This window comes from Melozone crissalis, unplaced genomic scaffold, assembly GCF_028551555.1.
Source record: "Melozone crissalis strain CALT ecotype California unplaced genomic scaffold, PUWL_Pcris_2 ptg000019l_1, whole genome shotgun sequence".
Taxonomy (NCBI): domain Eukaryota; kingdom Metazoa; phylum Chordata; class Aves; order Passeriformes; family Passerellidae; genus Melozone; species Melozone crissalis.
In genome coordinates, this window is record NW_026535797.1 from 16963365 (window position 1) to 17107543 (window position 144179).

The 144179-nt window shown below is 40.0% G+C and overlaps 3 protein-coding genes across 5 annotated transcripts; 2 read left to right on the forward strand and 1 right to left on the reverse strand.

Annotated features, from left to right (window-relative positions):
* Positions 1 to 8987: 8987 nt before the first annotated feature.
* Positions 8988 to 18764, forward strand: ANKRD1 (ankyrin repeat domain 1). 2 transcript variants are annotated; one of them, XM_054276984.1, is made up of 10 exons: positions 8988 to 9023; positions 10525 to 10687; positions 11865 to 12044; positions 13765 to 13902; positions 13992 to 14099; positions 14725 to 14823; positions 15895 to 15993; positions 16135 to 16233; positions 16622 to 16720; positions 17901 to 18764. In XM_054276984.1, the coding sequence occupies exons 2-10, from the start codon at positions 10655 to 10657 to the stop codon at positions 18009 to 18011; spliced, it is 966 nt and encodes a 321-aa protein (XP_054132959.1). In that variant the 5' UTR covers positions 8988 to 9023; positions 10525 to 10654; the 3' UTR covers positions 18012 to 18764. The 2 variants fall into 2 exon arrangements, with proteins under 2 accessions (XP_054132959.1, XP_054132958.1); XM_054276983.1 differs by lacking the exon at positions 8988 to 9023 and having other exon boundaries at positions 10299 to 10687.
* Positions 18765 to 20680: 1916 nt separating this feature from the next.
* RPP30 (ribonuclease P/MRP subunit p30) lies at positions 20681 to 37156 on the reverse strand. Its single transcript, XM_054277352.1, has 11 exons — positions 37050 to 37156; positions 36027 to 36082; positions 35654 to 35710; positions 34875 to 34949; positions 34287 to 34358; positions 29619 to 29708; positions 27428 to 27544; positions 23959 to 23988; positions 23511 to 23548; positions 22315 to 22394; positions 20681 to 20955 (listed from the first exon to the last, which is right to left on the reverse strand). Exons 1-11 carry the CDS (start codon positions 37129 to 37131, stop codon positions 20843 to 20845), a joined length of 810 nt encoding a protein of 269 aa, XP_054133327.1. The 5' UTR covers positions 37132 to 37156; the 3' UTR covers positions 20681 to 20842.
* Positions 37157 to 43580: 6424 nt separating this feature from the next.
* HTR7 (5-hydroxytryptamine receptor 7) lies at positions 43581 to 72643 on the forward strand. Of its 2 annotated transcripts, XR_008483052.1 has the most exons (3): positions 43581 to 44137; positions 65167 to 66609; positions 72040 to 72643. XR_008483052.1 is itself a non-coding variant. In XM_054277328.1 (2 exons), the coding sequence occupies exons 1-2, from the start codon at positions 43608 to 43610 to the stop codon at positions 65915 to 65917; spliced, it is 1281 nt and encodes a 426-aa protein (XP_054133303.1). In that variant the 5' UTR covers positions 43581 to 43607; the 3' UTR covers positions 65918 to 67017. The 2 variants fall into 2 exon arrangements, 1 of the variants encoding a protein (XP_054133303.1); XM_054277328.1 differs by lacking the exon at positions 72040 to 72643 and having other exon boundaries at positions 65167 to 67017.
* The last annotated feature ends 71536 nt before the right edge of the window (positions 72644 to 144179 follow it).

The window sequence follows — 144179 nt, forward strand, 5'->3', positions numbered from 1 at the left end:
CAGCTGGTTGGAGCATGGTGCTAATAATGCCAAAGTCATGGTTCAATTCCTGTGTGGGCCATTCATGTAAGAGTTGGACTCAGTGATCCTTGTGGGTCCCTTCCAACCCAGAGTATTCAGGGATTCTGTGATTCTGAAGAAAGGTGTTTCAGAGCAGAAACTTCATGTTGGTCGGCAGCAGTTCATCAGCTTTGCTCATCAACAGAATAAATCTTCCTTGCGTTTCCCCCTGGTGATCCCCAATATCAGCACAAAAGACAGTTTGCCTTTGGAAGCACAAACCTCTGGAATGGGATGCACATGTCCCTTGTCCTGCTGTAACCTGGAATGGAACCTGATACAAATGTAATTCATAGACAGGGCTACTACAGTTACACTTTCCCTCTTACAGTGAGACACAGTGGCAGCAACTCAGTTCTGGTATATGCACAATGTTAGAAAACAGTAACTTGATACAAGAAAGCATCACCAAGGGTCTGAACTTACTGCTCAGCAACAGCAGTTCCTGGTCTGGGAGTACAGCTCCAGATGATGGTGGGATGACACATCCCAGCCACAGTGGAGAATACACAATTGTCCCCATATGACATGAAAGGTGACACTGCCCACAGCACACAGTTTTAGCCATTAGACATTTGTTATGAATATCTAGCAGCTGCAGCTGGGAATCATTTCTAGTGTGAAGGTCTTGCATTCCCTGTGCAGACACAGTAGAAGGGGTAGCCAACAGCTGCTGAGCTTTAGTCCTCAACCAAAACCCTGCAAACTTTTGACCCTACGTGTTTTCCCTGGACTTAGGGACTCCATGAGCCTGCAGCTCCAGAGGCTGCTGAGGTGGTGTTGCACTTGCTCTGATCCAGAAGAGTGTTTGTAGCTCCACGTTCAGCTCCTTGCTGAAGCTGAGTTGGTCCACTACTGACTGGTGCTTCTGACAGTTACTTGGCTCCTCTTTCTCACAACTACTGTGACTAATAAATACATCCTGTAATTTCTTAAAGCACACTATTACTTTAATCCCTTGTGCTGAAGCCATCTTAATGAGGGAGGAAGTATGCTAAGATTAAAGAGAGTTCTGCACTAGTTCAGCCCAGCAGAAATCTCACAGACAACTGTCCTTGCAAGATAGGAAGAGATGATTTTGGAAACTCATCTATGCTTAGAGCAATAAGTGCTCTGTGAAACTTCAGAGGAGTTTTGTTTTCTCTCCTGTGAGCAGGACTAACTTGTTCTTGTCAGCTGGGATGTCTTGTGGTCAAGTTTTTGTGTTTAGTTGACTTAGGAAAACACTGTCCTGAAAGAGAAATGAAAAATCTTGGCACAAATTGTGCACTTCAGCATGGTGGTTTGTGGTAATGTCATTGCATCTAGGGATAATTTCCACATGGATGATCTGCTTCATGTGACAGTTCCTGAAGAACCATCTCCCTGGCTGACAGTGCACAGCTGGCAGAGCAAACATGAGACAAATTTGCTGTGTGCTGGGCAAAGAGTGGGTGAAATTGTTGGTTTTCATCTTGAGAGAACTGAGGCAACCAGGCTCAAGCCCAGTACAACTATGGCAACAACCTTCTGCAAAGATACTGAAGGTAGCTACTATTTCATGTACTGGGTTTTCAAAAGGCAGACTAACCTATGATTTTGGGACTGCTCTTTTTAACTGATGGTGCTCCTACATCATAATGGAATAGGCCAAGGGCTTCTTCTCTAAACTTCTTTGTTTTGGACATATTAGCTTCAGCCAACTGTGATTTAGCTGCTTGAAGGGAAAAGCTGATTATTGAGGAAGCTTCAAACTCATTTATGATATATGAGGAGACCACAGATTTTAGGCAATAGACTTCAACTCATACAAGTTATGAACTGTAACTTATACTATCTGGAAAGAGAAACAAATATAACATTCTAAAATGCACAGGGAAAATTTAACATTTGAATTATTTGCTTGAATGAAATGTTGGAAGTATAAAAATTTCAAATATTCATCTGTTCAGTTTTGTATTTTTAGGCTTACACTTTAAAAAAGTCTATAGGCACCACATGGACTGACTCCACCCATCTGCAACTCCGTAATAAGCATGGAGATACACTCAGATCGAGAGCCTGCAAGTTTCATGATTCTGTTTCTGAGTCAGTATCTAATCCCCTCATGATTTCTGATGGCTAAGTAATTGCTACAGCCTACTCTGGTTGATTTTCAGTAAGAAATGGGTACTGTGGTCTCAGAGCGTATTAGATACCATTTGCAGAGGTGTACACTTCACTGCAGGGCTTCTGTGCCAGGTCAGTGGTTTTGGGACTGTCCATCAATGCAGAATGCCTTGTGTGTGTGAGGAAGACCAGGACCTCACTGAGTGTACAAAACAGCTATGGGATGGCTTCAAACTACTAAGAACACTTACCTTGGCATTTACAGGTGGCAGAGGCAACATTTTACAGGTTCAAAACTTTCCATTTTAGTTTTTCTTTACATAAAAATGCCATAAGGGTGCCAATGAAACTCTACCAGTTGGTGATGGGGTGCTGCTTTATCTAGGAAAGCTGCTACATGTCCCTGCCATTATTCCTAGGCAGTAACAAACAAGAAAATGTTTGGGTTTTTTTCCCCACATTCTAAAGGCTCCCTCAATATAGATAACTGAGAGCTCCCTGAGTGGCAAATAATCATCTTAATTAATGATCATGTGAAACAAAATACAAAGAAAACATACACTTCAAAGGATAATTCATTTGTATGTGAGTGCCTCTAACCTCAATGGAGACAAATGGAAGGTGCACATATAAACAAAAGGGAGAATAGGTTCACCATGATGGACAGAAAAAGGCCAGCCTGGAAGAAAGTGGAATGCATAGAGGGATTTTAGGAAGGATTACAGACGCTGGTGGCAACTGCACTCAGTAAATTCTAGTTAGATCAAAGAAAAATAGAATGCTTTGATAAGAGATTAAAAAGTGCCCTTCTCAAATGTACAGCTGTAATTAAAAGCAAATAAAATTACATTTTAACCTCATACTCAAGGTACTACTTTTTTTCCCCTAGTTTCATTTATAAATTACTTTTGGCACCCAGGGAAAAAGACAGCTTTTTCAATGTCTTCATTTTGTTACAACCAGCCACAAAATAAACACACAATTACGGTTTTCATGCATGTATTAAAAGTTCTGATGGGGGCCATGGGCTTTGGGTGCAGGTGGTGTAATTTTAGAAAAACTAGGTGACATAGTGCAGCAAAAACATGAAGAGAGAACCCAGGCAGCAAGGCTGCTGCTTTTCTTGGGTTGATAGCTAAGTATTTACCAACTTGTAATAAAGAGAAAAGCAAAATTGGATTTGCTTTCATCTATTGTCTAGAATAATTTTTTGCCCAAGAACATAATGAGCATGTGCACTACTGCTTATGCAGCTTAGTAAAAGAAGTAGCTCTTTGAAAAGTCAACAGAAAATTAAGCAGTAAAGTCATAAGATATTACAAATGTGAATATGCTTTCATCATGTTATACTAAGTGTAAAAGTTGCCCTTTTCTTCTTTTTTGTTAGCTTACAGCTAGCATGGGAAGATGCATTATGACTGTTTGCTTTCAGCAGCAGAGAAGCAGGCACCCCAAAATGCATTCTTCAATGACTGGGACCACAGAACTATTTGCAGCTGCTTGATTCAAGGCAATTCAAATCTGAGCTTTTTAATGTTGCAGCTGTCTAGAAATTCTGTCTTTGGAAAAATCACCTTCTTATGACTATTCCTGATTTCTAAAAAATTGTTCATACAGTAGAAGTCAAATCTGGCACCATGGCCTTATGTTTTTCATCTGGGAACTCCTTCAGCTACATATTTTTCATCTGAAGTTTAAATGAAGTTTAAATTTACCCTTTTCCCACACTAGTTTCTGGTTTTACAAATCACAGGTTGAAAGTCCTCTGCACTTGCAAAGTGCTTTTAATAGCAGACTTGACTTTCTCAATCATCTGGTGCTGAGGGGTCTGATGTTTTACTTGGGATTAGTTTGTTTGGTTCAACAGGCTGGAAGTCTGCTTCACAGCACTGTGTTACTGTGAATGATGCTGGAATGCCTGGAGAGCTCATTGCACTGAGTGCTTATTGCTGATGAGAAGATGCTTTTGTCCTCTCATCAATAATTTATACCTGATATGGAATGTGGTGTTCCTCCTGCCTTAAAAACCCTTAGTGAGAAGAGCACAATCCCCAGACTCATCAGCACTAAGCCATACAAGTTCCATGAAACCTCAGTGATGAAGCTGAGGGAAGCAAGGATGCACACTGCTGGGATTCCTGTCTTCAAGTTTTCCTAGCAGTGCCATTACAGAGCCTGTGTGTGATGTCCCTGTGTTTGTGCTTATGAGACAGAGGCTGCACATGGCAGTAGCCCTCAAAAATCAAATTTTTTTTTTTTTCATGTCCATTGCTGGACACAGAACACAGCTCTAGTGATCTTAGTCCTGGGTGGATGTTCAAAACACACGACAGTGCTTTATTTTGGCTCTTTTGGACAAGTTTTTCTCTTGCTCCTGATTCACTGATTGACTGGCTTTTGATCAAAGCAACATCTCTACTATCTTCCATCTGTGCAAGTCTCTAGGTCACCTGGTAGGGATTTCTGACAGGAGGTGACAAATGTCATATACGTCTCAAGTGAATTTTTTCCCCCAAAAGACAGGGTGAACATTTCTACAGATTTCTGTGATCAAACACTAAAAGAGGAAAGCCCAAAAGGAAATTGCAAGGACAATCACAAATTCACCTGTACCTGGCCCTAACCTCAGCAGTCTGGCATTCTGAGCCAGCACATGCAAACCTTAAAGTTCAGTCTGTGACCTTATGTTTGGCCTCTGACAAATAAGGTTTAAGAATATTAAAAAAGAAAAGGAAAAATTTTTCCCATACCTATTTGAGCTGGAATTCAGACAAAGTTATAGTCAGTCAGAGATGCCCAACACTTTCTTGCTTCAGGAAAGCCAGGAGCCCTGTGGAATTTAGACATCCAATGTTTCAATATTTCTTTTCCACTTTCTGCCAAAACTAAGACTTGCAGAGACACTGCATGAAGAAAACAAAATAACCAACTGAACTGTGCTATGTCTCACAAGCTGCAGTTTCTTGGCAAAGCCCCTGGTGATTTCTCATTTCCTCCAAACTAGTTCTCTGACTCATGCTGCTTAGTGGGATACCAATGCCTTTTCCCCTCCTCATCAAACACCACTCCATGAAAACATAAGGTTACTCAACAGAATTTACTGGCCACTCACTTGAAATAAAGACAAGCCAGTGGTCTGAATCCAAGGGTCAGAGAAGACAGTGGCCTCTTCATTGCCATTGGGAATGTACTCAGTCCTGTGGTCACTCAGCCACAACCCTTGGCCATCTGAAAAACTGGGCACTGACAAATGACAATGCCCTTTAGTATCTCAGTTTCTTATTTTTTTTCTGGTATCCATGAGAAAAAAGTAAAGCATGCATTTGTTTTTACACTTCTTCACCATGAAATTTAGTGTTTCGTTTGGATTACTGCCATCCTGCATCCTCTCTATCAATGCCCTAGGGGAGGAAAAAGAAAGATCTTCCTGCTCTTTCTACAATGTTAGAGTGAGAACAGCCTACACTGTCTTTGCCACACAAGTGGCAAAAAACATGAAAAAAGAAGCAGGGCTCATAGCAAATTTCTCACAGGGTATGTGAATCAGATATGGGCAGAGCTTCAGGAAGAACTGGCTGTCCTGGTCACAGCCTAGTCATCTCTCTAGCTCCTCTGGACAAGAACAGATTTTTGGGGGAAAGGGCCTACCCCATGGTCTCCTTATCCAGGTGGCTGTGGTGTGCAGATGTCTTTGCTGAGACAAAATAGCTATGGGGGAGATTTTTACTATTTTCCTTTGTGAAATAACAACTTACTAAAACTAGTGTCTGCAGATGAATACATTGCAGTTTGCAGAGCCAGAGAAACCAACTTAGATCATTCACTCCTCTTTCCTCCCTTTGCATGCACTCCCTACACTTTCTGAACCTGAAATGAAACAGAAACCCCATGCCAGTTTCATTACAGACTCCTGTAAAACTTCTGTCTTGCAATAGGACACAAGGTTTTTCTCATAAATTTGTTTCTGATTATGAAACTTTAGAGGAAAAGGTGCATTTGAGGTTTTTTGCTGGCCTTTTTTTTTCTGCTGGTGTTTTACTTACTCTCTTCTCTAAAATTAAAGTCAAACATCTTTTATTATATGCTATATATCTATAATAAACTGACAAAAAAGAGAAAAAGTATCTTCTTATCCTATTTGCAGTCACAGAAGTATCCATCCTCCAGCCCCATGAGGATGACGAACATATGATATAGTGTAATTCCAAATTTGCATCGATGCTTTTCCACCCTCCCTGGTATTATTGGAATCAAAGGAGATATTTGTTAAACATAGCTTGGATAAAAATCCAGTGACATCTTACTGCCAATGAAACCTCATGAAAGGGGAGAAATAGCTTTTCAGCAAATTTAATGTGAAGCAGATTTATGCATTTACATTTCAATTGCAAAATGTTAAAAACAAAAACAAAACCCAAAACAATAAACCCTCTCTCCCCAAAATTATAACATAAAAGGGTTATTTTTTCCAGGTAATAGTGATTTGAAAATTCTCCTCAAGCTATTTCTATTATATGATTCCAATAAATTAGAAAGTGAGAAGCTGCCTGAGTGCATGCCTTACAACAGAGTTCTGACACATTACTGTTTTGCTAAGAGATTACAAAATCGATGCTTTATGAAAACATTCTTGTATTTTAAAGCAAAATCCATCCAATTCTTTATCACCTTGATTCCCTGAGCTCCTTTTTATTCACAAGAAGCAGGAATCTCCCTTAGGTAGAGCATCCATTTGGGCTGCATCCAAAGATATCCCAGGCCAGCTTCAGTGCCAGTAAAGCAGAGAAGCTCCTTTTCATTTTTTTTCATAGCTCTCAAGATGTTTTGACTGGCTGAAAATGATGAAAGAGTTGACAACAGGCTGGCTGACATGACTTAGTGCTGGGAAAACAGGGGGAAGAGTTAACCAAAGCTTTATCAAGGCAGAATCAGACAAGTTACATGAAATGGATGCCAATCTGTAGGGCTAGGTGCAAAGAAAACCTTTTTTCAAAAGTGTCTTTTTGCAGAATTAAAGGTCTGCTTGAGAGTAGCATTCATGTTAATGCAGTTTACTTGGGTCTTGCCAATGGCATTTCATTTCATGGCATATGTTGGTATGATTAAAAAGCATGCATTGTATGGAATTAAAAGGATGCACTTTGGAAGAACTAAAAGTTGGCTCACTGACAGATTACAAAGTGGTGAGAGTAACGAGTGGAACTATTTCCAGCAGATTCCCACAAGGATCAGTTCCTGGTACAACATTGTTTAGTATTTTCATCATGTGTCCAAACGATGATGTAAAATCATAGTTAACTCATTCCCAAATCACTTAACTTCTTGACAAAAGTATTGAAGAGAATATGTTAGACAAATAAAAGTGTTTCGTGCCTTTTATGGAAAACCAACAGCTAAAAAGATATATATATATATTGCATGTGCATATATAAGGTGTGCTGGGTGCACACACTCACTGCAAAATAAACAAGCCATTGCACACTAGCACATCACTAATCCAGGAGGAGTAACCTGTGGTTGCTACTTCTTCTCTGTACCTTGGTTATGAATTTATCTTTGGCTGCACATGTGTGGCACAGTTTGCTGGCTCAGTAACCTCTTGGGTGCATTCCCACTCCTCAGCAGCTGATTTGTTCACACCTTACTTACTTAGCAGCAGGAAAAGGACAACAGGCAGTCAGGCACAGTGGCATCCAAGGGCAGCATCTATGGGTGCATGGACAGAGGCAAGGGCAGAGTGCTGGAAAATGTAAGACAGACAAGTTGAGCAGTGACACCACTGAAAACACAACCATCACGCACTTGACAGGAGGTGGCAATATCATCTTTATCACACATGGTACTTTCACTCTACCATTAATCACTTAGAAAAATTAATTACAAACATTCTTTGCTCTAGTCAGTTCAACTTTGGTAGCAGGGAACAGGTTTTCTGTCTGTCATGATGAGCCTGCTGTCCTTTGGTGTTTTCTCTGTGGAGGATTTTTGTGACAATATCCAGTTGCCTCACACCTTGCAGATGATTGCTCTGCCCTTATCCTTCAGTGGGGTGGCAAGAGTTTTTCAGATTCCTGTTACACATCGCCCACTGACCATCTGCCATTACCACCTTAACGAGAAATCACTTGATGAAAGGTGATTGAGTGGTTACTGTCCAGTACAAGGTTACAGCTCATTATACTACTTCCCCCTCCAATATTAAGCAATAGTGATAAGCCAAGAGTCTTAGCTGATACAACCTGGTGTATTTCTGCTATTTCAATCATGTTGCCTTTGTTTACATGACATTTAGCTTAAAAGCATTTACTGTTAGGTTAATTTAGATCCCGGCCTTTGGTTAAAGTGGATTTCTGGGTGCCACTATTTCAAAATAGAAACTTGGGATAATCAAGGAATATTCTATATTTTATTATTCTTTTAGCCATCATGGATGGGATGCTTCAAAGATGAATGAACTGTGGTCTTTCATTAGCACTTGTGAGAATTGGTTTCTGTTTCCCCTCAGAGCACTGAGGTTTCCTGTAAAGCTACTCTGGCTCTGGATTTATGTACCATTTACAGAGGAAGATCTATCCCCTTAAATCTTCCACATTAGGTTTTGCTGAGTCAGTTTTATATATCAAGCTGTTAAAAAAAATAAAAGAGAGAAAGCAAAAAAAGAGAAAATAAGCTTCAAAAAAACGAGTCCAGAGGAAGCTCACAGTTCCTTAAACAGTTCTTGTTCTAAAAGCAAACCTCTACATTTCTCTTTCTGCATCAGGTCTCTCCTGTGATCTGTTTCCACTAAACCAGAAGCATTCTATGCAGCCATCCTGTTAGGGTTGTGATTTCAAGACAATCTCCCAAATAAAAATCAGAGAACTGAACAGATTGAGGTAAGCTGTTAGAACACAAGAAAACGCCAGAGCTGCCTCTTGTCACAGAGACATTTAGCAGGAGTTCAAAACTGCAGTGAAAAAAGCCTGGCAGCATGATTCAGAACATACCACTAGGGGGGAATGATAGCCTTGCTGCACTTAAGTTTAGAAAAAAATGTTCTGAAAGGTTGTGTTGCTAGCACATACTCTATTTTCGTTCTGGGACTCATTCTCTAATGTCATATATATTCTGAGTGGTAAAGGAACCACCTGATGTCCAGCTTCATTTCAGGGAAAGGGAGGGCATAGGTATGATGGGCACTAGAAGACAAGTTTGGATGTGCTCGGATTACTGGGGGATAGTTCAGAGGAGAGACACCTTGAAAGGTCAAAGTCAGGAATGCAGCATGCTAATGATGCTGATGGTATAAACAACCAGATAGGTCTCCATTTGCTGAAGCACTTGTGTACATGTCGTACTTGAAGCACCTGAGCTGCTGTATTCATTTCAGCCAGGTGATCTGCGTGCCTCACCGCACAGGACCTCCAGGCATTGCACTGACACAGAGCTGATGTGGCTTGGCATCTACCCACAGTCTCTGAATGCAAAGATTGGTGTGTCTTCCTCTCATAAAACTGCCTTCTGCTGGTGATCATTCCCCTGATTCCAGACAACTCTGATTCATAGCACAAGAAAAGCTTTCCCAAAGGATTCAATAGCTCTTTTCCCCCAAAACACACACATCATCTGCTTATATTTATGTGTATCTCATCTCATCTTATCCTAAAAAATAAACAAATCACTTCTGCGCCCCTATTCTCTCATATATTGCCCGAGAAAACAGTATTGTTTTCCCTCTTTTTTTCTTTTGTATAAACATAATTTATTATTTGGCTTATAATCATTGACAAGGGTCCAAAGAAATGCAAATCTTACTGTTTTGATATTTTACACCGATTGTAACTCATCATGTCATAGGCCCTTTTAGCACCAGAGACATCATTCTGGTAGAGTAATCCCTTCAGAGAATTCCTTCCAACAAATATAGAAGACTGTCATCATGATGAGAAAAAGCCTTTCCCCTAAAAGTGTTTATCATCCAAGAATAAATAGCAATGAAAATAATGGCTTTTTGAGACTTCAGAGGTAATCATCCATTTATCAGGAAGATATTGCTATAAGAATTGTACACAAGTCATTTACCCTTTCCAGTGTCTGACAGTCATCTGAATGTCAATTAAAAAAAAAAGAAAGGGGAAGAAGATGAAGTTATAACGCTGCATCAACAGACAGCTGTCCTAGTGGGCACTGGGAGCACGGCATGGCTGGCATTGCTGAGCAGTGCAGTCACTGCCCCAGGAATGATGAGCTCACATTCCATTCTGGTTCCCATGCTGTGCGGGGCTGTGGGGCTGCCGCCCCTGTGGCCCCTCGCTGCCCGGACACCAGATCTGGCGTCTGGAACGAGCCCGAGCCACCTCTCAGCTGGCAAGCACAAGGGCATACTTGGATTCCCAGGTTGGAAGATTATCTCATTCAGGCACAGCTCTCCCAAAGATATATAAGTGCAGAGAGCGTGGTGGTCCCTGAGAGCCCCGGCCCTGGGAGGTTTCAGCACACAGGAGCACAGCCTCGGATCACAGCAAACATGACGACGATGATGATGAAGGTAGAAGAACTGGTAGGTGCAACCTTCTTTCATTTACTCACAATGAATTATTTTTCAGACTGTCATTGGACCAGCAGAGGAAGACAACCTTTGTGGATCACTGATTTAGCAGGCTACCAGTACTGCTGTGCTCTAGGGGCAAACCCTTATATACTGTTTGTTATATTATTATATTTTCATTTTAACTTCTCCTTGGGAAAGGGTCTCACCACAGATACAACCATAGAGCTGTTTGGATTTGGCATCACAGCACAGTTCACCAGGAAAAGATCAACCAAAATTTAGCTACTTATTTGACTCTGTCCTTGATTTTAATTCATATATATTTTTAGAAGCCGGTAATTTTATGATCACACTAAGTAATTCCTATATAATAGGAGACTGGGACAACATATTAATGCTTGGAAACTACAGTATTTTATAACACTAAATTAGCAGCTTAATAATAGTATTGTTTTCTAATAATAAACTAACAGTTCCTACAGCCACTGCTGTTCATGATGTAAAAGTCTTTGAAAAATTAGGTCTAGACCACAAGTAATGGGACATTCCACAGCAGGATTCAGACTAAGAATGTCTGATCTGATGGAGAAACTGGGAAAACAGGATTGATTCAGTAAAACACTGCACTTGTTTTCCCAGATGGTTTTCTTAAGATACAACTGCCTAAGTAGTTAATGCTGCCTTAAATTCTTTGGCAAGGTTCTCACAGCTTCTTCTGCATTAGACTCTATAACAAATAGAATTTTACAAGGTAATCAAACAGAAAGGCAGTCTAGGCCACATGAACCACTCTCAAAATACACATCTGCCTCTACTAAGTTTAACAAGTTATCTCTTCATACACACTTAATCGGGTATCAGAAATATTTCTGAAAACTACTGAAAGCTGTGCACAGCACCACAAAGCTTCTGCCATTCTGCTATGAGTAGGACTTTGGTACTGACAGTGATGGATAAAACCAGCCTTGAAATCCCTCAGCAGCCCAATTTAACTGCTTGGGAGATGTGCCCCAGCCAGCTGCATCCCAGCTAAGCCAGGCACAGGCAGAATGGCCTGGCCTGTCTGTCACACACTGAGAGAGGGCAGGAATGAGGTACAAGCAGCCCTAAGCAATCCATGTTTCCAGGTGGTGGCTACTGCAGTCAAGAATCCACTGATTATATTTCATCATGCTTGCATTTACAGGTGACTAGGAAGAAGGTGGATGATAAAGAGACTGGCAGCTTCCTCCCTGAGGACTTCAAGAATGGAGAGTATGAAGCTGCTGTAAGGTTGGAGAAGCAGGAGGACCTAAAGACAGTCCCTGAGCACTCACTGGCCCGAGGTGATCTGGATTATGAGAAGGAGAATAAACTAGAAGCAGAGGTAGGTTCCTGGGTTTTCTGCTTGGACTTTTATAATAATGTGTGCATTTCCTGTTGCAGTCCTTGACATTCTGCCTCTCTCTAAGTTAGAAATCCATGGTGAGCTAGAAAACCCCTTGAAAGGAGGTTGGTCCAAAGCCCACGGAAGGCCACGGAGATCTGCTCACCTGTGTGGCCTGTGGGTGAGGGCGGTAACACTGAGGCAGAGCCTCAACCACCCCTACAGTGCCTGCCTGAACCCCTGAGAGCTCCTGTGCCCAGGGGTCAGCTGCTGCTGGCTGTCAGTGGGGGACAGCAATCAGAGCCAGGGAGACACCTGCAGCTGCACACCTAATGACTGCCACCAAAATAACTAACCCACCAATAACATGAAAATGTTCTTTTTATGAAAACAAGGCATTGCATTTAGGAAGAACTGTTACAAATGAAACTCGTACTGGTCTACAGAAAAGTACTAATTTCAATTCCTGGAGCATGACAATTCTCCCTAGATCCTTAAGAACTGATGTTTTTCCCCCCAGTAACACAGTAGCTGTAATAGCTTTAATTTTTTTTTCTTTGTGAATAAGCAATGAACTGGCCTAATAATTTAAAGTGATTTGGAAATGATAAAGTTTAGGTAGCAGGGGAAATAAGACTTTGTTCTAAAGCATGAAGAGTAAGAAAGTCAGTCTCAAAAACATTAGAATAAAAACTACTTCTTAAATTTCAACAGAGACATCATTACTGGCTACAGAGGTTTTTTTGAGTTCCTTCAAAGCCAGTTCCTAAGAACTTTATGGGTTTCCAGTTATCCACAGTCAGCATAACTATTTTCCATTAGTCCAATGACCTGCAGACCAAACCACAAATGCAGAGAACAATAAAAAGAAGAGGTGGAAATGACTTGAATAAGAATTCAGTTGACAAAACTGTATACCCTACGACCATGTACCAGTGTATTCATACTTGATCACACCATGGGACAGAATCTGTCATCTGTGTTCACCCTGAGTTAGCCCCTGTTTGTGAATCTGCTGAAGCCAAGGACGCCTTGTGGGATCTCAGTTCAGACAACAGACCTGCCCTGTGTCAGCAGTGCCCCACACTCACTTCATGCCCAGGTGCTTTTTACAAGCAGGTCTGGAGAGGTCTTAAACATTTCTTGAACTGCCCCATCAAGGACACTGAGGACATTCTTTGTGGCTTCCCAAAATGTACAAACACTTGTGGACTGAAATGCTAAGATCATTCTAAACCTTGTTCCTCTCTTGAGGGTATGTTTTTAAGCAAAGAGAATTAACTTCCAATAATTTAGAGGCTTCACCATTTAAAAAAAAGTGATTAAAGAAAATCACTTGGTGGAAGTCAGTTGAAACTTCAGGAGCTTTCCAGCTTTCATAAGCTGCACAGGAGATTTTTTAAATTGTTGTGCCAGAAGAGATTGTAGTGCTGCTCTGACTCCTGGCTTAAATTCCTGTCACAACATACAGCTCAAGAAGAAGTCAGGAAGAGGTCTAATGGTATATGAAAAACTATAGATCAGGTAGAATTTCTCATGTAGTTAGCAACTTATTGTAAGGTCAATCAGTCTTACCTGGAAAAAAATTAAAACTATTTATTTCAAAGTTCATCCAGTCTTACTTGAATTCAGCTGAATAGTATCACATTGCTGTCCTGCCACTCTGAAAGGGAGAGGAGGTCACACAGCTCAACTTGCTGCTTTCCCTGATTTGTTCCAGCTGAAGAAGAAGAAATTACAGGCCAGGTCAAAACTTGAAAATTTGGAGGATCTTGAAAAAATTATTGAGCTGAAGAAGAAGAAAAGATGCAAGAAAGTGAAAGTGCCTGTCTTAAAGAAGCCTGAACCAGAAGTTATTGTAAGTTACTTCAAAGTAGCTTATTCTGGGAAAGGATTAATGGGGGTTTGTACCACACACATTTATGTTCTCTATATTCTTTCCTTCAGACAGGACCTGTGGATATTCCCACATTCTTCAAAGCTGCACTGGAGAATAAGTTACCAGTAATTGAAAAATACCTGTCAGACAAAGGGGATCCAAATGTCTGTGATAAGGTACTGTCTTCCTAATGCAAAGCCTGTTACAGAAGAGAACAAAATTAACTTTTACCATGAGGTTTTGTAGATTCCAGCCTCATGAGAGGCAAAAAGGGGTGGGGGGAAAGTAAATAAATGCTGGAAGTTCTGTACATCAAGTTTTCTAGTGGCCACTGAGACCCTTCACAATCATATTACCTCAAAAGAGTCTTTATAAATAGAAAGGCTGTTGGTACCCAGGAGAACCTGATTTTCTACAAAAGGTGATCTTCCAATGCTATGGAAAAAGAGATAAGAAATGTTTCTGCAGAACAACATAAATAAGTGGCTGCCCTCATACTCCATGATGCATGAGGTGCACTTTCAAAACACAGTGTAGCATGTTGCATGGGGAAATCAGCAGGTGTCATTTAAATCTGGATGCCATACTGCAGATACTTCCCCCATCTTTTAAAACACTGGGTAGGCAGCTCTCAGTATCAGGCTGCTATTAAACTTTAGCAGATTTCAGGTCTCAAAAGCTCTTTAAAAGGAATCAGCATGGAGTATGTATTTGCCATCATCCTAGGGAGGGCAGGAGAGGAGATTTAAAGATCTTTTGTGCCATATGTAATGTCTAACTTTGCACTGCTTCAATTGCCAGTTCAAGCGCACTGCGCTGCACAGGGCGTGCTCTGAAGGACATCTAGAGGTGGTGAAGAAGCTGGTGGAAGCTGGAGCCCAGCTTGAACAGAAAGACATGGTATGCACATCTACCCACACCTCTTCCCAAAAGCTGCTCATTGTTCTAGAGGTGCCAGGAGAACCATTTATAGAAGTGCTTCTTACAGAGGAGGAGTTCTAAAAGGCCTTGCAATGCCCTTGAAGTTTATCCTTAAAATAACATTGTTGAGAAGAGGTTTCAGGAGGGAGTGTCTGCCTCCCAGTGCCAGAATGGTTGTTGGAAAACACAGAAGTGCTGGCCAGCAGAGTGCCACAAGCAAGAAAGCCTGGGGTAGGGTAGGGTAGGGTAGGGTAGGGTAGGGTAGGGTAGGGTAGGAGAGCTGAGGTCAGGCTGTCCCACGCAGGTCCCTAGGGTCAGCAGGATTTCAAGGCTGTGCCCGAGAACCCCCTGCTCCTCTGCAATGCCAACCACGAGGGGTCCTGAGCACCCACAGCTCCTGCAGCTGCTCCTCTGCCCTCTGCCCTTGGCTGCACTGCCAGCCTTGCTCCCCCTCCTAACCCAGCAGGGCTCCCAGAGGGTGAGGAAGAGGAGGAACGACAGGCAGAGTGTGAGCATCAAGGGACTCCTTCGAGCACAGCTCAGGGCACAGATGCTGAATTCTGCAGAGGAGAGGGGTTTTAATTCACTTTGTGGACTTGCATAACTTGGGGATTTGTTTGTTTTTTTAAAGAGAACTGTTCTTTCCCTTGAGTTTAATTTCCTATGCATTTTAGAACCCAAAAGGCATTAAATAAAAATAATAACTAGCACACACCAGCCACATACCTGGCTAAAGATAATTTCTAAGCTCAAGGAATAAACAAAACACATCCTCTTTCACAGTAGCATTGCCAAGATCTCTGTCTTTAGGAGTAATAAGCAATGAATGTGAAGAGTGAGAAATTCAAAGTACTGCAGAAATTAGGGCAAAATAATAAAAGCTGTTACTAGAAACATTTTTTTTTTACTAGAAACTGCGATCACTGTGTGATCACAAGGGAGTGCTCTAGGTTAAATCACATAAAATTAATTTGGATTATTTGGTTAAAATAGTGGTTTTTTAATATAATGATGCATTTAAATACTTTTAATTTCCTTTTCCTATTAAAGCTTCATTCTACAGCTCTGCACTGGGCATGCCGGGGTGGAAACCTGGACGTTCTGAAATTCTTACTGGACAAAGGGATAAACATAAATGCAAGAGACAAGGTAAGTGCTTCTGGAACTCTGCAGCTTTTTAATTGGAGACAAAAAGCTGGCCCTAACCCCCAGCAGCTAACTCCTGGCAGCTGTTTTTGAAGCGGCTTTCCCCTGTTCCATGGCACTGACCATCTCCCGCCCTGCCCGCAGCTGCTCAGCACGCCCCTGCACGTGGCTGTTCGGACAGGTCGCTACGACTGCGGGGAGCACCTCATCGCCTGCGAGGCCGATCTCAACGCCAGGGACCGGGTAAGCACCGGCAGCTCTGCCCCGCCGCTCCGCCAGCGCCGCCTGCCCGGCCCGGAGCGGGCCCAGCGCCCGGCCTGGAGCGGCCCCAGCGGCCGGGGCAGTAGCGGGAGCGGCCCCAGCGGGCCGGGGCAATACCGGGAGCGGCCCCAGCGGCCGGGGCTGGCCGGGATCGGCCGGGGCTGTACCGGGAACGGCCCCAGCGGGCCGGGGCAGTCCTGGCACTGCCGGGAGCGGCCCCAGCAGGCCGGGGCTGGCCGGCAATACCGGGAGCGGCCCCAGCAGGCCGGGGCTGGCCGGGAGCGGCCGCAGCAGTGCCGGGAGCGACCTCAGCGGCCAGGGCAGTACCGGGACTGACTGACTGTTCTGACGCCGGTCGCTGTGTCTCCAGGAAGGGGACACGCCAATGCACGACGCCGTGAGGCTGAACCGCTACAAAATCATCCGGCTTCTGATCCTGCACGGAGCGGATCTGACTCTAAAGAACTGCGTAAGTAACAGCACAAAATCCAAGTAATTTAAAAATAATTTTCCCACCACAGCAAGGTTTCGAGACCGGGAGAGACTATTTTGAACAAGCTTAATTAGATCACTTCAGAGCTAATTAAAGCAGAGCTGAGAACAAGGAAAGGGTAACTTGGGGGAGGTCAGGAAAAGAGGAAAACCCAGTACCTCTTTTAAAACCAGAACCCACTATCTGCTACTTAGATAACATCACACCTTTCTATGATTTATTTTAATTACTCATATAATGAAAAGATGTAATAGACAGGATACTTACTCTGCACAGCTCCTGGGCTTCAACCACCACTGAGACAACAAGGATCTTAGCTTGCAAGAGAAATCCTTTTGTTAAGCCCACAGGTGAGGGCCAGCCCCAGCGCTAGAGCTGGAGGACTGGCTGTCAGCCTTACAGCCGGCCAACACATCCCTGTGGCTGAGCAGAGACAAGTCCCGCACCTGGCTGTGCTCAGAGCCACTGCAGCAGCAGTAGCATTGCTTGAGCTCTGTGACCACTTATTAAAATACAGCATTTTCTCCCAAATCCAAACCTAGCAGCAGTAGCATGGGTTCTAACATTGCCAGTCAATGTTTTTGACTGACAATCAGTCAAAACCCCAGGGGACAAGGAGGAAAAAAATCACTTGGAGCACTCAGTACTCTCTGCCCACCTCCCTGAAGTGTGGCTGTTCTGGCTTTATCCCTCATCAGAGTAAAACAGTTGTGGAAGGTACAGCCCCAAAGGCCAGAGACTTGCCCTCTCAGAGTTTGTCTGCACACAGAAGTTGGTCTGACTTGATTCCTGTGGCTCATACCGTAGTTAAACTCTTACCTGAATTCTGCATTAAATGAAAGAGCATCTTACTGAGATTGCACCTAAATAAATTTCTAATCATTTGCAACTAAAACAAAAGGAAGACCTGCATGTTCTGCTGGTCACAGCCTTTGTCTAAACCCACTGAAACCCAGGCAGTTTTCATCATGGGTCTGACCAGGACTGGGACTAGATCTGTAGAGCAGAAATACTCTGACCCCAGAGGTGCAAGAATAAGTCTGTGTGTGCAGAAGGGATTCACATCGTGCAGATGCACTGAACAGATATTTAGGAAAGAACAAGCACTTGGCCATCATTGGATGAAATTAAATATTTCTCTGTTTCTTTTAACCAGGAAGGGAAAACTCCTATGGATCTTGTCCTTCAGTGGCAGAATGGCACCAAAGAGATATTCAACAGCCTGAAAGACAATTCCAAAAAGAATGCCCGTCTAGGTAAATTCTGAGGAGAGAAACCAGACCACACCCTTTTGCTGCTTTGAAATGCTGCCCACAAACCTGGATGAAAATGTCCTTGAACATCTATTGAAAATATTTATGGCACTGGATTATTTGAGGTGCCTTCACTGAAACTGCAAAGAACCTGCAAAGAAATTATTTTAAAAGACAGGTTGAGTGTTAAAATTCCACTAGTTCTAAAATGGCTTTATTTATTTCTATTTATTATTTATTTATTTAAAAGTAATTTTTAATGATGTTATTTAAGCTTTTTTTTATAGGTGCAATTGGTCTAAATGCAATTTTTGCCAGCAACATAAATCCTTTGGTCTTAAATGGCAGAATTTTCAACTGTAGTAGCAAGTTTTCTCAAGCCTTCCAATAGCTCTAAATAGCAAATACTTGCAGCTGTTGCCTTGTCTCACTGCTAAAATAACCTGTGAATGGAGTGGTGGTATGTGGAAGAGCACTGGAAGGAGGTGTACTGAGGTGCCAAGAGGATTTAATGAAGCAGTTGAGTAATGGTGTTTACACAGGGTTTGGCAATCGTGGTTGATAACGAGCTTGAGGACAGAGCTCCAACCACCATGTACCCCTTTGGACTGAAGGATTCAGATGTAATGTTGTGAAGGTCAGAGGAGACTGTATCAGGGAAGTGAATTTTTTAAAAACTAGACTACTACAAAGTATGATGATAGAAGAATGCAAAATCAGATTATGTATATTTGTAAATTTGTACTGCTTTTTCTGTACATTTTGAACTGATCCATTTCAGAATAAATTAACTGAGTGGTTCTTTTTACTTGCTGGAGTGGTGAGCATGCATGGGGTAATTTTGTCTCTCTTTAAAGGAAGTTCACATCATGTCTGCTGCAAAATTCCTAAAAAACTTAAGTCTCAGCTGTCAAGAGCAGCCATCCCTTACACTCCCTCCTTGCCACTCTTAGATAAACCCCATCTCACTTATTTTGTTAAGTGGAGGCACATGTGAAAGCAGAAAGAGAGCATTTCAACTAGCTAGTAAAACAAAGTTACAGTTCCATTATTGAGTTTGATTTAAAAAATATCATCTCTTTCTTAGTCACTATGTGGAGCATGAGACAGCTCCAGTTATTCAAGCCAAGAGAGATGCCAAGTCCTGTTAGGAAAGGCAGGCACTTCTCCCTTTGCTTTAGCAGAAGCAGGACAACATTCAGGGCTGCCAGCCAGGGCAAGATGTCCCATGTCACAGTCACAGAACAGTTGGGGCTGGAAGAGACCTTTAAAGCTCATCTATTCCAACCCTTCTGCAATGAGCAGGGACCTTTTCAACACCATCAGGTTGCTCAAAACCCAGTCCCACCTGGCCTTGAATGTTTCCAGGGATAGGACATTTACCACCTCTCGGCAACCTGTGCTGGTGTTTCACCACCCTCATTGTAAAAGACTTCTTTCTTGTATTCTAACTAAATCCATCCTTTTTTAGTTTAAACCCATTATCTTTTGTCCTATCATAACAGGCTCTGATGAATATTCTGGAGTAATCTTTCTTGTAAGTCCCTTTAAATACTGAAAGGCCCCAGCAAGGTGGTGCTGGAGCCTTCTATTCTCCAGGCTGAACAACCCCAGCTCTCTCAGTGCTTCCACACAGAAGCGCTCCATCCTTCTTTCCAGCTTTGTGGCCCTCTCTGGACACACTCCAACAGCTCCATGTTCTTCCTGTGCTGAGGACACAGCATTCCAGGTGGGAGAGAGCAGAGCAGAGGGGTATTAAGATGCTGCATTCAGTTAAATGCCTGATTATCCACTGGGTGGCCTGACAGACAAATATGCCAGAGACTCTCACACTCCTCCACCAACCCAAGTCAGCTGGCTTTATAGTCTGGCCAAAGCCATGTCCTGGGCACTATCCTGAGGTGGAGTCAGAAGTGGGCAGCAATGTATAGGTTTTCTTGGAATGCCAATTTTGGAGTGAATTTGCACAAAATCCGGAGGAACAAGCAGAAGAATCGCCTATTCTGTCAGCAGGCAGCTCTCCTAGACTGAGGCCAACAGCTTCAGACAGATGAGACTTTTCCCACACAAGCACTGTAATTCACAAGTGCCACCCTGGCAGCCACAGGCCTGATGTGCGCTCACATCCTTCTCCACAGAAATCACAGCTCACCTCCACCTGCTGCCCTGTGCTGCAAGCCACAACCTTCCTGCTTGTTTCTGCCCAATTACCTGCACACAGGCAGCAAGCCTGGCAGGAAACAGAAATGACATCAGTGCTGGCTAACTCAGTCTGTTCATCACCTAACTGAGCAGCAGTTCAATCATTCAGGCACCCAAGTGGCCAATGTGCTTCAGGAAACAGGGGGAGAAGAAACTTTATTAGATACAGTGCTTCAGGAGCTGATTGAAAAGTTTCTTCACAGGCCACTTGAAGGTAAACTTCATCTACAGGCTTGCAGGTGTACAGAGATGTGTTCAAAACTTGAGAAACCAGAAGAGCTAGACTATGAAGGCATGTGTTCTTAGACATGTTTTTTAATAAAAAAGGAATGTATGTGTACAAGTAAAAACTTCCATGTTAGAAATGTTCCGTTGAGTTTGCATTAACTCCAGGACACCTAAGGGAGGGTGAAGAGTCAGTCTCCTGCCCTTGGCCAGAAGCCCAGCATGACCTTTCAAATGTGACCTTTCAGATAACACTATTCAGCAGTCTCATTCACAGTTTTCCTCACTTGAATGCTGGAAGAATAACTCTTCTGCAGGCTGAGCAAGGTAGTAAGGGAAAAATAAGATTGGTTGGAGGAAGACTCAACACTGGGTAAAGACGAGATGGAGGCTTTCAAGTTGACAACTTGTTCAGTCCTCAAGCTTGAGTCTTAGCTTTTTTGCAGGCTGGTTTCTCTGCTGTTTCCTCTTCCTCCACCTTGCGAGGCTTCTTCACTGTGTACACCACGCCACAGGCACTCTTTCGAGTTTCTGGAATACACAAGCAGAGGCTGCAGTACCAGCACCTCAAATGCTGAAATAAAATGCATTTAAGCCATACTCAGTTCAGGTGTCCATGCCCCAAACCACAGCTGGACATGATGAGCAACCAGCCAGTCAGCACACACAGCAGGGAAGCAACCTGCAAGGGCAGGAGCTCGGGATTCACTGCATTACAGAGTGGAGAAAATACTGGGGGAAATACAATGGTGGGTGTAGAATTATAGCAAACTAAGGAAAACCAAGGTCTGCAGGGGCTGAGGAGCTGCAGAGACACAAAACCATAGGAAACCAGGCTTAGTCAGTTCAGTAATCACAGAAGGACACATTCTTGAAGCACTGTCAAAAGCACTTCTGAGCCAAACATACTGTTATTAAAAAAACACTAAAAAATGCATTCACATACCCCAGGATTCTTAGACTATGTGGGCACAATTGTATTGGCAGAGGATCCCCTACATACCAAGGAAGTATTTTATGGTATTCAAGAATTTTATTTATTAAACTCTCAACATTATCATGAAATACTGGTCCAATAACCTACTGAGCCCAATTCAATTTTGTAATTACTAGTGGGAAGCTTCTCTGCAAAATTTGAGTTAGAAGAGAGTCTCTATTCCCTACAAATACTCTATTAGCAGAGAGGTTCTGCAAGAACCTTGACAAAATATATCGACTTATTCTGGGCTAGTATCCTCTCTGGGACAAGGGAAATGACACTTGCTATTTAATTTCACAGATAAGATAGATGACAGGCTTGAGAAATCTCACACAAATTTGATAAACTCTGTATTTCTATGTAGATGAGCCGCAGGCTGGAGGAGAACCTGTTGATTTTTCCATGAGTTTGAAATGATACACACTGAAGAGTGAGTCAGAAATAATCCACGTATTAAAGCATCAGAAAGGGACATGACTAAGGTGCTTCTGCACACATGCTGCAAAAAGGCAAATGCAAAACACATGCATATCCATTTTTTGACTTCAATCACTGAGTTTTTTTGAGTGTCACTAAGATCAGCATTCCAACCTTTCTGAAATGGGGCAGTTTCACTACGAAGCACAGCGGCAGGTTCCTATTTTGGTTCAATCCTTTCTGACTCATTAATGTGGTTGCACGAGTCCTCCAGCACAGACAGCACCACCAGTTCAGCCACTGATTTGCCAACATGGCAACGAGGGAAAATGAAACAGCCTTGCCACACAAGCTCCTCTTCATGCATTGGACAAAGAAGTAAAACCCTGATCTGACCTGCTGTGTAAGGTCTCAGACCTTTTGCAGAATATGCATCCACAAGAACTCAGTTTAACAAATGCACACATTATTTACAGGAGCTTCCAAGTGCTCACCTCCATGCAGCATGGTGGCTCTGCAGTTGGTGGACACAGCTGCCTTTGCTTCACCTTCTGACAGGCCAAACAGCAAACCTCTGTCACTGCTGCTCAGGATCAAACACACAGGAAGCACCACACACAACAGGGAAGGCTCTCTGCACGACAGGATTGCTTACTCTACAAATAACTGGGAATTAGCAAAGCTGTAACTCAAAGTGACATTTTGCATAAGGTTACCCAGAAGCAGTAATGAGGCACCCAATTCTCCTGGCTGCAGTTCCCCAGCAGCCCTCCTGGAAAGCTCCTGGCAATGTTGTTTATTTCCAGACAAGAAGCTGTACTTTTGAAAATAAAAGTCTGTCAACACAGAAACATTTTAGATATGCATAATCAAGAAAAAAAATTACCCCCAAGAAAATTTCATCTTTGGGGACAGTCTGATACTAAAGCATTATGCTGAAGTTTCCAGCCACTTTTAGCAGGGACGACACCACCTTAGCTGTGTTAATTTGGCTTGAGCCTGACTGCTCATTTTTAGAGGGAAGAAAAAGCGTTGTGCATAAAATCCTTCCAGGCCACACAGCCTCCCACACGGCTCTCATGACTCAGAGCATGCTCCTTGCCTTCCAGGGACAGGCCAAATATGTGCTTCAGGGGTGGGGAGAGTAACAAAAATGCATCTGAACTCCTAAAAGAAGGGAAGAAAATACACTCTCCTTTGTTTCTAGAACACAAGTTTTTTTTAACATTACATGTATAACTAAGGACTGGAAAATCCAGACCAGAAGTAGTTACTGCTCAGATAAAGACTTTTAATTTTACATGAAACCAATTTTATAGCTTCTGCTACCAAAAATGTGACACTTTGGAGATACTAAGTAATAATTTCTCATTTGGTTCATAGTGTCCTTAGATTTTTATGGGTTTTATTAATTTCTCCATTTACACCCACACAACATTAATACACATCACAACAAAACATTCCTGGAGCTGAACACAAACATTAGTAGTCACAGTGACTTCTCATGCCACCCCATGACCAGGATCTGTTGCTCCTTCCACACACTCAGAGCCCTGGTTCACTGAATGGGTCACCAGCAAGTACCACTGTACAAAGTTCAAGGACTGTAAAGGATGAAAAGAATTTCAAAACCACTTTGAACTTTCCAATGCTACTACTAACTGCTGCCTTTGACTTTGGGAAAGGATACAGATTAGCCACATCATAAGGACCTCGGAGCTCTAGAGGCTAAAACAAAACAAAGTTTGGATATGTGAATGCCTTTGCTGTTAGGCTGACAGTGTGAGCAGGCAGGGCAAGGCTATCAGATAGGCAGGATTAAATGCTATATAATAGCAAGCTACTGAACATAACAGTAAATCAAGCAAATACCACTATTTCGACAGACAGAGTGTCCATCTGGGACAAAACTGTCATGAAAAATACCACAGCAACAGCAAATAAAAAATCCCCCCAAAACCAACAAAACAAAACAACTAACCAAAAAAAAGTACCAAAACCCACAATACAATTCTTTGGTAATGGCAACCATATTTAAACATACATTTTTATATTTAATGTGTAATTAAAGCTGTATTTTCAGCCACAGATAAATCTTCAATTTGTTCTGATTTCTAAAAAAAAAATCCAAGACTTACCCTTTCAGCTGCACTAGATATAACTATGTTCTGGAAAACAAAAGAGTACAAACATTCATCTGTCAGACGGCTCCAAGAAATGAAATAAAAATCAGCAAGATGCAAAAAATTTTTTGAGCATTAGTTAAGTTCAGGCTCAGAGCCCAATTAAACATCAGAATATCTGATGCCCTCAGATGAACTCTGTCAGGGTGGGAATCTTAATTTAGGGACGTGATAAACTTAGTTATTGCTCTGTCCCCTACATAGACAGGGGCACAGGCACAAGCCCTCCCTTGCAATTACAAACCTCTCACAGCCAGACAGGAGATTAGTAAGCACATCTCATTTTAGAGTGACAGGCTAAGCAGTGTAAGTGTCCAGAGTGATGGCATTAAGCAAGCACCTATCAGCCTGCATTTCTCATAGTGGACTTCAAAGTGCCCTTAAGGCAGAGCTGCAGGCACTGTGTTAACAAGTGTCCCCTCTATTTACACCGGCTGAAAAAGGCCCCACATAAACAATTCACCCTGAGCTGTAAGAGAAATAGATTTAGGAGTCCAGGATTCCCCAGAAGCAGATTACAAGTAGTGCCTTGAGACAGTTTGGTGCTCCCAGATTTTCAGTCTGTACTGCTGCAGTACCACTCAATGCTAAGCATTTGTGTTAGCCTTGACCATACCCACACTTGCTCAGGAAATGTATCTACACTTAGGCAGTGGCTGCCACTTTGTGCCACACACTCCTCTTCCTTAACACTGGCACCCCTATGAAAATCACCAGGCAGAGAAATCCTTCTCCCTTCTCTCCTAAAAGGTTTCTGCAGAAGAGGCATGTGACTACAGTGGGGTTGGCAGATCCCATAGCTCAGCTGCCAGAGCTCTTGTGATGCTAAGCCCCAAGGATGCTCACCTAGGTGGGCCTGCTTGGCTCAGCTGGTAACTATGCAGCAGCAAAATCTCCTTGCACCTTTTATTATACTCAATAAAAGGCTTTGGGAATTCCTGCTTGAGTGGGTGAGAATTAGAATTGTGCTGATGCAGAGACAGACTTTCCCCCTCTGATGTCAGTACCACCAACACATCACCCAGCTCTGGTTTCAGGGTGAGGGTTTCCCCACACTGCTCTGCTTCCTCTGCCACCTCCATAGCACAAAGAGCTGGGCAGATATTGGAAGAAAATGCCCTGTGTGCAGCTAGACCTCAACAGCTGAAAAACCTGTGTAAAGCTGGCTGCATGTTCAGTGTGCCCCAGGTTTCCTCATGTGCTGAGGAGAAGAGCATGGGACAGTTGACTCTGCCTCCCCACAAGGAAAGCCAGAAGCAGAAACAATATATACAGTACATACATCAAAGTGACTTAACAGCACACATCCTGATGGAGCCTAGGACATTGTGTTTTCTGAATATCTCATCTTTAAAACAACTACACTGTGGATCCCAGAGGTGCTTTTGGGCATAAGTGGTGCTGACTGCAAGAGTTTGCTGGGAAAACTCAAGTTTCCTGCTGCAAACTGTAGCAACTGATGCCTGTCACCCAGGCTCAGAGGAGCTCCCAGAGCAGCTGTGTGAGCCATCTGAAGCCAGCACAGGACTGTGGATCACTGCTGGGCACTGGAGATACGCTCTGCCTGGTTCAACGGCTTTCACTAGGGGACGGGTAACATGGAGGAGGGACACAAGAGCAGGTAAGAAAAGCACTGCTGGCAAGTGAAGAGCAGCAGGCAAAGGCAAATCCAAGGCAAGAGCTAAAGGCAAATTTAAAAGGCAAAACACTATCTCCCCAGGTAAAGCAGACAGCAGCTGTTCAGTACATTGCTCCAGGCAGCCTCCAACTCAGTTACCAAAACACAGCAGGTGAGGGACTGTGGCTATACACACCTTCTGTCTGGCAAGGCAGGGGAGTTTCTCCTTCATTCCCTGCACATTTTAATGTTTTAAAGACACTGCTCAATGCCAGTTCTCAAAACACAAGTAAATTTCTGAAGGTTTCTCTGCACTGTTATAATAGACATAGAATAAAAGTATCCAAAAGCTACTATGGGTTGAGCAACTACACATTACAGAACATGAGAGTTGCATGCCAGGTGCCAACAGAAGCAGCCTAGGGACCAGCCATCCCATGTTCCATTGAAACAAGGGCCTCCACCTCACTGACAGAGGCGAACTCTCAGTAGGGCTAATAACCATCTCTGCTGGTCCACAGCCTACTGAGTCTGGAGGCAAAGAACAAAGACAAGCTAGCAGTCCTTTTCCAGTGCCTGACAACAACCTGTCCCGTGCAGCTCCAGCTGCTTTACCTTCCAGTCACAGATGAAACCCTGACTGGCAGAGGCAGAGTGAAAGGGCACCGTGCACAGACAGAGCCTGAACATCTCACTTGCCCTGTCCGTGATACCAACACAGCTGGTGCTCTCCAGTTCATCAACAACCACGTGAGAAGCACATCCTGAACTGCACAGAGGAAAGAGGAGCAGTATCAAAAAGGGAATTCCAAGGGAAAGTGGTCTGGTGTGTATAGAAGTCCTGTCCAAGTCAGTACTTCATATTATTACCTGCCAGAGCTGGGCTTCTCAGGAGAGGCTGTGCAAACACTCACCTCCTCTGGAGCACCAAGGAACGAATCTGTTTGACCCACCTGCTGTTCTAGAAAAGCTGCCATGATGGAGGTAATGACGGATCTGCTTTAAATTTACCTTCCAAGCTCTGCATCCCACTTCAGATTTTCCAAATCCAGCTTCTCTGGACTAGCTACATGTGGCAGAGGCCATTTACAATACAGAAGAGGGAGCTACAATTTCTGTTAAATTTGATATGACCCCCTATTAAAAAGCATGGCCTGAGAGGACACAGACAGCTTAACCTGGTAGCCTGGGAGGAGGTAAGTTATGAAAGCAATGATTACAGGCATCCCAAAGTTACTTCTTCCTTGGGTTTCAGTAGCATGGAAGAATGCAGCTCATCTGACTGCAGCAAAGCCTTGGCCAACAGCCAGCTAGCTGTTTGGTCTATTTTGGACCCAGAGAATTTACTTGTTAACAAAACAAGATTTCTACTTTTTTTTAAATTGTTTTTTAGCCCCCATATTTAAAGTAGGCAGTCAAGAGAGCTTTTGTTTAATGAGAAATATGAAGTGGAAGATTTTAAAGAAATACATGAATTTCAGTTCTAGTGCAAACCCTAGAAGTCTGGCACTTTAATCTCCCTCCATACCCTCCCACCTTTGTTTTTGGGAATTGCATACCATAACCTCACATGGGTTGCTCCGGAAAAAGAATCTAACAGCTTGACAGCTTAAGAAGAAAGCATGCAGTGGTTCAAGAGTTGGAAGTATCTGGAGCTACAGTGATTGTGTCCTTGTGTTAGTAGGCCAAGATTTAGTCACAGCTTCAGATGTCCCAGCATCAAACTCATTTAAAATGGCTCAGTCTGTACAACTCCAGAAAAATTTGAACTGATTTAATTACCTTGTTTTCACTTTGAGAACTTACCTTTCCTTTGCAGATCTGCATCAGGCTGATGGCATTTGAAATTGTGTATCTTCTCATAGTAGAGTCTTTGATGGCAGGCGTGTAAAGAAGTTCAAAGTAAATGCCTCGATCTATTGCCTTCACATGAAAGAGAGTGATCAAAAATCAAAAGGCCTAACAATCTAACAACTGCTGTCTGTTATTGATGCAGCTTACTCTCACTTTAACTGTGTCACATACAAAAAAAATAAGGCAGAATTGTTCCAGTAAGAGCACAGCATAGCATGAAAGGAGAGTGGGGGAAGGCTTCACTGTACACCAGATACGTGTGCATAAATCTTGGACAGATAAATGAGGTTTAACAAACAAACCACTTATTTGCTGTAATTGGCTATCACTAATATATACACACAGTCAGAGTCAAGGAGACAGATAACCATTGCTGGTAATCTGCTGTCTTGAAACTTTGAGGACCCAAGTCCTCTAGTCCCACACCCTGCTGTAAGAAAGATCATCACTTCCCTCAGCAGCCATGTATTGCAGATTAAGAATTCCACCTTGCACAAAAGCAGCAACGAGGACCCTTCTCCTGTCTCACACATACTCTGGTGTTTGTGACAATGTTAGAAAACACTGAATCACAGAAGAGGTTTCAAATAGTAATACTGGTTATGTTTTCAGCTGCTTTGACATTCTTTGCTGTGCCTCACCAAAAGCCCAGTATCCTTGTTTTTGCAAACACAGAAAGGTTAATAAGCTTGCACACACTGTGCTAGCAATAAAGACACAACGTAAGGCCAGGAGTTCTTTGTTCCACGGCAATCCTACATTTGCCTGAAATGATACTCTACTCTTACAAAATATTATTAAAATAGGCTGCAATGGTAATACTGTAAGAGAGTCCAGTAACTGAATACAGCTGGAATTAATCCAGCTCCCACCCATGCATGACCTCTGTATGCAAGCACAACAGAAGCTACACATGAATCAAATGTTTTACATAGATCTGGCCTGATAGCTGCAAACAAGAGAAGCCTGAATTCATCAAAACCAAACAGATGATGGCAATACACCAATTTCCAGTCAAGGTAGTTTTTAACCTCATCCTACCACTTCAGCTGCCTGCCTATCTGTCTGGCATTGTAACAACCAGAACTGACTGCCCCAGGATGCGCAGACCTGCCCAACAGACAGACTGCCTTGAGGCTGGGACTGTGGAAAATGAGAGGTAGCTTGCAAGGAAAATGTCTCCCAACACAGGGCTCTAAGAGCCACACAGCTCCTTACCTGGGCCAGCTGCTGCAGTTTGAGACAGCTAGGGTTCTTTCATACAGTGTTTCATACAAAATTGTTATTCCAAGTGGAATGTTGAAATCCTCAGTTTACCATAAATGCCAATGTATTATTGTTATTCTGTCTCAGAATTAATTCTAGTTAATTTTGAATTTTTATTCTAGGTCAAACTTTATAAAAAAAGGAAGTAGGATTACTAGCCAATTCCAAATTTAAAATTTTGAGAATTAAGTTCTACATCAGCCAAGAATGCCCATGTGGAATGAACCTTTACATACACTCAGAGGAGAAAACAAGTTCCCATAAGAGCACGCTCGGATTAAGTTTTCTGGCAAACTACCAACAGCAGGCAGAACTATATTTGATGCACACTGATAGCCATCTTGGGTCCCACAGCATATATTTAGCAATGCTACACTGGGTTCATTTACCAAGACATTCTTTTGTCCAAGTATGGATTCAATACAGTTGTCTTTCAAGTAACCAGCACAACATCCTTCTCCTAAATTGACACTGCCATTCACATTTCCTGTCTTTTAAATCAAAGGGCTGTTTATCTGTTTTGACACAGCTGTACCATTTCTGGTTTGGGAAGCAGCTTTGTCAGCAATCACGCCATATCTCCCTGCTTAGCAGCACAGTGGCCTGAAGGCTCTGTTTCCACTCCTTGGGAACACCACTTCTGCCTTCTTAAGTGGGGGACAGGAGGAGAAAAAGAAAGAACATACATCAATGTGTATTAAGTGCTACAGTGGAGGCCCTGAAGTGAAGGATATTTGAAACAAAACTATACATTATGCAAGAAAATAAAAGAACCACTTGGACAGGAATGGTGGGTGGAAAGCAGTAGGGAATTTGACTCAGATTTTGTATTTAATGTCAGTCTAACAGCAAGAGTGCAATTTAGATGTAAATTTACCATATTCACAGGGGGCCTTCGGAAGTAGAATGGCAGCTTTTCTGTTACATTTATGCAGACCAGATCCACATCTAGTGTTGTGCAAGCAATCTACAGCAAAGAAATAGGAACAAATTATTAGATATGCCAAAAAATACATAACTAACTTAAGGTGCACTAATATTCTCCTTCATTTCTTAATGCAACAAATGTCTCTCCAGGGTGAGTTCAGTTTTAAAATTAAGAGGTACTGTGCATTGCAGGTATGCCAATACAACAGCAGCATTTGAGACTTAAAAACCCAAGTCTTCCCTTTCTTATAGAACTAATTTTCCAATAAAACAATGGTCAACCCCAAAGCAGTACTTACTTCTTTGTTTTTGTCTGACAGAGGACATGCAGAAGCAATGTTGGCTTTTGACAAAAGAACTCACAGATAATAAAGACCAACCCCAGTTTAGAAAGGGAAGACTGCAGGAACTGCCCCTTGTACCATCATGCTCTGCTTCCAGAGCAGCACCTGTTTGTTTTCAGGATTAATTACTTTTATCAGAAGCAATAGAGCAAAGCATAGAAAAAAGCAGAATGTGACTGTTGGTGCTGGAGACCAATCCTCAGAGCCTCCCTTTCCCTCAGCTGGCTGGGTGCAGCTCCTCCTGAGAGCCACACCTCTGGCAGAGTCTGGAGACAGCACTGAAGGCTGCAGTTTAAGAATGTAGCTTTGAATTCACACCACAATTTACAGGTTGTATTAAGAGACAGAGGAAATGAACAAGGGGCAGAGACTCCTCACACTGAGATACAGGGCAAATTAAGGGGCCCTAAAAGGGAGTCCTTGATTGACATTAATCTCATGCACCCAAGGTAGGAATTATATATGCCTACTCTGTAAGGATGATTACACAGGGCTAGACTAATGTCTGTAAGCAGTGCTGTAACAAAAAAGGTAAGACAGGATGGGGAAGTTGAAAAGGAATTTTCTGTGTTGGGGAACTCTCTGCACTCAGAAACCTGGCAGCAACTGCTCCAAATACACCTGGGCCAGGTGCCAACCATTCATCCCTCCTCCCACTGGCACAAAAGCAGTGGGGGCTGTGAGGAGCCCCAGGGGTGAGGGCTGCTCTAACACAAGGCACACTGCTGCTTCGCAAACTGGTCTTCTACCAGTCTGTTCACATGGAATTTGGATGGAGATGAGAGCACAGGCCCATCTTTAGGAATGTTTCTTAGCTGTTGATAGCACTGTCTCCTAGACAAGACAGCCACAGCACACAGGCAGGCAAACCACCACCAAGGTTTTTGAAGTTGAAATGTCTTTGCCAGGACATTCAGACTGAAATTTTTCTTCATGCCCTACCTTTATATTTATCCTCCATTAGGCAGGACATGGGCTGCCTGTGGAATCTATGGCATGGAATTAGATTTCCAAGAGGAAGTTTAGTCCTACTACAGTCAGCTTCCCTCCTTTTCTTACATGAGGTACAAACTACTACACTGAGGTGATTTATGGGAACATGCACAGAACAAATAGCTCTGAATCATGCCCTAGAAAATATGTCAGCAAGGTCATAAAAAATTCAGGAAGAGATTATGGCAAAAATTAAAGAAGGCAAGAATAGACATCAGACACATGCAAGTTGTCCTATTTGATGAGAAATCAAGCCTTCCTAATCAGCTCCAGAAACACTGGGAAACTCTTCACCATTTTGCAAATTAAGCACAGTGGGACAGGGAGTGACTCAAAAGCCAGGATATCTACAGGATTCCAGTGACATGAACATGTCAGAAGATACCACCAAGGAAAACCAAACTACGAGCCATATTCCTCACATATGAGGAATTCCTGCACTGCATGAAAAACTGGAGAGCAGATTTCTCCAAGAACTCTAATATTCAGCCTAGCTCTGGCTCCCAGACAAATCAAACATGCAGCCAAGCTAAGGCTACCCTGGCTGCTGAAAAGATCTGAAGTGCAACAACTTCATCCAGAAAATGAGATGCAGCAAATTGCACAGCCCAGCAGCTGCCTGGCAGCACTGTGGGCAAGAGCCCCATCTGCTGGGAGAACTCCAGCCAGCCATTAATAAATACATCTGCCACTGTCTGGGGGCTCTGAAGCAAGCTTTGGCAAACGTTTTAGGAATAAACATTGAAATCTGACTTTGTACTACATCTTCAGATGTACATATGTAGGCTTTTTTAGACACTAGTCATGTGCTAAGTGCTTAAAACCAGCAGACAGAGCTAACTAACATCATTTAAACAATCAGAAATCTTAGCAACATTTTTTAAAAGCAGCAAGTACAGACCCTATTACCTGCATGGGGTGGGCATTCCTGCTGCAGGCCAAAACAATATTTTTGGGAGACTTAAACAAGGAGCCCATTCTACAAATGGCAAACATGGCCTCCTCATCCCCTAAAGGATATAAATTATTTGAAGAATTTGAGGACATCTTTCAGTACATATCACTGCCACATTCAGCCACAAAAGAGCTTCCCTGGCTTGTGACAAAAGGGCACAGACTAGTTTTGGGCCATGCTAAAATTGGAGTACACCTCCAAGGGTCATGTAATTTTTTCACAAAAACATGAAAAATCTTGTTCTATGGAGAAAACATAAGTGCCAAATTGTTGGTGAGAAAGATGATGCTCTTGAGCTCATGCTGAGTTACCAAAAGCCAATAGGAAGTTAATTTGTCATGCAAGACCAACTCTTGAAGGCTTTATTCTTAATAATGAAATATCCATGAGTTGTAAGAGGCAAACTGTATGTGCTGAAACCACCTGTGTAAAGTCCTTTTCACCTCTGTGATACCTCTGTGAAACTGAATCAGCTCTCCACAGTGAGACATTCTAAAATCTCTAAACAAAAGGCAGCCATACAAACCTGCCCTGAATGCGAAGGATGAATGAAGTCTTTCACCTCATGCACTTTGCGAGAAACACGCTTGGGTTCCATCCCCAGCTCAGAGTGCTGCCAGCATGGAAGCAATGGAGATAATCTCACTGACAATCCTGCCTGTTTCCTCACAGCCTGCCCATCACCTGCCAGAGTGTCAGCTTAGCCAGGCCCTGTGTGCACTGCCCTGCCAGAGCACAGCACAGCTCTGTGCTGGCACAGCTCCGTGGGGCTGCCTGCTGAATCACTCTGGGAAAGGGGATCTGCCTGCAAAAGAACTTGGCAAAACCTCTGGTTACTGCTCAGCCAAAAGCAGGCTCCTCCAAGCAAGCTGCCATGCAGCTGAGCAAGCAAGCAGCTCAGCAAAGCAGCCAGGGACTGCAGAAATGAGTGGCTGCTTAAACGCTGCCACAGCTGGATGTGCAACTGCAGCAGGAGGCGTGATATGGCTGAAAAGAAACAATAATAACCCTAAGTGAGAGAACACCTTTTCCCAAAAAAACAACACAGCACACCCCAGCTGATCACCTAGTTTCAGGTGCTTGTTAAGCACATGATAAACTGATTGAGCTCACTTGAGAAATGAGATTTTACATTATTGCCAGAGATCAAAAGAAAGAGGTGGAGAGTGGCCAACAAAAAATATTTAAAACCATTTGCCTCTGTCACACCCTGAAGAGTCCTAAAATCTTTCAAGGGAAATAAAATTCAGGAATTTGTTTAATTTTGCTGTAACTCTTATAATTAATGTTTGAATTCTGCTGAAAAATTCTCTAAAGTTCATACTCTTTGACAGCTCCTGCTTTGTAGTTTACTTGGACAAGACTTGAAATAGGAGGGGAAATAATGTAGAAAAACAAAACAGAATAATGCAATTTTAATGTAGCAAAACGGGTATTCAGCAGTACTAGAAAGTGGCTTTAACTTATTTTAAAAAAACAACCACCAGACTCAATTTTAAACTGAGAAGCTCCCTTTGAAAGTAAATTCTTCAAAGAAACTCACCTTTTTTTTTTGCTGTCCTTGCCCCTCCTTCACACTGCTTTAAACTGCATGTCTGCCTGCCAAGGCTAACAGAGATGGAACACTTCCACCTACTCACCCAATTCAGACTTAATATTTACAAGCTTACAACAGATCAGATATCACAATTTTGGGTTTTGTAAGAAAAATTCTGACAAAAACATAACTTCTTTCAAGGTGCTCCACCAAATCAGAACATCGACATCAGCTGTTATCAAGTATTTCAGAACAATTTGAATAAAATATGAAGGAAATGGAGCTGAACAGCTACCAGGTAACTCACAGAACCACATTAGTTCCACTTTAAAATCCTCCCTAGCATTTTTGAGGAATAATTAGTTTTAACAGAAGATCAAAAGCGCATTTTAGGGAAGTTTTCAAGAGTTTGAGAAGTTAAAGCTGGAGACAGAAGTTTTCTACATGGTGATAGTACACGTATATTGGAGGGGAAAAAAGAATGTTTTCTCTCCTCACTAGAGTACAAGGCACATAAAGGCAACCACAGTGCAGGGCATACAAGTCCCTCCATCATGCAGACAAGGTAGATATTTCAGACTTTAACCTGTCACCTCAGGGCCCTGCAGCCTCCTGCAAATCCTCCCAAACCCCTCAGCCCATCAACTGCCCAGGCAGCCTATAATGTTTGATTAACTCCATGAGGCCTTTATAAATGGGGAATAAAATCAAAACAAAGCATGTACTTAAATTAGCACAAGGCACTAAAGGCTACTGAATGAGCATTACTGATGAGATGATGGTACTTACATGGAACAGCTTCTCAGTTTTTGGAAATACTGCTATGATGTCATATAACCTTATGTTTGCAGATGTTGATCTCTATAAAAGGAGGAAACAATTACTACTTTGAATTCTGACATGCACAATGATTACAACCAAAACAATGAGTAAAAAAAATCCTTTTTCCCTGTCAAGTATTAAAACAAAGCCAATAATCATCAGATTACACAGCAGGTTTCTACAATGAAGTCATTTATTCTCAATTTGAGGCTTGTCCCAGCAATTTATTAAGACACACTTTTTGCTTTGATCTTGTAGCACAAAAACATAACCAGATGCAAGGGTTACTCATGGTCTTCTAGTTCATGCACAGAAGTCCAGAAACCAAGGAACAGAACTATTTTTCCATATTGACAAATGATCAACAGAAGCCATATACACTCTTGTAAGTCTGCATCTCCTCATGATCACATTACTTGCTAGAGATGCAATCTCAGAAACCACTTCTGAGTGCCCTATAAATTCCAGGATGCTGTCCCCATGGAATTTCCAGTTTCATTCATTCATTAAGAAAAGGAAATAAAAGTTGCAAAATTGATTGCTGAGTATACTTACCAAGAGATTACAGTGGGAAGGATCAGAAACAACAAGTGTTAGCCGGGTCAAGACTTTAATTCTTTTAGATGTCCCCTACAGAAAAAAGAATAATATAAAAAAAAATTAATAACCCAATGCAAAAATTTGTGGTAATTTCCACCCAGTCTGCTATAAAAAGAAAATGGTGTCATGCTTATAGTCTTGCTATACTAATTTTCTAAAGTTTGTAGTTACACTTCCCTAATTTACATTATCTCTTTGCTATTATACCTGTCCTTACATAGAACGACTTACTGTGTTTCTCTGGGGAAGGATGAATAGAACGCAAAGAAAAAAAAGAAAAACAACCATGCAAAAAAATTGAGTATAATTTACAACTGCTATGATTCCCCAGGCAGGCCACAACTGCAATGAAAAGCAGTTCTTGAATTAATCAATGTCAGTGACCCAAAACATATTATTGTATTTCTTTATATCCAAGTTTTGCTCCATCAAAACCACAAAATTATTTTCGAAACTTAAATTTCAAGAACTGTACTGTGATTATTCCACTACAAGCAGATTCAAAATTCAAACAAAGCAATTTCTTTAATAATTTCTAAAATAACGAATAGAGCCTACCCTGATGTGAGTTTACTATTCTTCCAATGCTTGGAGTTTGAACCATGAAATAATGGACAAATTTTTCTTTTTTGATTAACACCTCATACACAAAATCCCATATACAAACACACAAAGGTAAAAAAGGGTAACTCGGAATACCAGTGTATATATATATAGAATGTAACTAGACATACTTGTACAATAGGTAAAGATGGAAACAACTCTGAAGGGGATACTGGCTTGATGATTTCCTTGAAAGAGAACAGAACAAAGTTATTAAAAATGTCACGGGTTATGTTTACACGTAAACAAAAACTGTGTTCCAATCTTAAGAAGAAATTTACCACACTAAGGAAACTATTTTTGTGGGACAGTACATGAACCATATTAAAAATTAATCCGAAGGCAGTTCTACTGAAATATAAAATGGGAGTTTTGTTACAAACAGAGATTTGTGCTTGTATCTAGATGTGCATTCTGCAGCTAAAGCTATCTGGAAACATGGAATAAGGCAGCAGATTTACTAAAGAAAACACAGTAAGAACAAATAACCCCTAGAAAAATTACCTGTTTCTTTTCTTTAAAATCGATGACATGATTAAGTGCAACTACAGAATATCCCACTGAAAAACACACAGTAAAAATTTAGTCAATATATAGTAAAAAACAATTCCAATGAGAAAACTGTAAAATACTCATTACTTAAATGTCCTACAGTTAATAATCACGTGCATGTTTAGATTTCACAATATTTTTTAAGACAACTGGTTCACCCAAAATGTGCTTTGAAATAGACAAAAAAAAAAAAAAAATCTGTTTGGCTTTTAACATAGCCCTGGCCTGACAACTCTCACTCAATGGCAGAGCTTTATGAACACAAATACATGAGTTTGGTGTCCTCAAAGGTCTGGCCTAGCCTGGCCGTGTTTGTGACTTTCTTTATGGAAAACTGCTAAGTGTACTCAGGACAGTTGTTAAAAACTGCAGATAACGCAGGGCTGGCAGAGATACAGCTGCCGGAGAAGGCAAAGCAGGAATTCCAAACGATGCTGAGTGAACGGAGAAGGTTTGGCTCACAGGCTCTGGGGAGGATGAAGAGCTGCCGGGGGCATTCAAACCTCCCGCCCCGAACCCCGCACAGGCAGCACATGGCTGCGCAACAGCTCTGCAGGAAAAGAGCCGGGCCCTCCCAAACTGCAGGCGGAAAAACTTGTGCACGTAGGGGAAGAACCAACTGTGACACCGGGACAAGCAGGCAGAGACAGAGCTGCAAGGCGCAGCAGGAGCTTCCCCTGCGCCCCCGTCCCGGGCAGAGCCAGCCCTGGGCACTGTGCTGGCAGAGAGCCGCGGGCTGAGCGGGCTGAGCGGAGCGGCGCCGGGGGAAGCGGAGGGAAGAGAAGGCTCATCCCGGGAGTCCGGCCGTGCCACCCCAGCCCGCAGGCTCCGGCAGTGCCTGCCGTGCCAGGGGAGCCGCCGCTCGCGTCCCGCTGCCCTCCTGGCCGGGGCCGGCCGCGCTCCCCAGCTCGGCCCCACCGAGCTCCGGGCCGGCCCCGCCGCCCGCCCCGCCGCCCGCCCCGCTCGCAGACTCACGGTGCGCCGCGGCCTCAAGCAGGCTCTGCAGGGACTTCTTGTCCGCTCCCTGCGGCAGGTTTAGGTCGGCGAACCCGGCCATGCTCTCGGCGCGGCGGGCGGGCCCAGCCCGGGCACGGCGGCGGCGCAAGTGGCGGCACCGCCCTCCCGCCCGCGGCAGCCTGGGCCCTGTAGTCCCGCCCGTCCGGGCCGGCGGCTCCCGCAGCCCTGGCGGGGCCGTGCTCCACGCGGCTTTGGCTGCCTCGCCGCGGCGCTGCGGGGCCGGGGAGGGGCTGTGCGGTGATGGCTGAGGTCTCAGGCGGAGCCTCTGAAGGCGATCCCCCAGGATCGTGGTTCGTTCCCAGGCAACGCACCCCGGGCTGGCTCTGAGGGGCATCCCCCGAGTGAGGGCACCCCCGAGCGGCTCTGCCGCTCTCCGCGGCCGCAGCGGCGCCGGCCGAGGCTCGCCGCGCCCCTCGGAGCCGCCGGGCGCCCACCAGGTGGAGCGGTAGCCCTGCTCCTGTGGCGTGTTATCTATCCCCTGAGAAACTGGTTCGGCTCTGTCTGAACGTTGCCAATACACATCAAATCCAATCTTTTCTATTTATGGTTTCACAGTTATTCTCTTTCCTACAGCGCCCCGAGCTGCCGTGTCAAAGACAGCCCTGACACCGAAGAGGACACAGGAATTCTCACAGACCGATAATCAGATACAAGTTCACTGTGTGTCACTGCCACAAAAAGTACTAATGTTGTTCTACCGCTGATAAATAGCACACAATATGTAAAATACAAATGGAAATTCTCAATAGATGGTTTTTGGTGACTTAGAGCAGCTGCTGAAGACAGCAGGTCTGCAATTCCTGTCCAACTTCAGGTGGCCAAACCAGGTGGTCCTTCCCCTTTTCTATCTTTAAATTGGGCTAAATGCTCACCAGGGGAAGTCTGTGGAATATCTGGAGCCCTGAATTCTTAATATGGCAAAAATGCTTCTAACCAAGGCCAAGGCTGCTGCCAAACCCTGAACATCCCTTCTTACAAGGATGTTCTTGCATCAGATCTTGATGCAGCTTGTGCTAGCTGTGCACACAGGGCTTGTGGGGACCTGGGGCTCATTTCTATCAAAGAGAACACTTGGTTAGCAAAGCATGGCTGAGAAACAACAGCACCTTCTTGGCGTGTTTCTGGACATCCTGCCTGATGAGTTACAAATACCTGGGATGGTGGTAGCACAGAAGCTGCTTGTGGGTTGCAGACACTGGACCAGGAGTTGAAGCACTTTTGAGGGTCAGTAGAAAACAGCTCCCACATCTGTATGGCAGGAAAGTTCCACATCACACTGAAAGGGGTAAAAACCCCCAGCTGGTAAACCATTGTTGTTCACGCCACATCTATGGCGGCATTTTTTTCTTGACAATATTAGATCAAGGTATTTCAGTAAAGAAGCTGTCTTTGAGTCCATCTGCATCTGTAAGTTGCTTGCCTGTTACATCACATTAGCCAATACTGCTTCTCTGCCAGCCATTTGAAGAAAGAGCACAATCTGAATGGAATTGCCAAGATTTTTCTTGGATGTGTGTGAAAATGGAGCAGCTTGAGATATTATTCCAGGTTTTCTTTGGCTCAGTGTTTGATGTAACTTGATTTGTCTTAATGAATGTAAAAAGCGATCCAGAAGCATGTATCAGTTATTTCTGAACAGTCCTACTGCAGCAGTGTTCAGAGACAACAAAGAAGATTAAGCAGCCTTCATGTTTGGCAATATACAAGCAAAAGAAACCTTTCCTTGAAGTGCTTAAAATGGAGGACATTTAAACAGATCTTCATGCAGAAGCTCTGCAGAACCCTATTTGCTGTAATGGTGTAAGAATCCGAGTATGAAGCACTTTTAGCAGCAGGAATCACAAATCATGTACTCAGAACAGTGCACAGCATTCTTTTCTATGTTATTATTTAGATGTTACTGCTTTTATTTACGCCAGCCCCAGTGGTCTGAGGAGAGCTCCCTTACGGTCCTCACTGTTCAGCTGCAAGCTTCTAACATGCTTTGTTTCATTGCTGTCCTGAAGTTCCGTGGTGAAAACAGATCTCCTCACTCCAAATGTTTCTTCCTCAATACACTTAGACCTCAAGACAGTCCTTTCTGTAAATTTTAATGCAGACACTGTCACAATTCTTCTAATACATTTTCAATGGGCAGCCCATGGTAGCAACTGTTAAGGTCAGTTCGGCATTTGGCCCTTTTTGGATGCTAAGATTTTATTTAATACTATTGACCTCAGCAACTCAGTAACATGAATGTCACAGTCACTTTTATCATAACCTCATAACCTCCATAAACTCCAATGTAAAGGTACAGATGGAGTTTTCAGAGTTGGGAGCTCTCACTTTGAGTGATAAAGAATTTTAAGCATAAATGTCATCTTAATTGTTCATTTTCTTTTCAGATGCCAGCTTGCTGTTGTTAGTATTTGCTGGTTTCAAAAGAGGGAAGACATTATTTCATATTTAAGTTGCACAGATGAAAGCATTTATTTTGACAATGGTAAGAAATGGCCAAATATGGGAATAGTTACCTCTCTGTTTTCCTGCCACAGAGTGATGATGATTTATCTTCACAAAGACAAGAAAAGGCAGAAAAGAAAAGTGCAGCTGCAACATATTTGCTAGAAATTAGACAAGTGTTAGTTGCTAAACAGTACATGCTGGGAATAAAAATCAAGGTTTCAGTAATACTTCTAGAAAGGAGAGGAGAGGAGAGGAGAGGAGAGGAGAGGAGAGATATGACAGACAAATGAAAACAACAGTTTAAGGAGATAAGATCTCACAGGCAAGGAAGGACAAAAGAGGGGATAGTAAGAAAGAACAAAAGAACAAGAAAAGTTTCCATTATTATTATTATTATTATTATTATTATTATTATTATTATTATTATTATTATTATTATTTGTTGCATTGCATACTCATGTTACCTTCCTGCCATGTGTACAGTATTGAATGGCTTAAGAAGGGGAGTGTAGCAGTGCCTTCAACTTTTTAGGCTAAGAGGAGCAGGGCTATTGTTTTCTATAGGCAGCTGTGTGAGGGAAGGTGTTACCATGCTGGGCTGTCAGCGTTTTCTCCTCTGCTGCTGAAGCTCTTGCACTGCATTCCTTGACCCATTTCAGTCAGGATCCTCCAAGTTTGCACAGACCTGCTCACTGTAAGCATCAAGTCCTCCAGGGAGGGATGAAGGATCCAGGATTTAATGCTGGGTTTTTCAACAGAAACATTTTGATAGATACAGTCTGGCCCCACTAAATCAAAATGTGCTTGGGAAACTGTATAGCCTTAATGATCTGTCTTACCTTATCTCACTAACATGGCAGCAAAGAATTGATAGCAATGGCCTCTGCTGTAATATACACTTAGTATCAATAACAAATGCTGAAGATGTTATGTGATCAGAACTGTTTCTGGAGAAGGAGAAAAAATTAAACAGAGAAAATTAAACAAAATTAATTACTTTGGGAGAGGGAAAAAATCAAAGTAAAAGAGTTCTCTTGCATTTTTTTTTTCTTTTTATAATCTGAAATTTTTCTATATAACAATAATAAAATACCAAAGGTGAGATTTGTAAATAAAGTACATTATCAAATATTAACAAAATAGTTTAACTTCACTAAGTGCAGAAAGAATGGGGGACAAAGGATTTAGCACAGAATTGGAGGTATATGTAAATGTTAAGAGGATTTTATGCATAGAGAGCCTAAATTACTCAAAGGACAGGATTTTACTAAGCCCAGCCAGAAAAATGATTTGATTATATTTTTGAAGCCTAATGGAAGGTGAAAAAGTAATTTCTTGGGTAGAGAACAAATGTCAGCTTGTTATTCTTGACACCTAATTGGGCATTTGTTTCACTTCTATATTCTGTCTGGAACAATGTGTTAGAATTTTTAGATAGGATCACTGAAGACAAAAAAGGGATGTACCCTTGGAAAGATGAAGTCCTACTTTCCTTTGTTGTTATTTTAAGTACCTAGAATAGATGTCATCTCATGGAATGATTGATTTTCTATGCTTTTCCAGGCACTGGCCATGTGAAACCCTCTAAACCCTCACAAAAAGCACCTCACCAGTTTCAGCCCAGCCTGGGAAACTGGAAGTTATTTTAGGTGTGTCCTAGTAAAAAGCTTTCAAGGGGCATATTTTAGAGAGGTGTCAGCTGCTTTGTCTTGCCAGGGTTTTTCACATCTTTGCAATAGTACATAAATCCCTTTCTGTAATGGTACATAAATTGATTTAAATTGCTTTGTTTCTTCAAAGTTAAGATCACAACAGCAAATTCAAAGAGTGGTACCATGGCTTTTGAGAAGGAAAGAAATCAGATGATTAACTTGGAATGAACTGTAAGGGAATTTAAGATACAGAACAAAAGGCAAGGTTCAGTCCTGCTTTTGGGTTGGAATGGGTAGGAGTGATCCCTACCCTACCAAATGATCCTGTGTATCATCCACTGAGAACATTTAGAGAGCCACATCCAAGAAGTGTATTGAAAAGCTGTCAAGAAGAATGACTGATTTAATGAACTGTGTTAACGCATTTGCAGGAAGCACCAGATTATAATTTGTTCTGCCTTAGTGACATTTTAAGCAACTGAAAAATTGCTTTTAATGGGAGTATTAAACTGTACAATTTTATCAGCTTTTGTGATAAGAATCTATTTCGAACAAAATTTACTAAGTTCCTAACTCCCTAGCTGTGCCTCAGAGACTATTTTAGAAAAATATATCTAACCAATAAGGAAACATTCTCTCTCCAAGTTTTGCCTTAATGTTTTAATTTAGATATATCCTTGCAATTTCTAAAGACCTTTTTCTTCCTAATATTTGCTTAATTGAAGAGGAAAAAATACTTCATTTATCACCTGGCGGGGTAACTCAAGGTCCATGAACACATTTTGGGTGGTTAAACAGGGATTTTAATTTTGTGATTTTGTTGCTTTTGTTGTGATTGGACACAATAAAGCAAGTAACAAAGTGTGGGGAAACACTTGACTGAACAGGAAAATTCTTTCAACTTGGTAATGGTCAAGGAGCTGCCCAACAAGCAACTTATCATTGCTTATTTTATTATTTTAGTCAAATCAAGATGTGGGGGTGGTAGGGAAGGGCAGCAATTGAACAAACAAACTCTGCATTTCTGACCACAGGAGGCTCTGCCTGTGCTCAATCTGTGTTCTGTGAGTCAAGTATGGAAGCCTCAGTTGCTATGGATTTGTGTTTCACTAGTCTGTAGGACTGTTGGCTGAGTTTATTTTTTTTCCCCAATAACTGGATACTTATTAGGTTCGTATTCAAAGCAGATTTTAAAGTTGTATAATGTGGAACCATCCTGCAGCCTTTCTTACTCCTGAGCCACACAAACAGCTCTTCCCTGTCCCATGCATACTTCAATAAAACTTTCTGTATTGTTGCAAGATCTCCCTTCATTTAAACCTCACAGTTACTGATACATTTAAGACCAACACTTTTCATTTCCTGTCCTTTTCTAGTTCACCTGGCTTCTGTCTCATGTTGACAGTGTGAGGGGCACTCAGGAGCAGGTGTTTCATAGTTTTAGTCCTTACTGTCTGGCATGTTACTATATCAAGGGGTGTGATTTTCTGCTGGCATCCCGTGTGTAACTCACAATGCAAACAGTTAATTTTCACCCCACTCTGAGGCAAGAATAGGACTTAATGAATTGAGAAAGCTAGTGAGCCCCAGAAATTGGCTTGTATCTAAGAGTCCAGGGAACCTACAAGAAAAGCAGGTAATTCAAGCAATAGGAGTTTGTTGGTTTTAGCTTTGCAGAAGGAATTACACATGGAGCACTGAGTAAATTCAAAACCAGAGTATCAAAATATTAATAAAAGAGAAACTATAGGTGATGGTACTCGCACCAACTTATTATGAAGAAGAACCTGCAAGCTTGGAAACACAGAGAAGTGCTTACATACACGGGACGTGTCACAGGGCTGTGCCGGAGCCGGCAAACCGAGAGGCTCCGGCCGGGCCACCATCCCGCAGCTTCCCGGGTGAGACCTGTGTGCATATAACACATATACACAGATACACATATACACAGATACAGGGGGATCCCAGAGCGCCCCTCGCTTGGGGCGGCCCCGAAGGAGAAGCGGCAGGAGGAACCGGCTCGCGGACAGCGGGGAAGGGGCGCACCCCCACCGGCAGCTCAGAGGGCAGGAGGGAGAAGGAGGCGGAGCGGTTCCCATCCCGGAGCCTGTCGCCTTCGGGAAGCAGCCGCGGGCGGGAGCGGGCGCTGGGCGCGGGTGGGAGGGAGCGGCCGCCGCCCCCGCCCGCCCCGGTGCCCGCGGGCTGGGGGCGATAGCGCCGTGCCCGCCCCGTGCCCGCCCGGGATGCGCTGCGGGCGGGCGAGCGCGGCTGCCCCGGGGGAAGTTGCGGGCTGGGCGCCCGCGGGCCGCTCGGCCGGCTGCGAGGGGGCGGGCGGCGCCGGGCGCCCGAGGAGGAGCCCGAGCATCCCGGCGCCAGCCCGAGAGCGGGCGGCGAGGCTCCATGGGCTGCTCACGGCAGCATGGTGCTCGCCCTCAACGGCAGCCACCTCTCCGGTAACCCGCTGCGGCCGCTGGCGCTGGAGGAGCCGCGGGCGCTGGGCGGCGGCAGGATGATCGCCGGCTCCTGGCCCCCGCGCAGCCTGGCCAAGCTCGGCCCGTCGCCCCCCCCGTCGGCGCTGCCCACGGCGAGCCCCCTCCCCGGCAACGACTCCCAGTGCGGGGAGCAGATCCTCAGCTACGGCAGCGCCGAGAAAGTTCTCATCGGGGCCGTGCTCTGCCTCATCACCCTGCTGACCATCGCCGGCAACTGCCTGGTGGTGATCTCCGTGTGCTTCGTGAAGAAGCTGCGGCAGCCCTCCAACTATCTCATCGTCTCGCTGGCCCTGGCCGATCTCTCGGTGGCCCTGGCCGTCATGCCCTTCGTCAGCGTCACCGACCTTATCGGCGGGGAGTGGATCTTCGGGCGCCTCTTCTGCAACGTCTTCATCGCCATGGATGTCATGTGCTGCACGGCCTCCATCATGACCCTCTGTGTGATAAGTATCGACAGGTGAGAGAGCCCGGCGCCCCGAGCCCTGCCCCGGCCTCCCGCCGCTGCCCGCAGCCCGGCGCGGGGCGCCCGCACTGAGCGGCGCCACCTGCGCGCTCCTGCCTCCTCCTCCTCCTCCGGGTCCCTGGAAATGAGCCGTGCTCGGAGCAGGGAGCGAGGCGAGTGCCGGCCCGCAGCCCCTCTGTTGGAAGGAGCCCGCCGGAGCAGGGTGAGCTGCTGTCCGGGTGCCTGCTTGTCCCTCCGGGTAACTCCTTGCTGCCACTCGGGAGCCAGGGTGTCAAAGCCAAGCCGGACCTAAACTGTCACCGTTTACCACGGCTCTGTGCAAGTCAATAGGGCATTTCCAGCTGCTTTAATATTTGGAACATATGTCTTTAAACTGCTTTATACCACAGGTAGATTTTGAGCTGATTCTTTCAAAGTGACAGTGCAACCTCCCTGGGTTCAGCAGAGTTTTACCAGACCAGAGAAGGTGCAGTAATTATAGCTTCCTAGGGTTTTATCTTTATTCTAGGACAGTCCCAGAATAGGTCAATTTCATTTCTGACAAATAATGTTTTGTTTGAAGGAAAATTTACTTTCAAACGTTTGCTTTTTAAAAATTTGCACCTGCTGTCTTAGAAACCAATCATGCTCGTGGGCATTTAGCTTCTTCCAAAAGATACAGTGACTGGGGCAACAAGGAGGTGCGTACACACCGCAGAAGAATATCTTAGGTGTTTGGTTCTGATGTAAAAACCATACCAAAGAGCCCACATTTGCCTGTGCCAGTCCTCTACAGAGGAAGGCTGACAGATTCCTTTTTTCCATGCAGGTTCTATTCTAAAGTAAGTTGCAGCCTGTAGCTTCCCTTTTCCACAGCCTAAATTCTATGCCAAGAATTTTAAGAGCTAGAAGGTAATTTTTCATTAAAATTTCACACAATTGGCTGAAATTGAAAAACCTCATAACTTGATTTTAGAAATAGTTTACCAACTCTAATATCCAACAGCAGCCTTGACTGTTTACTTCAGAAAGTTTTAAGAAAAGCTCTACGTTAGGTTTCTGCAAAGCAGCAATCTTTCAAAAGCGATTCCTACAGCAAATGGAGGTTGTTTCGTATCAGGGAGCATCACAGTTTGTGTTAATTTCAGAACTTTAATTTCTGTACAAACATCCTCTGTTCTAGTACTTTTTATTTTGTGACTTCAATATTGGCCAGCAGTTAGCTGAATGCTGCAAAGCATCTTGTAGCAATGAAGTCCACATACAGACTTTGACAGTATCAGACGATCTGTGTTCTTGGTGTTGGTTTGATTTTTTAAATTGCTGTTACATTGACATTTGCTTAATTTTAATTTATCTAAGTTGATTTTTAAACTTAATTCCTGTATTGCAAAAGGATATGAATAGGCTTATCTACCTTCCCAGTGTTATTCTCTGCTTTTCTATTCTATTTGTAAGATAGGTGATTTCATTTTTGCACTCTCTCTCCATTAAGTATTTCTGTTCTTTGATAGTTCTTATGTCCATCTCTGAGCTCTCCATCTCCATTTCTACCAACCTTTTGAAAACAGGTTGACATAATTAAGCTTTCTTAAGGATGTGTGATGATTCACACCGTAGCACTGGGCTCTTGCTCTTTTCTATTTCTTAGTTTAACATTTGAGGTCACTGCTGTGTGCTGAACAGGGGCTTTGACTGAACTGGTGACACTGATGACTACATCTCTTATTGTTCTCAGTTCTCCCTCCACTCCCCTCTCACCCTAAAATACTAACAAGAGATATATCTTTGTATTGAGAAAGAACATAACCTCTTGTAAATGGCTGATTTTCACCAGCTAGTGCTGATTTAAACTAGAATTATTCTCTTGTCTTTGTGTTCTCACTTCTTTCACTGAATGTTTATTGAACACCATCTCTTCATAATTCAGTATACTGTTGTCTACTACCTACTTGAAATTAAAATTCTGTGTCTTATGATGCTTAACCTCTGCCACCCAAATCCATTATATAGCTGAGATAGTGGGTATCATAAATAAAAGGAGACAAGCCAGCAATTCATTAACAAAATGTCTCTACTACTCGGCAATAAAGAATTAAAAAATCTCCATGATTTGTAATCCTATTTAAAAGTAATTAATCTTACACTGCTGTAATACTGCTAAGCCCACCAAATATTAGTTTTGGATATTAAGAAATCTTTGAATAGTGCATATCTACAAAATATGCAAAGCAGGGAGGCAGCATGAAAATCAAATGTGAATGATGAAATGCTGCCAGTATAGCTTTGATGGTGATGGTGCTGTCATATTGGCATTTGTTCTTACATGTATGTAGTTAGGAAATCCTTGAATGATCACTGAGGAAAATTTCTCTGTGAGAACACATCCATCCAGTTTAAGTTTTGTTTGTGCTACAGGAGCTGTAAATCATAATGTATACAGTACATGAGAGACCATTTTCACAAGGTCCATTTTTCCAATGCTTTGGTGAAATCACTTCCAAGGCTTTGGTGAAATCACTTCCATGTTTTATTATGTAGGAGGAGAAGATTAGCAATGATACCTCCCTTACTAGTCTTACTATCTCAGGGAAACTTATACAAATACAGGACCAGGAAATTTCAAGCAGAAATTGCAGAAGCAGAGAATGTGAATGAAATTCACTGTCTTTCAAGCTGGCCACTATCCTCAGAGGCATTTAGAGGTACTTAAAATTGAAAATCCTGAGGGTACGTGGGAGACATTTCTTTAGAAAATAGGGCTAAGACAGGACAAGGAAACATTTTTGAAATGTAATTAAGAATTGTGCAATCACCTGTCTCTTTAGGGCACTATAGGAAACTTTTGTTGTGATCCAGTAACATCTCTCCTGAAGTAAAAGATGAGGCTGTTGTAAGCAGTGCAGAGAGAACAAATAAATTGATTATTTTAAAATTTGTTAAATCTCTAGATTCTTCCTGAAGCAGGTATGAGAATCATGTACATAGTTGAAAGAATATTACTATTGAATTAATCTTAAAGAACCAAATTTGTTACAAACTGTTAGGCACGGTTTGTAAAGAGAAATAATACCTTTTATTAAACATACAATTTAGTTAGTAAAGCAGAGGCATTGAGGAGCTACCAAGAAGGATAAAATGAGTAAATTGAAAAGGTTTTTTGATTTGTTTCCCTTGCACAAATATGTGCTACTCAGCTTATGCCACTGAGAGCCCTGAAATGCCAGCAGCTGACAGCCTATTGCTCACAGAGAGATTTTGCTGCACAGCCCTTAGTGGTGGATGAGGATTTAGCTGAATATATCAGATCCTGAAAGAAGCATATTAGCATAGGGTATACAAATGGGCTGGTTTCATTCTGTTGGAAAAACTTGCATTTTTTTCCTAGTGAGACACACCAAGCACTTCTTGTATGTTTTAAGTTGCTTCTATTCTAAGTTCTGCAAACGACAAGGGTGCAAAGTAGATGTTAGTGTGCTGTCATGGGGATATCTAACTGCACAGGGTGCACAAGGAAGAGCCAGGTTGGAAAGGTTGTTTGATTACCACAAAGATCTGAATTTGCGGAGATTTGGACTATTGTGCTTTTCTTCAGATCATATCTTCCCTTTTGTTCCACAACATAAAAACCTTCACAGATCTTTGTCAGGGGGACATGAGATGAACATGTATTTTAGGTATCTCTATCGTATTTAAGCCCTCACTTTGGAGGAAGGCTATCTGCTTACAGGCAGGTCTGTCAGAACTAAAACAGATATGATGGAGAGACAAGAGTATTTCCTGCCTTTTCAAATTTTTAAAGGATTAAACAGGCAAGACAACTTGATACTCAGCCAATGATTACCTTTGCTATTCTCTCCCTCTGTGATATGAGCTATGTAGTAGGAGCTACAGAGGCTTTTGTGGGATAATTGAACAGAATTGAATTCTTCTTTAAGAATTTCCTATTGGTGTGTTGGGATATTTTTTTTTTTGTGCTCTTAAGGCTCCACTTTTCTGGTTCTGAGTTAAATAGATTATATCAAATCACAATTCCTTTACATTCTTTACCTTTAAGAGTGAGGAAACATTATGAGTGAATTATGAGGGATGGATACAAACCACATCTTAGTGGGGAATGAAAAATAAAGGGAATTAATTGTGTTTGAACTGGTGGTGTTTTCATGCTGATTCATCATGCTGTTCTGACCCAAGATAGCTACAGAAATGCTGTTTTGGAGAGTATCCACAAGATAACTGCATAAGTAGCAATTTTTAATTCAATTTAAAAATAGTTCTTTGGCTTAGAAAGTGATAAAGAAACATAACTACTCAGATATGGTTGAAGAATTATAACACTTTCCCCACACCCACACAAGTAATGAAACACTTCTTGGGAACTTTTCCAGTCTGTATCTTGGCCAACAATTCATGAGTACACCAGGCTTCCATTAAATTGATGAGGATTTAGTATTTCTATGCAAATAAGTGGGCCTTTTTGTTGGTCCTGAGATTTTTATATACAGGGATCAGCTCTCTATCCCTGCCTGTGTTGCCACACTCCAAGTATGAGTACTTATGCTTCTCCCTAGAATGTGTCAGTCCCAAAAGTTCACTGGCTTCTTGAGTCCTCATCCCATGTCTAAGAATTGTGCAGACCTCAAATTTCCTCAGAGGAAGAATTTGGAACAAAATTTAAATAAAGATTTAGGCACTTTCAATAGAATCCATATGTCTAAATTCTACCTACATCCCCAGCTGATAATATGACCTGAAAACCATTAGCAATTTGCTAAACCTGATGGTAGCCAGTAATCCTGTGTAGCTTCTTATTTGGTATGAAGACTTTTTCTGTCTCAGTGCCACGGGTGGAAAAGGCAGCAGTCTGTTCTGCCAGCCTGGCTCAGATCATTCACAAAATCCATATAGAATATATATGCAGAAATAGCTATGAAAAAATCCTGCCTGTAATATATTTTGGATCTAGAATAAGCATAGACAGCTACCAGTAGTGCCACTCATGAGATTTTTGTTAAATATATTTGTGTTCACACAGAAATAACTGAGAAATTAGGAAAAACCTAAATTGAACTATAGGAAAAGTCTGTGATGAAGTTATTGCAGTTAATATATTGCAGAAGAACGTTTTGAGATCAGTAGGGCAGCTAATTGCTAACAACAGCCATCCTCACAAGAGCCATTTTTTTCATTGTTTAGCCTGATAAACAACAGTACTCTTTTTGAGCCTATAAATAACTTGCCTAGTTTATGAAAGACACAGCATTGATAAACTAAACTAAAGTGAAAAAGAACAGATTTGGTCTTACTCCTTTCCATGTAGTTTTCCTAATGCAGTCTGTTTAAAGAATGTTCCTTGAGCTGATGTTTCTTTTCTGCTGAGAATTTATTGGTGAACACTTATGCAATCTCCATTTCATTATTTATGTGTAAAAAAAATACAATATAAATTTTTGGTCCAAAATTCAGAGATGAAGAAGTTCAGTTGGAAGTTGGATGCATTAAGCACTATAAGGCAGTGCAAATGTTTATCTGTCACTGAGAACCCACTCCAAAAGCATAAATTAATCTGGGGGGTTTTGTTGCATTACCACGATCCCATTTCTTTAGGCACCTTTCTGTGACATCCTTGGGTATTGTTTTCTGTGTCACAGGCACAGGAAAGAGATGCAGTTACTTACAGAGCAAGCAGATTTTAGCCACAGGTATTGTTTTATTATGTCTTTGCAGAGAAATTCTGAATCAGAGCACACTGGCAGATGCACAATAAGCAGGTGGGAATTAACAAATAAAAGATATTTTGTAAAGCAGATGGACTATTTTGTGAAAACTTGACACAGAGAAAAAGTTTTAACATCAAAACAAATGGAAGTTTTGTCCTTTTGCAAAGGAAAAAAGGCATAAGATCTGAAGTTTCCTGGGTGTGTCTTGTGTCTGCACAGTAGAGGCTGACAAATTTCGGAAGCTGATAGATGCTATAGAAGAAAAATCTGTAGATTGGTTATTCTCTTGCTGTTCTATACTGGATGCATTTAAGCAGTGTTACTGCAAGGGAGCCCCAAAGTGTGGAGATGCAAGGTAACCCAGAGGTGGCAGTGCAGAGGGGACTGCAACCTGTGATTTTTCAAGGGCATGAATGGGCACTTCTAGTTTAGTGAGTAGCAGGAGATTTGAGATTAAACCACATTTACCTGAGTGCCTTTTCTTGAAACTGGATGTTGCATTTCCCCCCCACATTTGAAACTATCTTCTGTTTGCTCCTGCCAGGGTTTAAGGCTGGATGAGTTTTCAGAAGTGATTTTGGGGTCTCTAATTCTTGGGGGTTCATCCAGACATTTCAAAGGAGCCTGATAAGTCAGAGGTAAGGGAACATTAATTCACATTTTTGCCAAGCAGGGCACTCTGCAGACATTGAAAAAGTGATTTCTTTCCTATCAAGGTAACAAAAATAGTTTCTGTGAATAAGGTTGGATTTGCTTCAAGATCCACAGCAAAAATGCAATTCCATAAACACTTCTCTTTGTTTTTGAAGGGAGCTTTCAAAAATATATCCAGATATAATAAAAAATGCAAATGCATATCATACTGGCATGATGTGTAGTGTAACCTGATTACACTGGTATAAAAATATATTTTCCTAGTGTTTTTCTTGAACTGGATGAGTATCATAAAATGAAATATCAAAGCTTTTGTAGTTTTGTACACTGAAACAAGATTAATATATCAGTAGTAACATGCTCACATAAGAGTCTAGAAGAACAGAAATTAATCAGGGAATATTTTCACTTTCCTGAATTAATTTCCTCTGAAAATTAATTCTAAAACTCCCTGAAAATTATATAACATACCTTATTCCTTTTAGTGAAACACAGTATTATATTTGATATTGTTGTTGAGTTTGAAATATTTAATTGGAAATATTTGTGGCAAATTTTGAGACTTGCTTCATCTGCAGTTGATAAGTACATATGGCACTGTCTGTCAGCTACAAACACCTCTTTTCTTTTTTTCCTCTCAATATATAACACATGGATCTGGTCCTTTCTCTGTGGACCAGAAAGTCTGAAGAAAGCTGGCCACTGTAGGTCTTGTATGAAAATAAAGAGGTTGAGAAATAGTTGAGTCTGCTGAGGTGCAGCTGTCAGAAAAAAGACTGGGGAGCAAAATCACAGGTTCTGCTTTCTGCATGCCCAAAGCACAAATATCACAAAACTGCTCACTGCAGTTCTGTTCTAATGGTCACTGCTGTCTCTAAGGTGAGGATAACTTATTTCACCTGGAAAGCTTATAAGTTTTAGTTTTTCTTGTTGTACTGGATAGCCAACTATTTCTAAAGGATTGAATAGTATATATATATATTCCTATATATACTGAAAAGAGGCAAAAACCAGCTGAATTTTTTTAAACAATCTCTTACTGCAAATTTTCATTTTCAAACATCCCAGGATTAAATATGTCATAGTGAAAATTTGTTTTTATTCTGCTTGAATAGAACAAAATTAGAGAGTGAGCGTCATTGATTTTTCTTTTTGTACCTTGCTGTTTATTCAAGGCTTTGTGTAGAAATCTAGATTATCTGCTACATCTGTGTGGTTCTGTACATATTAACATGTATGCAAATCCAGTGGTGACTCACTTCTAACAATAAACATGGCTTTTGGGTAGTGCACAGACAAGAATGAATTCTCTAATAGTGCAGAACAGAGATGTGCATGGAAATCAAATCAGAACTGAGCAAATTCTTTCTGTCTATCATGGCCTTTGCTATCAAATGGGAGCTAGCACAAGACACCACTGAAGGGGGTTTATTTCATCACTGATAGCTATTTCACTGCTAATTGTCATGATTGTTAAAAATCCTTTTTTGTGCACAGTTCTTATGTCTCTTAAGGACATTGTGGGAAGTGGAGGCAGACCCATATGAAGGGTAACATTATTCTCACACTGGAAATGACTTGTCCTGCAGGATGTGGCAGGTTAAGGGCAAGCAGCAGCTTGCCACATATTAATGGTGGTGGAAAAACAGGTCAGGGACCAAAGGAGAATGGACAGAGCTTGTTGTATATCAGACATTCGCCAGGCTGGGTAAAATCAGAACTGGCAGCAAAGGCTTGCCTGCAAGAACACTATTTCTGAGGCAGACTTCTGTACAAACCTTTTACTTTTGAATTTTTGGTTGAAAACTCTCCAGTCTTTTAGGAAGATATTGTAATTGGAGATCCAGGCAAACACATCATGAGATCTCTTCCCAATAACCTGGCACGGAGCTGTGCCACCTTCCCTGCCACTGAATAATACTGACACCCTTGGTGGCATTCAAATAATGATTTCTTGTCAACCATACAAGTATCTGTGATCAGAAATATGGCCTATTGCTGCTGCAAGGGAAATTGGGCCACCAATAAGGAGCTTTAAGTACCTTATTTATAAACTGTTTGCTTTTCAGGAGATGTGTTGGAGACTGGGGACAACGTATTTCAACATATGGTTTGCAGATCTCTAGAGAGGGGCACAAAAGGTAACTGCAAAAATTCCAAGTCTGTGGCAGGAGCATCTGTTCACTAGAGGACTGTTCCCATGTGAGAAAATACAGGAATTTTGAAATCAAAGTAAAGAATAGTGCCCTGGAAGATTTACTCTGATAACAGGTGTTCATTCAGAAATTGTCAATCAATGTAAATATGAGAAGGTAAAAATGGAAGGCATAAGTACAGATAACAGAGGTGTATGCTATTATCTAAACTTATTGCAGAATTTACAACCTGTCATCTTGAATATAAGCCATGAAAAGATGTTGTGATTGTCATGAAATATTTCAGATATACAGTAAAATTTGCCAGAATAATTTTCTGTAAGCAGTTCTCCATGTGGATTGTTAAATTTTGTTTATTTTCTATAGAAGTGGACATTTAGCAAACAGATGAAATATTAAATCCCTGAACAAAGAATTTCTTGTCTGGCCATAAATTACTTGGAAATATTTATACCCATGACCCAAAAGAGCTGCTGAAAAGATGCAAAGCTTTCCTCTAATAGTCTAATAAGATGTTTTGATGCTAAAAGTGGTACAGCTTTGTCTCAAAAGACTTAACTTTTGAATTGTTATGTACTGCAGTTTCCTTTTTACTCTAAATATCTTCATTTGAAGATCCACTTCTTATCACAAACACTTTTAGCAACAATAGTGATTGTTGTGTCTCAAGAGTGTATTGTCCCATATGAAAAAGCTATTTTTGCAAAATGAATATGGTCATTAACAGAACACAATATTATTTTTTAAAAAATAACAGAAAATGAAATAGCATTGTGGACCATTTATCTATGAATTTAACAACAAAAGAAGGATCTTAACATTTCCAAAGCCTGTTATTTAACACAAAGCTTCTGCACTGCTACTGTTGAAATAAAGGGAGGACCTTGTCAAATTTCTCAAGCACCTGCAGCTTGCAGTGAGCTACCTGAGGTGTCCAGCTGTGGTGATTCAGCCCACACTGATGCCAACATTCTCCTCCTAAATTCAAATGAATATTTGAGGTTTTCTGCCTGGTAATGAAGCTGTTATCATTGGAAACTATAGTCACAGAAATAAACCTTAGGTATTTTACTTTTTACCCACACAGATTTGATGCCACCATATCTCAGAAGAACCCTAGAGTTGCCAACTTGTGGCTGAGGAAAAAGAAAGCAAAAGAAAGATATACTCACTGAGAGGTGGGAAGGAGGGCTGCTTTCTGCTGATCCCGCTTGTGTGGTGTAGCATCTGTGAAATGAATATAAAAGAGAGTTCTGGGATCCTTGATAATCTTTAGATACTGCTATCTTTAAGGGTTTTGGAGGAGGAGATATCTATCATCAGCTGTATTTCTGTTTTAGCATAAATGTGTAATTCTAAATTTTGAGTAACACAAAATGGTGTTATCAAGGTATTGTGACACAATGTGAAGTGTTGTGACCAAATATTGAGCTGGAAAAATGGGTATTAGTGAAAAAGCAATAGCTGAATCTGTCCTCAAATTATGTTGTTCTAGATAGAAAGCCATGGGGAAGAGAGCCAGCAACTCATTTCTTGACAAGAAAAAAGCAAGAGCTTCATTTTGTACAAAATATAGTTGGATGTATTATATTTTCATGCCTGTGAAGCTGGTGGTAGCAGTTTGTGTTGAAATGGGTTCTATATTTTAAAAATATTTAGTGTTGCAGATTTTGCACGATTTTAAAAAGAAAGAAAAATATGAAGGAGGTTGCTGCTGATAAAAAGAATACAGTGTAGTGGAGATTTGTCGTAGGCAGGTCTGTGTTCATCTAGGCAGAGAGGACACACTGCCCTGGCTCATCTTTCCCCAGGTTTCCTGTCCAGTGGTCTCTAAGCTTGCTTGCAGCTGCCTTTACAAAGGTAGGCCTGGTGACACCTTAGATGGGGAGTATGGACTCCTGGAGCTGGATTAAAATGTTACTGGTGCAAGATGAAAAAAGCCACCCCTGTGGAAGCACAGCCTGGCAGGTCTGAGCAAGACCCAGGAGATTCAAAGGTCATTAGAGTGAGGATTTGTCAGCTAGAATGAAATAGTGTCCACTTGGCCATTGCTTTCTTCATTGCAAAGGCTACTGGCAAAAGTGAATAAGTGTTATGACAAATGAACTAGTAAGTACTGGGGTTGGGAAAGGCTGGACATACAGTTTTACTGACTACAGTTTGGGTTTTGCTGCAGTTACTTCTCATCACTACATCTTTCTCTCCTCTAACCTTCTCCTTCAGTTAAAGGGCACCTGGGGCTCTGTATTTAGGGATTCTGAATGACTGCAAAGGGAAGAAATATTCATAAAATAATATTAAATTCCTGAAAATTTTCTATTTCCCATTTATATAGGAGAGCTCGACCTGACCAGTTTATTTATGGCTACTAGATTCCAAAATATTACTTAATGAGATATTTTGTGAGGAAAATGACAGCAGGCAGGAGAATTCCATGTGAAGGGAGAACTCGAGCCTGGGAGTTTAAGCATGATGTAAGTGAATATGTTATTAAAATGAGTGCTAAGGAAATAAATGACATACTGTAGAGAAGTGTGGTAGCTACAGTAAACCTTACATTCGTTGGCATGAAAGATGATAAGATGATAACCTCATTCTGTACCACATACTGAGCAGAAAATATACTGCTAAAATATCAAGACATTACACAAAATCACTGTTTATATAAGTTACAGGGGAGGAATCACCATATTAATGATAAGTCATTGAGCCAAAAGTGTCTGCTGGAAACGACTGTGAGCAGCAGTTTTCTAAAAGGTTCTTGAATTGGAGACTCACAATTTGATCTCACCTCCTGCCTTCCTTCCTTGATAACTTCCCCTCATGCTGTGCTCTCCCAGCTTACAGCCTCTGTTCCAAACCTGCATATGATTTTTCCTGTGTTAAGACTTATTCATACTAGGAAGAGAGAAACGATTTTCCAACTTTTGGGGAAACAACTCCAGTGTGCATCTTTAAAAACAGCCAGATAAACACTATACAAGATGCTTCGTATATCCCAAAGTTTTTGAAAAAATAGTCTTAATTAAACCTGCTTTGGACTTGGATTTCCCTGTGCATCTAAAACAGTTTATTGATATAGTTTGTTTTTTGTGTGGCCAAGCTTGGGCAAACAAGTAAAGCTGGAGGTCAACATTTATAATTTTCACATACCTGATCCAGTGGAACACAGCAAAACTTTTGTGTGATTTAAAAAAAAATCAGATCTGCCTTCAGGCCGATACAACTATGGACAAAGCCAAAAATGCCCAAGTAGGTTGGGTCTGCATGAGATTCACCCATAATGACTGGACAAGTGTTCCTCAGGGCTCTTGCAGAATTACTGTCACGAAGAAGCAAAGAGGAGAATTTGGACCTGGTCTTTCCAGCATTTTTCCTGTCTCTTCAGAGGGAGGAAAAGAAAGAAGGGGGAGGAGGGAAGAAGTATTCTAGAGGGGGTTGTTCCTTAAGTGCTTTATCTGGAGGTATTATGTTTAAACTGTATTCAAGGAAGGAAGAGAAGGGACGTAATATCAGCACACTGAAATAGCTATTCCCTGAGGATACTTTGTTTTAATATAGTGGTATTAGCACTTCAGTGGGCTGTGGTTGTTCATCTCATTCATCACTTATAGGATGGAAATTTCTGAAATGTTTAATTTAATTGTACTGAAGACATCAGTCATGATTTTCTAGTTAAAGTTGTGGGAGGCTTTCATTTTGAAACACTGCTATAACTTTCAAAATAATTCCTTTTAAGCTGATGTTTAGTATCAATCCAAGCGTGACTCATGTAGTGAAGTTGGAGAAAATTACCTTAGCCATTTCTGCTTTATGGTAGTCATTGATTAAAAAACAAAAGACAGTTTTCATAGCTCTGAAATTGAGCCTCCACACATTCTCTGACAATTCCCCTGGGTGTGAGGGACAAGAGGGTTGAGATGGGGAGAACACAAAAGGAAAATGAGGATTTTCCTGTTCCTATCTGCAAAACATATTCTGTTCCATTTTTGTTTTTGTTTGTTCAGAAACTGCCTCTGTTGAAAAAAGTAGGGATTTTATCTGAGCTGGTGCTTAAAGAAACCAGATCTTTAAAGGGATCTTTAAGTCCCCTGTAACACTATTAAACAAATTTCAAGTCAAGCCTCATCCTTCCCCAGCAGCTTTCACATTCTCTCTTCTCCTCAAGCTCACTGACAGCACCACCTCCCTGCAGCCATGCCACATCATTTACTCAGATTCATTTTCCCTTTTCAGAGTTACCCAGTTCTCCTCTAACATACAAAAGGCCATATGAGATAAAATCTCTTTCCTAGCTTTTTCCAGCCTATTTTCCTGCCTGTTCAATTGCTAATGAACATTGCATCCCAACCAGACAGAAATAAACAATGCAATTCCTCTTTAATTCTAGAAAAGAGTTTTTCCTATCTTAGTCTCCCAGATAGTATCAGAAGGTTAAATATCTTGTCAGTCCTCTCACAAAGAAGCCAGGAATGTTGTAATAACTTAACAAAATGAAATATTGCATCATACACATAAAGATAAAAATGAATGTAAAATCCCTATGTAATTAGATACTCAGGTATGAAAGTTGACATGATACAAATGCACTGCATTTGTTTCTATGGGTCTACAATATTTTGGGATAATAAAGAGGGTCTCTTTATGTGGAATAAGTTGAAATGTGAATTATGATAGAAATAGTGTTTTCTGGTATAAATCCCCTTATTGAAGATATTCTCTTATTGAAGATATTGAAGCAAAAACCTGCCATCTTTGAAGATATTTCCTTTTTCTCTTTGATAAAATTATTAAACAACAACTCTGAATGATACACAGGGTATGAATCTGTATTCAAAAACTTCTGCACTGGTGAAGCAGCTTGTGTGTATACTTTGATGAATTTCACGAAGAAATTTTCAGTAAATTATATATTTCTTAAAAATCCTGAGAAGTCTTTCTCTAGGGAATATTCCTAAAATGTTACTAGTATGTATCATAAATCATCCTTTATTCTATGTTTTGATAAATATAACTTCTTACTTAGGAAAAAAAAAAATAAGAAAGACATTTTGACTCTGTTCTCACTTCTTCCACAAAAACAAATATATCTGTGTTAAATAAAGGAGCTTGCAGATCTGGGAGGGTGTGTTTGTATGAAAAGGCAGAAGTGAGTAGTATGTCCCTGACACAGTTACGCGTGTTCTTTCAGAAAAGCATGAAATTATTTTTTATTTTTCCTCATCCTTCCACATTGTTGAACAGCGTAAAGAAAAATGATTCTTCCCTTGTGTGACTTGCCTGGATTTGGAGAGCTTTTGAAGTGTTACAGATTATCTATCAAGAAGTGGGGTGAAAAGCCCTTTTGAGCTCTGTATATAATTAATCCTGTTGCACTCAGCAAGCAAACCACACTTGTATACAGGAAACAAGTGATGATGAAACCCACAAAGCTGGAGTTCAGACATTTTTAAAAAATATAAAAATAGTAAGTCTTCCATTACAGAATGGAACTTAATTCTTAATAATTTGAGTCCAAAACCTTTTCAGTTTTCAAATGTATCTGGTTTCTAGGAGGCTGATGAAGGATTAAACAGGCTGAAATCCACCTCCCTCCTTCTATCTCCTACATTAATGTCACTGGTGATGGAAGAAAAGGAAAAATACACAGGTACAATTTTCTTCAAAGAGAGTTAATAAAAGCATTTAGTCTATAATTTAGACTATTTACAAGGGTAATTGCAAAATATTGGGTAGGAAATACATATTATCTAACATTCAGGCAGAGCTGCAAGGTAAACACCAGCAACTGCATTTTGGGACTTTTCCTTCCAAGCAATGTATAATTTGCAGTGGAAAATGAAAGGCTAAAGAACTGGTTTGTCATGGAGCTGAGAACAAGATGTGACAGGTGATAAATGCTTTGACAGGCACGCAGGGTGAAGATGAAAGGCAAAGGGTGAGGGCAGGTGAAAGAAATTTGCCAAGGTCTGAAAAGAAAGAGTAATATGGTTTCAGAATTACAAGTAAGGTAATAGAAGTTGAATGGAAAGATGTTGCACAGATTCTGGCAGTATGGGTGTTGTGTATTTCTTAGAAAGAGAACAGAATGCATCCCCCTACCTATGGGGTGGATGTCCAAGATTAGTAGGCAAAAATGAAGAAGGAAAAATACAGAGCTAACAGAGAAAGAGGAATAAGAGAGCAAGAAGGTGAAATAAAAGTATGAAAAATGAGCTAAAATAACTGAGAAAAATATGGAGCTGTAAAGTTATACAATATGAAAGGAAGAAAGCCCAGGAAAGCACAGAGAAACTAAAATGTATGAGAGGAGAAAGCAACCTTCTACTATGCAAACTACATTCCTTTAGAATGAAGTTATTTAATTTTGATTGACTTAATCCTCCCCCACTGCCAAGAAAGCCTACACTTCTTGAATTCATCAAAAATAACCCCCTACAATGATTTTGAGAAAAAGAAAAATCAAGTCAGAACATTTACTACGTAGAATAAATTAAATATGTGCCCACTATAGCAGTGAAAATGAAGACCATCCTATTATAAAAATAACTTAAGAAAATACATTTCATTAAGAAGAAATTAAGAAGAAAAAGGGGAATAATTTGAAGTGTCAACCTTAACGAGAAAAAGAAGAATAATGTAAGAAGGGAGAAGAAAAAGGGGAATGAAGAAGAAAAAGAGGAATAATGTACTGAAAGCAAAACAAATGTTTCATTCTCACGTTTTCAAATAGCAAAATGAACACATGACCATTGCAATTATAATAATATTGAAATTTTATGAAATGTGAAGCATAAGCATCTAGAAGAATAGGTATCAAAACATAAATTTAAGATCTTTTGTATTTGTTTTTTCACCATCAGCTGAGAAGAATGAAGCAGAGCTTTCTAGGGTTTCTAGCAATTAAGTTGTGGAAACTGACCACAGTGCCAAGACTTTTATAAACTCTGCTAATTCACAGCAAAGGAAAGATGCAACATTTAACTAGATAGAACATAGAACTAATCAAAGTGTTTTTCTCTCCACTGAGTAGTGTTTTGATTTGGTTAGTTCTGCTGTCTCACTCTACCATTGCATGATGTTTTGTTTAGGCTTTAAAGTGACCCAATTCATATTCTGAAAGGTTTCATATATGCATTGAAATTAGTAATTTTGAGCATTTCTGCTAAGGAGAAAAGTCTTTTAATGCCTCTGAAATATCCTCCTCTTCCCAGGAAATAAACTGGCAGTGATCATGATGTGATTATGAGGCCAGTCTGTATTGCAGAAAGGTAAAGTACTCTTGTACAATAATTAATGAGGTAATTGTCACATTATAGCACCATAGCTGTGCACTGCAGTGCTCATGTCCCCCATTCAGGCATTTCTATGTTTCTGTTCTTTTATTTCTGTCTCAATTACTGAAGTATGTGGTGGGAATAGTATTTCCTGATCAGTTTGTATGTTTGTATACCTTGTTTTATTTAAAAGGAAGTCTGAGGGACAAGGCATCTCTTGCATTGTGTAAACACATAATTGAAAAGAAAACAGTATTTGCTGGGTGTTTTGACACAGCCTTAACAGAAAGAATAGATTTGGTATTTGTTTCAACTTGTTACATTTACATTTGAAGGAAGGGAAAAAAGTTATCTAGATGTATTACTATACTAGAGAGAATATTTTTCAATGCTGGATAGATTTTAGGAATGGCATTTTTTTCCTGTTCTTGTGAAGAGTTTTTTAATGTTGAGCTGAACCAAATAGAAAAAGATTATGAAAGATGATGAGAGAATCATAGCCAATGAAGATAAACCAGTAGATCAGCACAATTCTTCAGAGTAAGTTATTATTGCAGGTGAAATACAGGATGGGGTTCTATAGATATGGGTTTGCAAAGAAATCCTGCATGGAGATACATATTGAAGACAGAAAGCTTCTGTGCTTGAGAAACAGAGCAGCAAAAGAGGAAATATTGCTGTGTCTTTGGAATAAAGCAGTGTTATGCCTCTTAAAATACAACAATATGAGAACTGACAGAACCTCATATTTAGCACAACTCCTAATCAAATGGAAAGCGATAACAAAATATCTTGTGGTTCCTGGCAGAAATAGCTATGATATGATACACATCTGTATCATTTCCAGTATAATGTTTCTAGTCTTATTTCATTGCAATTCAATCTGCTTCATAAAAACATGGTCAGACAGTGAAAGATCTAATTTGATTCTGGAATCTGTTAGATCAAGACAGTGAATTCTGAGACATGAATGTGGGCTACTAACTAGAATGGAATCTTATCTGCCTATAAAGCACATGGAGACCAGAAACAGAGGAATCACATGTGTATACAAATGCATTCAATTTATTATTGAATTGGCAGAAAGCTTCAAAATTATTTATATTCTTTTAACTGTACAGTTTTCTATTGCTCTATGACTTCACTCACAGTGACAGGCAAGTCCTTTTACTCTTTATCTTTCAGCCATATAATGGAGCTAGGAAAGAAAGATTCAGGACACATGGTAACAAATGGGACCATCCTGTTACTATTTTCTTTCTATTGTTTAAGTCAATGTAGCTGTTAAGCCTCAGGTTCTTTTCTGGATATTTCAAAAGGTGTGAGGACTAGACCCATCTGTCTGTGTGATCGTAGGAATTTTTTTAGCCCTGTAGGATAAAAACTATTCTCTGTGGTCATTGTAATGGATTGATAGCAGAAAAGCCAGAATGGAAGAGCCCAAAAGCTGAATTGTCTCAGGAGCAGACCTATATAGTTTTAATTGTTTTACATTAAATTGTCTATGGCAATTTATTGTCATTAAATGCTAACCATTTAGTGATACTGGGGAAGAGTTCTATGTCACAGGGAATCAGATTTTTGTGAAGCAAAGGGAAAGGATTTGTTCATTCACCTTTTCCATTGTTGGTGTTCATTGTGTGTGGCAAATGGCAGTGGTGTACAATGCCTGGTGAAAGGAGGGAATTCTTTACCCTCTCCCAGGTCTGACCAGAGCTCCAGAAAGAGGATGGGGTAATTTTTTCTGCCCAGAGCTGGGCACACTGTGTATGCCTCACACCTGAATGGGAGTGCAGCAGAACCCCCCGTGGGGAAGAAGAGACAATGAAAAAATCATAAGAAACCAACCCAGAGCAGGGATGTGCTCATGTGTTTATACACATACATTTAACAAGAAGGTTTACTCTGCCCCTCACCATTCGCAATCTTTTTGGTCTCTGCTGTTTCCTTTGAGCTCTCCAAGCAAGAGTCTGTTTTCCACATATGTGATGCAGTACAAAAGCACTTACATCACCCTTTTTTTCTGTATCAATTGGACAGCAGTGCCATATTCTTCCTTCTCAGTGTTTTCCACTCACCCAGCATCCTTGGAGTGGCAGCAGAACGTGACTGCTGTGCATGCTGTGCCTCTTGTAGGGCTGGAGCAGCATCCTGCACTTCAGAGTTCTGCTTGCAGCATCAGGCAGGGCTGAATGGAAAATGCCATGACCAATTTAGAAGAAATAAAGGCCATTCATCTGCCTTTGGGGAGTAACCCAGATACAGAGCTCACTGTGCTGGGTGTAACATGGAGAGATGCTCTGTCTGACAGAATCATTGAGTCAAGAAATTCAGAGCAGGAAGAATACAAAATAGCCTTGCCCTTCTTTTAAAAGTGAGAACCCAGGCACAGTTTCTTCTCCACCAAGATCAAGATGAACATCTGTGGCATGCGAAAGAAGCAAATCTCAGAATAACAAGTCTGAGATGTTTCTTTCATGTGGGGGATAGCTAAGACACATTAAATGGGCTTTTTAGGGACTCTGACTTAATTCTTTCCCAGTAATAAAACCTCAAGGTCTTACTTATACTTGAATATGTTAAGTTCAGCTGATTTACCTTAATATTTTTTATTAAAGTACTGGGTTAAGATTAAGCACTAAAAAGCATATTTTCCTACTGAATTTGACACAATATTTTTGAAGTTCATGAATCTATTAAGCCCCGAACACTCTCTAGTGTATTAGACAACAGTAGTGATTTACATTATTTTGACGTTGCAAATGAGTTTTCAAGGGTAATGGATTTCATATAGGGAGATTAAAAGATAACATTCCTTCATTTGTGCATGCTGACTTCTTTCCCCCATCATACTACATTTAGCAAAATGAATAAGGCAGAAGCAATGCTGGTGTATTTTTATGCTAATTAACGTATTTTAATTTCAAATAGCATTTCTGAAGAAAAGATACACTCCAAAAAAAGTGATGCCAGGGCAAAACTAATGAATTTTCATTCTTTTCAGTATACTTATGCTTTCATGAATTCTTTTTGTTATATTCTGGTGCATGAGAATGCATCAGTAGGCACTCAGAATATGCAGCCCACAGATCTGATTTTTACAGAAATCCAGCTTAATGTTTTTAGCTACAAAATAAACTTCACCCTAAATTGTTATTTTTAGTGACCAGTTGGGTAATAACTATAGGAGTACATACTTCAGGAAGGCAGATAAGAATTTTTTTGCAAACAATGCATTGTAAATGACAAGAAGTCTTTGTGCACAAAGGATGTGTTTAGCTGTTTTGTACCTAAACTGGGCTATTCTTAGACAAATTTTAAGAGTAGGCCACTCTTGTCCCTGAAAGTCTGCAGCTGAGAGCTCACACTTGCTGCAGTTCACTAATTAAAGCAGTGTGATGTATACTTTAATTAGTTAAACTGAAGTTTCACTGCACCGATTCCTCTCTTCTGTATCTTGGAGCACCCTGGGCTCCTTGGAGTGAGAATGGTTTTGGCCATGGTGCTATAAATCAGAAATCTCCATGGTCTCTGCATGAAGCCCATGGCTGCTGGGCCAGTGGCTCTGCTCTAATGCTGATGGTGAGGGGCACTAGAAACAGCCCTTTTTAGCATCACAGTCCATGGACTGCACTGCTCTCATCCCAGACAATTCCAACAAGAATTCTTGGTCCATGGCCCCTCCAGGCACAGATTCACTGGCAAAACACTGACCTGCTGTCATTTACTTGTGCATCCTGTCAAGAATAGGGCACAACGAACCAGCCTGTCCTTCGTGTAACACTTGTCACAACAGCAATATAAAGCCAATGACATGGTTGAACAGGATTGTTGATACCCATCAGGGCAGATCAATAAATGATGTTTCTTTTACTTCCATAACTCTAGCATACCCGGGTGCTTGTATAAGGCAAGGGCGCTGGGCCTGATCTACTGCACTGCAGTAAAATCAACAGTGCATTCCACAGAGCCAGTAAATTTCATGTTTGTTCTGCTGGGTGAATAGACTGAGAAAACATGCTCCTCAAAAATATTTTAAATCACATTGTTATAGTTCTTGTATAGTTCTTTGTAACACTCCAGAACTTTCACTACATGAGTAAACACTGGTAGCTCTTGAAACCAAAACATTATTCAGGAACTTGATTTGAAAGAATTTCTTTTACAAGTAACAAGACAAATCATACTGATTTTCTCTAAATTGTTTTGGAGAAAGTGAAACAAACAATTTGGGAAGCTAACAGTAACTGATAGGTAAGTTCCAGTTCAGCAGAAGCCAAAATTGAAACTAAAACTCTTAGGTCTAAATAAAGGCATGTGATTCCATCTAACAGAAAATTCCCATTGTCAGAGAGGAAATACAGAAACTTTCTATAGTTGAAAGTAAATTCAAACTTAGGATGTTCTTACCCAGCTATGCAGAGCCATAGTACTACTTTTGTAATTAGAAAAAGATACTTAGTTTAAAATACCCCAAATTAGGAAATATAAAAGTTATCAACAAACCTAATATTTTTTTTCTGTGAAAAACTGACCCATTATAAGCATTTTTCTTTTCTGTAAAACTGTGTTTTCTTCTTGAACTGGGACAGATTTTTACTTTGTTCAGTCAAACTTTGTACATTGAATAAAGGTATTTTCTTTCTAATTAAGTGATGATAAAAAGAATTATTTTAGTACTGAAATAGTCTACTCTTTGTATAAGTTTGCAGTTTGTTATTCCTGCCTGAAACATGAAGGAAAGAAAGCCAGCTCATCATCTCAGCTTAGTGGCAGGGCTCTTCCTGATTGTTGAATAGATTAGAAGAGTGAAGATGAATGCTTGCTTGTTATAACCATCTACTCAATACAAAAAGTGATAGACTTTGGGGACTAAACATTATTCTATACTCCAAGATTTCTTAAGGTAGCAAAATAAAATTTAGGTTTCATGATTTCCTTAAAAGCCAAAATATGCTTTATGTGCATGAAGATTGAACAAATTCATAGAAATCACAGCCTGTTAAGGCCAATGGGAGATTTCCTTCTGGAATAAAAGACCTCTTATATAGAATACTAACATTATAAATTTTAACATGAAAGACACATGAATTATAAGTTGGAAGTACATGCAAAGAGAGGATTGAAAATTACGAAACAGAAAACTCAGCCAAAGATTTTGGTCTAGGGCAGAGTAAGTGAATAACTTTTAACAGTTAGCCCCTTCCCTCTGTAGTAACTCTGTGTTATCCTTCCAGGTACCTGGGAATCACAAGGCCCCTCACATACCCTGTCAGGCAGAATGGGAAGTGCATGGCCAAGATGATCCTGTGTGTCTGGCTGTTGTCTGCCTCTATCACCATACCCCCGCTCTTCGGCTGGGCCCAGAACGTCAATGATGAAAAGGTTTGCCTCATCAGTCAAGACTTTGGCTACACCATTTACTCCACAGCAGTTGCATTTTACATCCCAATGTCAGTGATGCTGTTCATGTACTATCAGATCTATAAAGCTGCCAGGAGGAGTGCTGCTAAACACAAGTTTTCTGGTTTTCCCCGTCTGGAAGAAATGGAAGGGATTTCTGTGAATGGACTTGTAAAACTGCACAAGGAATCTGAAGAATGTACTAATTTTTCACGACTCCTAAAGCACGACAAGAAAAACATTTCCATCTTTAAAAGAGAACAGAAAGCTGCCACCACCCTTGGGATTATTGTTGGGGCCTTCACAATCTGCTGGCTGCCCTTTTTCCTCCTCTCAACTGCAAGGCCCTTCATATGTGGTACAGCATGCAGCTGCATCCCCCTCTGGGTGGAGAGAACATTTCTGTGGCTGGGCTATGCAAACTCCCTCATTAACCCTTTTATCTATGCCTTCTTCAACCGGGACCTGAGGACAACCTATCGCAACCTGCTGCAGTGCAGATACAGGAACATCAACCGCAAACTCTCGGCCGCGGGCATGCACGAGGCTCTGAAGCTTGCAGAAAAGCCAGAATTCGTTCTGTAAGGCCACTCATCCTCTACTGTGATCATTTGCTGTTTTATCACGTTGGCTTTTCCCCCACAGGTTTGAAAGAAGTGTTGCAGGAGGAACCAGTTGAGCACTGTTAATGCAGTCAGCAGGAAACAAGGTAGAGCCCACCTGTCCTAATCGGCCTGGAAAAGCAAGAGCACCATCTAGAGAATTTGGGTGTAAGAGGAATATATAAGAAAGGATGGAAGTGAAATGTAGCACAGGATGTTTGAGCTGTTAGTGAGGAAAAAGCAAAGTTGGCCTAACCCGTTTGTTTGGCCCAAAAAATGTTTAGTAGGTCTGAATGTTGGATGCACCTTGTGTCCCAGAGATTCTTTGCTGTAATAAAGACCTGAGAATGGTGAAAAGTTAATTTCCTTCCACTTCAGTATTACAAAAATAAATCATTAAAGAAGAAGCTGAATCAAAGAACTTGTATTCCTTAGAAACATTCTTTATGATAAAACCCCATATGTTCATTAAACATTAATTTACTGGATTGCCTGGAAATGAACTATGTTGTGAAATTCAATATTGCCTTTGCACAGCAACTCTGGCACTGAAAGAATATGTCACACTTCCAATGTGATTAAAGAGTTTGAGTCAAGTCACATGGACCAGCATCTACTGCTGCATACAGCCCTGCAGCACAGTTAGCTGCAATGCTGCTGTGCAAATCACACCAGGTAATCTTATACTGTATTTCTAACATAACAAATGTGTCTGATTACAGTTTATTTCAGGATCTGTCTGGTCTTTGTCCATCTCTTCATTCTTTAATTCTCTTGGCTTTCTCAGCTGAGCACTTCTCTAATCTAGATGGAGACTGTCTGTGCACAAGTCATTTCTGTGATGTATGGCTGGTCCTTGCTCCACTTCAGTAGTTAATTTACTGTCTATTTGAAAGCTCTTCTACTTTCTGGGACTTCTTTCTCTTTTCAAGTCAGTAAGGAAAAAACAAACATGAGACCTTATGACTTCAGAGACATCTGGACTTTATCCTTAAAATCTGATTTTAATCATCACTTGTGCTTAAAAGGATTTAAAGCCTTGCTCTGTGTATGAATAAAGACAATTTACTTTTTCTGGTTCTAGCTTTTTCTACCATCATTGCAGTTTGTCCAAGTATGTGATCCTACTTCTCTTGGCTTTAGTAAACAGATGTCTTCTGTCAGTGTAGCAGGGCCAAATAGTATAACAATTTTTTATAAAAAATTAAAAATAATCATATTGGTTATATTAATATATTACTAGTAATGTATTAATATAACATGCAGCAATTTTGTAAGATACTATTATAATAAAATAATAATAAAACAACTCATAAGATCAAGATGAGTTCTTTGGCCCAAGTGTGCATTGCACACCACGTTCCAGCTGAAGCAGAGGGCGAGGGTACATGACTGAACAAAGACTTCAACCTTCAGAGCTTGATCTGCTTTTTCAGATATTGGGACACCAGTGAGGAGACATGTTCATTATCAAATTGCCTCAGCATCAATTCCCACTTTAGGCTAACTTCTGTCCCTGCTTTCTCAAGTCTGAAGGCAAAATGACTTCAGTGAGCTCAGTGATGCTCATTTGGGCTGAACATCAGGGTCAGTCAGTGCCAGAGCCCTTGTTCCAAGCTTGCAGAGGTAACTGCAGACACTTGAGCCTCTCCCTGGCACATAGCCAAGAGCTGGGTGATGTGCTGAGCCACCGAAACAGGCTGCAGCAATTTTAGATGCATTCATACATTACAGTAGGGAGTACATTTTGGCCTCATTTTCACAACAGAATTGTAGAGTAAGAGGCTGTTTTCCAGCTTCAAAACAGTTTTCTAAAGAAGTTTCAAACTTATTTGGGACAGTCCTATTTCTTTTAAATGTTCCAATATTATGCACAGGGACAAGAAGATATTTGGGCCCAGAAGATCCACAAGCTCTGGAGTACTAAGTTAACTCAAGTATATTTTCCATGTTGAACATGAAATGATTTTTGTTTCTTTATTACCTTTCAGAGTAGATTTTTTTTGGTTTTTTTTGTTTGTTTCCAGCATAAAGGAGAAGTTTTCAAAGCCCCCTGGAAGTTTTTTTCCTGTATAAGGACATACGTGGGAATGTACAAATAGATGTATCTGGGAAGACTCCAAGTGGGACTATGAAACTCTGAAGATGATTTTAGAATTCTGGACAGAAGTTTCAGCATTTTTATTCTGCAGGAAAGCCTGAGAAGCTGTGTTTCCTCCAAATAAGATGACTTTTATTTTAATTTTTTTTAAATGAAATATGTGTCTTGTGAGTCAGAAATTGACATTTGCCCAGCTGTCACTAAAGGCAGTTGCTTTCCTCTGGGAAAACATCCTGCAGGAGTCCAGCTTTCCTCTATCATCTATTTCAGGTAATGAGAGCCCAGGAAGGAATAAAAGTTGTGATGGTGTTTATACCAATCCTGGAAGTTTTTTGGGATAAACATCCATATTTGATCTCTGGATGTGTTTGGAAAGAAAAGAAAAACCAATGAAAAAATACTCCAAAAACCAAAACACCATAAAGTTTCTTCTTACACCCAAATCAAAATATAGACAAATGGAAGGTGTTTCTAGATGGAGCTGTATTTGAGGGGAAAAGTAAGGAAGCTGAGAAAATTAGAAGACATCCCACTGCCCAAGCACACAAAGAAGTTGAGAAGAAGAGAAAGTTTGCAGACAGAATTCTAATGAAAAGAGGCTTTAAGAAGAACAAGAAGGACAATATTGTTTGGGTTTGTGAACACAATGTTTCCCTTTTTTAAAAGATAAATTGAACTGCATCACAATGTCTAACTGCAGCAATAGCATTTTTTCACTTAGATAATCCACCACACTCCTGAGAAGAGAGTAATACACAAATGGGTGTATGAGAAGTCTATGTCAACATGTGCTTGTAGCAAATCCAAGAAGAGACTGCACTCATGGTCTGTGTGTTCCTCCATGTGTTTCCAGAGGAAAGCCAGAAGGGTGAATCAAATAGATGGGATTGTGAAAAAAATGGAAATAAAAGACTCCAGGAACCAGCCAGAGCACAGGCAGGCCAGCATAACACTGCCTAAGTGAAGAGGGGGAAAGTGAGAATTGCACTCCCCCTGCCCTCTCAGCGCAGCTTTTGAGAGGGAGACTGTCTGTGGTGGGAGCCCCATGGCTGACACTTTGCCAGCTCCCACCACCTGCCAGCCTGCGCATCCAATACTGCAACACACTATTGGCACTTGCCAAACTCCTGTTTAGCAACAGCCTCACTGGGGAGAAATAGAAATAGCAGAGTAGTGAAACTGTGACTTGATGATAATATCTTATTATTATGCCTCTACTGCTTCACATTTCAGTTTCATAAGAAGAAAACCAATATTTTTCATGCTCTGTTCGAAGCTAGCACCGCCTGCAGAAATATGTGTCAAAGAGCAGCAAATAAATCTACTGCAATGAGACAAAGAAGGGAATTATGTATCAAATTAATACTATAAACAACACAGACAAAATTCACTCACTCTTTTGCCCCTGGCTCCCTGGCAGGAAAACAGATTTCCAGGCAACCATTGCTCCAAACAGTGCAGCATTATTTAAAGAACATTATGGAGTTAAGTTTTTGGATTACTGACCAAGATACTGCAGTTACAGAACTGGAAGGTGTTGGAAGCAATGCCATTGGTTTTTGTGCTTTCCCTATCTATTTAATTTTCATAATATTTTTCTGATCCTACAGGAAAAAAACCCTATTTAAATTACAGTATTCTTGAAGAAAGTGCAAGATCAATGCGTCATCAAATCCTCTTCACAGTTTGCTTAAGAAGTAATTCTTGTCCTTTAAAATGTTTCTCAGGAAGACACAGAGAAAGAGAAAGGAGAAAATTAAGAGACTTGGTGAATGGTTTTAATATCCAAAATTATTATTATCCTGGAATAGAAGACACCTCTTATTTCAAATGCTGACGAGGTAGGGATTGTGAGGACTAGATTTTTTTTTTTTTTTCAAGAAAGGCTCAAGCAAGTAAATTTAAAAATGGCTTAAGAAAAATTGAATCAGAAGGGTAATCTTTAAAATTTGCAAGAAATACAAAATTAGGTCCCTCTTCATGGTTTTAAATCTTTTAATGTTGTTATTACCACTAAAGATTGGGTTCAGCATGAGTCTGAAGGGAATTATATTATTTATATCCACTTTCTAAACATTTGCCTAATGGGTTTGTCTTTCCCCACACTCAAATTCAGTTTCTCTGCTCTTCCACTGAATCCCTTCTCACCAAGGGATGGTTCCAAAAGGACAGAACGGCTTTTATTTGCTGAAAACTGAAAAGATGCTTATGATTCCCAGATTCATTTCTCAGTGCTCCAAGCTGAAAACCCCATTGAGCTACTTCTAAAGGATATTAATATATGGTGATTGCTGAGGGAAATAGTTTGATGATTTGTGTAACATTGTGACTTTACTGATTGAAATTATAATTTGTCTCTTTTGCAGTTTTTCACATAGAGCTAGTTGAGTTCCTTCAGGAAAAAAAAATGCATACAAATGTATCAAAGTTTCCAGAAGAGTTCATCCAGTTTTATAAACCAACATACCAGACTGAATAAATATTTTGCCTTTAGTTTTCTGTCTACTCAGTCAAAATCAACGATATTTCATTAATTCAGTAGTTGTGTGGTCTTGCTAGTTCCAGGAAATTGTGTTTACAGTATACTTATTTTTACCTTTTGCAAGAGAAGAGAAAGCAAACCACTGAAGTATACTTAGTCCAGCCCTTTTGAAAAATCTCCTTTGAATCATGGAAAAATAGTAAAGAATGCATCTGGACAAACTCATTATTGCCTCAGAAAACTTGGCATCTCTTGCTAAACTAACCAGCTCTGTGTAAAAACAACAGGGATTCCTCAGTCAAATCTACCATCCTGAAGGTGGTTGCAAGGAAAATACAAAATTAGGCAAATTAAATTAAAATTTACTTCCCAACAGTAGTGTGAAAGCTGACAAACCCATCAATTTTATTTCTGTCTTCAAAGAAAGCAGTAAATGCAGCAAGTGGAAATCATGCTAAGGACCTTTCACTTGTCATTACAAGAAAAAAAATCAGAAGTTCAACTAAGCACAAAGTTAATGCTGCAAAACAATTTTTTTTAATATTAGTATACCCTTTCTGAAATAATCTCCCATCAGCCCAGAAAAGAGAAAAACAACATTCTCTAGGGCAAATCATATAAAATCCAGAATTTTATTCTGGAATTAAAAGAAAATCTACAGTTACCTAAAGCACAGAATTGAAAATGTCTTTGTCTTTCCTTTATATCTAGTTTTGAACTTGGATGTGATTATCAGCCTTCCTTTAATTTGGACAATTTTTTACCAGGATGTGTTTTCATGTAATAAAATATTTGAAATAAGTGAGAATGCAGGTTTGTCTGTAAAAATGCCTGCTCCTGAAACAACTAGAGATATGAATAATTCCATGGTTTGAAAAGGGAGGCTATAACAAGACAAAAGAGTGCCCTGCTGCAAGGCTGGAGAGGGATGCCCTGAAACCCTCTTGTAACCTTGCAAATGTTGTTTTCAACATTTCAGCCTGGCTGCTGTACAAGAGTGGCTCTTCCCTTCACCCAGCTTGAGGAGAGAGGCAGGAATTTGATTATTCCATGCAAAGATTTTGCAGTAATTCTTTGTCCACAGCCAATTTTACAGAAGCAAGGCAGAATTCTTCATTCCTGCTCTGGCTCCTTCTGTCCCTCTCACGTGTGGGGTCTCCATGAGCTCGTGGAGGTTTGTGCTGCCACCAGAGCTGGAAGGCTGCACCAAGTGCAGGGCTCCCAACAAAGCCACCCATATTTAGTGAAGGAATTTAGGGGTTTTGCCACTGAACTGTGTAAAACAGACTGAGAACTTCCTCAGTTCCCAAAACAACCCAAAATACGGTGAGTACAAAGCCCCCAGAATGCTCCATTTCCCCCCAGCTTCCTCATTTGAATGGGATTTCAGAGAATTATCTCAATAGACATGATCTAATTGCCTCTTGAGAAATCCTTCATTTATTTCAGTGGTATATTTGGTCAGAGCTTTTAGTTGCTCCAGGATATTGCTCATCTAATTCATCCACTTTTTTAACAACAGGAGAAGTTCTGATTTCTCCAGGGAAAAAGAGTCATGACCAAATGTGCTTCAGAGCAGCCAGAAAAAGTCGAGCCAGACCAGGAAGAAGAAAAATGAAGAGTTGGCTTCTGAAGAACTGGATGGATTTATAAAATGTACTTCATCTTCCTTTGATGGGAGTGTGCTAAAAATATTCCATGAGCTCAATACATTATATTAGATACATTTCTATTGGAAGTGCTCACATCTTGTTTGTTATGGAGGAAAATGCTGTTACATACAAATGAAAATAGTTTTCTGCCTGAGAAAGCAGAAATTTCAGCAATAAGTTTGACAAAGGGTGGGGGAATGCCACTAAAACTCAAAGATAAAGCCTTGTACAGATTTCCACCACATTTAATTATGTAGAAGAACATTTGTATGTTTACCATGCTTGTGGATCCCAGCACTGGTATTCATATTCAGGGATTGTCAGTGATACTGAATGTATTTTGCTGTACTAAAAAAGAGAGGTTTTCGGGCAAATGTTGTCTCTGTGGATGCTTTCAGAGCTTGTGTTAAAGAGATGCTGTACACCTGCAATAGCATTGAGAATGACAACAATAAAAGACCAATTTTTGTTAAAGATTTCTGTTGTATTAAGTAAATGTCTGTTACTTGTTGCATACATGTGGTTGGTTCTCCCAAACTTTTTTAAAAGCTGCTTTCAGTTATGCAGTGACAAAAGTTAAGGGACCAAATTAGAATGCACATGTATTACACCACAGCTAATTTACACATATGATTGCTTTAATGTAATTTTCATGACCTGCCTATTTATAAATTTCTGTCATTTCTACTCAAATTTGTATAAAAGGCTGGAGAAATTCCACAGCACTTCGCTTTTTGTCTTACTGGCTAGCTAGAGAGAATTTTTTTTTTGAAAGTGTGTTTAAGAAGTGTTACTGCCAATGGTTTGTTATGATTAAAACAGGTCTCTTTGGCTAAAACTAAATAGGTGAGTATAAATGATCACTTTTCCCAGGGAAAACTGATTCAAGGCACTATTCCTTAAGCATAGTTTTTAACATTTTTTGTTTGGTTTTCTTTTTTTTTTTTTTTTTGGAGGTTCTCACAATTATTTCCCTTCAGAGTTTATAAACTATGCATGGTTATACAATGTACAATGCAGAAACACATCCCATTCCCAAAGTCTGTCTTCTTTAAAGTAGACCTCACTGAGCATTTGCCTTATTTCCATAGCTGTGGGATTTGTGATAATTTAATCCCTTGCAGTTTAACCAAAATGCTGCTGGTAAATCTTCCAGTGGCTCCATGTGCCATTGGGGCTTCAGTCTCCTTTTATTAATCAATATAGAAGTTCACCATAGCTGCCTAAATAAGGAGTCAGACATACCAGAACAGGCCAAATAATTTCTTATTGGCAAGGAATCAGCATAGGAAGCAAATCAAATATATGTTAGGCCTATGTAAAACCTAGAAGTGACAGCCTAATCCTTATTCTACACCTGATCCTGACACCCTAAGATGACTCCTGTGGTTCCATGAGAGCCCCAGGGTGGCAGATTTTCATTTCACTAGGTCAGCAAGGCTCATTTCAGTATCTTACTGATATAACTATTCACTGTGAGCTCTGCATCTGAAACAAAATGGGTCTTGCAGTTCATTTTATTTTCCAGAGGAAATGACACAGAAATGCTTTTTACTTGGTTAGCCTGAAGTATTTAACAAGAAAAGGGACAGTTATTGGCAAAGGCCAGTGGACCAGTTCTGGTTGCGGTTTATGAGAATACATTCAGAGGAACTCAGCTGAAGGCAAAACTACATTGGCAGATTATATTATATCTGAACCTAGTGAGAAAGGGAGATGATAGTTTCACAAATGTACCACGAAAAAAGGGGAAAAAAGGGGGGGGAGGGGTTCATCAAAAATAAAAAATCCCAAGCCTTAAAATGAAGGGCAGTGGCATGCTCTGAAAATCATTTTCAAGCTTTATGGTCTCAGTTGCATGTCCATTTCACAAAGGCAATGAAACAATTTTACTTTGATGAATTAGACTGTCATTTTCCTTGTTCATGATGCTGTGTCAAAACCTTAACTTGAAGTGAAATGGAAAAATTATACGTTATATATTTGAAAGGATTTTTTTAAAAGCCCCAAATAAAAAATAGCTACCAGTAAAAATTTTCTGTGAAAATTTATGAGTTTTTTAATGTCATTATTTTAAGTGTAAGGGAAAATGTGTGCTTTAAGAGGAACTTAATAGAGGGCAAAAGAGTCAGAAAGAGCTTTTGGCTGCTAGGGAGCTACAGTTGCAGGCAGATGTATCCATACATATGTATAACACACACACACTTATGTCCCTTGAATTTTAGGGCGGTACTTCCTCATGAAAAGAAAGTAGTGAATCTATTATTGCCTAATAAACATTTGTTTATTTTACTACCTATTACATTCCCAGAATCTCACAGAAATTTTGAGGCTATCTGTAGCATCACAGACCTATAAAGTTGCAATTCTACCTCTTTTACCACAAAAAGTTTTTCACCCAGGATCTTTCAGACACACAAACAGCAGAGAGAACATTAGGAACTACAGAGTTCTGATACTTTGCCATAGGAGATGAGGCTCATTTTTTTCCTCCTGTGACTCTCAGGTCTGTCACCTCTCTAAGCAATGCACAAACCCACACAGCAGCAGCAAGGAGAGAGACCCAAGGCCAAGTGCAAAAACCAGCAAATAATGCACACAGTATTTTAGAGGGTTAGGAGAGAAACAGGGCTGATCAAAAGAGGTCAGGAGATGAGACAGCCTGGTGGGATAAGGAGTTCAGCAGTTCCTGCAGCCCCCAGCATGTGGACCTGCCTCACACTGGGGTAATGCAGGTCCCCAGGCTGTGGGTGCAATGACAGCAGAGGGGGTGACACCAGAAGCAAGGCTCAGAACCAACCACTCCTCTGGATCTGCTGAGGGCTTCATCTCTCTAGCCCTGCCACTGAAACCTGCTCTGGGATGTGACACTGAGCAGTTTGCATTCTCACAGGGCTGCCCTATGGTGGTTACCATTGCATTTATCAGTTACCATTGTCATTTAATAAAATAAATGACTTTTAAAAATTGCATACCTCTTGATCTTTCACTATCTACTCGATCTTATATTTTCCTCATATACTCTTGTGGTCAACAGACCACTGAGATATTTGGTGGACAAGCCCACTACACATTAATTATATCTCTGCTGCACTTCCCTTATCTCTTTTTCCAGATTAATCTTTTTTTATTCTACAAACTTAAAGCCTACTCCTAGCTGTCCCCTTGATTCTACTAGCAAAATTCTTACTAAATTATGTGGCTTTATCAAGATGACAAAGTGATTCATTTGCTTCAGACATGAGCAAAAAATAAATTCAGTGATAAAAGGAGAAAGCTTTTTTTATTATCACAATATACACTGATTAAAATGTTACGTGGAAGCACAAAAATAATATCTATGTATACTATGTAAGCAGTCAGATGATATCAATTTTAAAACATAAAAGTGACTTCTATATATTATTTCAACCACCACAGACATTTAATATGCAAAATTCACCAGAGGATTGAGATGGAACTCCATTTCAGGTCATATATTTAACCTTGACAATGTCTGGTAAAACAAAAGATGGGTAACACAAGAGACTCCTTTCCCCAAATAGCTTACCAAGAAATACAAACACAATGAAATGAAGCTCTTCATGTTGAAATTAGCCTGTGCTGAAAACATTGAGTATCTTTTGTTGTGATATGAGTTTTATTTGTAAGGAAAAGAATTGCTGTCACTTACATTGCAAATTATTCAAATTTATACAGCAGACTAATTTAACAGAAAAGGAAATAGGGTTCTTCTGTATTAGGTACCAAGTTATAATATGCTTTTACAATGTGTAAGCCTAGAGGAATATTAAAATGTTAATTTGGATAGTATTTAAAAGGTAATTACTTTTATACAATAAAAGAAGAAGTCTACTGAATACTAATCCCAGTTTCATGTGCTTTTTTGAACTAATGCTACATTAATTAGAGAATCCATTTGTTTAAGTGATTTTAATTTAGATACCTGGAAGACATTATCATCTACAAAAATGTCTGGGTTTTTTCAGCTCAGCTAATGGAAAATCCTTACTGTATTAAATTCAATGTTTAAGAAAGTACCTATACTTGTGGGAGAGTGGTGAACTGAAAGAATGAGAGATTTTTTAATGACTCTCCTGAAGAAAGCATGGTTTGGTTGCTCAGCACAAGAGCTGCTACAAAGAGCACTGGCAGGGGCCACATGGAGCAGGGTGAGACTGATTGCTCCTAAACAAAAGCTGATTTCATCTATTCAAGCCTTTTCAGGGAAGGGTGAATGTGGAAAAATTTTATTTGCATTTCAGACCAGAGAAGCCTGCTCAGACTAGCCAGCCTATTTTGTCCAACTTCTTGAATTATATAATCTACACCCTTGTCTATGATAGTCTTTTCAATGCATAGAGGGCATCCATCTTGGAACAACCTCAGAAAATTATACTCAGGTGTTTTATAACATATTTCATTCATGCTAATGGTTTTTTTTAATTTTATTTTTAAATCTGTTAAATCAATGCTTATTTCTCTAGCCAGAATATTTTCCTATGGTTGACTACCTATATGAATTGTTTTGTTAAAAAAACCAATTATCTAAATTGGGTATTTAGCCAAATAAACATAGCTGAATCAAAAAAACCCCAATAACGCTCTTTAATTTGTAAGAAGGCCAGATATATTTTGATTATATTTTTCCAACATGTTATAAAAGAGATTTTTAGAAGACAGAGTGCCCAGGTGAGGTGTGGCACACAGCAGCAGCACATCCCTGCTCTGGGCACACCATGGGGCACAGCTGTGCCCAGAGCTCAGAATGACAAGGAGTAAGGACTCAGTAAGCTTTATTCTTTCAAGCTAGATATCTGTTGAACATTACCTAATTTTTAGCAAGAATATGAAGCCCTCTAAAAAATCTGATCAAGTTACAGTCAGTGCAGATGAACCACATAAGAGTCTTTCACACAGTGAAACTCAGGTTGATCTATGCTTAAAAAGAGAAATGCTGAGAACTTCTCTGCTCTCCTAGGTCATTTACATATGCCCACTCTACTTTCATTAGTTTGACATTTACTCCTTTTATTCTGTCAGCAGAAAGATTACTTGATTTTCACTGTTGCTATTACAATGTCACAGGTATAATAGCACTATGAACAGCGCAATAGATTTACAGAGTGAATAAAATATGATTTCTGAAGAGTAATTGCTGGTAGGAAATGAAATTTTAATAACAACTTACAACAAGTTGGCAATTAACTAAATAGAATTATTTTATGATCATGATTTTTAGATGAATCATTAGAGCCAAACCCCCAACAAAAAGCTTATCTCTCATCTAAAACATTACAAAAATAAAAATATGGTAAGTGATAATTTTCTTGGAAAGGACAGCAAAAAAAGGAAGCAAGGCAAGAGAAAAATGGTAGAAAATTCAGTAGTAATCAGACCAAAATGGAACTGAAGGAATGCATGACTCCACAGCCTGCCACTTCAGATGCTAATTTACATCTAAGGAGTTCTTTATCCGGTGAATGTATTGTGGAAGTACAGTCAAAGTTGTGGATAAAACTCCAGGAGCAGAAAACAGGACTCAAGTTTACAGTTTCCCTGATGAGCTTTATATCATCCTGCAGAATCATTAAGCACATCCTAAAAAATACAACTTTCTGCTCCCTCTTGTGAGGGCTTCAGAGCAGAGGCTCCTCTTCAGCCATAACCCACTGATGTGATATTCCCTGCCTCAGTGAGGCCTTAGGGAGGATGTGTGACCTCCTAACACTCAGCAGCTGGAATTAGTGAGAAATTGGGCCATCTCCTTTATTTGGATTTGTCCTAGTGAATTTATCCCTCATTCCTAGCTATCCACAAAAGTTTAGATGGCAGAAATGCTTTCACTTTTACAGCTGAAGCTAAAAAAGTACCTGTTGCCTATAATAAATGAATATTTTACATACTATAAGCTTGGATTTGGCAGCTGAAGCCCATGTAACACTCAAACTCAAAATGCAACATTGAAAACCTGAGAAATTAAAACAACTTTTATAACGCACAGCCTCTTACTTTTCTGCTCCAGTATGACTTTCCTGAGTGAAAGACTTTCAGAGCATTGGGCATAAAAGCTTTTGTATGAGGCAAGTTTTCAAATGTTATTCAAAATTACTCTGTTGCCACAAAGGTACAATCTAGTCTTTATAATGTTCCCTTTAGAGCATTCCTAGATAATTGGCAGGATAAAATTGTTGTTTGTTAAATTATCACCTAGAAGAGGTGGTGAATAAATTATAACTTCCTCTATTTCCATGAATTGGCCTACTTAATTTACTGGTTAAGCAGCACAGCAGATTGCAGAAGAAAATAACCTGAATGAGCTCCAAAAATATATTTCTCTTTATCTGCTACAGTTCCATAAACTGCAGCTCACATAGATAAATCTTTTTCCATTTAGACTTCAAACTCTTATCTTCACATTACAGTCTTTAGAGCCTAAACTGTGATTTAGTGAACAAAGTAGTAGAAAAGACTGACCAGTTCTGATAAAACACAGAGCAAGATTAAGGCTTTATTGGGGAAAATGGTCCTGAGATTGCTTGGGACACAAACTCATGTGGGTATCTCTGTCCTCCAAGTGACATTTGATAATATTTCAGCCTTTCTAATTTGTAGTACAGATTTTGCTTCTTGGCTGGCAAAGGCTTTGAAAAGAGCTGGAAGACATTGGCCCTGTGTGGATTATAGTGGAAACAAGGAGCTCTGCCTCTTGCTGGTGCCAAACAAAGATCATTGCTGGCTGCCTAATTTAGATCCATGAGCGCCCACAAAGCAAATTTTTTCCAGTTGTTGCTTATTAGAAGATGAAAGATTAATTTTTTCCCTATAGGCAAATAAGCCAGAGCATCATTATTTTTTAATAGGGATTTACCCCCAGCCCCCAGCCAGCTCAATTTGAAGGGCCTGTGGTTAATAAAACATCCTGGGGGTTGCATAGCTGAGTCTGGGTGCACCTCCCTGTATCTTTACATCAGCCCAGCAGTTAGTAAATTTGAGTGTATTCTTAAAGAATGGTCACAAGGCTCAGAAAAGTTTCTTTTCCTATACTTTCCTGGTCTTACATGATGATCATTCAGCACAAAAACATACTCTCATAAGTTCACCTTCTCTTTTGAATTATTTTAAAAAGAGTTAGACCAATTCTTAGCTGTGGTGCAATACTGGCAAACTGAAAGTTTCAAACAGTCTTTTTACTCAAGATTTAAGCCAGCAAAAAATAACCCCAAAGTTAACAGAGCAGTTTTAGTCTTCACACTTGTACTTCCTGCTGTCTTTGAAAAGAACCAATTCTCATTAATTAGAAATTATTGATATATAGAGATTCATAGATAAATTTACTTTAAGTAAGCCTTTGCAATAAATTTGATACTTGCCTTTGCTGACCAAAAGGATGTGATGCAGAAGTTATATAATTTAATGCACATGTACTCAGAATCTTAAAACTGAAGTGTTGTAACTGGTGAATGACATTTCTAATTAAATATTAGCAGATCTGAGCTACAGATTAAAGGTGTTTTAACTGGTGGTATGCATGCAGTTGTTTTTAGAATGGCAACTGAAATTTAATGGATTTGAAGAAAAATAACATTTTATAATTGATTTGTTAAGCAGCACAAAGGAAAAGGGATTTGGCAAATAATTGCACATTTTATTGATGGATTCATAGAAGAAAAGAAGTTTTATAGTTTTGCAGAGAATTCAGCTGAGAACACTAAAACCAGGGCATCTTGTCTGAGATCATATTTACTAAAAGTTGGCCTGGCAGTTAAAACCACAGTGGAGTCAGATTTGCAGTTTGATACTTCAACCAACTCAATAATATGATCCTTCAAGCTTTGATCCTTGATCAATGGATTTTTAAGAAGCAACTTAGAAAAAAACATGTCAGCAAATATTTTGTCTTTAGTTTCTTATCATGGTATTTTTCTTTCTCTGTAACCTTTTTGCATGCATCAGTTCACTTCAGAAAATCTTCCATTTGTAGTTTAAAGTGTTATTCAGGATTTTCATTTAACCTGCAGTCTAACAGTCTTCTGTGTAATTTAACTAGCATTGAAATTATTTTACTTTAAATATTAACTTAAATAAAATCCAATATTAAAAAATGAACTTATTCATACATATTAATCCCAAGAGCACAATTATAACAGAAGTGATAGTCTGAAATATTTTGTGAATATTTGAGAATGGATAAAGAAGCAGGAAGATGTAAAGAAAATCAGAAAGCCCATTTTTCATTTAGCTATTTAGGCAGGAATGACTATGACATTACATTACTGGGTAGTGATAGTGCTGGCTGTCAGGGAGTCTGATTTTTGCATTTCTCCTAGGAAAGGTTTCTGTAAAGAAGCACTTTCTAACCAAGGTGACAAGCTGGTGTATTACTATTAGCACATGCCCAAAAAAGTTTCACTATTAAATGTATTTGAGGGCAGCTTGCATGCACTGAAATTAAACAGTTTCAAGGTATTTCAGACAAACTACTTTTTTTGTTTGATTTTGTAAACTGGAGGTACAGTCTGCTCTTCTCACAGAAGTCTTAGTGTTATTTCACTGGTAGGTAATTAGTTCAGATAAAAGGCCTTTAGATCTTTGAAATAAATCAATTTATATGTCAAGAATGTTGATTTAGACCAAAAAAATTCTTCTGATTATGAGAACACATGTAATGAATGATCAACTCTGGGCATTTTGTGACCCAAGTGCACTAGGTCAGATGAAGAAAAGTCTTACTATTGTCACAAATATTTTAATAAAAATTCTGTAATTTCTAATTTAGTCTCCACTTAATTTATAATTTCAACAAGCCCTCTGGGGGCAATACCCCACTTTTAGGATATTTTCAGGATTCTGCTGCTTTCCTTTACCTTGCATTCAGACTGTGTCACCTTTCTGTCATCCCACCCGCACTCCAAGACCTGAATATATTATGTTTAAATTCCTCTTTTCTAAACCTTGACTCAACCAACATTTTTCTCTCTATTCAATACAATGCCACTGAAACAATTTTTGTAGAACCTCTTTGCTCCACCATCTAATTCCTGTGCTGGTTGTCCCAAAAAGGCAAATAAATGGAATTGCAATGCTACGGAATCTGAAGAGACATTAGCATTAATTAAGAGGAAACACTACAGAAAGATTACTTTAATGTGTATCTCCTGTAACCATCATTCAGCTTAGGGCATAGTTACCTTGTAAAGGAGGCTTTAAGTTCCTATTCACAATGTTTAATTGGAACAGATTCAAAATAGAGTAGATTCGAAATAAAAAACTTAGTTACATAGAAAGAGTTGCACAGAATAAACATTTTATCCATTGTACTAAAACTTAACTCTTGCTTGTGATTCTACTGTGCTGTACTGATCTATGCTGAAATGCCAACACTGGCAGCACCAGAACACTGACAGGCCTAAAGGGAAAAGTAATGTACCTGTAATGGATGTGATGCTGAATAGAAAACAGTCCAGAAGAGAAACTTTAATACTATTGCTAGTCCACTAATTAAACAACCATATAAAACCATTTAGTCTTTTCACATTCAGTTAAAAAAAAAAAAAAAAAAAAAAAGGCAAAATTTAAGAAGTTAGAAGTTTTAATTAAGAGCTTTAAAAAAAGAGTATATTTATTCTGGTACATATTTTACAAGAATAGTGCAGTACTAGAAAATGTTCCAAGTTTAAAAAGGCTACATTTGGTTCTTTGGCTTCCTCTACATGACTTCACATGAACATTATCTCCAAGGGATGCTTTTCTTTCTAAAGCAGGATTCCAACTTCTGCAATCAAAAGAACACTAACACCCTGTTTCCCTGTGCTAGCTATTTTCAGGAATTACTGACTAATGTCAATGGCAATAGACCCCCCATTGCTAATTAAACAACCAGCAGCTGTAAACCAGAGGAAATCTAGATTGAAAAACTAGATGGCAGTCACCAGAGAACATGCTTTTATCAAATAACCATCAGCTTCTGTTTCCCTGATGCCACTTGAAAATATTTGAGGGGGAAAATGTAACAAGCCAAACTCGATGTGCTATTTGCATCTAAATTAATTTGAGTTCCAGAGTGTGGTCACTTCAAGAGCTCTGCAGGGGGAGGAAGGGATGCCCAGCAGATCAGCACCAGCACCCAGCTCTGCTCAGAGCCCACAGCTGATGGAGCCTGTGCTGGGGGCTCTGCCTCTCCAGCTCCCTGCCACACCCAGCTGCAGAAACATGAGAACATTTTTGCAAAGCACCCCTTGTTAGGTTTCAGTATGTGTCTGCCCCCAGAGCCAGCAGCCCTGTCAGAGGGGCTCACGTGCTGGACCATGAAACCCTCAGAAGAGTTACTCACTGTGAAATTAACAAAAGCAGGGAGGCAACATTTCATGCATAATCCATATGCAGCACATCTAAAATTAATCCAGCAACAAAAAGTGCAGATGGAAAGGGCCCAACTGTTGCTATTCTGATGCTGACAGCTTTCAGAATATCAGCAATTTTTGAGAATCATCCTGGCTCTTTTGATCAGAAAACATTTTCAGGCACAATCTGAACCTGCTGCAATGTGATTAAGGTGGATAAGCCATTGTATTTCAGTGCAGAACACATTGCTGGCTTCCACCTGAAGAAGGTGCAATACTAAAACAGCAAGTATGCAACGTTCTACAGCTTGGATTTAGAAAGTAGAGGAACATTTTTGCTTTTAACTAAATTTTTTCTGGTATAGATTAAAATGTTGGGAAATTTGAGACATACCAAGCACTATTTCTGTCCTGCTCTCTTCAGCCAACCTTACTAACTGCTGCTTTGGAAAGTAAAAACAGTGAGTGGTCGGCAGAGCCAGTGACACAGAATTACATGATTGTCCCTGTCTTAAATCCATGCTAGACCTAGAAAACATTGGTTATTTGTCAGGCATTCACATCAAATTCACACAATGTTTGGAGCATACATTTGTTTAATATATTAGACCTTCACTGCAAAGCTAGGATTGATCAAACAAAGAAACACAACTAGAAAAAACCCTAACCAGTTGCAAAATAATTGTACTCCTGGAAACAAGAGGCAAAAATTGAGAAAATGGCTCATGGCAGAAAGTTACAGAGGTAAAACTAACTAACTTTGCAGTTACTGCTTATTCCATGAGGAAAAGTTAGAGAACATACATAAATTTAAGAAGGTCACAAAGTCACAATGGTCTACAAGTGCAAAGATTTCTCTTTTACACCCTTTTCCCAGAAGTTCATTCTGAAAACCAGGCCAAATGCTCCAATGCCCCACTCAGGCCAGCAGTGGTCAGGGCAAAGCATCCCTCCCTTCTGGGGGATCCAGACCAGACTGGTGCAGACCAGCAGAGTCCCCAGCACCCAGCAAGCACAGCAGCATGGGCAGGCTCTGCCCCACACATCCCCTCCATCCCTTTCCATGCCCTGAGTGCAAGGAGAACTCAGATGTGCTGAGCCTGGCAGGAAGGAGCAAGAGCTTCCTTTTGCTCTTCTCCATCATTCCTTAATGTCACTCCTGCTCGTTCAAACATTTGAATTCAGCAGTGTTGCTGTGGCACCTCCTGAGGAATATAGCTGGCTGCCTCCTGATCTTCCCCTGAGTGTGCCAAGCCTTTTTGCACATTATGTTTCCATGCACACGGCAGAGGAAGCGAGACACATCTGGGAATGCCTCTCTGAGCGTTTGTCAGCTACGTGGGCCACAGAAACCCCTGAGATGTGAGGAGAGTAAAACACAACTCCTACAAAGTGTTACCTCAGCACACTCCACTTGCAGAACCCGGGGAGCCTTTTGCATACACAAGAAGCAGAAATTGCTGGGGGAAAAATGGCCAGCAAATGCAGTTTGTGCAGCACTGCACAGAAAGGGCTGCCCCCTTACTCTGTCCCCTGCCTCCCACAAAGGAATCTGCAGCAAGTGAGGTGCAGCTGGGTTTCCCCTTGCCTGGAAGGCGCAGAGTCAGATCCTGGGGTCTTTCAGAGAGGCTGCCATCCTCTCTGTGCCACGGTGTGTGTGACCAAGAAGTCCTGAGCTTGAGAGGGGCTGAATCATTTGGACTGTACTGCATCTCCCTCATGCTTGGGAAATTCAGCTGAACTAATTCCTTAAGCAAGCATTGTCCTTCTCAATATGTGTGTTCCTAAATCACACCTCTATTTGCATGCATATTGCTGGACTGAATAATTTGTTAACAGTAGCAATCAAAATTAATATGAAAAGGCTGCAATTGAATAATTTGTTTTCCTTTTGTACTTTGTTATTATGACTAGTACTTGTGTATTAATCATGAATCACTGCATGGCCTATGGATGCCATACACACCCACAGTGAGCCATAAGTAGTTTGAACATATTTTTTCACAGGCAACAGACTGCTTATCTGAGAGACCTCTGCTCTCCACAGAAAATCTGACCTCAAATATTGCTTCTAAATCACTGAACCTTCAAAACAAAGCTCATTTACAGTGATCTACACTGTTATGTTAGAGATACATTCATATTTTTACATTCAGCAAAAGAAAATTGTTCTAGGAAACTTATTTGTTTTACTACATTTTATTATCTGGGAATTATTCCAAGTGAATAAATGTCGAGGACCTTAATTAATTTATCATTCTGTAATTAGTTTGATTTTGTAAAGATTTTTAAATCATCCCCAGAGGGATTTGCCCAGGCAATAGTAATTCAACTTTAATCTCAGGGCAAACCAAAATAACAGACATTATCAAGATAAAACATTAACAGTCAAAATGAGAGTTAGAAGCTTCAGGAATGTCTGGACCAAATATAAAAGCTTATTTAAGGGATTTTCATCCTACTTTTGCAGATGTGCTCATCAGCTTTTTGCCTTCAAACAGAGACTGGGGAACACATTCTACAAAATGGTCCTGGTTTTAAATTATTGCAAAAAAACATTTATCAAGCAACTTCTTGGATAAAAGTGTCTTCATCTAAGCAAATAATAATTATTATAATTTTTGTAAAAGCAGGTATCCTGCTCTAAATATATGATAATTTCTTTAGATTGACAGAAAAAAAAGCTACATTTTTCTATTTGGTCTGTCAAGTCCAGAACTTTAACTGAAAATTGCAGCATCTCCAAATGCCTTTAAGGGCTGTGTCTGTGAATGAGTACCAGCCCTCAAAACACACAGATCTCATGCAAGACAATTAAGAAATATTATTATCTAAATCTTGGTCTGTTGAATCTGAGAAATTGACATTAAAAACAAATTACTTTCAAAATAACTTCTTTCAGAAAGATTCAACAGTCTGCAATAAAACAACTTCTTTGCCTGCAAGAAGAAGTTATAAAAAAAAAGTGTTCTGATATCATAGTGGTATTTCCAGCTTCAAACCTGTCTCCATAGAAGACAAACATGGTAACAATTCTTGAAAAGAATTCAGAGTGCCTTAATGCCAACCCACGTGCATTCTGTAAATAGAGATTTAACCCATTCATCCAACAGCATTTAATATTTTTCCAGTTATGGAAACACAGATTTCATTTTCCATGTGTCTGTATGGAACCAGAAGGAGATGGCAGGCAAGGGCATGGCTCTGAAGCTCACTGATTGGGCACTCCTCTAGAAGCCTAGTTTATGGTTTATCTTCTAGGAATGTTTAATTGAATTTCCAAAGAAGTACTCAGAGAGGGAACCAGAACCAGTGCCTCTTGTCTCCAAGGTTGTCTCTTGTCTCTCTGTAATGCTGGGATCTGACCTGGCTGCACTTCGAGGCCACCGAATGGTTTTCTGCTCAAGAGAACTGAAAGTGGACAAGGGAGGTGTTCCCCCCTTGCTATGTGACCTGGTGCTCCCAGAGATTGAAGGAGGGCATTTTAATCACCTCAGATTTATTTAAAAATTGAACTTCTCTTTCCCACATGAAGGTTCTGTAGTGGCACACTAATGGATTTTGTGATAGGGAGGCAAGGAGGGGGCTGCTGTTCCAGACTGTGTTGAGAGAAGCACAGCTCTGTCAGCAGACTGTAAAGTATTTCCTGAGAATGATGTGTAGAGAGATTTGAAAGACCTGAAAACCACACTATACATTTAAAACACTTTCAAAAAATCAAGTAAAAATGTTAATGAATTGCAAGGCAATTTTATTTGGGAAGGGGGAGCTCGATGAGACATGCATGGAATTGCTGTTAATGAATCAAAACACTGTGCTAGAAAAGTTTCATTGCAGAGAAGCTCTGAAGCATTAAATTAGCACTCAGAGGCACTTGTTGATGTCCCTGGGTTGGTTTTCCATGAAGTGCAGTGTCCTTTGCAATATACTGAGCTGTCAAAAGTCAGTGTATCACTTTTCCCTAAGGTTCAGAACTTCTCTTCCTAAAATATTAAGTAGATAAATGAGATTTAACTGCATTTGAGAGGCAGATCAGAGATAAGAGATGCTTTAACAAACAACCCTAGTAAATGTGAGCTCTGCTGAAGGTTTGCAGCTCAGAGCTCAAAGATGAGCTATTATTTTTCTCACTTCATCAGCTGTACTGAGTATTTCTGTCAATCCTGCATTCCCCTCAGGAGAGACTAGTAGATCTGGCCCTGACATTTTTCTAATTTCTTTTGCATGGTTTTATTGTTAAAAGCTCATTTGCAATCAGAAGTCAAAGACAGTCATCAAGAGCACAAACTCAGAGCACAGTGCTGGCTGCGATTTTATTCCCACAGAGATTGTAGGGAACACTGGGAATCAGATGCTCTTGGGGGAGCAACCAAAGAGAAAACTATAAATTTATGTAAGAAATTACAAAAGTGTTATTTTAAGCTGAACTTAAAAAACTATTTACAAGAATAAGCTCAGGCAATCAATCCACATGGGAGGCAACTGCAGAAAAGCTGAACTGTAACTGTATTACACATCATCCCCATGCAAGCCCTTCAAAACAATCCTAAATCACACAATTCATTCTGGAGGAATGGAGATTAGTAGCCTTGAGTTTCAGAAAACACAACATGTTATATTGTCTCTATTTATTCTGGGGCTGGGGATGTGTGTGTAGGGATGAGGAAAGTAGGTTACATACCTAAGCTTTACTTCCTACAAACTATAGAAATGCTGCAATTAAATTTTTCCTATTTCTTCCAAAACCACAAGTTATGCCAGTCCCTAGAAAAAGGCTTATGCAGACAGCCACTAAGAAAAATAAAAAATAAAATTTTCTTTTTTGCCTGTTAACACAGGGCATTGAGATTCATAGCTGAAATCATGGTTAATCATGAATCTCAAATCTTGGTCTTATGTGAAAGAGAAAACTACTTTAGCCTAATGCCAAGATCAGCTTGGGCAACTTGAGGTGATCAAGCAGAATAAAGTCTTGCTCTGGAATGTGCCACATGGTTGAATTGGATATTTCTTTCTGCTTATTGGGAAGGACCAAGCACAGAATCATAAAAAAAACCAGCAGCCAAGCAAATCAAACCCCTGAAGTCCTGGGAGCTGCTCTGGCTTTTCCCAAGTTCTGGACTCTTCAAAGACCTGTGAATCAGCAGAGCCCTAACACAGCTCTTGAGGGCCAACCACAATATGTTGACAAATCTGAAGTGCCTGTTGGACAGCTCTACATCCGAAGGGAATCCAGCTCCTGGGAAAAAAGTTATAAAAAAAAATCATAATCCCAGGGTTACTGAGTGTTATTTTGAGTATATAATTCACAGGTCTTTTAACATTACATATAAGTAGCTGACTAAATAATTCCCACAATGTGGAAGTATTACAAGAGAATATTTAAAAATTATTAGGAAATTATATTTTTAAAATACTGAAGGGCTGGGGAAAAAAAATCTTATCCTGGTTTACCTTTGTGAAAGAATATACTAGCTATATAATTCCTTTCAATAACTTGAAACTTTCAGCTAAACAAACACATAGTAACTGTTTTCCCTTTCTGTTCTCTTAGGGTTTTTTTAGCAAAAATACCCAACCAACCACCCAGAGTCCCCACATCATTTGGGAACAAAAACTCAAACCCCGAGGCACACTTGGCCATATGCAGTCCTCTAAAACTTTTGTTTAGCAATGACAAATCACAGAGGTGTGGTATCATTTGTGCTTATTCTATATAACACAATTTCCTAGCAAGCCAGACACACTAACACGTGGAAAATATACCTATAGGGGTCTTAGATGAAGCCTTTCCTTCCATAGCCATGATTTAAAATATTTAGGTTTTGCCAATTCACATATGCTTAAGTGCCTTTATATTAACAAACTAGTGCAGAAGACTTTTCTGCACATCTTAGGCACTGTGCCAAATATCTTCTCTGCTCCATCTTTCAGTCCTGCTCACTTTGGGGATGAGGACTGAGCTTTACTCTTCACTAATCAGCAAAAGACTTGCATCCTTTAAACTGCTGGTGATAACCATCATTCATTCAGCCCTCAGATAAGAGATTTCTAAAATAACAGTAAATCTGGCTACATCTCACCCATTGATCCAAAAAAGCAAGCAAGAAGAAATAGGAAATTTAAAGCAAGTGTTCTTGCAGGAGGTTTCAAAACATTCTCCACAGATATTCCTGTAATAGAAAAGCCCATCTGCTCCATACAAAGCTAATGAAATCACTTGGCATAATGTGTCTTTACTGCCCTCCTCATTGCCCAAGAATTCCTTCTCAAATGATAAAGAGCCATTTATAATGTAAAGTTGGAATCCATTTCAAATAAATTACCTTAACAGATAAATTCTATTAAGATCTTAAATATTCCAAAAACTTTCTCACTTTAAATATTAGCAAAGAAGGGAAGTTAATACTTATTTATCATGAGATACAGGTCATTATGAAATCAAATCTATTAACAAGGATAATAGTTTCTTTTTTAGTCTAGATGAAGGCAATTTATGAGTGCTAGGAAATTTTGCAGATTGCCTGTGGGTAGAGCTTGGCATCTATGTAATTATGTGGGATCTCTGAAGGCATTTAAAGGCCAATTGACTGCTTTTAAATCATCTCTTTAAACTGGTGACAACTAGGATATAAAGATTTTGTGGCCAAATGAAAGAACATTATTTCAGTGTTGCCAATTCTGGCCCGGCTATTCACGAGCCTTGAAAGTTCATACCCAGATATATTTTATAGGGTATATATTAAAAATTAATCATAAATTGATGTTGAAAAAGACTAATTTTAAAAGAAATGAAAATATTCCAGAGCCATTGGAGAAAAACTTGAATTAGTGAATGCTTTAATTATAGGAAGCAACTCACAAAGCTTGCCTGGTTACAGGGATCAGATCCAGGAAAAGAACATTTTCTTGGCCCATTCTTCTTGTATTTCTTCGTGCGTGCCTGCCACTATTAGCATTCTGGCTATCTGTCAGAAGGGAATTACTGTGCATACAACTGTCAATCTGCTCATAATTTCAGACTTCCCACACACACTCTCTAACACATGCACTGAATCATTCCCAGCATCCAGGTTTACTGCCTATTGTATTTTAAAAGACAGTAGCAGCCATTTCCTTCCTTCCTCCATGGAGTTCATATTACATATAATAGAGAGATATGTATCTCCCTGTCGCCTCTGGATTACAATAAAGTTATATATTATAAGGTTCCTATATTGGTTCAGTTCTTCTCAATTCCTACATAACTGAGCTGTGCATTTTTATATGGCTGCTAACAATACCTTTGGTTACATACATTAATTAAAGGGTATTAAGGTATGACTCAAATAGATTTTCAGTAGATGCTGTTCTGAATGAGTGGTTCAGTGCCCTAACAAGTAGAAATTGTAATTTCCTCTCCTAAGAAACTCACTGAAGGAGACCATTTCTGACTGACCATTTCTCCTAGGTTTTGCATAGCAGGAGTCACAGCATTTAGCACTGCACAGCTCAGGGACACTGGGGCAGAATTCAACTGCTAAAAAAGCACATTACTCACACCTTCTCATCCTCTCATGACACTTTCCTGCTTTTCACAGCAGTTCCAGGCAGTGGGGCACAGTGAAGCAGCCACTAATCCACAGACCCTCCCGAGTGAGCTGGTCTAAAACAGACCAGAACACCAGGACAGTTCTGCATGGTGCCAAAAGGGAGGGGAAAAACAATCCCTGGAGGACACCCTCCCAAAAAGGCTCTCATGAGCTGTATCAGACACTGCTCTCTCCTGCAGCTTTCTGTGCTCTCTGTTATGAGCTGCATCAATTCATGTCTTTCGTGTATTACAAATCCGATGAAGCCAGAACATTTTCCACCAAAATGTCAGCAGAACAGACTATTACAGAAGAGATTTCTCTTCACAGGAAATTGCAAATGCCCCTATTACTTCTGATTAGAGCATAAAACCTAGGGCTCAGCATTTGAAGAAATGAAGAACTACAGTACTCTTTGCATATGAAGAAAAAAATGTAATTACTAATATTGCAAGTAAAGTATAGTTTATTTCACTATAATTTATAGGAAAGAATGCATCCTTGTCTTTATTCCAAGGAAAAACTTTTATTGAAGAGCTAGGTTTTCAGTTACTCCCTTTGATCTATTAGTCCTTTAATCACAGAATTACAGAATTGCAGGCAACAATAAGAAACTGTTGCATGAATTCTATTTGCCTTGCTCCTGACAGATTTTTGTTCATCTTGTTTTTTAAAGCCCCAAATTATGAGGTTTCTCTTTCTTAGGCAAGGTATCCCTATGCCTAATTGCACCCAGAGCTATAGAAACAACAGGTTATGTTTACATTGTCATTTCTGTCTGCTTCCCTTCATCAGCTATTTAAAAAGGTGAAAGTTACTACAAAGAATCTGATCTCAAAAATTCAGGTAATCAGTTTGTTTCTCTCCTGAGAAACAAAACCCCTCCTATTACCAAAGTGGCAATTTTTACCATTACACATCATAATTTGCAAAAACAAACTGACTGCAAACAAGCTGGGGTTTATAAGATGTGCAAGTTGCTAAATAGCAGAGTAGCTATCTAGCAGGTATTTACAGAAGTCAAGAGCATAAATCAAGGAAATGCATAATTAACAGAACTCCAAGGTAAGAGAATTCACTCAAGCTCAGAAGTACACATTGATTTAGAACACCTCAACACCTCACTCAGATTATTCCTTCAGCAGTGATATTAAAACAGCAAATCCTTTAAGGAAATTTAATGGGAGATTTTATCTGTCCACTGTGGCAGATAGAATTGGATCTGCTAATGCACCCTTCCTTTTCTAATCTACCTCTTTGTGTCATGTTCCAAATTCCTACTGGAAATACTTGGCCAAAATATTGATCAGTTGAAAAATTATCTAAGTGCTGATTTAAAAAAAAAGAAAGGAAAGATGCCTAGATTCCAAAATGAAGTTAAAATTTCTCTCCCTACCAATTAGAAAGCTTCACTGCATCATTGCCCTAGATGAAGCAGATATTGAACAGTGTCAGTATCCATTTACTTGTAAAACAACACAAGTTTTCAAACAAGCAAGTATTGCCTCTCCCTCAGTTCAGTATCCAGGATATGCTCTCCAAAAGTACTGGTTTTACAGGTGAGAGCAAATTTCTGATCTTATCACATTGTCTATAGAAACAGTCTTAGAATAGCATAAAATTTAAAAATGTACTACAGATTTTCAGTCCCTTCATATACTCATGACAATCTCCTGACATGAATTGACCACAAGTCATTTTGAGGCACAGACATTTCTTTACTGGGAAACCGGCAAGAGCAGGTTGATATCTCTAAACAAACAGGAACTTTGACTGTTGAATTCTAACTGTACTCTGGGCAAAAATCTAACATTTAGACTACAGGTATTACCTACTGTAAGTCATGGGATGGTCCTGATTTATTCCAAACTATGATTTCTTAAAAAAAAAAAGGAAAGGATGTCTTCCATAAATTTAGCTTTATTTCCCCCCTCAAGTTATAAATTACATCTGAGCTTTTTTATTTAGCAGCTAAAGTATAAAAATAATTATTCAGAAATTTTTTTGTTTTAGTGAATACCTTCTAAGAAATTGTGTTAAATATTTATATTACTCACACAGTTCCACAACAGCAAGTAATCCACGGCCCCTAGAAAGTGTTGTTACCTGTCTGATATTAAATACAGTTTAAAAAGTTGGTTTTGTATGATATACTGAGAAACATTAATATCTTGCTTGGTAAGATTTATTGCATGTAAATCTTAGAGTTCTCAGACACATGGCTTTTCTGAATACTCTAAGATTTACATGCAAGAACCACCAGTAAACACAAATCAGAAAGGTTGTTACATTGACTAAACATCCTGCCCAGTAAACCTTAACAGTCATTTCTTTGGCTCATTTCAGCTATTTCTGTGCTCCATTTCTGCCTGCAGCTTCCCAAGAAACTGGGAGTGCTGCCTGTTTAAAAACTTCCTGCCATAGCTCAGGTTTATACCTGTAGGAGCCCTGGGTTGAAGTGTGGCCGTGCAGAAAAGCTGCACTGAGGGTTCCGTCACTGACTGAGGCTGAGCAGGAGAAGCCCTTGGGCAGCCGAAAGGCAGCTTTGGTGATGAGGACATGCAGAATTGCCCTTTATCAGATGATGTTCTGACAGATTCCAGGTGCCATGGCTGACTGGTATTTGCTAAGCTAAGGACTGGTCCCAACATCAGAATTTGCAATAAATAACAAAGAGAAAATGGCACATAAAGAACTTTTAAAACTAATGACGTGAAAAAAAAAAGCTTTTTAAAAAGCTCATGCTTTCTTAACCTTTGAATGAGACTTGAAGGAGCTTTGGTGAATCTGGATCCCCTGAACTAAATGAGCAATGCACAGACATCAATCATTTGCCAGCTGCTCCGGAAAAGACCAAGCACGGAAAAATGGGGTAAATAAAAGATGCTTAATAACATTTAACAGATCTGCTCTGGGCATTTACTGCATTTTCTTGTAAACACAAACTCTACAGAGAAACCTAGGCTTGTTGCTGCATTTCTGATGTCAGTTATTCTGTAGTGGCACATTCAGTTCAGTAATGTTTTGCATATGCTGAAACAGAGGCAGCAGAAATGCCTATTGTGCCCAAATTCTCCATGGTTTTGCTGTTCCATAACTGCCTGAAAACCAGAAAAGTGGAAACTGGGAGTAACAGCACCTATAGCTAGCATAGTATATTTTCTTTCTGGAAACAGTCATGGTATAGTTGTAGATGAATATTTCTGGTTTATATACGTAGCAATAGTATTTCTGTGGGTATTGTAACGTTTGGTTTATTTTTTTACTCTCTCAAAGTAGAAAAGCCTTTCTATTTAAATCAGAATTCAAAGCATGTTCAGATTTTTAAAATATGAATTAAACTACTGAAAATGACAGAGGGATGAATTAAAAGCAGATCATTCTGTCAAATGCCTAGATATAGAGCTACTCTTACTGCAGAATGCAAGCTCAGTGGGGAAAAATTATTTAATTATGAATAAATTTGAGTGTTAGAGATGCTGAAACACAAGAAAGAATGCTACAAAGCAGCTACCATGATGCTATGACAGCAGGAACTTATGGGCAGCAAACAGGAGTTTATTATCTCACCGCTGTTCAAGAGACAAACATTTAACTACTTCCTAAATGTGTTTTAAGAAGCATTTGCTTCTGAAGTTATGCACAGTGCAATGAATTGATGCTCTTCAGTAACCACACTGAACCAAATATCTAATCACTAACATGGACTTAAGATCTTGAGTAGAATATGTCATGCTAGGTTTGCTTGCTAGGAATCGCAGTCAATCACAACTTACTCTGAAAAAAATTCAACCATCTCACTTCTTATTTTCCACACACACTTTGCACATGCCAACTGCTATGGTGTTTCTCTCAGAAGTATGGGGGGGGGGAAGCTTTACCTTTAAAGGAAAAGCTTCTGCCTGAAGGTGTAGACAGCTAACTAGGGGGACTTTCAGGTGCTTGAGTATCCAGGCAAGTAATGAGCTCTGAAAAGCTTGCCTAAACATTTTACTTACTGCTTGCTTTTTTATTCCACAGGGTCAGCTTCATCTACATTTCAAATTAATTTTGATCTCCTTTTCCCTTTCCACAGCTTTTTTTCCTTTTCTAGTTTTATACAGATTTCTCCAGAAAAGACCAGAACAAATGCCACACTGGTAGAATAACTCATTTCAGGATTAGTCACTCATGTTCCCAACAATATTTTCCAAAACAGTATTTATAGCCACAGAAACCACCAAAAATATAGAAACTGTCAGCTTTAGATGCTTTGGATTTTTTTATTATTCTGTGCACAGAAATTCAACTCTGATGCAATTATAGCACCTGATAGCTAAAAAAAAGATGCCCAGCTATGAGGCAGTGCCTCAGAGAACCTTCCCTCTGATTTCAGCATTTCACAGCAGAGTGCTCTAGGAAGCCTGGGGGTAGGACTCACACACACTCTGCAACACAGAAGAATCAGAATCCTTTTCAGAGTTGTTCCTGCTGATTTTAGATGAGAAAAGGTTGGTCTTAAGGCCAAACATGCACAAAGCCTCCCTTCTCCACTGACTCCTGTTAGGAGTTGGTTCCTTGCATTGTTTCTACACTGCTAATCCAGGCATTTATGCCAGGCTTCTCTTGTAGAGTTCAATTATGTTAATTCCCCTCCCCCCCCGAAACCTGTTTTTTCCTAAGTAAGCTACAATTTCTCTGCTGCAGCTTCAGCAGCTTCTTTTCCTGGCCTTCTATCTGAAAGAGATCTAATAACTTGCACTGAAATCTGTCTCTGGTTGCCTTTGGAAATCTACTGAGTAGGTTTGATGGCAGTAGGACAGAGAACTGCACATGGGAACAGGAGGGGGAATTCTCTACTGTTCTTACACATGAAATTTGGCACACAACTTCTGAGCCAGCTCAGCACCTCCACCAAACAAAGGCAACAGAGCCTTCAGTCATGGTGCAGCAAGGTTACACATCCTAGGGAGCAAATAGGATATTCAGAAAATTCCTCCCTCTTCTTTTAGCTTCGCAGGGAGACCCACCATGCAAAATATTCCCATTTCTAGAGTAAAAATAGAAAAGAGCAGAAATGTTCTAAGATGTGTGACAGAAATTTGATCTACTCTACAGGCAATCTTCATAGCTCACAGCTTGGATTCATGTTGAAAGAACTCCTTTGGTGGGGAAACAGCCTGAATTGCTGAACTGCCACCCTGCTGCAATTAGACTCCTCCTGGGAGTTCAGCTTGCTTTAGGTATTTCCATATCACTCTACAGCTCATAGCAGCGTCACAGAATTTCATTGCAGCCCAAGTAGATGGAAAATTTAATGTTTCTATCAAAACTAGTTTGCTTTTGATAATAATTTTTAATACTATAAATATTTAATGTTACTTTGTTTATTATATTGTATTATCATGAATCAGTAACAAGAACAGTCGCCTGGTTTTTGATTACCTTTCCTTCAACAATTTCTCCCTGCACTCCTGTGCTACATGAAGGCACTGATATGAATGCCAGTCTATGTAATATGCATTTTGTGATAAATCAGTCATAAGACTGCACAAAGCCATTTTCTTGTAGACATATTACTTTAAAAATGCTAAGAGCAAAAGATGAAGGAAAAAAAATCTTTCATTAAATAGTTTATAGCAATTTTTTCTGCATTTTATTAACAGAGAAACATTACAGAGTAGCAGCACAATCTAGCTGTAATAGAAAATTTATCCATCAGAAATTTTCTCAAAACCCCATAGTCTTCCATGCAATGCCCTATTTCTAGGTGAAAATACCAGAAAATAAGAAATCTCAGAAATCTGTGATTATGTCTTGCTATCAACCTTTACCATGTAAAATGGCATCACTCAATATTGGTAGAAACACAGAGGGGACCCACAGGGTGCTGCTGTCTCAGACAGACCAAACACAAACCTCAGCTTTGGTGCCAAAGGCTGCAGAGAGACTCCCAGTGCCAGCCAATGACTGAGGCAAAATCAGGATGCAATCAGCAAAATAAGATAGTTTGCAAATATGCTAAATCCTAGAGGAGTAAACAGAAAACTCGGTTGAAATTAAAGCATTTGTAAAAAAAAAAATAAATTCTTGCTTTTAAAACATTGAGCGAGGAATCCTTTAACTTCTGTTCAACTGGTTTCTCTTTCTACAAATACATCTCATGCAGTTTCTCAGTTTGCTAAGCATTACATGAAATACACACACTGGAAATTTGTGTGAAGGTAAAAATGAAAGAAAACCCAAACATGTACCAGGCAAAGAAAAAAATAGTCAGTTCCTGACTGTATAGGCAGAACTGTAAGAAAAATCAGACAGAATTAGTGATGAAATAGGCGGAGGATGTTTCAAAGAACTTTGCTTTTTGTAGTCAGATAAAACTTCCTGTGAGCCCCAGAACTGCTAATATCATGTTATCTGGTATAGCTACAATTTTGATAAGCGTCAAGTTACAGTCACTTGAAATTTGTCCCTTCCACATTAAACGTAGGTTATATAAGGTGAACGCTTCAGGCATTTTTGGCAAGTTACTGGAAATTTTCAAGAACATTTTCTAGACAAAACAAAGGTTCCTAAAAAGATTAAGAAAGCATTGTGTTGGTTACATGAGATAGAACAAATGCAACAATCATGCCTGTCCAACAGATGCTCTAAGTGCAAACCAAACAGTGATTTTGAAGCAAGGCTCAGGGGCCATGCAGCATTCTCTGTGCCAGGCTCTTCGCTTTCCAGTCACAATGTCACTGAATATTGAGCTGTGACAGAGGAACAGATCAAATGGAATGAGAGACAATGTTTATTTACTGAATTTGTAAATATTATTCTATTATCATTGCTCAACTGCCTGTTAAAATTTCAAGAACTGTGTTAAATGACCTGGGGGTTTGCAAACAAAACAAAATGCCATTTATCCACATAACACAGGCTGCAGCAGCATCAGGAAATCTATTTGCCAGAGGTATTACTGCAAGCAATTCTGAATAATAATAGGATGCCAGTACAGATGATACTGGGCCCAGAGGGAAGAATAATTTATTAAGTTTCATATATCTCTTACAAAACTCTCTCAGGCTTTCATAAATCCTGTTCAAGATGTATACTGTCTGACATTGTTTCACTGTACCCCATCAGACACCTTATGTTTGAAATCCCCATAATGCCACTGGATCACTGGCTGGGTAATTTTTGAGGAAAATGATTTTTTTTTTTTCCATTTAATTTTTCCATGAGCACATTTCACATTATTCCAATAATATGCAGAGAAGACACATTTTATAAGTCTATATAATTTTAAATTAAGAAGAATATCTAGCTCAGAAATGCTGAACAGTTTGAAAAACAGCAGAAATATCATTAGGCTATAACAATTTTATTGATTTTTTTTTTTACTTGGTACCATTAAAATGTTTAAGTTTTTCTTTAATGCAAGCCACTCCCTTATCATAATGAAAAAAAAAAATCAAGAGGGCAAATCTGGTGGAAAATAGCTGCAAAACTCAATGATTAAAAGTAACTTTACAGAATTTACAAGATGTTTGGGAAGAATGTCTGAATCTCACAATCAAAGGAAAAGGAACCACAAGTTTAATTTTGCAAATTCACGTAGAATTTTAGCAGAGTTAAAATTCATTATCATTAGAAATCAAACCAGACTTTTATTGTGTTTAATAACTGGAAGTAAAATTATAGTTTAGAAACATACATCTGGCTTTAAAGATGCGCACTGAATTAAGAGTGACTTTTTCTACTACTGCGCAACCCTTCTGCCTAAGAACCACTTCCAGGATTTCAGGAGTTGGAGATGTCCTTTGTGCATCTTTCCAAGAGTGAGAAGCCTCTCCTATCTCATTGATTACTGTGGTACAGCTGTCTAAAAGCCCCCTCCCAGTTCCCTTCCAGAGCAGCAGTTCCAGGCTGCAGCCCCCCCAGTCCCAGCTGGGAGCTCCCCTGGGGCTCCAGGGCCGACACAAAGCCAATAAAGGGGCTCAGGGCACTCTGTCCCCGCTGTGAAAATGAGCTGCATTTTCCCTCTGAATTTATGGATCTTAGCCCTTAACCTGGAAAGCAATGCAAGCAAGAACTTCCTTCTACTAAAGGAAATACTAACCGGATGGAACCCCTCCTCTTATTAACATGAAATTTCAATTTTGAGAAAACTCCCCCCCAACATGCGTTTTTTTTGAGCAAGAATGCTCTTGAAATCTAGACAATTTTCACGGATCATGACAAAACCCTGTGTTAATTATTTGGCTGAGCAGATACCAATATTCAGAGATGGGTCAGGGCTGTTCAACAGCATAGGCATCCTACATCTTTTGCCATGTCAGGGATTATGCTGTCGTCCCTTGTTTTGCTGTAGCGCCTGAGCAGGCACCAGGAAAACAAGGCTTTGCAAATCTCTAAGGTTGCTAACTGCAACAGTAAACAGAAAATTTTGCTGCTGATCCACTCGTATTCAGGTAAAGAGCAAAGTGGGAAGAACACACAACATCTGCACAGGAGCTTGAACAAATGGTCTTGGTGGATTTCAAACACTGCATTAGGAAAAATGAGAAGGGAAAATAATGCATTCAGAACAACTGCTGTTCAAGTATTTCTCCATTTGATTTATCAGTATCCCTGTTGATGTTAATAAATGCTGAGGATTTGCTGCAATGATGGCTCTTGGCCGCACACTTGGTAGCGCACACCTCAGGCACTCAGCACTGCTGGTGAGGGCTACCTCTGCTCCAGAGTTAATCTGCAGAGATCCAAATAAGAAAGCCTGTAGAAATAGCACTTAAAGGTCTAAATTAAGCTGTTGGTGCCTTACAAACTGTATTGTAATAGTGTACAGATACTTAAGGACTTTTCTGTTTAAAGAAATATATCATGGCAGCATATCGGGGCTCCTTTTCTTTCTTTTAGCTGTATCTGTCACATTGTCACATTTTGGATTTGCTTCGTGAAACATTGAATATGAAATTGATAGGCTACATACTCCTGGTCATAGTCTGAATAAGAATTACATGCTTTCAAATCAGATGTCTAATGGACTCCTTAATATACTCTGATATTTCACTGTCAAAATTATAGTGAAAAGAGGAAAAACAAAGCACCATCAATCTTTTTTTGACAGAAAATTGCATGAGAAAGATTAAAATTAATTGTGTTTTGAAGAGTATCATGTCAAAATTCTCCCTGAATGCATAATTTGAGATATGCAGCTGTTTTCATTTAGCTCAAAACACACAGAAATAGCTTTATGAAGAGAAAAGAAAGGGTCTTATAATCTACAGCTCAGTTCTTCAGCAAGATTGGTAAATTTTTCAACCTAAGGTGAAAATTGGCTGTCTACTGCCATAGGTTGAACAAGTTATCTGTGCTGAAGTACTCAGTTATTTTTCCACTGAAAAAGATTGTTTTCTACTTAAGAATGAAAAAATCATTATTAGACTGTGTTAGAGGCAAATCTACTTCTAAAAATGTACCTTTAGAGTATTTCTGCTAAGGCCTTCTATTGCAGAGCATAGAGAAAACTGTAATTTCTGTTATTATTTAACAGTGGACAGTGCAGATGGAGCTGGGGCAGTTTCTCAGGTCAGCTCAGGGTGGTCCAGTCCTGTCCCTGCCATGGCAGCAGGAACCTGCCAGGCTCTGCAGCTTCTCCAGCTGCACCTGCAGAGACCAAGGCTACCCCCTCCAGGAAATTCTGAGGCCTTACTTGGGCAGTTTCACAACACCCAGAGGCTGAAGGGGATCAGCAAATGAGGGGAAGAGGAGGAAGCCACTGGGAGACATTTACAACAGCCACTGCATGACAAAATCTGATTTTATGGAGTAACAAAGATGAAATGGTGTAATTCAATAATTGTGCTTACTCCCCTGCCAGCACTCTCCAAATATTTGCCATGCATAACAGAGTCATACATTGACTCAAACTCACAACTAGTGGGTTCACACAGAGAAACTTGAATTTTAGCTATGTAATAACATATATTACACAACTACACATTAAACCCACACACAATTATACTATACATTCAGTATGGCTTCTGATAGGGATTTTAGTAAGGATTAAGTTTTCTCATCAATCAAAAATCCAGAAATGCCTGTCTTATGGGGAGATAAGAGTAATGATTGCTTATCATGCACTGGAAATATTTTTACACAGTATTTGAATAAATTAAATAAACTTATAAAAGCCTAGGCTAATTTGAAAATAAGCTTGTCATCATATCCATGTTCATCAATACAAATAAAATTGTAATGGCACATTGAAGGTGTAAGGATACTGGCAAAAAAGTGAGTGTGTATGCACACCTAAATAGACAAACACATACAGACTATGTATGCATGGACAGATTTTATACAAATAGGGTATATGTGCTTGCATGTATTGTGCATCTCCAACAGAGTATTATGTCTATTTTTACACAGACATTCAGCCAGATCAGAAGCAAAGGATTTCACCATTTTGTTTCCTACTCTGAGCAATTAGATTCCAATGGAATCCAATTTATATTCCATTTAAAGGTTTTATCAAATCTGTCCTAATTCTAGAAGACTGTTCATGAAAGCTGGAAAAATCAGCAAGTACCACTAGCAGATACAAAGCTGCATTTTCTCAAACACCAATTAAATTTTTTAATGAAAAGGTAAATATTTTATATTTTCACTAGAAGTTATCAACAGGCTCAAAGCAAAACAGACATTTTCTTGGCAGACCTCCAGGCTGCAGGGAATGACTCTCCTGTTTTAGGGCAGATTTGGGAGAGAATCTCCAAAGGGGGGCCCCTTCCCTCAACCTGTTCGGGAAGGATTCCTCTGAGAGAAGTGGAAAGAACCTGTTTATTTAACAGGCACAGCACCCCCAGCACACAGAATGAACAATACCAGATGACACCACTCTGTCACCACTCTGAAAAAGATGACAAATTCAGAAAGCCTCTCTTGGGGTGGGCACTCTGTTCTCAGTCCCTCCAGTGCTAGAGGGGATAAACTGATAAACTCTCCCAGGTCCCAGTCTGGAGCAGGTTTGAGTAGGTCCAAAAAGAGGAAAGGAGAAACAGTCCAGGAAGAAATTTGGACTGTTTAGCTAAACTAGCTAAGGAGCAAAGCAAAGCAGGAGCAAGAGCGAGAGCAAAGCAAAAGAAAAAGAGCAAAAGCAGCACCACGTACTGCCCCATCTCTGTGTCCCACCAGCCATGGGGGAGCAGCTGATAAGAAACCCAAAGAAAACATTCACTCTTCAGAGCCAGTCTTGAAGGCACAGAATAATATCCAGCATGAACAGAACACATGGATGAGGATACAAGCATCACAACGTCACCCTAGGACAATGCCCACCACCGCAATGGCCTGGGTTTGCAAGCTCTGTTTTGAGCAGTAGCTGAGAGGTGACACTGCTCAGGGTTAGTAACAGCGTGGGGTTTCAGAGGCTCAGCTCCTTTCTCATCCATCTCTGCCATGGAGGGCAAAAGCACGAGGTGCTCCACCTCTCCTGAGCTGCCAGGTGCACACCTGGACATCCTGGGCTGGCAAACACTTAAAGTGCCCAATACACAGCTCCTCTGCAGTTTGTAAACATGGAAAACCAACGCTGCCAGCAACTCTGATCACCATTTCAAAATACTTACAAAAGACTCTTTAAAATGCCCAGATGGAAATATGTAACCTGTGACCAACATAAACATAACTGATAATGTTTTCATAAACATATCCAAACACCCACACCACCACTGCCAACTCATGCCCCAAGATAAAAGGGAAAGTGGGAGATTAGCTAAAATAAAAAGAATTGGCCCAGCTGTTCTTGCCAGTCAATTCTTAATGCCACAAAAATATGAGAATTGTGGTGATCTATTATCAGTGATCTAAGTAATTTTTAACTTTTTTTTTTTAAAACAAAGTTTTGCATCAAACCTTTTGAAAGCCAGTACATGGTTGTTTTCTAAATGGGCATATTTTATCTTAGTTAAGTTAATAGAACCCTCACCACTGGCATAAAACCAGAAAGATCTAGACCAATATCCTGAAAACTATTATTACAGAAGCATTCACACAGAATACTAGGCTTTGCATAATGTATTATATCCAGATGGAAGGCTACTGGGAAAATATCAGGCAAATCAAGCAGTAGAAAACACAACTGCTGAAAAACAATTATAGCAGTGGGGTCAATTTCAGTAAATTTTTCCATAATTCTGCTATACCTCAACTTCAATTGTTTAATTAAATTAAACTGCTTATACAGAATATTCAATTTGCACTTTTATTTACAAAGTCTAAAAAGAGATATTAGGTAGATATTAACTTTGCATTAAGTCAAGGCTTTCAGTAGAAATATCATTGGCACAGCAGAGAAAATTTCCTCTTTAGCTTTGCTAGAAAAAACCTCTGCAGACAGTAAAAGAAATTCTTGTTAACAAATAAATATCTGCTTGAGATTTCCCTCTTAGTTTTGTGGCTCTCACCAAAGCAAACAAGCAAAACTCAAAGCTAAATCAACCATACTTTTATGTACTGTGTGCAATTATTAATGTGTATGTGTATATCTTTTATTGGTCATCTAAAAAAAAAAAAAAAAGGAAATTAATGCCTTGCATTCCTTGTCGGATAATTAAGACTTGCATATCTGCAAGTCCAAATACTGCCCATTTAACTTTACATGTTTCATCTGTTAATTGAATTTAATCAATTTGTTGCCATCTATTTAACCACCTCATTTTCAAGATGAAATTGTGTTGTCATTCTTAGACAGAACATTAAACAGCTTTCAGAAAATTACTGCTTTCTAAAATGAACATACAAAAAATAAAATTCACTGTTAGTTGGGATGCTGTATCCTAGACCAATACTCATTTATTCACCACTTCCATGGGATTTGACACCATTTTAAGATTACTGGTGTAGGTAGATCTTACTTCTTGATCTTTGGCTTTCATGCTACTGCTCTGTATATTCACAGCATGGGAACAAACTGTGTCTGGGTAAGATGTAGGACCCAGGTACACAATGAAACTGAAAAGAATCTCACTAGTGGCCATATATTTATTTTATAGAGAAACTCATATTGAAGCATTATTAATATGCTGAACATCTGTGGAAGATTTAATCCACTTGTCCTGTTATTCTAAAGGAAGATTTATCCCTGATTTATGATTTCGTTTTTAAAAAAGGCTTATAAATATGTATAATAAAGCAAAGAAGAATTTAGTGTCTTTATAGCAGAAGTACAATTAGAAATAGATTTATCATTCAGAGTTTGAGTGAGACTTTATAAATATTTTTCAAATTTCAGAGCTTTCATGGCTATGCAGAGAACTGCTTTGCTTCAAAACAGATTCCCAGGACCTTCAGAAACTACAGATGCTTTTATAGCTACAGCTGCTTTACAAAGCTGAGATACCCTTTTTTAGAGATGGTACTTAATTCAACTTAATCTTAAAAAAAAATTTAAAAGGTTTCAAACTAAGCATGTACTCCTTTCAGCAATTAATAATAATAATAAAAAACAAAACAAAAAAACCACCAAAATCCAACCAATGACACTATAAATCCTGAAAATTTCAAGATGGAATAACTTAGATTTACAATGGTGCAGAGCTTATTTTAAATTTTGATCTCCAGAAGAAACAAAACTATTTTGCTGAGTCACACAGCATGAAAAAAATCCTCATCCTAGCATGTCAATGATGAAATCAGATCAATAAATTATCCGAAATAGGTATTTCAGATAGATAAAGCAGTAGATAGTAGTCTACTTTAGTAATGATATTTTAAAAAGTAAAATCCAGTGTTTTCATGCCTTCAACATTGGTCAGCCCAAATCTGAGTACCCAGAATCCCTCATTGCTAAGCTGTAGTTGAAGATTTCTATATGCATGACAGTATTTAAGATTTATTAAAATAGCATATTCAATTACTAAGACTTTCTTTAAAAAAAAACCAAAACCAAGACAAAGTTTCTGTTTTCTACCCTTAATGACTAATGGAGTAAGACTATGAGCATTTCAGTATGTTCAGTTAGTTACACATCTGCTTTTGCTTGAGCCAAGACGCACATCAGTAAGGAGCAAGGCTATCAGTTTGGCCCAGAAAGAACCATATCCTATAATCCTTAACAACCAGGTAGAACCACTCTTCTGAGTTAATTATTCCCTTTGACTTTCCAAGAGCTGCTCTTGAAAAAAACCCTTAAATTTCATGCAAGGAGTGGGGCATGGTTTGATCCAAAATCCTACTTATGGCATCATTTTGACATCAGCCTTCAAACTAAAAGGTAAGAAGAGTGTTTCCCCAGTTAAAAATAAGTTCTTTTAAGGATTTAAGTCCCTTAAAGTCACAATGGCTAAAACTTTGGGAAGGAAAAGTGTTTTATTGGAAATGGTCCTTGCTATCACCACCAACTAAAATAGGAGACATTGCTTTCTGAGAGCCACTGGGAATGATAGTCAAAACTGTCTGTAAATATAAATATTGGTACATTTATACTACAGCTACAAATGGTGAACACACTCGTGGCTAACTTATGAAACACACTGGATGATGACTGTGAATAAGCATTTTAAGCCTCACTCTAGTAGCACTGTAATGACATATGTGAGTGAAACTGGCATTACATCTTTGACCTTGGAAATTTTGTTTCAGCAAGCTATTTAAAATGTAGATTACCTGAGACCAGATTACATCATTAATTTTAACCTGGTCACAGATATCAGCTTAAATCCACATGTTTATGATTAAATTACTTTCCCTCAGGCATATGTAAGGCTTTACATACTTCATATTTTGATAACTGCTGATAAACAAGGACTGCAGATGCATCTGAGCATTTCCCAGTGATATGAAGGTCTCACCCTGTGTGGACATTCACCTTTTATTCTGTAGTTTGCTAATAAAACTGATTAACAGCGTAAATTAATAACAAAAACCAATCAAACTGGGAAAAAATCACCACTTGCTTCCCTCAATACACAAAACAGTATTTACCAGGACAGCAGATTACCTTTCACTAGCTTAAAAATCCTGACAGCATTCTAGGACAAATTAATGACTTTCAAGATGAAGCAAATATTTTGGATTCGAGTTGCTGACTCTCAGATCACTTCACACAGCGTCAAAGATACCTCCCATTAATTTTCTTAAAGTGAGAGTAGATAAGCAGGCAGATTGGAAGCCAAGAGAATCAGCTTTACCCCAGACACTAAAGAATAAGCAGCAAAATAATTAAAGAAAACCCCCAAAGGTTGTGCTGTTAAAATAAAGCAGAGTCTCTTTTGCCCCCACTCCAGCTTATAAAAAATACTCAATAAAGGGCAGGAATTATTTTTGCCAAAAGCAAGCCAGACAAGCCTTGCTGAGAAGGCAAGAGGGACCTTCAGCACTGTAACTGCGCTGCTTTAGAAGATTCTGCTGGTAGAGTCTGACAGAAGTATTTCATGCAGAAGGCACTGCTGTAAAATCATGTGGGGTTCTGCTCACTGGCCAGATCTTACATTCAAAAAAAAAAAAAAAATCTTTTTCCATTTCTTGTGCTCTATAAAGCCAGTATGGTGCAGTCACATTCTGCATGACAGCAGCTACCCTGCCAGGAATAATGTCACCAAATTCAGGTCCTGGCCTTTCCTGCAGGAGGGATTCAGGATGGGAAGGAGTAGGTGATGATCAGCACTGCTGTTCTCTGCCAGCAAACCCCAGCTCTGTCTGGCAGGGTTAGGAGGGAAGCTGGCAGAGTGTGCTCCACACACGATGGGAGCCCACAGCCCTGTCCTCCTGTGCTTCATGGGCTCCTCATTCAGCCCCTCAGGCTGCTCTTCTGCCAGACAAGCAAGTAAATGCACTTCACAGCTCCCAGCTAAGCCAGCACGAGGACACACACTTGGTAAAAGATTCAGAAATACAATGTATAGCTCAATTCACTCCGCTGTTTCAAAAGTAGGCAAACCCATTGAGTACATCTATTCCTGAAGCACCTTTGGAGTAATTGGCAGCATTTATCTTTAGTGCTCCAGGATCAAGACTTGACACCTGTGTTCTCCAGGGACCCATTTCCTGGGTTTGCTGTGCACCTGCAGCAGCTTTTGGACCACTAAATCAGATATTTTTTCACTTCATTTCTTTCCTCAATTAAGCTAATAGCAAGTTTTGCTTAGAACTGCTGGCATGAGGTATAATTACAATGACAAAACAATTTTAGAAAGTTGTTGTAGCTGTATTGTGTGTGGTTAGCAAATTAGTTATCTCACAAATCAGAGTGCCCATCAAGTATAAGCATTTCTGGATTTTCTGCAGTAATTACCATTTTCTTCTTGCAGCAATTTTTTCCAAATATAAAAACTTGTCACTGGCATTGCAATTATTAACATCAGGGGGTTAGTTGAGTGCATTTCCTCCTGATTTATCATAGGAAATGAGTAGTGACAGTGTGAAAAAAATTAACGACTCATGATGGCAACTATAGAGATGTACCATTGTACACTGTCTGTTTTAAGTAAGGACCTAAAGATTCTTTGGGACATTCTTAATTCTGTCTTGTGAACGTTGTATGTTTAGCTTGCATAATACTTGCACAGAAGTACAATAATTCCAGAGAAACAACTGTGAAAATCTCACCTGGAGCAAAGTAAAATCACTAGCAGCTTTCCCAGCCTAATCTGTATTTTGGCCTTTTAATATCTGAAATTCTGCAGACTGTGCTGCTCAGTTCTTCCCCACCAATTCCAGATACAGCTCCAGCACCAAGTAGGGTCCCTTATAAAAGGCTGCCCTTGTCCAAAATCTCAATCTGTGGATTTTGTTACTGACAGCATGAAATCCTTGTTAGAATGTTTAAACCCATTCAGCATTTTTGAGCAGAGGATTTGGAGAAAGATTCTTTTTTGATATTCATCCTGTACTCTTATATAGTTAAAGAGATTCTGTATTTAACTCAAGATGCGGCTACAGAGTTTTGCTGTGGAAGTCCCTCTTCAACAACATATGCAAGATTTAATCAATGGGGAGAACACTAAAATCTGAGCCAATTTTAAGGCCCATTTTTGCCAAAGCAGCTGATCTTTCTTAGAAGAATTTAGCCATTGAAAGTTGAGAATTCATTTGCCTTTTAAATAATAGTGAAATGATATCCTGAAAGTGGGGCTGGTTTCCTTTTGTATTTAGGGAAGAGCCTGCATGCAGAGGATATCCCTGTTGATGCCCATCACGGTAGCAGTAAATGCAGCACACAGTGGCTGGCCCAGCTCCCTGGGCAGTGTGGATTCTGAGCACAGTGGCACTTTCCTGCCCAGCCTGCTGCAGTCACTGTCACACCAATGCTCGGTGTCCATCCTCAGCCAGCGCTGCTCTCACTGCTGCACCAGGGGCCAGCTGTCTGAGCCTTTTCCCCCCAAAGCTCTGGTGCTAAGACACTAATTAATGCCTTTCTGCACCACATTATCAAGCTGCTACCTTTTCATCTTTGCAGTTTTCAGGCATCTGATGGAACTCTGCAGGGTTTTTTCTGTAATACAAATCCAGGGTGTGTGCTATTCTTGCCATAACTGCAACATCTGGGGGACTTGGACCTGGATTCATTGGGCACGTCCACAGGAATACTCTGTTCACTGCTCTGTTGCCTCAGTATCAGGTCTGGTGCATGGTTTACAAAGAACAGATGCTACAAGTGCTTACTGACTTAGCACATCACACATTTGCAGATTTGCCCATTTCTTCATGACTGCTTTCTTCCACTTTCACCATGCTGCATCTATTTGCACTTGGAAATTTTAACCTGCCTGGTTTTTTCCACCTCCATAGGAGAGAGAAGATAAGTGTCTCTCTGTCATAAAGCAGAAACCAGTAGCACCATGCCATTCCAGATGGATGCACGATGATGATCTTCAGGAACGTGTCAGACATCAGGATTTAACAGTCTCCCTTGGCTGGTAAATGAAGCACTTTCCTTTTGTTCCTTACATCTTTTCTCAGGGCCTAATAAAATTACTCCTGATTTAATTCAAGCACCTGCTCATTATTTGTACAGAGAGAGAGAGAGGTTTAATCCCTTCTTACCTTTCACTTGTCTGAAAACTGCAGTGCCATAGACCAAAATTGTCTTTTTGTCTCTGGACAAATTCAGCATCAATTCCTGCAACCTTTCTTCATAAGACATTTTCTAGAAGTTCTCTGTAGCCTTTTCCTTTCTCAACAGCACAGCATTGTAGGTTCCTCTTCAGCCCTTCATCCGCTGTAAATCTCTGTCCCTCTGCATAAGTCCCATTAACCAGATATCCCCTCCTTCAGCTGAGGGAAGTGAAACTAAAGTGGTTGAGCAGAACCATTTATGAAATCACTTTCCTGTCAAAACAGCTGCACATGTATGGATTTTTGAAGCACATTTGGTGACCTCTCCTGACCCTGCTCTTAGCATAGCTCTGCTTAGCCAGTTTGTACTCAGCCTTCTCCAAGAGACACAGCTTCATTTTAAGGTATCAACGGTATGGGGTGGTCAAAGGACACATCTACAGACCGCAAAGACAGGTGGGTGCTCTCAGCAATATGCAGTACACTTTGTACACACACCAAAAAAGTCAATGATATTGAAGTGAAAAACACAAAGCATTGAGATATTTTGCCTTAGAACAGAATGTGTAGTAATAAACAATTTTTTTTTTGGAAAATGCATGTTGTAAGTATGATTTCAGAAACAGACTAAAGGGTAATGCACTTGTTTATATTAATTAGAGAGACTGAAATCTTCAGAGTCCCTCACTACAAGATGATTTGACCTGTGGAATAAAAATACAATTGCAGCTTCTCTGCCAATGTCTGTGATGGGCATCTAGACTTTCTAAATGAAACATATATCACTTCCTTAACCACAGTCAAAAGAGTGGGATGAAGCAACTTGTCAAGAATGCATGGAGAACTTTACAGATCGGTTTATAATTTAACCAGATCTGAAATCCAGAGAACTCTGCTTCCTTATAAAATGCTAAATAATGAAGATCTTGGAAAAGAGCATGCACACACAGTTTTAACAGACATTAAGCATCTGGAAAAACCTAACTCTAGATAAGTTTGGCCAACAAGCATTTCTAGAAGATACAGCCTGGAAAAAAACCACTTTTACTTCTTATCTGACAGCACACTGAATCATAGTTTCCATTAAGTCTGATGAAAAACAGTTTCTAAGAACATATCTGTGCTTCGCGTTATTGAAATCAACAATTTCTTAGTATTTTCACATGAAAGCCCAGCTTAATGGAAAATTCACTGGTTGAGGAAAAAAAAAAGGGATCTGTAACTACTTCAAGATGGAAAGTTTTTCTTTTTCCAAGGCCTGCAAAGGGCAAAGAGTTTTCTGGAGCTTTAAGTCTGCACTTTTACAGTTGATGCCTTCTTAGCCTTTGAAATGCAGTGCACATTCAGCTTTCTCTGAAATCCCACAGCTTGCAGCAGCATCTGACGGAAGTCCTGCTCCTCACTAAGCTCACATTCTGTCATGATTGAACTCCCCAAATATGCAAGGTGGGACAGGACCTTTTCTACAAAGAGGACATGGAATATTATTACATTTGTGCTGTTTTGACAGCACTGTTCTAGTCAGCATGGGAGCCAGTGGAAAGTTGGAGGTTGACTGGCTCTTTGAACTAGACCTCAGAATGTGTTAGCAACATAAGTTATTATTGCATTCAAGGGCACATTCTGCTCCCTGCACACTGTGCCTGCCATGGCTGTGGCTGCCTGTCAGCTACCAGGGCAATTATTGGGGTCACTGCTGTTTGCAGAACATCATTTCCCTTGTCTCTGGCAGCATCTATATGTGTTTATTTCAATAAGAGTCATCAAGGATGAAAGTAAACAGCATTTTCTGTTTTATGTAGGGGAAACAGAGCCATTATGAGACTGTCGTAAATCAGAGGATTTAGTAGCAAAGCAGCAGCTGGGGAAAAATGCATATACATAAACACACAGATATTCAATTCCAAATAAAAAATAGGTGGTTCTCTCATAAGTAAGGAAATGCTGATTTGTATTGAACTGATCAGCAGGAGTTTCCATTGAATTGATCTGAATAGGAGTTTTGTGGAAATTAGAAATACTGAAAATACTGAATTAAATGTATTGAGGTGAGTCTACAGAAGTACCTCAGTATAATTAAGCAAAATGCTACAATTATTTTTGCAGGTCTTAATACATGCAGCTCAAGGACGTAAGGGAGAAACATTCTTAAGAGATTATTTTTCTGGCCAAAGAAAACAATGATCTTTATTCATTCCTATTTTACAGGCACACAGTCAGGATAGATTTTGACACACAGGCATCCTAAATGAATGTGGTCAAGTGTAGTAGAGCTAAGGAAACACAGCATGGTTTAAATGTATTGCACTAACTAGCACAGGCATTCTTTTCAATTTTGCCTTTCAGTCAACTGCAGAAGCTATGTCAAAAGCAAATGATGCCCAAGCCTGTCAGATGTCACCCAGAGGAGAGAAGAGCAAGAGGGAAATCATTAATGCCTGCAGCCTTTTGTTTAGTCAAACACTGAATTACCTTGAGGTACATATCAGTGAGCCAGGCTTTGGCAATTTATCCTCTACATTCTCATATTGTGCTAGAAACTGCTGAAAATTAGGTAAAAGTTAGGCTCCCCTTTGTACAGGGTTTCAGCTTTGCACTGATAGCAGTTATTGACTCCTGAGGCTGTGCAGCATTTGCCAGAGTGATGCTGCCACTGCCTCACTGCCTGAGATATTCAATACATGCTGCAGAACTCAACATCTGTTCTGCCCCATGGATACACCATAAATGCTTTTATATTGAGGTTTCAAGATTTATAGCCTGGCTGGAAATTGCAATTCATTTCCTACTTAAAGCACAAGTATGTCTTCTTACTTCAAACCTCCTAAGTGCAGCCCCTGATACTTTATCTTCTGAGAGAAGAAAAAGGGAAATATTTTTATGTATATCAATTCAAATTTATCTGTTTGATCAACTAAAAAGGATTATAAAGTGGTTTTAACCACACTGATTATTAAATATTTCCATGATTATTGATATTTTTTTCTGTAACATAAACTAGTCTTTTCATACTAAAGCTTAGATACTTCTAGGTATTTACTTAGAAACTTCTATACAAACTCTCTACTTTTAGTTTTCTTTTTTTTTCTGGATGTATTTAAGATTATGGTCTGTTTGAAAGGCCACTAAGAGGAAGAAGAGAGTAAGGACAAAAGGAGGAAATGTTTTCACATACCAAGCGTGTTCAAAGTTGAAACTAATCAGTGTTTCCCCAACAGGGATACATCAGGCTGCCCATATTAGCTTACCCTGGATGTGCCAAGTTCACACTCATTGCAATTCAAAATAATAATTTTAAAGAAGTATCCTCTTCATACACACATTGTTAATGATTCATGAATATCCACTGGGTTGCTTTACAGCTCACTATTTTTTATTCTTTTACAGGCAGTGGCAAGTTCAGATAATAGACAATATTCTGAGGCATAGAGCTCCTGGCACTTAGCAGCTACTGTTCCAAATTGGCCACAAAACTCTACCAGACATAAAATATTCAGAATTGTTTTATGGTTTTTCTTGTTCTGCCGTTTCTACTTGAAAATTGTCCCCAAAAGCATTTCCAAAATCAGCATAAAAAAGTAAAGTGCTGTAAAAATGTCTGATAAGCTGAAGGTCAATTGTGCTCATCACCTCCTGCCCAGAATTTTACTTCTCTCCACTCAGTTTACCCTGCACACTGAATAGTGACAGTTTTGGAAGGTGCTGCAGTGAGAAAAAAATGCAGATAGCAAACACAAATCAATAAAACTGAAGAATTGTAAGAAGAGAATCTTAAGGATAATTCTGAAAATGAGCAGCTTTCTACTCTGCATTTCACCACAAGCACACACCACACACTAAAAGATAAACGTGTCTGACCAACAAGGTCTAGTTGAAGACAAGTTCATAACCATGAGAGGAATTGTTCCCATAAGTCAGTGTAAGGAATTTATGTACTTGAAAATACAGCCATGGCAAAGATTCATTGCTTCTAATTCACATCAAATAGTATTTTAGGAACAAAACAGTGCAGCCAATTTCAGCTGCCTGCAGGCAAAACAAGAGAAGCATCCCTCTGACCCTGGTAATTCATATGGTTCAGTCATTTTCAAAATCTGTGTCTTCTGGGCTATAGGACAGGTAGTCCAAGAAGGACCACGACTTGGAAGAACAAGTCCACAAAGTTTGCAAAAGCACCACATATTTGGAAATGTAACTTCAGTGATAGCACAGCTTGGGGCTGGCTCTCAGGCCTCAGTCCTGCACACACCTGTAGGCACACAAGTGGCCCTGTTTCCAGCTGTGCAGCCACTTCTCATTGCTGTGTGCAGAAAAACAAGCAAATGCAGATATGAAGACGTGAGCTGGGCTGAGTCCTGACTATTGAAACCCATCTCCATAACTATGTTCATCACCACAGTCATTATCAATGTAGTAAACATGCCACATTAACTTAGCATACATTTGCATTAGTTAAGAGGCTTCAGTACCTAGATGAAATTTAAATTACTGCCCATCTTCCTTCTACTTCAGTAAATTCAAAGGCACCTGCCTACCTTTTTCTGGAGAGGAGGAATATAAAAATGCATTCAGCTGTTCTAATAGGCAACAAGTGGTAGCAAATTTATAACCAAGAATAGATTGGCTTACACATTGCCATTAGCCCGGAGATGTTGCCATCTGAGGGTCTGTTCAATATTGTCTTCGCTAAGATATAGTCACTGCTGCCTTAGACAGATTATTATTATTTTCAAAATTTATCCTATTTAAGCCCTAAATATCAAAATATGTAGACATGATGTCAAACCAAGAGGCTTCCCCAAATACATTTGTTTTTCCATATGCACAACATGCACTTCATTAATTTTTTTTAGACTTCAAAATCCAAGCAATCTAAAGGTAGTTCTTAGTTTCAGAAACCTTGCTAAACTTTTCCAGTGATGATACTTTTAATAACACAATGATTTGAAAATTGTCTCAGAGGAACATTTAGGTTTTTTATGAAACAGCTCCATGAGATTTTGAAATTTATATGTATTTATATATGTGTGTTCATCATACACACATATAAGATAGAAATTGCAGTTATAAATAAGTTATATAGTTTATATATTATATATAAATTAAATAGTTATAAAATACTGCACTATCTTTGCAATGCGTTGCTTCATAGAATGCAAAGACTTCAAAAATTGCTGAGGAGATTAGAAAAGAATTTAGAAATTCCTTGGGCGACCTAAGCTAGTAGTAGTCATAGATCACCTTTGCAGTCTTGGGTCATTTTGTCGGTACCTCAGAATGGTTTAAAGTGGTTTTGGATGTGTCTCTGTTGGAACCATGCTTCACATTCCCCTGTCACCTCTATTCCTTCAGCAGCCATTCAGATGGCTGTGTGCAAAACCGACACTTAAAACCGGTAATAAAAATGTTGGAGAATGGATGGGAATCTGCTTCTGTTCATTGGGCATAATTGCTTGTGCTGATGGATAGGAAGTAAGACGAAAATACACTTTTGGAAACCCTCTAAAGTTTTTAAGGATGGCAGCAAAGCCATTCTCCCTGCATTAAAAACTTGCCTTTCCTTGCGAGAGATTTTAGCCAAGTACGATTCCACTTCCCTTGCTTTAGTACCATCAGTAAATCCAACATGATGCCTTGTCAACACAGCAATTACACTTTCCACTTCACAAGGCAGCCTGTCATCGTCTGGAGCCCCGTGCCATCTGCAGGGCCAGCTGACAGCAGGGTCACCTGGGACAGAGCAGGGCCACACCTGGGACCGGTGGGACCGAGCCCCAACCGCGCGGATCGCGCGCCGCACCGAGAAACCAACAACAGATCCTGCCAAGCCTGAGAGCCTTGCACTGAAAACTAATTGTGTCAATTAAAATAGAACGATGAACGCTCATTCATTTAAAGCAAGAAATGAATTATTCATGCTTCGAACGTTCCTTTTTCCAGACACTTTCTCCAGTCTCTTCTCATCTCGAATGGTTCGAAGCAGCCTCAACTCCCAAGTGAAACACGGCCTTGTATGGAGTTTTTCTTTTGGTATTTCTCATGGAAAATAAGATTTTTGAAATCACCAGCGTGATTTAGGAACAGAAACCACATTTGAAATTGAAAGAGGCACACAGAGCCTGGAACAACTACATACTCTGGGTTATTATGTTCCTTGTCAAAAACAGTTCTGGAAAAGAATAATGCATCAAAAAATTATGCCCTACCTTGAATCCCTCCCCAACTTGGCAATTTTCATGTCAATAACCAAAAATTAACATACTGAGAAATTTTGAATCCTGCTGTAAGATAGTTTGACATTTTTGTATTTTTTAATAACTGCAAGAAAAATTATCATCATAGCTACTTCCCAGTAGGATAAATCAATTAGTAACTAAAAATACAAAATCAGATTCAGGATTTATCAACTGATGCCTCTGTGGAACCCACACACTCTGCAGCATCAGCTGTTATTATGCATGTTCTGGTAAAGCAACTAGATTTCTCTGCATATGCTTCAGCTGACAACATAGCTTCTTTTTTATGTCCTCCTATACAAGTTCTGCATAAGACTGAAAAAAAAATTACACTGTGAATAGCTTTCAGCTAGCAAATTCTCTGATGTGTGAAGAAAACATTGTTCAACCTTAGGTTGCCCCTAGTTCACACCAAAATTTATGCTTCAGATTTTTTAAAAACGATGCTATGACTGCATCTCATCAGAGCAAGCCGAGAAATCTGCTATGACACTCTTGGGCAATGCCACTGGAGATTTATGCTTTATCTAAAAGCCATTACAGCATAGGAACAATTGCCTTCTTAAACACTGAAGGCTGAATACTGTAATAAATTCATCTTGGAGCTAAAGTGACTTAGTTCAAACCATAACTGCTCCTATACCTTTACAATTTCTATCTGTACTGAAGAAGTACTGTCTGTACTTATAAAATAGTTTTGCACAATGGTTCTTTGTCCCAGAGTTCTTCCAACTGATGAACATTAGTAAAACAACTCTTACTTTTCAAGTTTTACTGCAGACTAATTATTTTATTCATCCCAGTAAGTTCTGGGCTCTTCTAAAAGCCTGCAAAACTTCTCAATTCCCACTGTGCAGCTTAAACAAATACCAGGAGCTATCACTACAAATTAAGTGCTTGTAAAAGCAATATTTCAGAACCAGGAAGGTTGGAATTGCATTACAGAGAGAGTTCTATACTGGGACAGGAATAGTGCAATATTAAACTGAGGTGAATATAAAGGAAGTGGCAGAGGCTTGCTTAGTAAAAACAAACAACCAAGAAGAAGCCAAGCTACGGTAATAACAGTTTTGTCTGCATACTTGCAGCTTCATTAGGAGTTCTGTGAGCACCACAATGTTGCTCATGATGTGGTGTTTCCCCTAGGGAGCAGAAATTCAAGATTAGAGCACCATTGCTCTCCCAGTGTCATTCACATGTGCAGAGAGCTCTCTTGGCTGAAGGGATAGCTGTTGCTGCAGAACTCACAGCAGCAGTTTCATGCTGACTTCTTGCTCTCCCCTCTGAGTCTCAATGAGATGTCCTAAGAAGAACTTTTTCAGCCCTGAGGTCTAAGACCCCAAGGCCAAGCAAGAGATGAAGTCTGTGTCTCTTATACACAACAGCCCTGAAAAACAGAGCTTGCACTGTTTTCAAGGAAGAATATTTCAACCTTTACAAAGCTGTGTGAATAAAGTTTCTGCAAAATGACTTAATTTCTTAGCATATGGATTTCCTTTCCCAGCACAATACTGTGATTCAAGTTCCTTTTAAAAACCCAACAAAAAAGCACCACCCCCAAAAAATCCAAACAAACAAACCCACATTACAGAAAAGCAATGAGCTGTGTCGAGGGAGGTTTAGATTAGATGCTATAACAAATTTCTTTTCCCAGAGGGTGGTTGGACACTGGAACAGGGTGCACAGGGAAGAGCAGCACCAAGCGTGCACTCAGGTGTGTGGTGTGACACTGGGGGCTGTCCCGTGCAGGGCCAGGAGCTGGACTTCTGTGATCTCTGCTGCTCCTTCCAACTCAGGATTGGATTAACCTCTCCACCAGCCCCATTTGTCAGTCTGCCTTCTATCATATATTCAAATAATAGCTTTTATAACTCGCTGGGAGTGAGCTGATGGCTGCAGTACACTCTGCCTGGCACATCCATGGCTCACTGCTCCTGGGACAGCCTTGGGGAAGTGCAGGCTCCTCTGCTCCAAGCCCACAGAGGTACACCAAGAGCTCATTTTAAAACCAAGAAGTTTTCATTTAAGCAGTTATTATCCCAAAAATCTTTCTGCTTAATGACTCCCTTGCATACTGGAGGTACTAGCTGAAACTTTTTAACCTGAAGTTTTCACTCCAAGAAAAATTGTTCAATCTATAATATAGGGGGAGAAAGGACCGCTATAATGGATGAATAGATGGTGATTATTCTTTGCTCTTTTTTTTATTTATTTAAAAAGGTTTATAGAAGTGTGAGATAGATACTTCAGAAAGTAGGGAATGTAAATGTGATCTAATGATGCTACCAAATATCAACCTCTTGATTGCAGACTTACTCTGTGTAAGAGTCTCAGCCATAAGGCAATGTTCAGAAAGCACCCAGTGTGATAGGAAATAAACAGTGAGTAAAATTTAGAGACCTCAGTCTTCCAATATATTCACTAATATTGACATTTTCCATAGTATTTGTTCCACCAGCCCAGGGCTCGCTTTCCCAATAAATAGCTGTTGTGTTCCTAATCTTTCCCTGGCACCATATTCAGACAAGCAAGAGTGGTCAGTTGTTATAAACAGAGAGGACTGCAGTCTTTGGCAGTAATAATCACTATATTAAACATTTGCTCAGTATTCAAATCAAGAATAAGATATAACAAGACAAGTGTCAAAGAAGCATGAAACACCAATGAAGTTTTAAAAAAAATCCTTAGAAGTCCTTGATATCTGGCCTCTTACTGTGTAACTGAAAAAAATCTAAATTTGTCATTGACCTTGACTGGTCTGGACACAGACAGATTAAGAATATCCCCATAAGTTAGGTTTGGTCAATTTTTATCACTGACAGCAGTGGCGAGGAGGGATTACTGGGGAGATTCTGAAAGAAGTGGGGAGATGCTGTGAAAAACATGGGAAGCCATTAGATCTTTGCATGGATTACCTTTTACGTTGTAAATAAAGTCTTTCCAATACAGAGTACCACAGGAAAATCACATTACAGCCAGGTCCACAAATTCCATTAATTAAGACAGTCATTACTTTGCATTAGCAGTCTTTTTTCAGAGAAATAAGCACTTGGATAATGTATAAGAACAGCCTTAAATTACACTGAAGGTTTTTTTTATAGAGCTGTGATTTGCAATAGTAATTAAATTTTAAAGAAAAACACGCTACATTTTACAACAACTAGATGGCACTGTCCAAATAAACTGTTCTGTTCATGCTCATTTATCTGCTCATTAGACTGAGTTTTCTGTTTAAGCAATTAGTTATATTTAGAATAACAATTGCCAATCTTGACAAGAAGAATTTAAAATAGGGTTTGCTTTTTGTAAAAGAGATCCTTTGCTAAAACAAAGCCTCAAACAAATTTTCTCTGATTTCAAGTATTGACAGAAATCCCAGCCTGACAGAAGTCAATGGCAAAATTCCCAGGTGACTCAGGAAAATGTGGGGTTTGACTCATGATGACAGCATTCATTAGTGGGATTATATAAGTTTCCTCAAACTCTGGCTCCTTTTAGTGCCTCTCTCCACCATACTAACACAAATAAATAATTATAATATGCAGAGCAAGGAAATTAGTGATATTGCCCACAGCACAGGGGTGTCTGATCATGTTCTCTTTGCAGCAGAAGCAGGCAAGGGGTTGAGGTACTTTACTGGGAGTGATTCCCAGCATTATGGGAACTGATTGTTAGTGAGAGAGAAAACAACATAATGAATGGACCACCAGAGTCACTTCTCAAAAGCCTCCAAGCAGTGATCTGTACAATGGGATGGAATAAAGAAAAGCTGGCACTTCTGAAAAGACTGAAGTTAGCTCATGTTAGAGGTATTTTTGAAGAAGGCTCTTCTATTACTTTTCATGCTTTGCTTCTGTTTTATATACGTATGCACTTATGCATCATTTCAGTTATTGCCTAGTGAGTAACACAGCTGATATAGAGGAGAGCATTTGGTGCCTACACACAGGATTTGGGAGAGCATTCGAGAGTAGCTGGTGTTCCTCAGAGGCTGGGTGGCTTGATTGGTGTCCATCCTGCTAAACTGGCAACTTATATCCTTTATTAGCTCCCAGCCTATGTGCTTCAAACCACAAAATGCACATGAGATAACTTGTCTCATGTATTACAACTACTGACATGCTAAAAAAGTTAAACTCCAGTTTAAATATTAAAAAAAAAAATCAGCACAAAGCCAATACAGGTAAATAATGGCCTTGATTCAGTCTGTGTTTCTTGTTTAACTTCATCTCCTGCCACAAGGCTCTGCAGAGGTGCACAAAGCAGGTTTCCAGAACACGAGACAAACAAATGGGCTTTGCTGACAGCCCTGAATCAGGCACAGGGAGAAACCCCTGCAGCAGCAGGGAAGTGCCTATTGCACAGAGCCACTAATCTTACAGGAGAACAGGGGGACAAAGAGCACCTAACTCAGTGAGATAAAGCAAGCAGGGACAAACACACAAGGGGTTATACTGGCACTGTTATAATTGCATGATAAATTCATTTGCTCCACAGACAAACAGGTAGTGGTCAATTTTGAGCAGGCAGCCCTTGCTCACCATAACCCTGCACTGATGACTTCCAGGGGCAAGCCCCAAACACCTGGGGCTGCTTTTCCCAGGAACAGTGCTGTCCCCAGGTACATGGGGGTCCATTGAGTCAGGCAGTCATGCATTATTGATGGAGGTACAAGCTCAGCTCCTTCCTGCATTTGGCTGGATTTTGTCCCACACCTTGCTTATCCTAGCAAGCCCTGAGTGCAGGAATGCAGTGGGGTGTCCTGGCAGCGTATCCTTTCAGTATTAATGCTTTGCCTTTATGCTTTCTTACCTCCTCCAAACATACACAATATAGTTTAATGAGAAATGTTTCTCCTGTACACAAGCCAAGGTCTGCAGAGAAAGAATGAAATAAGTAATAAAATTACTGGAGCAGAGAATAAAAGCTCTGTGTCCTAGCTGCAGAGCACATCCTTGCCACCAGGCTGGAAAACTGTTCTTTTCTTCTTCCATCTGACTGCATATTTAATTTTTTTGTACAAGATAGGACAGGTCTAACAGGAAGGTAGGGCATCCTCCCAGGCAGTGGAAGAACACAATTTCAAATCTCCCACTTGTCAGGTAGTCACCTTCACCACCAGATTATTATAAAACAGAGCAGCCTGTTCCTGCAGCATATTAACCACAGATTTTAGTTGTCTTTTCTTGTACATGCAACAACATAAATTGTCCTACATGCTAAAGAACATGTTTTTCACACCAGCTCTGGACACATGCATAGATTGAATAAATCTATTTTGAGTGACTGCCTTTGATTCTTTCTTCTTCACCCCACAACAGACCTAGGGGTGGTGATAAGATTGGAAAATAAATGAATTTATTCCCATGGACATGCTCACAGGACCTGCAGAGATTTCCCAGCTGGGTCTGCTGAGGTCTCACAGGAGTGCTGTGAGCCAAGGACTCCAAGCACAGTGAACACAATTCTATGTGGAAGAACACGCACAAGCCTGTGAGCTAAAAAGTTCTGTCTGCAGAGAGGCTGCACAAAGGCTCACAGAAACACTCGCCCTCTACCAGTCTGACCACGTCACACTGCTCTGGTTCACTAATCCTTTTACAAACCAAAGCTTTCAAATGCAAACAGCGAATGTTTTAGGGGAACTTTGCTGGAAGTATCCATAAACCGAATACTTCAAAATATTATGCAGATTGCAAATTACTTGCATTTTGATTGACTAATCAGCTTCCTGAAAAAGAGCCCTCTATATGCCATGATTACTGTCTTGATTGGAATTCAGCTTTGCCAACCTCCCCTATTTTAGCAAATCCATACATTTATCTTCATTAACAATGATACTGGAGCTTTTTCTTTTGTCGTGATTGCTGTGATTTTTCTTCCTTTAAACTCAGTTTAAAAAAAAACCCAAATGTTGTCCAAGATCAGTAAAACTTTTATGTGATTGTGTTTAAAAAGAAACATGGTCATATTGAGACTGACAACTCCTGCAACACATTCACAGTTTGGAAAGCATCTGAAAGATTTTATTTAAGAAGAGGAAATTTTCACTCCATGCTTGCTTCTGCAGCTCAGCTGAGGCTCTTTGGCTCAGTTCTTCTCAGAAGGAAGAAAGTGCTAATCTACAAGAACTGCCAGTTTTCAAATTACTTTCTCTCCTTCTTGAAAAGCAGGCAAAGCAAACAAGGCAGAAATTTCAGGGTTCCCCCCTGCTTCCTTCTTTTTTTGTGGGAAATACTAACAAACACAGGCAAATATATAAATAATATGGATCATTACCAAAAATATGTATATACTCAGATCAATTCTCCCTGTGTCACCTGTTTAAAGTCACATTATAAATACTTCATTTTCTGCATCACAGCCACACCACAATTGACGTAGAAAGACTGCAGTTTGAAAGTTACATTCCAGAAGACAATTCAAAAGGGGAAAATACACACATGTAAGGAAAGACCAATTAAGGAAAAACTGGGGAAACAGAAAAATGATCCATTCTCAGCAATTTGAAATATTACACATGATACTGAAAAAATTAGTCACAGAATTAAAATGACATTTTTTGTTTCAAAAGAGCTTTTAAAAACCATCTCAACCATCTGTTGTCATTATGTGATCACTTAAGCTGTAGAAAACACTTGTAGAATACTTTTGCTACATGGAAGTTAAATTCTAGATGGTATTTTAATTTTGACCTAATATCTGGATTCTAACAGGAATGAAGATGTCTCTGAACTCATTTGTGTTTGAGTTTTTTGCTTTTTTCCTTTGCTTTTAGTTTCACTATTAACATTTAAATATTTTCCCTTCCAAAAATTGAGGAAAGCTTTCATAACATTTACACAACAGATCTGCAAAAGACCACAGCAAATTAAGTACAAAAAGCCTTTTTGGATGACACCAATAATGACATGGAACAAAGCAGCCAAGAAGGCAAACAGAACACTGATTGTGGAAGTGTAACTTGTGTGAACAAAATGACAGACTTGTATTTATTAACACTTGTCTACCCTTGGAACCTTATCAGAATAGTTACCCCAGAATAACAGCTCTGATTGAAACCAAAATGACTGCTCCAGAATAATTACCAAGAAGGTTTATTCAGCATTGGAACTAGTTTAGCATGATAAAGGAGATACACTTTTAAAATTTATTTTCTTTTTAATTCAATAGATGTGTTTTCACATCTCCCAGTGTGTGATTCCCATTCTATCACAGCCTAATTCTGGCTTAAAATGCACCATGGTCAGTGGTGGGGACTCAGCTGGGCACAGGGCCAAAGCATTGCAGCCAAGAACAGCCCACCTTCTGTACCACAACAATTTATGGCAGAATCCCCAGACAAAACCAGGGGAGGGATCGGCCAAGCAAACAAAGGTTCCACAGTAAATGAATCTGAGCCCTGAAAATGCAGGTGAAGAGAAAAGAGTAGAAGAAATTTGGGGTTCATCTGTCTAGGCTGGAAACCCTGACTTGTTATCACAGAATCAAACAGAGCATATTGAAATGGCCCTTGGGGAAAGTCACCTGTGTGAGGAGGCATTAGCTCTGTCACAACTTGTCTGCAGCTCCTGTGTCTGCTCCCAGAAAAGGGTCCAGACACTCATCTGGGATTCCATAACTGATGTCAGAAACAGCAAGAGGAGGAAAGCAAAATTTCATCAACAAATCTCAGAATATCCATGAATAATTTAGAATTTCAAAATTATTTAGGCAGAAATATAAGCCTACTTATTAGATTTACAGAGCCAGCAGAGCTGCTCTCGTGTCCTCACTGAGGTCTTGACCTACTTTAAGTACAATATTCACGTTCCAGTCTAGTGGCACGGGCAGGCAGGTTATTTCAGGCTTCAAGGCCAGGCTGGATCTGCCTGGGGCACTGGTGAAAGCCAGCTGGCAATCTCCCTTGCCTACTGTTGTGCTTTCCTTTGCAGCTCCCCTTCACAGACGGGGATAAATAAAAAAGAAACAGAGGAACACTCAGTCTAATTAAGTATCTTGCCTTTCCTTCCCTCCAAAGCAGTGAATTACAAAAAATTGAGATCAGTGTGACTGGAACAGACCAATACTCAGCAAACAGTGCCCTGAGTAACTGGGGCTACTGCTGCTTAAAGCAGAGAGACATAGGCAAAGTGTACATAAATGCTCGAGCATCTCTCTGATTTTGTGTGCCCATTTGTTTTGTTCACATCTGAGGCTGCTCTTGCTCTTGTAAAATTTTCTCCAGGTTGAACCTACACATTTTAGAGCTGCAGCCTTGGAGAGGTAGGAAGGACTGTGCAGCTGGGGCAGAAAAACAGAAAAATCTCCCAGCAACAAAAGTAGAAATAATCTGCAGTTATGTCAGGCCAAAGTTCAAAATGGAAAAGCAGCAAGAGAATCTTTATTTTTGCAGACTCAACAGAAGTATTTGAACAGTACCATAGAAAATACATTCTCAGAAAAGTAACAAAAACTTTAGAAACCTAAAAAGCTCATAGAAGAACACTTATCTGATAAAGTATAGCTATGAAAAGTAGTTTAAAAATTTAGAACTGAGACAAGGGAAAGTATTTTGGAAGAGTCTGGGGTATCTTGTTTAGAGGGAAAGGGCATGATTGGGGTCAGCACAGTAAAGATACACATTTTATCTCATTTTTCCCCTCTCACATCCCCTTAATTACATTATCTCTGTAGTTCTCTTTAAAGGTAAAATTCTATTCAAGCCCAACTACATTTTTCCTGCCTCTTACTGCTACTTTTCATTTGTAGTCCAAGAGTGGCATGGCATCAACCACAAACAGAACTCCATTGTGCAAGGCATCACAGACAGAGCAGCAGGTAATATTTAAGTGCTTCCAGTACAAGCATTTGGGAGGAATAGGATGGAAGGAAAGGAACTCAGAGCAAAAAATACAATGAAAAATGACACATGCAAGACTGGAGTTTGCTAGGGGCTAGATGTGGCTGAGAGGTATAATAGTCATGGGAAATGAATCCAACTGGGTGGAAACGGGGAGCCAGGGAAGCACAAAGTGAAGCCAAGGTGAGATGTCCAACTCCTGGCAGTTCCTCAGCTCATAAGCACACAGGCTGTAAAACTGCAAATAGTGGCTGTAAAACTTGATTGCATACAGAAGCTAAATCTCAGCTGATCTAGAGTTCACATTAATCTCACCTCACTCCACATCTGCATGAGCCCACCTCTGCTGAGCTGCCACTGAGAGTCCACTGATGTGTTTATTCACAGCATCTGTGGCTGTTTGGTAAATTTGTTCAGACTAGGAATCTTTGAGAACCAATTTAAACAGCAATCTAGCAATTATTTTTGCTAGAGCTTCCACAGATTTTTCCTTTGTGAAGACTGTTTTGTTATCTGTAGTGAACTGCTGGCCTCTCAGTGTTACAGCTGTGGAACTGTAAACAGGTTATGGCCTATAGTACTAAATACAGACAAAGAATCATTTGTGCCTAAATTCTGAAACCCCAAACATTGTTCTGTTGTCTTTGCTGAGAAAGATAGAAAATAAAAGAGAATGAAAATTTAAAACCCTACACACGCACAAGAGCTAGAGAATGGAAGTGGTGATTAAAGTATTTTCTATGCCAATTTTAAAGCTTGAATGAGAATGGTAAAAAATTCTTCCTGCAATCAACCTGCTATTCTACAGCTCCCGGTGGAGGGGCTGGAATAATCCAACCAGTTTCACATCTGTGAGCAAGACCTGCTTGCCTGCATTAGCCTTTCCTCAGAAATAACACTTATCAGACAAGGCAGGAAAAAGTCATCCAAGGACATAAGTTTTGCTCTGCCTACCTGGTACATAATTTATTCTGTTTGGTGCTTCCTATTTCAGATGAATGCCATCTACATGAAGTTACTGTCCACCTTTAAAGGAGGGAAGTTTTGTAACTTATCAGGGTTAGCTGCTCTTCACACACGTGCACAAAAAGGAGTAAGAGGAAAAGGCCAGATCATTCTCATGCAGAACACACTAAAGCTGGAATATAAATCAAGGAAGCAAAAGAGAAAGCAAAGCAACAAGCTACTTTTTGAACCAAAGGAATAATTTGAAAGACCAGACTTGCAGCAGCTAACTCTGAAGCTTGTTTCTCTTGCTTTTAACAAACTAGACTTGATCAGGTTTACCTTACTAAGGTGCACAAACTCAGCTGAAGCCTTCAGAGTTACTATTCTACTGTTTGCTTTGGCATTGGGTTGTTTAGGTTTTATTGCTGCTGTTGTTTTAACATATGCATTATTTATGAATCATTAAAATACCAAAGATATATATCCATGTTGAAATCCTCTAAGTGTACCAGTACAAAAAGTCAATTTCTTCACAATCAAAAGCGTGAACAAATGGTGTTCCAAATGCCTCATCTGAGTCTGACTTAATCAAAAAACTCACTCAGTAACAGCCCTATGTAATATAGTTTGAGATTATCAATTAATTTCACCCTGAGACTCAGTAGAAAACTTGAACCAGAAAAGGAAGAATAATTTTCCAGTGAGTTGTGTAGAATAGTGCATATCCTGACCAGACAGCCAGGCATGACAGCAAGTGATGTTTGCTATTACAACCCCATCTCCTCAGAGACAATCCCAATAGAGCAGAAAATAACTTATTCTAAGTGAATCTTATTTAGGCAACACAGGTTAACTTTAACTACTAATTAATCCCCAAGAACCTTCCTTCTTCTGGTCCATGAATTGATAATCCATCATCATTTATGATTTTTCACTTGAACAAATGAAAGGCTTATTATAAACCAGGGTGAAATACTTCATGTCAGATTTTTCCAGGACTGTGTGACTGAAAATGTTGATTACGAAGTTAAAACTTCTCATTCTATTTTTTAGTTTTGTAATATTTTTTGAGGTTTTTTGAGGTTTTTTTGAGGATTTTATGAAAGTTTAAAGACAGCCATTTTACAGTTTGTCATACTCTTGCCTTGCCACAGAACAATTACTTAGAAAGTGTTTAAAAGTTGATAATATTCTCAAATTATAATATATAATAATGATATAATAAATCCAAATTAATTGTTTTGTTTGTTTTTTAAACAGTATTACTACTGATTATATCTATTTTTAGATGCTCTGGTGTTCAAACCCAAAGCTTTCCTTAAAATAACTTCTTCTTGATGAACATCTGCTACTACTTTTTATATATTCATTTTGCAAATTGCAAAGCCTTATATACATGGGCAGCTTTTGTTCTCAAACGGGGAAAAGCAAAGGCCATATCCAGCCCCACAAAGTCTTTTCATTTATATTGGGAAGCACAATTTTAGACTACTTTTTTGTTAAATAAAGACAAAGTGAAGCAAAATAAGACCACCACATGAAAACACCCACACTAACCAGAAAAGCCAACAAAATAATTCTAAAACTGACTGTAAAAGTCTACCTAGGATAAATACATAATTAGTATTTCAAAGGTATAAAATACACCCTGACAGGGAACTAAGATTTCTGTTCATCAGTGAATCAGGTCCCAGAAAAAAATGCTCTGTACGTTATAATCCCCCTTATTTTTCTTTTCTTCAAATTCTTTATACAGATTTGACTCATTTTCCCAATATGTTTTCAAAGCACTTTCTCTTCCATTATTGGAAGGAATATAATTGTGAAACCATTTGTTCAGCTCAGCTGTGTGCAAATCTATTGTACTTAATTTCATTTTAAGCAACAGAAATAATCTGTGTTTGTCTTCATACCTCCAGATAAGAGGCTAGGAAGTGTTTGGCAAAGAATATTTGTCAAGATGATTACAAGCACAGCATGACCTTTTTCCACCTCCCAACTCTCAAGCATTAAGCTTTCATCCGGTATCACAGATAATGAAAATCTTGAGTGTATTTCCCATTTACTTCCAAAGGAAAAACTTCATTTGCTAAAACATTCTGAGCCATCAAGTTTAACTAACCAGAGGGTACATCCTGACACTTTCCAGGTGTCTGTAGCAATCTGACACTAGGCTACCTGAAGTAAATGTAACATAATATTTCTGCACAAATTGTTTAGAAAATGCAGAGTTAAAGACAAAAGAGATACCTATATCAAAACAGCTATATAAAGCAGGATAACATCACAGTAGCTTTGAAAAGTATTTCAGTGGGCAATAGATTGCAGTTTTCTGTATTCATAGGTTTTCCCTTACAGCATTGAGAGCCTGCTCTCCAGCAGCCACAGGTTCCACTGTGAAGGGGGTAAGAAGAGACTCAGAGGTGACTTTACTGCTGCCATCCATAGCAGGGCACACATTTATTCACTGCCCAGAGACCTCAGAACGACTGACATCTCACCTTAGACTATAAACTACAGACACCAGCCCACTGACAGCAGGTCCAGTTTGCTGCACCCCATGGAATACAGACAACATCACACTCTGTTGCTCAATGACTGATGGAAGAGAAAGCCAACAATAAAAAAGCTAGACCAAAATTCACCACAAAAACCTCACACCACCACAAGTCAGGTAGAAAGATATACTTTTCTCATTGTTCTTAAAAGAGGAGTTCATTGTAGGCAACCTACAACAGCAGTCACAACCTTCTCTGTATTTTTTCATGAAAAATAACTTCAGAGACCTTTGATCTCTTATTATACTGTTCAGAGGATGAAGGCAGAAAGATTTAAGACAAGGCTTAAACTTTCAGGTTTCAGCACTCATTCTGAGTAGGTTCTCTTGGAAACGTTCTGTTATTGCATTCTTAATACAGCCAACCAAAATCAGGAGATTAGAGCAGAAATAATTTTCATTTCACTGCCTCCTGAAAATAATTTTCATTCACTGCCTCACTGTATTTCCAGGCCTACTTTAAATATAAATACTGAAAAAGTGAAACTAGTACATTTGTCACATTCTTCTGTGCTTTCAGCTATTGTTTCCAAGGAAACATAAAACTAACTGTCCAGGTAAATAGTGTCTCACGCAGAAATACCAAAATGCAACAAGGGAGAGTTAGCAATGGCAAAAATAAAAGCAGCTTGTTTCATAGAATCACAGAATATTCTGGGTGGGAGACAAGCCTCACCAAGAGACAAAGGAAGGAGACCATGAGGAGAGAGGTGGAAGAGCAGATGACAGAACCCAACAACTGAGAAGCAAAGACAATGCCATAATGTGAAAAATAGGGCTGGCACAGAGGTGAAACAGTAAGACTGATCCCAAATGGCAATTGTATGACCATTTTCATCTTACTGGAGCTCCAGAAATTTGCTGAAGGCAGGCAGGAGAACATTAGCAGACCCTCTGTTCTCAGAAGGAATATTGAGACATCCAATACTGCCTGTGGTATATGGAGCTCCACTGGTCGAATCTTTTCTCTCTCATGTTTAACTTTTCCATTCATCATGTGAGTTTTTAAAAATCGTCTCTGTAACTAGAAAATTTAATAAAAGCTCAGCCTGAATAGCCGTGTCAAATGCTTGGGAAAAAGGGTCCATTTTCCCCACAGAGACACTACTGCCCTGAGCTCAAGCAGCACAGAGAGGTATCATTCCCTGTAATTTCTCAGGGAAATCAGAGTTTAGATTTCTCTAATTTTTAGATTAGAGGTTTGACCACTACACCAGAAAGCTTTTTCCCCTTTATTATTAGTATTCTGGTTCATACCTATTTACATTACAATTCTACCAGACAGAGCCAGCTGGCTCTGGACTTGTCTACAGCAGAAAACATTCTGTAGTAGCTTCCTATTATCTCAGAGTGATTACTCACACAAGTTTTGGCCCTATTACTTGACTCATCTTTGATAGTATGCCCCTACCTAATTATTTTGCACTCGTTTTCCCATTTTCATGGATGTGGTCCGTTTGTCCCTGAAGTGATAGAGCTGTACCAAAGAGTTAACTCTCACTGCCAGGATTTCAGACTTAAAATAATGAGATGTGTAGGAGGGAGCTGAAAAAAAGGGAGTCTGGAACAGCAATATGACAAATGCTTCATAACATCTTAGTGCAATTGATACTTTAAAATTATTAAAAATAGGTAACACAACAACTTATTTTCATTTTTACTTTTTTTAGGTGCATACAAAAATGGAAGTTTTTGGGTTATGATTTTATGACTTATTTGTTGAGTCACAGAGCCCCTCTAATAACTGCTTCAGAACAAGCTGAAAGAACAAAATAAATGAGTATTCACATTTAATGGTAATTATGCAAGTTGGCTCTTTGTGCTATTATCTCCTACACAAAGATGAAGCAGAGGTGGTGGAAATTTCTGTTAAGGTTAAGAATGGAAAACATTGACAAAGTGGCAAAATGTTGAAATTTCTGCGTGCTGAGTGTCACACCTTGGTGCCAACAACGTCACATCCCCACAGTCTCTTGACAGGGCACTGGCAGCACAGGAGCAGCATGCCCCATTCAAGTGGGGCAATGTGGTGGATCAAATTACTCTGAGGTAAAAGAGCTTTGAAAAGGATATTTTTAGGCTATTTTTCCCCCACCCCGTTCCTTTCTTTCTCAGAGAAGTTGGAAACAAAGCTCAGCAAGAAATGTACAAACCTACCAGCCTGCTGGAAATGGCCACAAAGCCCAGGCTGAGTCAGAGCTGTGTTTGCAGCGTTATTTTTCCAGCTTGCGGGTCTTGCAGAGTAAAGTAAACAGCAATAATTCTATTGGCATGACCAAGACACGAGTCATTACAGGGCTAAGGAAAAAACACCCAAACAGGACTCCAGTGCTTCATCTTACAAATGCAAATTGTTGCATTTGCTATCTGAATAGCATAAAATTTACATAGAGTGGTAGTAACTCATCATTTACAGTCTCCTGGCTGGGGCTAACATTCCCACCCTTGCCATGGCATTGGAGCAATGGATTTAAAGGTGAGTTTCAGACTGATAACACAGGATTGTGAGTAATGTTCAATACAGCAAAGACAGGGTATAAATTGGGGAAGACAGAGTAGAAATTCCAGGCCAAAAGAAAATTGAAGCACCATGTTATAAATTGGTATTACTTGGCTCACAGAGTTGCTCTTACTCAACAGGGCTAAAATCCAGAGCTATGACAGGAAATTACTTAATTGAAAGCTTGACACAAGTCAAGTTAATATCTTACACAATTATACAGAGCACCCTTCAGAGGAAGGGGAGATGAATATCACTGCAGAATCCCTTGGTAAGACATGTCTGCAGCCCAAGGATTATAAGAAAGCACTTGGTACTGGCAGCAAAGCAGCACTTCCTCACACATGCAGGGGTCCTAAGTTTAAGGATGCCTGGAAATAGCAGAGCAGAATGTTGGTGAGACAAACATCCAAGGGAGTGAGCTCTGGACACTGACAGGGGACATGGGGTCATCATTTTACCCAACTTTACAGCCTCAGCCCTTCAGCTGCTTCCCTTTCCACCACCCCATCACTTTCCCCTGAAATGCACAGGACCTTAAGCAGAAGTCCCTAAGAATGTGGGGTAAAGCTATTCCTGGCATGAAACAAAAAGGAACTCTCTTATATCACTCACTTTAGTAAGACCAAAATTCCACTCTGTTTAATAAAAATTAATAGAAAATAATCAAGTAAGACCCAGCTGAAAATCTGTGGTGATTGAGTTTAATGCTAGAGTATTCATTGCATAAACTACTCTTGTGCAAAACCGCAAGCTATGCTCCAAATTTCATTGGGAGCTTTTCATGGCACACCTCAAATTATTATTTTTTTCATAACCAGTTAAATTATTATACATAATTTTATTTTATATTACATTTTATTAATGTAAATGAAGACCAGCAGTGCTGCCTGCACCAGATCCATTAGGGAACATAAGAGTACTTATGTTAAGAGGAAGAGAACGCAAAAAACAACTGGAGTTTTTGCCTGACCTCTAGACCAGAAATATGTCAAGCTGATGAAACTCAGTTTTGAGAGTTAAATTTCAGGGGAAGAACGAATGCCCAATGAAGAGTTTTCCAGGGCAGAACAGAGCTGTACACCTCAAAAGCTGGCAGACCAAGGCGCTCAGCAGAAAGGTGCAGGAGGAGCAGGGGCAGAATCACAGTGGTGGGACACCTACAAGTTCTTCCACAGACTAATGCACACATGCTGTCATCTTTGAGGAGATTATGGCAAGGCATGAGCAGGAGAAACAAAGCAACCCCCTCTTCCCCTCTGCATTGCTCCTCCTCATTTGGAAAGTTTCAGACTTGCTCAATTTTAGATTTTTACTACCTGGCCACTACCAGCTGCCTGGCATTCCAGCTCCCTGTACCTCACACAGATGATAAACTTTGTGGCTTTTCCTCCAGCTTTATTGCAAATAGTTCTAGTGATGAAAAATGAGGGCTCTTACACCGTACTAATTTGCAGGCAGAAAGAGGCAAGAAAGGGTTTACTGATATGGATGTGAGCAACTCCATCCCAAGAGGAAATGCAATCAATGTGATTCCATTCCCTCAACTTAATTAGATTAATTTTGTGTTTAGTAGTAATATTTTTAAAGTCCACCTGCTTAATTCTCACTACCAATCCCCAGCAAAACCATACCTACATTAAATACACACATTGTGACAACCAGAAAGTTAAAGTTCTGTGTGTTCCACCCCACCAGCACACTTGAAGACACCTTTCTTTAGCCCATCAGTCATTTTAGCACTCCTGTCACACACATTTAGATGCATATAGGTATCCAGGTGAAGGGGAAAGGACACACAGAGAGCTCAGGCCAACTGCAATGTTAAAAAAAAAAAAATTCCATCCCAAGCCAAACCAGAAACATTATCATTTATAGTTCTCATTGACTCCTAAAGTTAAGTAGCAACAGTAAGGTCAAGTATCCTTTAAATTCAGAGCTGTGAGTGCTGCAGTTACCTAGGCAACATCTGCTGCTTCCTCTATTTAGGATTTCATCCATGTACAGGGACAGAAAAATCAAATGAGAGTTTCTAGAAATTATTCAGGTCCCTTTAATTAAAGCCATAATATAAGCGTGACTACATGTCTATGAGTAAGGTGTTGTCTTAAGGGGAAAATGTCAGATTTTATACATGAAAATATGATTTTAAAAACCTCAAACAATATTTCATGTATTAAGAATGACAAAATGTTTAAGGCACCTGAAATTAATGCCTGGGCCAAAATAGACATCGCAATTATTTCAATACAGTGAATAACATTTGAGTGATTTATGTCTTGTATGCCTAAAGCCAGTTGGTGAATGAGTTTTATTCACGTCAGCATTTTAGATTTCTCTGAAAACAAAGAAAACTCAAAACAAGAAATAAAAATCCCACATCATGAAAACCTGTTAAGAGCATTGAGGAGCTTGTCAAATTGATGGGAACTATTCAGCTTAAAAACCCAATGGAGTGTGCACTGAAATATTTCAGAGTTAATGGAAGAGTTAAATCAATCGCCCCTTGCAACTTGTGTAATGGAGTACTCCAGGCAGAGAAATAATATGATTGAATTTGGATTCCTTCAACACTAATATTTACTACTGTTAAAATCCTTCAGCCTAAAAAGAAAATCCTCAAAGACAAATCTGTATCCAGGAAGATAAATTGCTGCATTAACTGAAATTTGCTAATTTGCTCTTGCTGCAAAATGAAAGTAGAAGTTATCAGATTGGAGAACAGAACAAAATGACATTTCCGAGACATTAATCTTTACAAGATGTTAAATTACTTGTAAAAATCTCAAGAAAAACAAAGGAATTAGTCAGACTATCATTTTCTCAAGAAATGCGAGTGACTGAGCTAATTGGATCATGTAACACACTGAGGACATAATCCTTCACCAAGTTTGGTGAGTTAGTCAGTGAGGTTCAGTAAGGACAGCTGACTTGCCATGGACAAGCAATGAAAATAAAAATCAGAAGGTTTTTGTCACCTGTTAATTCTGCCTTTTTTACTTGCAACCTGGTCTTAAGCAACATGTTGTGACACTGAAGAGAATATGAATGGGACAGTGTAGAGGATTTTGGAGCCAGGTGAGAGAAAGGTTTGAATACTTAAACTTCTAGAAAAGTCTCCCTAATTATGTGAAAAATGGAAGCAGGTAATTTCATTGATATTAAAAATAGAGAAACATAGAGAAAATAGAGATATTAAAAATATTAAAATTAAAAATATTAATGATTAAAAATTATTAAAATTAAAATAGAAAATTTTAAATTATTAAATTTATATTAAAAAATAGAGAAAAAATATTAAAAATAGAGATAAACTTGTCTCTATTAAAATATTAAAAATAGAGAAAAACTTGTCTCATACCTATTTGTCATACCCTGGTATCAGCCTGGTCATATCAATTTATTTGAATGATCATTGCACTTAAGCTAAATTCCAGTTAATCCATTTCATTTTCTGGCTCTCTGCCTAAACCTTAGTTATTTAGAACATTCAAATTAAAGCCTATTAACATCTTCACCCAATCACTATGAACTGGTTTTATTTTCCCATTACAAAGGGAGGACACACCTATCCTTTTTTACTCTTTCAGGAGCTACCTAGTTTGTTACTACCCAAATGTACATTCTAGCTTTAAAAATGGCTTACAATCATTTTCCAGGAGTCCTGTTCCAGTTTGCTGAACACTGAATGATTTTTCTTGTTGCCTTTTTTTGGGAGCGCTTGGGTAGCCTTTTCTCACCAGGTCTGTTTTTCAAATGGAGACCTTTTGTTAAGAATTTCCCTCTGGTGATGCTGTCACCCCCAGTCACAGCAGTGAGCTCTGCATGAGCAGAAACTGGTGGCTTTAACAGAGGGCTGGAGAGTGGAGGTAGAGAGGGACAATTCTCCCAAGTGACCAAAATCCTGTGTCCAAGGAAAGCTGAGCCAGGTGGGGAAGGAGTCAGAGCTGACAGCACAACCACCCCTCCCAAGCACAGCTGTGGCTGAAGACAGACACTTGGTGCCTTTCCTAACCCTCCTTGCTACTCTGCTTTGCTCCCCAGCCTCCAAAAGTTCTGTCCTGCCAGCCTCCATGGTGATTTTCGCAGAAAACTCAGTGCTCCAACTTGGGAAAACTGTTAACATTTCAGAGACACAAATTATGTCTATACAGACCAAACAGCAGCTCTCAAATTGCAGCTGCATCTAAAATGCTTTGTGCTTACACAGAAAATTCTTTGGCCCTTGAGAGCAAAGCAGGCAGCCCTCAGGACCAGCAGGCACAGTTCACATTGCAGGGCAGTGTAGCCATTAAATGAAACTGCAATTTCATTTAACCACAGAGGGGAGATGGTGTCAGTCTCTGCAGTTAGAGGGGAAAATGTGCATGAGCAAGGTGGGCTATTTATGAATCACATAATACCCACATTCTAACCTTTGCATTTTAAACTCACACAGAGCAATGATCTACTGGGTGTATTTTCTTAGAAGAGCTTAAGATCTTACACTTTTCAGGGAAAAAAATTAAAAATACTTTAAAAGGTATCTAAACAGCTTTACTCACTAAAAATTAAGAGTGCCAAATAATTTTTAGAACTGCTCCAGGATGGTAAGTTAAGCAGTATGCGAGTAGAAAAACCACATTTCCCTCTCTGAACTCTGGTCTCTCCAAGCAACATCTGACATTTCTAGTGCCCACGTCCCCCACCCACAGAAAGAAGCCTCTGTACAAAAAGCTCCAAAGTTCTGCTGGTTCCCACAGTGCCATCAGCCCACTGTGCAGTAATTACCTGTCATTACCTCTGGAGTCCCACTGATCCCCACTTTCCCACCTGAGGAAGTTCTACAGGAGGCTCACCTCCACACCTCGGCAGAGAGGAGCTGCAGCTGCTGCTCCAGCAAAACCAACTGGGTCTTCCCAGGTGCAAACACAGTAGCACAAACCCAGTAAGCTGAGACCCCCTAAAGTACCTCATTTTCTGCAAGTCTCACAGCACCTGACACAGCCCCAGCTAAACTGACAGCACAGTTACACCCAATGCACCCAGAGTGACTTGCAGCCATCCTCTTTGGCTACCACCACCTTCAGAGGGTAGGTAAAGTTGTGCAAATCCCTGCCTAGGTTTGCACTTTCAGATGATTGGTTCTTGCTGAAACCAGTATTGTGAATAAATTTAAGCTTTTACCAAACCATTATTTAATTTAATGACAGAATTAAAATGGATCTAAGCAAACAACAGAACCTTTTGTACCAACCTGTAGATAGAAACAACTTGCAGGCAAAAACACCCTTCTGCCAGAGTCAGTTCTATCCCTGCACAGGGAGACAGGGATTTCAGGAAAATGCCCCTGGCTGTACTTCCTCCTCTCGGTACCACTTAACATTTCAGACAGGTTTTGCTTTAGCTACCTGCTGAAAGTACCATCCACAGGTGTCACAAATGAAACACAGCTGACACAGATCAGAATCCAAATAGAAACACCTGATTTTGTATTGGCAGGGCCCAAACTGACACAAACCAGACCTGCAGAAAGCAATCACGGCTTATTGAGCACAGCTGACTTCAGTGGAGTTGTCCTTCCTTCCCCACCCACCAAAGGCTTCAATTGCAGATCTTCACTGTTTATTCACTTGCAATTGAGTTCTTATGACAATTAATGAAGAATTGTGAGAGGAATCATACTCTTCATGAAAACTCTCCATGTTCTGGCTAACAACTTGGTATTGTCACATTCCAAGGCAGCCTGGGCTACTTACAATGAGAGTCGAAGGAATTACAAAATCAAGCAGGTTTGACAGATGTCTTAACAGAAAACCACATTCAAAGTCAGCTATGAAACTTCAAACCCTCAAATCATTCAAATATCATGCAGTTGTTTCCAGCCCGCTTCTTTATGGGAACATTTGCTTCAGGTCTGTTACTACAATTTGTTTTTCTGAGGCAGTGTTCATGCAAGTAAAGACATAAAGTGATTTGTCTGCTCAAACTCACCACAAGGTTGGTCAGCAAAACTCAGGGTTTCCACTCACAGTTAGGTGATAAAAATCAAAACAAACATTTCTGCTTAATATTTAGTTACAGTCAAATGCTTCATGCCTAAACAGCACCATAACATTTACCTACACATTATTTAAAAATCTGCTAGCTGAAATACAGAAAAAACCAACCCAGTGCACTTTTGAAAGCCCAAAGATTACCACAAACTTAATGCAATTCTTAGTCAAGTATTGACTTCCCCAGCGCTGAGCACACAGCCCAACACACCAGAAAAAGCACAATCTTTTGAACTGCTCAGAAATAACTATTCTTTAAAACATTTACTTCAGTTCTTATGTAAGCACAACAGCACTCTTAGAAGTGAAATATAGTATTACAAAACACAGGCTAAATCAAGATCAGAGAATCTGAAACACCTTCAGTATTTTTATCTCTTTCTGCACCACAGAAGATAAAGCCAACATCAGAAGTCTTCCTCAATAACCTCTCAAACAGCAGAAACACTTTGCAGACTAGGAAAAGCATTAACCTCTTTAGATTTGATAAAAGATGGAAAGAAGAACATAAACATCCAGCTCTTACCTATCAGAGAACTGAAGCTACAGGGTTTTGCTCCATGTCTTCAGCAGGGAGAGCTCCAAACTTGTGCTCAGTGGAGCAAACCAGCACCTGCTCCTCCAAGTCCTCCTTTTCTACCCTCCAGTGCCACGGACTCCCTCGGCACACCTCCCTTCCCTCCAGCTGTTCTTAATACATCTCATGATCACCAATGCCTGATCAACTCCTCAGGCAGCAAATTACCCCTGCAGAGATCCCTGTGAGCCCTTACACCTTGAATCAATTTACCTCAATGAATAATTCTGCTGAGCTCTCACACCTTGAATCAATTTACCTCAGTAAATAATTCTGCTGAGAATCAACAACTACTTGTAGACCCTAGCTCTCATATTTCCTCCTAGAAAATTGTGACATGAAAGGGATTTTTTCATATTTATGTGATTTTCTGTGGTCAGCACTACTCCACAGGCACTAGGATATTTGCCTTTCCAGTCCTCAGCCTGAGCAAACCAGCAGCCATCAATGGCTGGGGAGAGGGGACCTCTGAGCAGGGCCACACAGGCTCTTCAATCGTCCTTTCCACAGCCCCAGCCAGCAGCTGGTGCAACCAAGGAGAAGCAAAATCTGGAACCAGGAGGAAAAAGGGGTGTCTATCCCATCCCCAAACTGTAAGAAAGCAACCCCTCAGCCCAGAGTTACCAGGCAGTATCAGCAAGGGTTTCCTTGCTTTGTAGATACTTTATCTATGGCAAAAACTGCATTTGAAGGAAAGGCTTTTCATCGCAGAATTTAGTGCAATTTCTCCCTCTTTTTGCATAGCTGTGGTGAAGGAAGCACAAGAGAAACTCTTGATTTATGGCCAGCATAAATCCATGAAGGGACCAATGATGGGCTGCACAGAAACTGATTTGTCTGGGAGCCCCAGAAGAGTTTGCCAAACACTGGGAGATCAGCAGTTCTCACTCACCCCAGAGACAAGAATGCGCCTTCAGCACTGATAAATGCTCAGAGACTGTCAGCTGCTGGCTGCTTGCTGTGTTTTCACAGAACTGCTCAGATTATCTCCACAGGGAGGCCGAGAGGGACAGAAGCTCAAGCTGTGTGAGTTCTGAGATTCCAGCATGCTGCAGGAACTGAGAAAACCACAGGTTCAAAAATTCTGTGAGACCTCTCCCAAAAACAGAGTTATAAAGGGCAGTGCCAACTCTGTACTCACATAATAAACTGTCTGAAGCTAGTCAGAGGTATTCTTTACCACAAATCTAATTCTCATTGTTTCATAATTACATTCCTATGTTTCTAGTGTTTCTATATCCTATCAATATATCAGTGTTTACCTGAAGACTGTGAGCACACACGCTGTTGTGTACCTCCACTTCCAAAAGAGTATCACAGTTCCAAGTACACCACAAGCATATTAGCTCTTCAGAAACATTAAATTATTAAATGTTTCCTGTTAGGATTCTTTTCCACAGTTCCAGCTCCTCCCATAACATCTGAGGTGCCAAGGGCACAATTAGCCATCTACCACCAGGAAATTAAGAGCAAAAAATTTTATTGCCCTTTTTGTGTGAAACTGGTACTGAAATTCTAGCATGAGTCAATTCAGACATCAAGATAGAGACATGGAAAAATAAATCCAGGAATTTAAATCAAGCTAAGCAAAAGGTGAAAGGGCAGGCATAATGGGACAGCCTTGTAATAGCTTTTCAGGGCAATATTCTTCCCACTATGTTTGATACACAACGCAAAGAAAAGTCTGGTGACACTAGAGGGGCATGTTAGTTTTTACTGAAAACATGACTGGTACAGGGTGACCCCCACATTCCTCCTCACCTCTGACTTTTTCATCCCCTTTGCATTTCACACCACGTGCTCCCCCAACAGACTGGATGTGTTTGGCTGGATGTGCCTCTGACTACAGTGGTCTCTGTGAAACCCAGCTTTGTTCAAAAAGCAGAGCACATTGCTACCAGGCACTAGAAGACATCCATCCATCCATCCATCCATCCATCCATCCATCCATCCATCCATCCATCATCTATCCTTCCTTCCTTCCTTCCTTCCTTCCTTCCTTCCTTCCTTCCTTCCTTCCTTCCTTCCTTCCTTCCTTCCTTCCTTCCTTCCTTCCATCCATCCATCCATCCCCGCACCCCCTGTTGTGTCCCTGTGTTCTCAAATCCCCTGTGGGCCCTGCACCACCTGAGCCTCCTCCCTAACTCAGCAGGACCCCCATCCTGCAGCAGTGCCCACAGCACCCTGAATGAAACCTCCTGAATCTCAGGACAAACCAGGATTGGCTCTGGAGGACACCCTGCAGCTGCTGGGACACATCCACAGTGCTCACTCTGTGTTTGAAGGCAGAAACGAGAATCTTGTAATGCTGCTCCACCACTTGTCTTCAGCTGTTCATTGAGGTGGAATATTGAGGATAAAGACTGACATTAGTAAGACAAGTGACCGGAACTATAATTAATAGAATAACCTTGCTCTGTCCTAGAGGAGTCTGATGACAGCATTTCCTGACAATTGATCTTTTTTTCTGCTGAAAAAATTTGCCTTAAGTTTTATGTGCCAACACGGGAAAACTACAGGTGGAGCACATCTTGCAACAATTCTTTTTTATTCTCTCTGCAGGGCAAAATTATGGTCCAGTTTACACAAAGTAAAAATCCATCTCTTGATAGAGAGAATTTTTATGTTCATTTATGTATTTTATTTACTGTTATTTATCCCTGGAGAGCCTGAAGCCTCATAGTTAAAAGCAGATGAAAATTACTTTGTTAGCTTTTTCCTTACAAGCACATAAATCTCATTACATATAGCAAATATTTGTCTCTAGAGAAAACAGATTTAAACTACCCCTGAGATTGTGAAAGCTCCACTAATGCAAGAAGCATTACACAGAGCCAAAATGCCATCTAAGCTAAATGACATCCACCCCAGTCCCCTGTGAAGTGGTCAATTCTTCTGATGCTCTCCAGGTTTGGGCAGTGTACCTGCTGTCACAGTGACAGCCCCAGGGCCATAGAGCCTGACCCTCCTGATCCTCCTGACCCTCCTGACCCCTTCTAGCCCAGCATGTCAGGGTTACACAGGGTTTCTGGGGAGAAACCTGCTGGCAGCCACCTCCAAATCACCTCCAGCCAGAGCCAGGCAGCAGCTGGTGAGGCAGGGGGTGACCAGGAGAGTCCCCACAATGGGGACAACAAAAGGAGGGAGCAGGGATTGAGCAGATATCTAGGATATGTGGCCTTTCAAGAAAGCCTGAACATCACAGAGCACAGAAGATAATCTTTAAATGCCCTGAAGTAGTTACAAAGGGGTTGTATCCTGGGAGGACAGAACAAGGAGTAATGAACTGATATTGCAGCAGAGATCCAGAGGGCAGGGAAAACTGAGGGTAAGGAGTTCTTGGGCTAGATTTCCAGAAGGGTCTGGACTCCAGTTTTGAAAGGCTTTGATATCAAACTGGACTACTGTCTGTTATGCAGGGAAACCTGATTCATGATAAGCCCATCTGATCCAACCCTATTCCAGTCTCTTATTCCTATAGTTTTTTATTTTTTTGTCTCCTTTATTCAAGACATCTTGATTCCACTCACTAATCCTTTCCCTAATTTTTTGTGGAGGTAATCCACTCTATTTTCCGCTTAATTTTTGGTTGCAAATCTTACTGAAACAGTCAAAATAAAAAAAAAAGTACATAAAAGGCATTTGAAGTCAGCAAGATCAAAACAAATGTGAAATGTTTATGCCTGGATATTTTCTGAAGTTTATATCATTTAAAAGGGAAAAATAAATCTCACAGGGATATGCAATGTAGGGCATTTTCTGAGGATTGTTTCCCACAAAACTTGACTGCAGATACTGTTGAAATTAAGAATTAGCTCTGTTCTTTCCTTAGATATGTTATTATTTTGTGCTTTTGTTGTACCCCTCTACCAGAGACAGCACCTGACAGCATGCAGACACTGCTAATCTCTATTGCAGGAAAATTACACCACTGACTCTAGAAAGTCTTTTTGCTGATAGGCAACTTAGATAAATACCATCTCAGATGTATAGCCTCACATTTTTATCTTTCCTAGCTTCATGGATAAATTCCCAGCTTTCAGGGAATGTTTTTGACAGAATACAGATCAAACTGGGGAGAAGTGGAAATTCAGATTTCTGCCATGATGCTTTTTGTTCTCACTGGCTACTGATGGAGCTCTGTGAGGTTTCACTGACACCATAACTGTATGCAAGAGAAGGTTGATGCTAAATTGTGGAGACAGACTTGCAGAACTGCTTTTTGTCAAAGGTTTGTGGTGTTCACTAAGGGCAGAAGGATGGAAATGTGGCAGTTTAGATTAATTTGTTTGGTTTTCATCCCTTCATTATTTGGAGTTCTACAAAGAAGTACTAAAGAGGCTAAGCATCATCAATGAAAAACTATTTAAAATAATTGAGGTAGTATAAGCTTTATGTTTCTGTTGGTTTGAGGCTCTGCTCTTCATAGCAGCTGCCAACAGGTTCTCCAGCTCCCTGTTTAAGTAAAATCACTTTGTCAGCACTTGCCTGTCAATGAATCTCTGATAACACCAGCAAGGAATTCAGTACTTCAGGACCATTTTTTGATCAGCATCCATGAAACTGTAACTTTTTGTTATTCTGGCATACTCCAAGCCACACGTTTTTTACTTTTCATTCAGAATTCATAGGCTGTGTCTCCTAAAGTATTTTCTTCTTACTACAATCCCTCATGAAACCACAGGGATAAATTCTGCTTGCAGGCAAATGTCCATGGAAGCCAACCCAACCACATAAACTTGCACTGGAGGACAGATTTTGGCACTGTGAGAAGCCAGTCAGGACAGCTGGAATAATGCAGCAGCTAACACAGACATTTTATTTATCACACAGGCAAATTGTTCCAATTTGATTTACAAATGAAATCAATTTCCAGGCTGGGATAGGATTTTCTAACAAGAAGGGATGGATATATGTTTCCAAAAGAATGATGTGGCTCCTCTCTCTGCTTTAGTCCTCAATGTGGGCACACGTGACTGGCAGCAGTGGAAAGCAAAGTTGTGAGTATGAAAGAATGACTCCTTTATCTAAGGTTTTACAATTGCTACATTCTTGTATCAATATTCTCTGCCAACCCAGGGTGCTTGGCTGACATCCAAGTACCTGGGATACCCAAGTACACAGAACAAGAGGCAAAGGCAGAAGATGATGCTCAGGCTGTTCCACCTGAATAGGAAAAAGAACTTTTTTACTGTGCAGGTGACAGATTGCCCAGAAAGGGTGTGGAGTCTCTCTCCTTGGAGATATTCAAGAACCATCTGGACACAATCCTGTGCTGAGTGCTCTGGGATGACCCTGCTTGGACACAGGGGTGGCCCTGTGTGGTCTTTTCCATCCTGATCCATTCTGTGATTCTGTCATAACTGGTGGTCTCCAGAATCTCAGTCCTGAATGTAGTTTTAGTGGGTTGTCCAACACTGCATCTATAATGACCTGTTCCCAACCATTTGTGCTTAGTTTTGGTATTTCCTGCACCTTTAGTTAATGCAAAAAACCACCTGACAGCAACCAAGAGAAAAATGTGTCTAAAGAAAGAAAAAGTAAAAGGTAGTTCTGAAGTTCACTGCCTACTCTTTTAATTCAATTCAATGCTGTGCATGTGGTAATAAATTAATCTGCTTTCAGTCATTTTTGTGTTGACATTAAAAAATACTGTTTAAGGGCTCATTGGATCTGGAACCCAGTTTTTGAATTAAACAATAAGATAATTTCGTTAACTAACAGAATCTTCAAAATCTTAAACATTAGATGTTAAAAAAAAAGTGAGAGGTGTTATTATGCTTTAGCAATAACATCTCTCTCAGTAAAGTTAAAAAACAAAACCAAGATTGATATTTTGATTCTGCATGTAGGCTGGGAGAAAGGGAGTGAAGTGAGATAATGTTAGATCAAAAGGGAACTGAGAATATTCAGCCCATTCCAACCACAGTAAATGGACCCTCAAGTGCTGTTTTACTGTAGATGATACTTTATTGAACAGTAAAACCAAAATACTGATAAAGAAAATTAATCTTCCTAAGAGAACAGATAAACAGCAGAATAACACTGCCTCTATTTCAAACGCTGTGACAGAAAACGATCAAGAGAGGAGGAGGAGGAAGGGTAGAGAAGATGTGCACTGAGCCTCGTGTGCTCTGAGGATGGCACCACTTCAGCACTCTGCAGGCACCTGCAAGAGCAGGAGAGCCTCGGCACGGAGCGAGCCAGCCCCTGCAGCAGTTCAGGTGCCAGCCAGGAAACACCAGCCCGGGCTGGGCTCTGTGTTGGTGACACACCTGCACCTGAGCCTGGGGCGGAGGCTCGGCTCAGCTCAGCCATGGCGTTATGGAGATCAGCCAGGCTCTGGGCTCCAGGAGCTGCTGCCACCCACAGCAGAACTGCTCAGAGGCACAGCTCAGCAGGGCAGCCATAGCCTCGCTGAATGGGACTGCCCCTCTGATGCTCCAAAATCAGCCCTGTGATCTCACAAACCAAGGGTTCACCTGGCAGAACTTCAGCTGCTGACCGTGCTGTAGCAGATTTAATTTGCACTTTCCCTATAGCTATGATGCTAAGCAATGAGGAGGGGAGAAAGGTAATTTTAATCAGGTTTTTGAATATTTCTTTGTAACTAAAAATGAAATTCCAGCATCCATTGTCAGTCTAGGACATGAAATAAAATGATGTGGACACTGGAATCTCCAGGGTAAAAAAGGTACCTTTATTTTTCTGACTCCAGCATTTATAGATTTCCAAAAGTGACAGTGGATTGGAGGATGACAGTGCCACCTCTCCAATGACATTGGACAAACCAACAGTCCATCAAATTTCTCCTCCTCCATAAAAGAATGCAAAACAGTGAGTTATTTACATAAAGTGTGTGAGAAAGTTCATTACAAGAATGCAAACATCAGAAGGCTTAGAAAAACTTGAAAAATCAGGGTGAAAATCTTGGAGGATTAAATATTGTGAATGTGTTTGAATCAAGCAGGACATTTAATGCCTGTAAATTGCAAATGATAAGCAAATACAGCTTCCATGAAGTATGGCTTGCCTATCTTTTACTGGAACAGAGATTTCTACCTCCCACAAGACTGAAATGTTTGAGTTACGAAGAACTTTGTACTTTGGCAATATCTGTATAACAGATATTTCTTTCATCAGTTATGTTTACTGCGTTAGTAAACAAGAGTTACTCCTTAAGGGAAATTCAACTCCAGGATTTTTCTTTCAAAAGCTGTCATGAGAATCAAAGAGACTGACTAGTACTTGCTATTTAATTTTTTATTACTTATTTGCATCACTAGAGTCTGACTATGAAATTTAATCTACGAGGAAGAGAAAACTTTGTGTGAGACTGTCCCAATGATTTCCTGCTGGGAAATCAGTGTTCCAGTTTTGTATAAGCAGTGTCTGCAGGAGTCAGCATTTCACTGGGTGTCTTTTCATAAGCAAGAAGTTTAACAGTCAATATCAGTGATGAGAATATCTACTGATCATCTTGACATTACCAAGAGATGCTAGTGGAAATAAATACCATGTGCTATTTCACACATGGACATTAGATACATAAAAAGATGAAATAAATTAAGTTCAAAGCATAATATCCATTTTTTTTCTAAACAGTTGAAATTGTTGTTTGGAAAGCAAGGTTCATTCAAATTTATTATTTGGATAAGGGGTTTTAGCTAGATAGACCACTTGTAAAGAAAGACATCCAGAACATCTTGCTCACAGAGTTTCCACAAAGCCTTCACTTCCCTAATTTCAAAATTCTTCTTTGAACCACCCAAAGCAAGCAGCCCCAGACTGTTTCTTGGTGGCTGCAGAAAGCCCAGGACTCTGCAATCTGAGTCCTGCGTGATTCACACTTCAGAACAGGAAATCTTAAATGGGTGACTAAAAGAGAGAGAGTCTTTCTCTTGACCTCTCAGCACAGGGAAAGACAGAAACACTTTAACAAGTGAAGCATTTCCTGGGACATCCAACAGGCACAGCTCTGTGCTTTTCCAGAGAGGAACACATCTTGTTCAAGTACCCACATGAGCATCACATTTAATGCTATCACATCAGGCCCAGTGACATTCCTCCCTGCCAAAAGAGGAACAAGTGACTTTTCCAAATACCTGAGAGCACAGAGGTGTCCCTGTTCAACCACTTTCCTCAGGAATTCAGTCACTGCCTATATTTCAAAACCCAGAAATGCTCAAAGCATAAGATTCCTTCAAAGCCACTTTTCCAAGACTTTCCTATTACAGAAGCAGCATGCTCATTCTGTAGAAAGTAAAGGCATGGTCCTTTTTATCTCTTCCTCATGAAGATCTTAAATTCCAGATACAAAGATAGAGATAAAACATGTTCAAATCATCATGGTGATAAAGCCAGAGCTTCTTGGGGG

Excerpts from the sequence above, each read along its gene's own strand:
- RPP30 (XM_054277352.1), bottom strand. The coding sequence starts at position 37,131 with ATGGCCGGGTTCGCCGACCTAAACCTGCCGCAGGGAGCGGACAAGAAG. Across the intron at positions 34,950-35,653 it reads CATCTTTACCTATTGTACAA|GGGACATCTAAAAGAATTAA; the intron begins GTATGTCTAGTT and ends TTTTTTCTGTAG. Across the intron at positions 22,395-23,510 it reads CCTTATGATGTGGCTAATCT|AGGTTTGCTGTTTGGCCTGT; the intron begins GTATCCTTTCCC and ends CAGCAGTGACAG.
- ANKRD1 (XM_054276983.1), top strand. The coding sequence starts at position 10,328 with ATGGCTGGCATTGCTGAGCAGTGCAGTCACTGCCCCAGGAATGATGAG. Across the intron at positions 13,903-13,991 it reads AGCCTGAACCAGAAGTTATT|ACAGGACCTGTGGATATTCC; the intron begins GTAAGTTACTTC and ends TCTTTCCTTCAG. Across the intron at positions 16,234-16,621 it reads ATCTCAACGCCAGGGACCGG|GAAGGGGACACGCCAATGCA; the intron begins GTAAGCACCGGC and ends CTGTGTCTCCAG.
- HTR7 (XM_054277328.1), top strand. The coding sequence starts at position 43,608 with ATGGTGCTCGCCCTCAACGGCAGCCACCTCTCCGGTAACCCGCTGCGG. Across the intron at positions 44,138-65,166 it reads TGTGTGATAAGTATCGACAG|GTACCTGGGAATCACAAGGC; the intron begins GTGAGAGAGCCC and ends TTATCCTTCCAG.